This window comes from Monodelphis domestica, chromosome 1 (genome assembly GCF_027887165.1).
Source record: "Monodelphis domestica isolate mMonDom1 chromosome 1, mMonDom1.pri, whole genome shotgun sequence".
Classification (NCBI taxonomy): Eukaryota; Metazoa; Chordata; class Mammalia; order Didelphimorphia; family Didelphidae; genus Monodelphis; species Monodelphis domestica.
Genome location: NC_077227.1, coordinates 408,845,297 through 408,988,435, shown reverse-complemented (window position 1 = coordinate 408,988,435; position 143,139 = coordinate 408,845,297). Strand labels below are relative to the sequence as shown.

Sequence of the window (143,139 nt, the reverse complement as noted above, 5' to 3'; positions counted from 1 at the left end):
GAGCTGGGAGACTTGAGTTCTAATTCCAGTTCTGCTACTTGTCAGAGCCATAACTGGGATCTTCCCCCCCCCCCCCATGTGGGACAGCAGCACAAAAGATAGTCCGAACATGGGTACAGCCATACAGGAGGGTCTGGCCCACACTTGCAGTTGGGGAGGGGAGGTGGTGCAGAGCCACCAGAAAGCTATGGTGCCCCGAGCCCAAGCTGGCTAAAGGCTGGGAGGGAGGAGGACCGAGGTCCCTGGACCACCCCCAGGGGGTGGCGTGCTTTCCCTCCCTCCAGCCCTGGCACCCTGGGCCAAAGCCCCATTCCTTGTGTCCACATGGAATCTAGAAACCCCGAATGTGTGGCCTAATAAGAGCTGATGAACCCCAAGTCTTAGGACTGGCTTGTAAGTTGGAGACTTACGTTCGGGGTTTCTAGATTCCACGTCGACATGAGTCTCCTCATCTGTGAAATTAGGTTAAACTCTGTGCTCTTCAGGGCAGCCTTTCTTATCTTCTGACTCCCAGGCCAGAGGATCCAGAGGATCTGTAAAAATATTCCTCCTAGCGGCCCTGGGCCTGGGGGCTGGGGGCCTGGAAAGCGTGCTTCAGTGCTGAGAAAGGGGAGAGAGCCCCGAAAAGGCAGGCAGCTGGAAGGCTTGACTCTAGCCCTGTCCCCACCGCTGCTACCCTGAATGACCCTGGCACATCCCTTCATTATTTATAAACTGTGAAGTGCTAGGAAAAGGTGAACCGTTATCTCTAAAAATCGATGCTTGTCTTTTGAAAATCTCTTCCTCCTCTCAGGCAGTCGGCCTCTATGGAGGCTCCTACCAGCTTCCAGCTGGTCCTCTAAGAGAACTGTGGGGGAAGGTGAAAGTGGACAGGATGGTGGGGTCCAGAGCTTGGAGCCCATGGCCCAGTCCCATCCCCCTCCCCTCCAGCAGACCAAGGAGCCCCTGTTGGGAGGAAGCAAGGTTTTGGAGACCCAGGCCAGGTCAGAGCTGATGGCCAGCAGAAGGAAGAACAGGAAGCTGCCCTTAATCCCAGGAAGGGCTGGACGGCTCCAGTCAGTCTGGACAGTGGCAGATGGAGCCCAGAGGAAGGGAAAGGGAAGTTAACTTGAGAAAAGGTAGTCAGGAGGAAGAGAAAATGGGGGGGGGGGGACAAGAAGGCTCCCCTCTCTCATTTTCCCACCTCTGCCTCTTTCAATTCTCTTGAGTAGTCCCAGGAGGCTGGGCCTAGTTTTGGGGACTCAGCTTTGCGCCTGGCCTAAATACCAAGGGTATACAGCAGGCCTGAAAGGGAGGGAGAGAGAGTTATGCATTATTAGTCTCCTCATTTTATAGATGGAGAAACAGAGTTTTAAGGAGAAGTGACTTGCTCAAGGTCTCAGAGCAAGTTAGTGGCTCACCTGGACTGGGACTCAAGCCAACACACAGGACGGTCTTACTTGCACTATCGTGCATTTGATTCACTTACCTTACTGTTTACAGACCCTTTTTTCCTTTGGAAAAATAAATAAATAAAAGATGGGTTGTTCTAAAGGATTCCAACCTCCCTGTCAGTTACCAGCAGAGGAAGGAAGTCCCAAAGAGTAATAAGGCCCCTGGTCTAAAAAATCAGAAGATTTTGGATAGTCACAGCTCTGCTACAACCTTCTCTCAGCCTTGGTTGTCTCATCTGTAAAAGGGGGACAAGGGGGCAGCTGGGTGGCTCAGTGGATTGAGAACCAGGTCTAGAGACGGGAGGTCCTAGGTTCAAATCTAGCCTCAGACCCTTCCCAGCTGTGTGACCCTGGGCAAGTCTCTTGACCCCCATTGCCTAGCCCTTACCTCTCTTCTGCCTTGGAACCAATACACAGTATTGATTCTAAGATTGAAGGTGAGAGTTTAAAAATAAATAAATAAAAATAAAAGGGGGACAGCAATGTTACACTACCAGAAGCAGAAAATTGTTGTGAAGAAAGTACTTGGAAACTTTTGAGGTCTACGGCAAAAGGAAGTGTTTTTATTATCATCTTTATTTAATGATGGGAATCTATTCAGCCCAGGATGATGAGCCAAGCGATAGAGATCAGGCCAAGTTCAAGACCTGCCACTTCCTCAAGCCAAACCTGTATTGCTGTGTGTATCAGTGGCAGGAGGAGGTTGTGGAGACTATCACTGTGTCTAGGTTTGCTAATGCTGAGGGGAAAGAGGGTTCTGTGACTGACAGGGCAATTCCGATGTGTTAAAAGCCAGGCAGGTACTGCCGCCAGCAAATGGGGACCCAGGACCCCTGAGCTGTCATTCTCTGCCCGCTGTAGGCCCTCTCCCCCTCCTTCTCCTCCTACCCACCAACCTCATGGCCATTCCCTGGCTTAAGCTCTTCTAAGGCAGCAGCAGGACAGAGGAGAGCCCCCCTCCCTACTCTACCCTTGGGGTCACTCCCTGATCAGAGACCTGCAGGCCTGGTGGTAGGGTGTTGGGGCCAAAAGAGCCCCCAGAGCTCCCCAAACCTCACCTCCGTGACCTCCCAGGGCAGCCCATCCTGCCTGGGGACCGTTTCTTGGGGACCAAGTGGACCCAGGCCCTCATCCAGAGGCTCAGGGAGGGAGCGGGCTTTCCAGACCCCCAGCGCCCAGAACCCAAGGCGGCCCAAAGCTCGGCCAGTGGACGGCCCATAGTCCAGACGCTCCGCCTCCACAGACACAGGCTCAGGTGGGGTGGGCACACAGACACAGCAGGCACAAGCTGTCAGGGAGACACCCTGAGCCCCGAGATCCTGGCAGGCCCATCGGGAAGCACCGCGGCTGAGCTGACACCCTGACGTTCTCTTTACCGGGACTCCCCTCCCCCCAATCCCTTGTGGAAAGAGGGAGCCGGCCTGGCCTCCTGGAGCTCCTTCCCTCACAAAAGAGGGGGGAGGTGGAGATCCCTCAGCTTTGTCATGCTAAGGGCTGCCCTCCAGACAGAGAAAAGAGACATCTGCATGAGAAGGAGTCCCAGATTCCTGGCCCCCCTGTGCCTCCCTTTCCTCCCTGGGCTTCCCCCAGCTGATCTCCAGCAGGGGACCCCTCCCCCTCAGGCTGGCAGGGTTGGAGGCCTGCTGGTGATCGGAGCCACAGAACAGGAAAAGTGCCGGCCCAGGATGGCATGGCTCTCCTATCTCCCAAATCCTTTCCCATACCTCTGGGCAGGGTCCCTGAATTCTCGGGGCTCCGGGAGCTTTTCCCTAGGACAAAGCAGGGCGAGTGTGGATTGGCTCAGGGCACACGTTCTCTGGTGGGTGCACTGTGAGGAGGATCTCGCCTGGACAAATATCAATTAAGCACCCCGATGTGTGGGAAGCTGTGTCAGGAGCAGCAGGAGAGACTTCCCATCTCAGTATCCTCCTCGGTAAAATGGGTGGGCTCGGACTCCAGGGTCTCTGGCAGCTCCCACATCCTGCGGGACCCTGCCTTGGGAGGTCCCTGGGAGCCCCAAGCCTCCTTCAGCCCCCAAAGTTCTCTCCAGCCCTGAGCTTCCAAGATCCCTGTGGAGGCCGCCCTTCGGAGTTCTAAGCGCTCCCAGGGACCAGGTTGAAGGAAGATTGGAAACTGTCAAAAAAAAAAAAAGAGCCTCAATAGAAAGAAATGAAGATGTTTAGTCTGGGATAGAGAAGATGTAGAGAGCCCCAGGATTGCTGTCTTTGGAAAACTGTCCCAGGAAGAGGGATTGGCCCTGTTCCGCTTAGCCCAGAGGGCCCAGAAGGGACTCCAAGTGGACTGCAGCTCGCTTTATTACTGTATCCTCCCTAAAGTCCAGCCGGCTGCCCATGAAAGACTTTGGCCTTCTGCCAGGGTGGCAAGAAAGTTGTCTGAGAGGTCATGGGTCCTGATCAGATGACCACATAGAAATCTCAAGAGGGGGCAGTGGCAGGGTGCAGGGGATAGAGAAGCCTCCTCTTCCTGAGTTCAAATCAGATCTTATAGACTCTTCCTAGCTGTATGACCCTGGGAAAGTCACTTAACTCTATCTGCCTCCCATATTCTCATCTGTAAAAGTAGTTCATTGCTGGAGAAGGAAATGGCAAACCACACCAGTATTTTTTTAAAAAATACAACCCTTGCCTTCTGTCTTAGAACTGACACTAAATATTGATTCCAAGGTAGAAGAGCAGTAAGGACTAGGCCATTGGGGTTAAGTGACTTGCCCAGGGTCACACAGCTGGGAAGGGTCTGAGGTCAAAAAGAAATTACTTTAGGGGTAATATTTAAAATGGAAAAAGTTTTGTAACCCTGTAAAATGATTACACAGGGAATATAATATTCCAATGCACACAAAGAATACAGATTCTTTCATCAAATAAAGAATATTATAAAATCACATAAAATAGAAAAACATATAAAATCAAATAATAAAATTTGAACCCAGGACCTCCCATCTCCAGGTCTGGCTCTCAATCCGTCTAGCTGCCCCTACTCCAGTATCTTTGCCAAGGAAATCCCAAATAGGATCACAGAGAGTCTGACAGAACTGAACCCACTAAATAGCAACAACAAAGATCTCCAATGAGATATCTGTAAACTGCTCAGTCCAGCTTCAGGCATACAGAAGGCACAGAATAAATGCTCATTCTCCCTGAGCTTTCTTCTGATTCTAAAGTCGGAGGATTGTACCCAGGGTTGGCCACTGTGGAGGATATCAGAGAAAAGAGACCAGCTTTGGCTACAGGAACTCTCTAGGTAGCTTGGGAGATAGCCCACAAACACAGAAATCAGTCGAGGCCAGAATAGGAGGTGCCAAAATGCCCTCAGAACAGAGACCCGACCCCTGGTGGGTTGTGTTAGCCAGGGAAAACCTCCTTGAGGAGGGAGTATCTGGGAGTGAGGCTGAAAGAATATGAAACAAAAGGACTGTCGGTGACATACCAGACTCAATTTGACAGGGTCACAAGCCATGGTGTGCTGGTAAATGTTTAATAATCATCTCTCTAGGGAAAAAAAAAGTACTATGACACACTTTTAACTTTAATCAGTATTATTAACATTTTCTCCAGGGGCAGTTGGGTGGCTCAGTGGACTAAGAGTCAGGCCTAGAGATGGGAGGTTCTGGGTTCAAATTTGACCTCAGACACTTCCCAGCTGTGTGTCCCTGGGCAAGTCACTTGACCCCCATTGCCGAGCCTTTACTGCTCTTCAGCCTTGTAGCCAATACACAGTATTGATTCCAACACAGAAGGTTAAGGGTTAAAAAAAAAATCCAAGGTGAAAGCTTAAGGGTGGAGCGAGTCTGATTTTACAGATGAGGAAACTGAGTCTTATCTGTTTGTGGCTTCATCCCTGCACCTCCTGTTTGTATCTGTCCCTGTTGAATAATGTTTCCCTTCATCTGTCTGTTTTGAGCTCCCTGAGACTCTTCCTTTTAGTCTTTCATCTCTGTCTCATTTCTTCTCTCTATTACTTCTCTTTGTTTCTCATCCAGCCGCCTGTAACCTCCTCCTCTCCCAAGTCCCCTGCAGAATCTCCCTTCCCTCTAGGGTTCCCCAAGGACCCCAGGCCTGTGCAGAGGCAGGGAAACCCCAGGCAAAGTGTGCCCCAAGGTCCCTGTGTGGTCCGTGGGGCCCTGGGAAGCCTCTGTAGTCCCAGCCTGGCCCCTTTGATATTGGGGGAGCGGCTCCCAGCCACTCAAAGGGGCTACCCAGCTCGTGGCCCCCGCCAGCTTAGCCCCAGCCTCAGCACCATATGGCTGGGACAGTGTTACCGGTCTAGCCTCCCCTTTCCCAGAATTCACATGGTAATGAAGGCATTTGTCTTGGCCTGAGACACGGAAGCCTGGGCCAGTCAGAGCACAGAGAGGGAGCAGGGATCCTGCCACCCCCCCTTCTGCCCCTTGCCACACAATGGCCCCCAAAGCACAACCACCTGTTTGATTATCCCAAGGGGAATAATGGAGAGCAAAGGGAATTCAATGCTCCCCCACCCGGCCCCTTTCTCCTCCGGCTCCTATTGGCTCCCAAGGGGGGGGCACGGACCCCGGCAGGATTAGATTCCTCCCCGTTCCCTCCGGCTGACCCCTCCCCTACTGGGGCAAGCCCAAGGCCAGCCTGCAGACGTGGGTTCCAGCGCTAGGAAGGGAGCTCTGGCCTTCCTTGCATCCTCCTCTCCAGGCCCGGTGCTAGAGCCACCACCCGGGGATTGAGAGCTACACAGTGAAAGCAGCCCCTGGGAAGTGGGCAGATGGTGTGGGGCCCCTTCTCCCCTCTGCTCCTCAGTTTCCTCCTCTGTAAAACGAGGGCTTTGAGCCACAGGGGCATCCTATTGTTTGGCAGCCAGGACCTTCTTCCAGAAGGCTGCCCCGAGTTTGGGAGAGGAGGCTGGGGGCTGGCAAATTGATCCCAGTGGGGAGAGGGCCCTGAGGGGGCGGCCTGTGGCCTGGGGTCGTGAGCTTTGACCTTGGGCTAATGAGAGCCTCCAGAGGCCTCGGACCCACGGAGAGCACTATGGGGCTTCCCCTGGGCCCCCTCCCCCTCCTTTACACTGAAAGACATTCCAATATACAATCTCCCTGCCTAGCCAACCTCAATAGAGGGCTGGCCCCCGCCCACTGGACAGCAGATGGGGCCCACTTGCTGCTGCTTCCCAGCTCCTGGGAACGGGAGGGGCACCCACTCCCGACTCTGCGACTCTGGGGCCGGACTCTGAGAATAGCCACCCTGGGAACAGCCCCTGGGAATGGTGTGGACAGATGGGATGGGGCCAGCAGATGGGTGCAGGGGGCCGGGCCCTGGGTGGGAATATGGCTCCAACCAGATGTTCATGTCCAGATGTTCATGAGAAAAGGAAGGGGGAATAGCTCTGGGAAAAAAAATCATTCCTCCCTCACCCCTGAAGCTGCCCACTAGCTCAGCCCCCTAGGAGGAGAGGGCACCTGGGGCCCAGAGAAGGGTGCAGCAGGCAGGAGTGCCTCAAAGGGCCAGGGTTTTCACCGTGGCCCCCCAAAAGGAACCCAAAGCACAGAATGCAGGTTCAGAAAGGAGAGGATTGTGGTTTTCCCATTGGAGGGGGCACCCAGGCTCTCCCAGAACCCTCAGGATCAGGGGGCTAAGTGGGAAGCGAATGAGGTACCGTATCCCCTAAGCTCCAGACACAAGAACAGGGGAACCAGGGAAAGAGAGAAAGAGGCAGGAAAAGAATAAAGGAGAAATGAAGGGAAGGAGTAAAGGGGGAAGAGAAGAGAAAAAAGGGAGAAAAGAGGAAAGCAGGAGGAGAAGCAAGAACCAATGAGGGAGAGTGGGTGTGAGGAGGGAGAGATGGAGGTAAAGGGGAGGGGGTCAAGGAGGGGCCACGGGGAAGGGGTGTCGGGGCCAGGTAACCTTCAGAAAGTGGGTCAAACTCTCCCCTGGCATTCCCCCAGCCTGGCCCAAGGCTGGAAATGGGTCCATCCCTCAGCACACCTGCTTGGCCCAGCTCCACCCCCAGCCCTGGGCCAGGGTAAGACTGGCAGGTGAAGGTAGGAAGGGCTGCTCTTCCCTGTCAGGAGGAATTGGGTAACGTAGAAGGCTCATGCTCTCCAGCCCTGGCCAGAAGACTAACCTGGAGGGAGCTTACATGCCCAGAGATGCAGCGTGTCACCCACCTACCCCTAGGCCTCTTCTCCCCAACCCCCAGTTTTGTGCCTCGAGGAAAGCGGAGCGTCAGTGACGTGTGTGCAGCCCTATGTGAGTGCATTTTTGTGCATATCCATCTATGCTGAGAGCAGTGGGGAACACCAGAAGGAACACAAGTGGGGCATTTTATTGTTTGTTCAGCCATTTCATTTGTGTCTAACTCTTCATAACCGTATTTGGGATTTTCTTGGCAGACACTCAACTGGTTTGCCATTTCCTTCTCCAGCTCATTTTACAGATGAGCAAACTGAGACCTCACAGTGTGACTCAGGGTCACACAGCTAGTAAGTGTCTGAGGCCAGATTCAGACTCCAGACTCTGTCGTGTCTACTGTGTCACCTAGCGGCCCTAGGCTAGAATTTAGGAGGCCACATTCTAGCCTAAACCGTGCTGTAAACTAATCTATAATGCTGAAACTCAGTTTCCCCATCTGTAAATACATATATATATATACACACACACACACACACACATATATATATATATATATATATATTTGGGCTACCAAGGATAAGTGACACTGCAGGTAAAGAGGGTCTAGCAAATGGAAGTCCCCTTGCCCCCAGCTTTAGAACATGTCTAGGTCCAAGTGTATGACCGAAAAGGGAGAAAAGAAGTGAGGTTGTGGAGAGAGGAGCTCCAAGGAGGCTGAGGTGTGACCCAGGAGGGCAGGGACATGGGTGGTGCTGGTGAGAGTTGCAGAATCATCCAGTTCCCCAGATTTCTGAAGCCCCCAGGGCAGGTGGAAGCCAGGTGTGGGGAGGCCTGTGAATCAGGCCAGTGGAGGAGGCTGTATCCCCTGAAGCTCTGGAGGGATGGGCCAGGGGCTGGGAGCCAGGTGGGAGGTGGAGGAGGCTGGGAAGGAGAATTATTACAGAATTGCAGAACTTCAATCTTGTCATTTTACAGGAGGAGGAAAACTATGTCCAGAGAAAGGCAGGCCCTTTGCCCCAGAAAACCCAGGAGAACCAGAACTCGAACTCAGCTCCCTTGACTCCCAGCCCAACACCCTATTTCCTGGTCAGGAGGCTGCCAGGCTTCCTCCCAGGGCTGACACTGTATTACTCTAGGGTCCCTCCCCTCTAGGGCCCAAGGTTCTTTCTCCCTGGAGCATCGTGGGCTGGGATGCCCTGTTTACAGAAAAGGAGGGAGCAGGAAGCATTGGCCCCTGGGTGAGGGGGGATGCTCCCCATCTGGTCCCTAGCTCCTCACTTATGAAAGCAGAGGCTGGGCCATTAGGGAGGGCCGAGAACAATGGAAGATCAGTGCAGGGGCTTGTGGGAGGGAAGGCCAGGCTGGAGCCTGGCTGTCTAGGCCTCCCCAGCCCAGCCTCCCCCTGGCTTTGTTCAGCTGCAGAGGCTATCAATACTTCCTGTGTTGGCCAACAATACCTCTGCACAGCTGGGGCCGCTGCCTGCCTAGGGGTTATGGGGCCACACAGCCAGGAGAGGGGGAGGGGGGCCGGGCCCCTGGGCTCCCCTTCCCCTGTAGGCCCACCTGGGCTTGATGGGGGGGTTGGGAGGAGGGGAGGATTAACATAGAGATGGGGCTTTGCAATTCACATACAGCCCCCTAAGTGTGTGTGAAAAAACTCCATATTCCCATTGTAAGCCAGACGACCTGGGTCCGGGTTCTGTGTGACTCAGTTTCTTCCTAAAACAAGGATGGACTAGAGAGCCCTTAAGGTCCCTTCCTGCTCTGCCTGAGCACATACATGCACATGATGGCAGGGGGCGAGCCACACAGCACACACCAGCAAATATCTGGCGCACACCTATACCCCCCACAAGCAATACATGACAGCCTGCAAACAGGACATCCTCCTCCTCATCATTGAGATTTATATAGTACTGGAAAGCCTGGCCCAACTTACACACCCATCCCCCCCTTACAAGGGAGATGGACAGCTGAAAGCAACGCACCACTATCCAGAAGGATTGCTTCAGGGGCAGCTGGGTGACTGGAGAGCCAGGCCTCGAGCCGGGAGGTCCTGGGTTCAAATGTAGCCTCAGACACTTCCCAGCTGTGTGACCCTGGGCAAGTCATTTGATCCCCATTGCCTAGCCCTTACCACTCTTCTGCCTTGGAGCCAATACACAGTATTGATTCTAAGGTAGAAGGTAAGGGTTTAAAAAATAAAATAAAAAAGGTATGAATAAATTTTTGCAAATAAAAAACCAAAGGCTTTTCATCACAGACTTAATAAGTGTTGGAGGTGGGAAAAACTGGCAACCGGTGCTTCTGGACTCCATGTCTAGCCCTCTGCCTACTCTGCCTGGCACACACACACACCCCCATCCTTCCCGGAAGCATCCCAGGGTCTGCACTAGAACTGAAGACAATGATGCTCCCACCACACAGGGAGGGAACTCCTGTGCGCCTGAGCGCGCTGTGGCCTGTCCCTTCCGAGGCTCAGACTCGGGGGCCAGGCGGCTGAGTGCTAAGTGTGTGACTGCCTGTACTCGGCTGAGAGGCAGGGGGAGGAGGAGTGAACTCTATTCCATATGTGTGCGAGAGCTCAGTCCAATTCTCGGGGCCTGTGTGGGACTATGTGAGGGGTGACTGCAGATGCCTCTGCCTGCAGGAGCAGGGGGAGAAGTGTCGTCCAAGATCACCGAATAGAGTGCCCAGATGCGCGGCACTCCCAACCAGCACACGGACGCCCCATCTGGCCCGTGTTCCAAGTCTTGGTGAGATTTGAAAGCTTCAGACTTCACTAAGATACTTGGGACGCTCTGTAGACATAACCAAACAGCCCGGGTTTATCGGGGCATCTAGGGGGGGAGGGTGGTCAGGTCCCTGCCCCACCTCCCTGGTGGCCACTGAGCAAAGCCAGGGGGGGCTCTTCCCCAAAGCTCGTCGGGTCAGCAGCTGGCCCCAGGCCCCAAGGCGCCTGCTGGGTGGGTGAAAGATGCGCTGCCCTAAAAATGTTGGCACATCTGGGGAACAGCTGGATGGAGAAAGCTGTGTTACAGCAAGTCACGTGGACACTGAGTGGCCCCTTCAGAGGCTTAAAGACAGTCCCTCTAGGGTTATTGATGCTAGAAATGAGGGGCTGGCAGGGGCAGCGCTCTCCATCTCCTGCCCCTTGCTCTGAGTTTGGTGACTTGAAGTGGAGATGCAAATTCCAGAGACCATACAAATATTTAATACTCTACACACATCTGGCCAGATTAACATTTGGGGGCTTCCCCCTACTCCCATACACACATATGGTGACATGCACTGGTATGTGAGCACACCCATCCATCCTGGATAACAGCTCATATTTCTATCATGATTGAAGGTTTACAAAGGCTGTTTCTCAAAACAAACAACTCTCTGAGGGATGGAGTACGAGTATGATTACCCCCATCTTACAGATAGTAAACCTGAGGCTGAAAAAGGTCCTACAGATAATAAAGTGGGAAAGTTATGATTAAAATCTAGTTCTGACCTCTCTGTCTCTCTTTCCCTCTCTCTCTGTCTCTCTCTCCCTCTCCCTCTCTCTCTGTCTCTCTCTGTCTCTCTCTCTCTCTGTGTCTCTCTCTGTCTCTCTCTCCCTCTCCCTCTCTCTCTGTCTCTCTTTCTCTCCCTCTCTCTCTGTCTCTCTTTCTCTCCCTCTCTCTCTCTCTCTCTCTGTCTCTCTCTCCCTCTCCCTCTCTCTCTGTCTCTCTCTGTCTCTATCTCTCTGTCTCTCTCTCCCTCTCTCTCTCTGTCTCTGTCTTTCTCTCCCTCTCTGTCTCTCTGTCTCTCTCTGTCTCTCTCTCCCTCTCCCTCTCTCTCTGTCTCTCTTTCTCTCCCTCTCTCTCTGTCTCTCTTTCTCTCCCTCTCTCTCTCTCTCTCTCTGTCTCTCTCTCCCTCTCCCTCTCTCTCTGTCTCTCTCTGTCTCTATCTCTCTGTCTCTCTCTCCCTCTCTCTCTCTGTCTCTCTCTGTCTCTGTCTTTCTCTCCCTCTCTGTCTCTCTGTCTCTCTCTGTCTCTCTCTCTCCCTCTCTGTCTCTCTGTCTCTCTCTGTCTCTGTCTCTCTCTCTCCCTCTCTCCCTCTCTCTCTGTCTCTCTGTCTCTCTCTCTCTCTCTGTCTCTCTCCCTCTCTCCCTCTCTCTCCGTCTCTCTCTCTCTCCCCTCTCCCCATTGCCTAATGGATTTCAGATAGCCAGAAGTCAAATCCTGAAGAAATCTTTCTGCTGGAATTAAAATCACAAGGTTTGGGTTTGAATTCTAGCCCTCTCACTATTACCCATGTGCCACTGGGTTTTCATAGCTGAGCTTGTTTTCCCATTTGAAAAACAAGGGTATGGCAGCCCCTTCCATCTCTGTTCAGTCTGCAGACAGGATTCAGATCTCTAATTCACTTCCCCCATTTTACAGATGAGGAAGAGGGGACCAAGAGAGTGGATAAGTATTTGCCTAAGGTCACAGAGCAGGGCTAAGACTCAACTTCAGGTTTTCTGACTCTGAAATACAGTGCTCAGATGGAAGAACACATCGACTTTATACTTTCTTGGTAGAAACCCAAAGCAATTAAGCCGAGATTCCTTCATCTGTATTTTGTGTGTTTGTGTTTCATGTAATACTTCAATGGATCCATGACTTTATCAAGGGCACAGTCATGAATTCTTGTCCTATTAACTGTAGGCAGCTAGGTGACTCAGTAGATAGACCCCTTGGCCTAGAGTTCAAATTCGGTCTTAGACATGTAATAATTGTATGACCCTAGGCAAGTTCCTTAACTCTTCCTTAATCCACTGGAGAAGGAAATGACAAATAATTGACCCCTGGGGTCACTAAGATTCCAGCATGGCTGAATAACAATATCATACAATTCTTATTCATGTCCTCCTATAAATTTCATTCTTGGGATATCTATTCAACTTGCCAACTTATTAAATTGAAAATGTCCTAAATGGAGCTCATTCTCTTCTTCCCCAACCTACCTCCTTCTGAACCTCTCTATTATTGTCAGAAAGCATTCCCAGCCTTTCAGTTCCCCCATGTGGGCTCATCCTCAACTTCTCATGCACACGTACCCTACAGAGCTAATCTGTGGATAAGTGTGGTCTTTTCTGCCTTCACAACATCTCTCAGCCATGCCCTCTTTTCTTTACTCAGATAGCTCCCAGCCTGCTCCAGGCTCCTTAACAGGCTCTCACCGGAACTATTACACCAGCTAGTCTCCCTGCTTAAGTCTCACACTCGAATCTGTCCTCCACTCAGCTGCCAAACTGTTTCTCCAAAGCTGAGGTCTGACAGTGAAGCACCTCCTCAATAAACTCTAGTGGCTCCCTAGTACCTACAGAATCAAATGAAAAACACTTTGTTGAACTCTTCAGGTCTTTCTGATTTCTTCCTACATTTTTCTGTCTTTATGCCCCCTCACATATCTTATGATCCAGTGACATGAGCCTTCTAACCATTGAATGCTATGCTCCATCTTTTCCTTGACTGTTTCTTATGCTTCTCTTCTTCTCTGCCTCCTTCAAGACTACTCGAATTCTACAGGAAGCCTTTCCCAGGCCTGCATACTCCAGGCTAGTATCTTCCCTCTGAGATTACCTTCCATATATACTGGTCAACAAACAAATATTAAGTCCTACTATGTGCCAAGCGTTGTACTAAATCCTGGGAATACAAATAAAGGTGCCTCCCCCAAATCCCTACCTTCAAATAACTCACAGACTAACGGGGAAACATGTTAACAGATATGTACACACCGTATGTATATATGATGACTAAGTGGACAGAGACCCCTGCGGCTAGATAGGCAGGAAAATCTAGCTTTAGACACTTACTAGTTGGATGACCCCAGGCAAGTCACCTAACCCTGTTTGCCTCAGTTTCCTCATCTGTAAAAAGAACTGGAGAAGGAAGTGGCAAACCACTCCAACATGGTTGCCAAAGAAAACTCCAAATGGGATCGCGAAGAGTCAGATGACTGAAAAATGACTGAACAACAAAATGTATACCTATATACATATGTATGTGTTTGTATAGCTATAGCACTTTCTCTCTGTCTCTCCTCTCTGTGTCTGGGTCTGTCTGTCTGTCTGTCTCTCCCATTAAGGGGGCCCAGTAAAGGCTTCCTGGAGATGGAGAGACATGCACGTGCTAGACAACACTCATCGGCACTGTGCACATACACATAGACACGCATGCAGAGATACAAAATGGATATTTTTCACTTCACCAGAGAGAGGGCTCCGGTGTCCAGGTGTCCTGGAGAAGATGGGGCTCGAGTAGAATCTTGAAGGAAAGCAGGGATCCCAGGGACAGGGCCGACAGGACAGGCAATGGCCCTGAGCTGGCAGACGTAGGAGAGCTCTGGACTTGGGCGCTGCTTGGACATCAGTGCAGCATGTTGGCTGTCCATGGTTTGCTCCTCCCTCTTGCTCCATGACTGGCTATGTAGCTCTCTGACAATATTCCTTCCACCTTTTGACGGGCCTCCTCTTCCTCTCTCCTATCCTGCAGCCTGCTCATGCCCTGCCCTCTGGATGGCTTAAAACTTAGGTCTTCTGAACAGCATGGCTGGAAGAATAGTGATGTTGAAGAGGTATACAATTGGGGGAAGGCAAGGAGAAGACTCCCTACTCAGTGCCTGGAGGAGGGGACACTGTGCCCTGGGGATGACTGCCCCAGAAGGTGAGCCAGGAAATGCTTGAGCCATCCCTGAGGGGTGGCTGGGGAAAGTCTCACTTGGCCTGGTGGCTGGGCTGATCATCAGGGAACCCAGGAGGGCGCTAGGTTCTGGCTCACTGGCTTTGTAAATGTGAGAGGGCCATCCCATACTTCAGTCCTTCATTTGCCTCGTCCATAAAATGGGAAAAATACCTCACCAAAAGAGCGTACTCGTGCGAAACTTAGTTTCCCAGTCTTTGCTCCTGGAGTCTAGTGATGCCTGGCAGTCAGAGGGGACCTCAGAATTTAGAACCTTATCAGAACATTATCAGAAGGAGCCTTAGAAAACAGGCCCAACAAATCAAGAATTAATAGGTAAATGGGCAGCTGGGTAGCTCAGTGGATAGAGAACCAGGCCTAGAGACAGGAGGTCCTGGGTTCAAATGTGACCTCTTTGGCCTCAGATACTTCCCAGCTGTGTGACCCTGGGCAAGTCACTTAACCCCCATTGCCTAGCTCTTGCCGCTCTTCTGCCTTGGAGCCAATACACAGTATTGACTCCAAAACAGAAGGTAAGAGTTAAAAAAAATAATAATTAATAGATAACTAGCTGTATGACCCTGGGCAAGTCACTTCATCCGAATTGCCTAGCGCTTCCTGTTCTTCTGCCTTGGTACTGATCCTTAGTATCAATTCTGAGACTGAAGGTAAGTTTTTTAAAAAAAAGATTCAACAGGTATAATGGCCCTGGACACATTGTGGTCACTCTAACAGAGGCCATTTAGTCCAGGCCCCTCATTCTACAGATTCTTTCATTCATGCATGTAACAATCATTAGGTATCTTCACAGTGGCAGGCTCTATGCTAAAAAGTGAGGATATGAAGACCAAAGAGTTCCTATTAACCCTCTCAAAGCAAACCGAGGGAAAAAAAGGAAGAATGCAGGCATGGAGGACAGAACCCTGGGCTGGAAGTCAGGTAGACCTGAGTTCTTGTCCTGGCTAGCCTCTACCTGTTTAATTCCTAACCATCCTTTAAAATCTAATTAAAATACTGCCTCCTCTAAGCAGCCCACTTGTCGGTCTCTCCAGCGGGTAAAACCCTGCTTTGCATGTATCTCCATATGCACAAAGCTATCCAAAGTCGAGACCCCACCCCCTCTGCTACCGAACTGCATGTGGCATGCGTGTGTGATATAATCATTAATATGATTTACATGGCAGCACTCTTCTATGCTTACTTGATTGACATCGAGCTTTGCTCTTGCCCGAAGTACTAAATATAATGTCACACAACTGCAAATGTGAGTAAGAGAGTCGCGCCTGTGTGCGCTCTAGGAGGATAGTGGCTGGTCCAGCACTCTGAGTACTTCTGGGCAGAAGCACAGCCGCGTCTTCTCATCCCGTGCATGGCACAGTCACATCCATCATATACCCGAAGTCCATTAGAGCCAGAAGGAATATCAGGTCATTTAGTCCAGGCCCCTCACTTCAGAGATTCTTTCATGTAATCACCGTTGCATATCTATGCCGTGGTAGGCGCTGTGCTAAAAAGTGAGGATACGAAGACCAAAGATCCCCCGCCCTCATGGAGCTTGAATTCTATCGCACAAAAACAATGTATTGAAGAAAGGGGTACACACAAAAATATTTACAGAGTAATTTTTGGGTGGCAGGCCAATAATTTTGGGGTGGGAGGGTGTAATCAGGGCAGGATTCCTAGAAGAGGTAGCATTTGAACTGGGATCTAGAAGAAGTGAGAGATTTTAAGAATCAGAGGTGAAGAATAAGTATACTCAAAGCATGAGGGTCACTATGCAAAGATAGATAATATATAGATGAGAGGAGGGAAGAAACATTTATTGAATGCCTATTGTGTGCCAGGCCCTTTATAGATATTATCTTGGGTGCACAGTAGATAGAGTGCCAGACCTGGAGTCAGGAGGATTTGGGTTCAAATTTGGCCTCAGACACTTCCTAGCTGTATGTCCCTGGGAAAGTCACTTAACCCCTGATTGCTTAGCCCTAGCTGTACTTCTGTCTTAAAACTGATACTAAAATAAAAGATAATGGCTTAAAAAATATATATATATAGGGGGCAGCTGGGGTAGCTCAGTGGATTAAGAGCCAGGCCTAGAGATGGGAGGTCCTAGGTTCAAATTTGGCCTCAGATATTTCCCAGCTGTGTGACCCTGGACAAGTCACTTGATCCCCATTGCCTAGCCCTTACCACTCTTCTGCCTTGGAACCAATACACAGTATTGACTCCAAGACAGAAGGTAAGGGTTTAAAAAAAAAAAAAATATATATATATATATATAATTTGATCTTTGAAATATCTCCAGGAAGCAGATGCTATTATTATCATCTCCATGTTACAATTAGAGAAATTGAGGTAGGCAGAAGTTAAATGACTTGCCTAGACAGTATTTATCTTAAGACTGACTTTGAATATATGTCATGTCTTCTTAATTCTAGGCCCAGTGCTCTAACCACTACATTACTTAGCTGCTAATGAGTGGATGAAAACAGAATGATAATTTATTGTGTTTACTATCTTCCAGTCATAGTATTGGGAATACAAATATAAATAATCAAGACTTTACCCTCAAGGAGCTTACATTCTTTTTTTTTTAAACCCTTACCTTCCATCTTAGAATCAATACTGGGTATTGGTTCCAAGGCAGAAGAGTGGTAAGGGCTAAGCAATAGGGATCAAGTGACTTGTCCAGGGTCACACAGCTGGGAAGTGTCTAAGGCCAGATTTGAACCTAGGACCTCCCATCTCTAGGCCTGACTCTCAATTCACTGAGCTACCCAGTTGCCCCCGGGTGTGTTTCCATTTTGAGGGTACCAGCACTCACATTATCTAGAAACCTTTGCTCATGACAAATAAAATAACAGGATCATAGATTTAGAGCTGGAAGGGACCTCTGAGGTTATTTAGTCCAACCCTCTGGTAGTTATAGACAGGGAAACTGAGGCCCAGGGAAAAGTGATTTGTCCAAAGTCAAAAGGGTTCCCTGTGTCAGGGCCACATTTGGGCCTGGGTTTTCCAAATCCACCACCCTTTCTCTAAAGTCACACTGCTCGCTCAGGTCATAGAATTTCTGAATGCTATTGCTTTTACAACTTCTTATGTTTAGAGCATCATTGGTCTGCCATGTATCTCTCTTTCCCTTTGGGTCTTAGTTGAGAACCTGTGAGTCACTTAGCTGAAATTATATTCTTGATTTCAAGAATATTGATATCTATGTAGTTTAGTTCTAATAGATTAAATAATTAGTCACAGGACACATCTCTTACCTTTAGACTATCTACAGTTAACTTTTGAACACCCTATGATCCTTTTTCTGCCATTCCACTATTGTATAGGGCTGTAGGTCATTAAAATTTTTCCCCTTGGATTAATGGGTTACTATGACAAAAAATTGCATCTCCACATAGATGCCAAAGTAATTTTCCAAAAATACAGTCCTCTGTCATTCTTCTCTTCAGTGAAATCTGTTATTCAGTCATTTCAGTTGCATTTAACTCTCTGTGACCCCATCTGGGGTTTTCTTGGCAAAGATCCTGGAGTGGTTTGCTATTTCCTTCTCTAGCTTATTTGACAGTTGAGGAAACTGAGGCAAAGGTTAAGGGACTTGTCCAGGGTCACCTAGCTAGTAAGTCTGAGGCCAGATTTGAAATCAGGAACTTGAGTCTTCCTAACTGCAGGCCCAGCGCTGCCTCACATAGCTGCCCCTACATTAACTCTAGAGGCTCTCTATGATAACTAGGATTAATGTGCTCTTTTGGACATTTAAAGTCCTTTACAACCAGGCTTCAACCTACCTTTCCACCCTTATAATACAGTATTCCCTTCCCCTCTCCAAATCTTTGTACATCACTGGAATGCACTCACTCTTCATCTCTTGCCTCTTAGAATTCACAGTATTCTTTAAAGTTCAATTTAACACCACTTTTTAAATGCCTTCTTTCCTCATTCCCACGGTGGACCAAGAAGACCTGGTTTCAAGTCCCTATATTGGCTGAGTGACCCTGGACATGTCACCATGGAAACCATCTAGGACTATATATTGCAAAGAAGGGACACACTGTGCTTTTGGAAGCCAGTAACTCCCTTTACGGAAGAGATCATGGTTCCAATCCCTATCCCCATACTTCTATCTATAGATGTTTTCTTCCCTTATAGGATGTTCCAATAGACTTTCCAGTGTTGTGGAACCTGCCTTTATAGGCTCCCCAGACACAGAGCCATACTCCAGAGTCAGCCATGTGTTCCCCACAATGGGGCATCCAATACTCTCTACATAGAAGGTGTTTAATAAATATTTGTTGAACTAAAATGACTTTGCCTTTAACCTACTATATGAACTAGGTCAGGGTACTTCCCCTTTAGGGCCTCAGCCTCCCCATCTGCAAAACGAAGAATCAGTTTCATAGATGTCATAAGAAAAACTGTATTTTCTTTAATTAATCTTGATTGCTTAAATTTTCTTACGACAGAGCTAGAAGAGTTTCGAGGTCATCTAAGCCCAGCCCTTTCATTTTTACAGAATGAAAAGAGATGAGAAGTAAGCACTGAGGTTAGAAATCGAAGATGTGCTCTCAGGACCCTGGAGACTCTACTACTCTATGTGCTAAGGTCCCTTCTGGTCCTTTTATGAATTGGAGAGCTGCCTCTGCCCCCAAAGCGACCAAAGGAAGAGGAAAAGGACCCATATTTTTTTTAAAAACGATGATGGTTTTTTGGTAGTGGCAAAGAATTGAAAAATAAACCCTTGGTATGAAAATTTGTCTCGGGCTTTCTGCTGTATTTCCCACGGTATTTTTGTGCCCCAGTCCCAAGTCGCCCTCAGCCTTCAGCTTCTCTAGAAAACCTTTCCCCGCCCCTCCCTCCCCGGAAGAAGGAGTTTACAGCTTCTCCCCTTCCCCAACTTTGCTCTTTGTAGGGAAGTTTGGGGCTCTTGGGGAACACCAGAAGCAGCGGCGGCAGCTGCAGGCATGGCCACCGCGTTGAGGCAAGGGCCAAGACCCGTGCTGAACCGAGCCAACCAGAGGAGGGGGTACGGCAGGGCCACTTTGCAGGTGCGAGATGCAGCTAATCTCCGTGTCAAAGTTTTAAGGTGATAAATGACTGACTGGCTCCGATAGAGCCCTCGCCTTTGCACTTTTGCAGGTGACTAACTGTGAGAGTGTGAGTGAGTGTTTGGGGCTGGGGGTGGGGTGGTGGAGAGGAGGAGGGAAAGGCGCGCGAGACCCTGTTTGCGGTCTCCATGACGACCGCCCGCGCGGCGCCAGCCTGACAGCCTGTCCGGGTTTTATGAATGGGTGACGTCACGGGACTGGCGTCTAACGGTCTGAGCCGCTTGTTTAGACACTGACTCCGGGCCGGGCCCTTGGAGGGGGTCGGTGAAAGCTGGAGGGGGCGGAGGGGGGGAGTGCAAGGCCAGCTGCGGTCTAGGAATGGAAGCTGGGGACCCCTCGACCCAGATCTGGGCCAGAGAATGCTTACAATTCCCCCATTCCCTCTCTCCCACAAGAAACACGGTTACGGAATGTGCAAGGGTTGGCGGAAATGCCCAGGGAACTGGGGACTGGGGACCGGGGACCGGGGACCGGGGACCGGGATCCTTACGCTCCCAGCTCCAGAATCTGTCAAGGGAAGTCCAAACCCCGGAGGGAATCCCTGAGGCAGTTGTTGCACGCTGCTTCTGCGGGAGGAATGGTGACACTCCCTTATAACTCCCGGGTTAGAGGGTCTCAGGTTCTAGCCTCGCCCAAGATTACGGGGTGACACGGGGGTGGGGTGTGAGTCCCCCTCAGCATCCTCCGGGAGCCCCGAAACTAGGGACACTAGGAGGAGGGGATTTTAAAATTCCCCACACGACACCCAGGCTGTCTAAACTGTCACTAAAACATTTAAAGCGGTTGTCACATTCCTACAATGCCCCCCACCCCATTCTCTAACCCCCCCCCCATTCCGTTCCATTGGGATCCTAGCTCCTATAACCCTTTACGCTACGCCGCACGTGGGGAACAGGGGGCGGATCCCTAACAAGGCGGTAGGCCCACCCCCGGCCTATCATTGGCTACTTTTGAACGTTCTGGTCCCGCCTCCCTCTGGCTCCGGCTGGTATATAAATAAGAAGTCAGGTTGTGGGCTTCGCACAATTGCTTTCCTCTCTTTACTTTGGATTTACCTGGTGTTTTCACGCACCCGGCTTCCTTGCTCCAAGTCTTCCATCCGCCTTTGAGATCTTAACGCTCGCCGTTTTTCCCGGTTCCTCTTTCATTCCTTGTTCGACAGTGAATCATGAAGGTTGCAAGTGGAAGCGCTGCCGCTGGCCCCAGCTGCGCGCTCAAGCCCGGGAAGGTATCCGGAGGCGCGGGGGAAGTGGTTCGTTGCCTGTCGGAACAGAGTGTAGCCATCTCTCGCTGCGGCGGGGCGGGAACCCGGCTCCCTGCCTTGTTGGACGAGCAGCAGGTGAACGTACTGCTCTACGACATGAACGGATGCTACTCGCGCCTCAAGGAGTTGGTGCCAACGCTCCCCCAGAACCGCAAGGTCAGCAAGGTGGAGATCCTGCAGCACGTCATTGACTACATCTGGGACTTGCAGCTGGAGTTAGACTCTCAAGCTGCGGGCACCCCCGGGGCCCGCGGTCTCCCTGCCCGGGCGCCCCTCTCCACCCTCAACGGCGAAATGAGTGCCCTTGCGGCCGAGGTGAGTACGCTTCCCGGTTCTCTTCATGGGAGAGGCATCTGCTTTTGGGGTGGTGGGGAAGGAATGTTGGTAAAGATCTATTGGGGAGGGTCCCGGGCATACTTCTCACCTCAGGTTGGGTCAGAAAGAGATGGTGGTGGCATGTATGTACATATGTCTTTCTCTCCAGTCTTGCGGAACGCCGAAAATCGTCGCGGTTCTCCGGGACCTGAACTCACCACTTCCCTCTCTGCCTCTCTCTCTTAGGCTGCCTGCGTTGGTGCAGATGATCGCATCCTGTGTCGTTGAGACGTTTTTTGGACCACCACGGACTCTGGAAGCTGGGGCGAGAGAGAAGCGCCCGTGGGTTTCCCAGATTTCCCCATTCTCTCTCCTCCCGCCCTCGTGAGGAACGAGGGGTGTTCGGGGTAACTTGCTGTTATGCGTGGGGAGTGATCTCCCACAAACCCCATGGGATGAGCTGGCCCATCCCAGTGCGCCCCGTTGGGACTGGAGGGCATGGAACCGATGTGGCACCAGGGGCCAGAGGCCTCCGGGCCCCAGTGAAACTCTTGACTTCTCTATACAAGGAAAGACAGTCCTTGAAAAAAATGTAATTTGTTTTTTGCTTCTCAGATTTCTGAGAAAATAATTTTGTATTGTATATTACAATGATTATTGAGAATATTGTTTTTACAATAGTGTGTGGGGCGTTTTGTTATTAAACAAATAATTGGTAAATTGAAGTCTCCTTACTTGGTTTTGGGAAGAAACCCTGATGGATAAGGAATCAGCCCTTGGGCTGAGAATGGGGGAAATTGATGGCTTGTGGTTTCAGATCACTGACACTATCTTTAGGGGTGGAGAAGAGTTAAAAGTGCTAACCTTTATCGGACTGGAAAGCTTCCTGCATCTTTAAAGTGTCCCCCCTCCCCCCAACACCATACTCCAGCTCTGCCCTTTTACCAGGGCCAACTCATGACCCAGCTGGCCTGCAACAGTAGGCATTAAGACAGCCATCTATGTGTGGAGCTGGGGGAGGCAATGTGCCCTGGAAAGAGCCCTAGGCTGAGTCGTCTGGAAACCTGGGGTTCTTTTGCTAACCAGCTGTGTGACCTTGGGCAAGTTAACTTATCCTCCCCGGGCTTCCCCTACTATAAAAGGAGGGGGTTGAACAAGATAATCTGATCACTTAAGTTCACAATCAACTGACATTTGATCTCTGCCACAAACTGGCTGAGTGGCCTTGGGCAAGTCAATTCTACTCTAAACCTGTTTCCCTGTCTGCAAAATGAGTGGGTTGGACTCTTAATTCAGTTCTCTTTGGCTCTGGCATTCCATGATAGCTGCCTGCCACCAATGAGCTATGTGCCAGGCTTTGCTCTTACCAACTGTAAAATGAAGGGGTTGGACTCTTGGACTCTTCTAAAGCCCCATTTCCCCCTGAGAAATGAATGGGGAACAGCAGCTGGGAACTAGAGGCTGAGTACAAAGCCAAACCCCTGAGTATGTGGCGAAGGGGGTTGGAAAGAGTGGATGGGGGTTCCCACCTGCAGCCCTGCCCAGCCTTTCCCACACACACCTGTCCAAAGCCTTGGCCTGTTAAGGAAAGGGGATGGTGTGGCAAACTGGAGGTGGTTTTATCTGGCCTTGGTGGCTGGGGCTGTGGGGGGGCCATGGAGGCAGGGTAAGCCTATTCAGAGTTGGCCTGTAGCCCGGCAGCTGACTCCTTCCTGCCCCTGCTTTGGCCCTGGCAGCCACCCCACTGCCCACTGACTGGTCTCAGCTGCATGAGCCACCACCTGCCTAGGAGTTAGGAGAGATGGGCCCATTTCCCAGGCTCTAGGCTCCACCCCTGAGGCCAGTGCTCCCAGGAGAGGAACATGGGGGTGGGGGCACACACTGGGTTCAGATGTGGAAGAAACAGGAGGATTTGGTTGGGACAGTCATGAGGTAAGGAGAGGGGGCAGAAAAGGAAATGCCAGGGACCAGGGCTAGACCCCCAGACTGAGGAAGAGCCTTGCTAGGCATATCCCCTTGTTTATGTAGGAATGTGCTATTTGGGGGTGTGCACATAGGCACCCATCCATGGGGAGCCCATATAGTTCTATGTGTACAAAGGCTTGCTGAGAGGTCCGTGCCTCCAAGTCTGCCCCAATGTGTGTATCACCGGGGCCCACCAGACTTGGGCAGGACGGGTGTGATCTCTGGGGATTCTTTGGTTCTCTTTGTATGCACTTACAGGGTCCCTCCTAATGGTTCAAAGGTCACATTTCTAAAGCACTTTAGCATCTACAAAGTATTCTCCTCATGACATCCCCCCATCAGGTGGACGCCAGGGTGACCGTCCCATTTTACAGATTTGTTCAGTCACCTCTAGCCAGGAAATGACAAGCCAGTGCTCAGCCCCGGATCCAAATCTCCAGCCAAGGTTCTTTTGACTCTATCAAAGGCCTCTTACCCAGGTAGGAGCGGCCAAAACTGCTGCAAAGAGCTGGAAGGAGCCCCAGGGGTCATCTGTCCAACCCGCTCCTTTTACAGATGGAAAACCCGAGGGCTGGACCGGACAAATGGCTCAGCGGCAGCTCTAGTGAGTGGTAGAGTTCACACTCAAACCCACAACTCCTAACTTCCACCCCAGGCGTCTCTCTCCTATATTCTGTCCTCTCTTGTTGTGCAGGCATATGCGTGTGTGTCTATACCTCCAGACAAATTTAAGTTTGCGGATCCAAGCACTTTGGTAGAAACATGGGTGGCTACACTCTCTCATTATGCATGTATTCCTGTACTTCTATCCAGAGAGGAGTCTTGGGATTTGGAATCTGTCTTAGATAGGACCTGCTCCACCCCCACCCCCATTTCGCAGATGAGGACACTGAGACCCAGAGCGGGGAAGCAGCTTTCCCAGCGCCTCCCTGTGAAAGAATATCTACCAGAGCTGGGATCAGAAAGAACCCAGGCCCTGTGGCGGGCTGAATGGGGGCCTGCACCCTCAGAGCTCCGTGTCTTCTCCAGGCGCCCCGAGTTGTGGGAGGGAGGGGGATGGGGGTCCCCGGGCCGTGCTCCCGCCCTGCAGAGCTCAGAAATCTCCCTGTTTCTCTCTTTTCCCTTTTGGCTGGGCCCCAGCCCATCTGGAACCTGGCGCAGCCGGCCTGTTTGTGAATGTTTCAATCAGCTGGGTGCAGAAGAATGTGTAGTCATTTAACCTGAACATCCCCAGGTGTACAGAGGCGCCTCTCTGTCTGGGGCTGGGAGGCCTTCCCAGGCAGCCGGCAGCCTGCCTTTGGCACCAGTGTATTAGACAAACACGGCTCCCTCCCGCCCTCCCAGCTCCCCTCCCACCCGCCCTTCCACTCTGCCTGCTGGAGCTAACCACCCCTTCCACAGCTGCAGCTCTGGCCTGGGAACTGGAGCCCAAGAATTGCACAAGAGACTCCGAGAAAGAGAAGGGGGGTGGAAGGAGTCACAGAGACCGAGAGAGAGACAGAGACAGAGGGAGGGAGGGGGAGAGAGAGACAGAGAGAGAGAGGCAGAGACAGACAGACAGAGAGAGGGAAAGAGAGAGACAGACAAAGAAAGAGAGACAGAGATTGAGAGAGGGGCTTTTTTTTTTTTGAAAGCACACAAAACCCTTCTCCTTTCAACCGTGGCTTGGGAAATCATTAGAAAGTTAACTCTTTCTGGGCTGGCTCTCTGAGAGTAAAAGCAGGCTTTGGGGGAGGGGAGCCCTGGGGGTCCAGACTATGAGTCCCTTCCTCAACTCTCCGTATCTCTGGGCCCAAGGCAGGGGAAAAAGTCACCTGGTGGTGGAGGGGACAGGACAGTCTGGCTGGGCAGGCTTTCATGGGGTAGACAAATCAGTGGGTCTCCGAGTCCCTTGGGGGCTACCCTGGGTCTTTAGAGATGGGATGATTTACTGAGCCCCCTGGTCAAAATCATAAAATCCCCAGCTCCAAATTCCAATGCCAGAAGGGCTTTGGAACCTAGAATGCAGACTACTGCTGGAGATGGAAGGGCCCTTGGCAGAAGGAGTGTTAGAGCTCCTCTAATGTTAGATCATCCAGGACTCTCAATCCCTTCATTTGACAGAGGGGACGACTGAGGCCTAGAAAGGAAAATGACTGGCCTAATATCTCACCACAGGTGAGAAGCAAAAATGGGACTAGACTCGGAGTCTATTGACTACGGTGGGGTCCAGGACTCTTCCTCCTACTCCTCCCTGGAGAAGCTGATTAGGACCCAGGCCCAGATTCTTATTTGAAAGGTATCAACAGGTAGGGAGTGATTTTTAAACAGTTGGGGTATATGGGGCCAGGCTTCCCCAAAGTAGCTGTGCTCTACAATGAAGAGAAGGGAGCCAGGAGACAAAAGAGGTTCTCATTCCACCCACCCCCATTTCTATGTCAGTCATTGCCCTTCCAGATTCCATAATAATGGCTATCCACCAGCCTGGGAAGGATTTAAGGTTTCTAGGGCCCTTAGGTAGTGGGCTAGTCCAGGGGTTCTTTGTCCAAGGTCCATGAACCTGGTTTTTTAAAGATTATAATTATACTTCCATATTATAATAATAATCATTAATGATAATATAACTTGGGTAGTAATATACTCATCATGCTCCTTTTATTTCATTTTATGCATTTAAAAACATTCTTAAGAAGAGGGCTCTGGGGGAGGGCAACTGGGTGTCTCAGTGGATGTGAACCAGGCTTAGAGATGGGAGGCCCTGGGTTCAAATGTGACCTCAGACACTTCTCAGCTGTGTGACCACTTGACCCCCATGGCCTAGCCCTTACCACTCTTCTGCCTTGGAACCAATACACAGTACTGATTCCAAGACTGAAGGTGAGGGTTTAAAAAAAAAAAAGAGGGCCCTAGTTTTCACCAAAGGGCCCAAGACACAAAGACAAGCTAAGAACCCCTGCCCTAGTCCAACGGCCTCGTTTTAGAGCTGAGCAAACAGATCTGGAAACCTGGCCCAGGACCCCACAGTCAAGGACATTGTCAGGACCTCCACTCAGTCTGCAAACTGCCATTCCGGGCTCCTCCTCTGCAGCCGGGGCAGTGGGGGTCCTCGGTCTAAGGGCGTTTGGGGGGAGGGCAGCATGCCCCCTCTACCTAAGGGGCAGGATGCGAGCTGGGTGGGAGGCAGTTCCTGGCACTTGGGGCAGGGAGCCAGGCTTTCTGAGGCTCTGCACCCTGCTTCCCTAGCTGGGAGGCGGGGCCAGGGAGGGCCGGCCCGCTCCTCCTTCCCCAGGAGGGAACAGCCCCAGAGCCTCCCTCTTGCCCAACTCCCCAGCTGGGGAGGCTCCAGTTCCAGGGGGTGGGGTAAGGAGTGACTCAGGAGCCAAGGTCCCGTCCGGGAAAGGGACAGGACCCGGGGAGGGAAGGGGCTGGGTAGGGTGGGAGGGAGGGGAAGGCGGGGTGGGGAGGCCTGGGGGGGGGTGCTCTTATCTCTCTGGGAACCCGGTGTCGAATTTCCTGCTGGCCAAGTTGCAAAACTTGTCGGAGAGACACAATGTGGAGGATCCTGAACTCCAGCTTGGGGGGGCCTGGGTTGGTGCAATTCCAGGGTAACTGGATCAAAAGGGGAACTGCAAACAAGGGTCCTTCTAGTCCCCCCCCATCCCCTAGGGGGTTCCTGAGGTCTCCCTGTAGATTCTGAGAATGTCTGAGTTGGCACTGACCTCTGGATCAGCTCATGACTCAGTTTCCTCCTCATTTTACAGAAGGGGAAACTGAGGCCTAGAGCCCATTAAACAGTGACAGCTGACACCAGAACCAAGGCCCTGGAACCCAAGTCACTTCATTCCTGTATACCTTGAAAGACAGCCTTGTTGGAGTGCGGGGGGGGGGGGGGGGGGGGGAGAGGACTCCTTTATTCTTGGGGAAGTGGGCTCAGGGAGGAGAACAGATAAAGTTCCAATCCTGGAGGCTGAGGAAGAGAAAGGATGTTGAAATCTGCTTAGCTGACCAACTTAAAGCATTGACCTGGAACTATATGAAACAAACAAACAAACAAAAAGTGGAAAATGGCCTAGAATGCAGCTTTTTCTGGAGTGTTGAGAGCAGCCCCTGCTTCCTGGGTTTCACAGCCAGAGCCACTAGGGCGGCGATGCTCTGGACCTGGGGCCCTTCAGATAATCTCCCTGCTGAGGGCACCTCCGGAAAGCTCCTTCTCTCCCAGGAAAAAAAAAGTGAATCTGGATGGACCTGACCCAGCCAGGCCAGGCAGCCGAAGCTGGTGACTGGGTGCCCCCTGGCGGTCAGGGTCAGTCCCGCAGCCCAGCATCTCCCCTCAGAAGATGCAGAGGGATGCAGAGAGGAAAACCAGAGCGATGGGAGGTAGCAAAGGGAAGGTGTCTAGAATCCCAGGCTCAGGGCCAGAAGGGAGCCTCAAGAGCTATCTCGTCTAGCCCCCCGCTTGGTGCAAGGATCATCTCTCTTTGGGCATCTCTTGTGTCTTGAGATACAGTTCCTTTATCTGTAAAGTGAGAAGGTTGGACCAGATGGCCTTGAAGTCCTTTCCAGCTTTAAAAATGGGATCTCAGAATCCCTGCCCCCTTTTTTACATATTTCTCTCTTCCTTTCTCTTCTCTGCCTTGTCATCTCAGGCTTGTCCCTTTCCTTCTATGAGTTCGCTTTCCGTATTGGTAAAATGAGGAAGTTGGATCAAAAGATTATTATTTATCACGGCTCCCATTTCTCTGGAACTGGGGTTCTTAACCTGGGATCCATGGTGTCCCCCCAAGATGTCTGTGACCTTAGAAGGGGGAAAACCCTGCATCTTTATTTTCATTCATCTCAAACTGAAATTTAGCATTTCCTTCAATTACTTAAAAAATGATTCTTCTGAATAGAGGTCTGTAGGCTTCCCCAGACTGCCAAAGCTGTCCTGTCATGACACAAAAAGGGGAAAGAACAACTTCTACAGAACTTTTCAGTTTACAAAATTCTGTACTTTCTTCAAGTACTGGGAAAGAGCAGTACATGTGACAGATGAGGGAACCAAGAGTCAGCTAGATGACATAAAAGTTGCCATTACTTCAAGTCCCTGATTGAAAGGAAAGCTTTCTGACTGGGTTGGTGCTCCTTTCCCTGGAGCCAAGTGTTCCTTAAGTTCCTATCACTATTATTTAACTTGACAGCATTACTTAGCACAGCAAGTAGGCTTAGGACAGCATTGTATAAACTGACACATTTACTTCTTTTAGTGGCAAAAATTAGCTTTATCTAATAATCATTATATATTAATATATTATATATACATATATTAGTATGTAAAATATGTACTAAATAATTATTTGGTAATGACATTACCAAATAATTGCATTATTATGATCATGAAAAAGAAAAAAAAAGTCATGAAGAAATCTTCAGAAAAAATGCATAATTCAATAAAGCTTTTTTTCCTCATTTACTTGAGAAGCTAAATAAAATAACCCTGAAAGTTTTTTTGAGGAAAAAAACCCCAACAACATTTCAAAATATTTATTACATGCTTACTCTTTATGATCATAACATACTAGGCTTTGGGGATACAAATAAAAAAGGAAATGTTCTTGCCCTCAAGGAGCTAACTTTCTTTTCAGTAATGCTTTATTTTTTTTCCCAGTTGCATGTGAAAACAATTTTGAACATTATTTTTCTAACATTTTGAGTTCCACATTCTCTCCCTCCCTCCTTTTCTCTGCTCTCTGAAATAGTAAGCAATTTGCAATAGCTTACATATATGCAATCATTCAAAACATTTCCATATTTGTAATGTTATAGAAGACATTTAAAAAAGATTAAAAAAAAAGAAGATAAAGTAAAAAATGGTCTGCTTCAGTCTGTATTCAGACACCATCAGTTCTTTCTCTGGGGTTGGATAGCCCCAATAGATATATGGTCAAAGGATATAACAGGCAGTTTGCAAAGGCAGTTTGCAAAAAATATTCAAGTTATCAAGTAGCCATATGAAACCATGCTCCAAATCATGAATAAGTAGAGAAGTACAAATCAAACTGATAAGACAACCAAAGAGGAAAATGATAAATGTCGGAAGGACTGTGAGAAAACAGGCTAAAATATTGTTGCTAAAGCTTTGGATTGATCTGACCATACTGGAAACAAATTGGCACTATGTCCCCCAAAAGTTACTAAACTGTGCGGGTACTTTGACGGAGTGAGATTACTATTACACCTCTACCCCAAAGAGATCAACAAAAGAGGAAAAGGACCTATATGTCCAACAATATTTATAGCAGCTTTTTTTTTTCAACCTTTTCCTTCTTAGAATCCATACTAAGTATGGATTCCAAGACAGAAGAAGGAGGGCTGGGCTAGGCAATTGGGATCTCACAGCTAGGAAGCACAGGAGGCCAAATTTGAAGGCATGTCCTCCCAACTCCAAGCCTGGTACTCTATCCTCTGGCTACCTCGATGCCCCTCAGCTCTTCTCATAGTAGCTCCAAACTGGAAACCAAGGATGTGCCCACCTATTGGAGAGTAGCCAAACAGTGGTATAGGAATATAACCGAATATTATTGTGCCATAGGAAATGATGAAATGGACAGTTTCAGAGGAAACTAAGGAGACCTTTAAAAACTGATGCTGAATGAAGTGAACAGAATTAAGAGAACATTTATACAATGACAAAAACATTATAGATACAAACAACTTTAAAAGTCTTTAGGACTCTGATTAATGTAATGATGAACCACAAGCTTAGAGAAATAAATATGAAGCTTGCCACCCACCTCCGGCCAGATGAGTGATGGGCTTAAAGTCCCAAATGAAACATGAGTTTTTGGATCTGGCCAATATGAGAATTTGCTTTGTTGGACCATGGGAGTTTTTTATTTTGACTTTAATTATTTAATATGGGAGGGGAAGCAGTGGGAGGAGACATGGTGGAAGGGGGGGGGGGAGACTTTTTCTGGTTCTTCAGGAGATATATAACTGCTAAGGAGATGGGACTAAAGGAGCCACAGAAGCAGTTGCCAGATCACATCCTCCAAAGCTGCTTCCTAGGATAATAGCTATAAATACTGGGCTGGAAGCAGAATGTTCAAAGTTACCCATCAAAATGGAGTCCTTCCTTAGAATAGAAGTCTCTTCCAACTTTTTTTTAAACCCTTACCTTCTGTATTAGGATTCATTCTAAATATCAGTTCTAAGGCAGAAGAGCAGAAGGGTTAGGCAATGGGGAGTAAGTGACTTGCCCAGAGTCACACAGGTAGGAAGCCTCTGAGGTCAGATTTGAACCCAGGATCTCCTGTTTCTAGGCCTGGTGCTCTATCAACTGTGATATCTAGCTGCTTCTGTGGGCACCCTCTTATTGCTTCTCAGTCTTTAGGGCCCAATCCCATGCTTGTGCTCTGTTGGATTATGAAAAAGGTAGAGAAGGAAATTCATATCCTACCCTCATTGAGCTCAGGCAAGATTCACACAGAGGAAGCTATGACTTTTTTTTTTTAAACCCTTACCTTCTGTCTTAGAATCAACACAATATGTTGATTCTAAGGCAGAAAAATGGTAAGAGCTAGACCAGTAATGGGCAACCTTTTGAGCGATGTGTGCCAAAATTCACCAAAAAACCAAGCATAGCTTAGGTGGTGTGTCACTTTGAGAAAAAAAAAAACAACATAATTTCACAATATTTATAGTTTAAATAACAAAAATGTATAATTGTAATATATAACTGTATTTAATAAACCAAAAACTAATTATTTAACTTACCTGCTTAGTGACTTCTTTGTTCATCTATCAGTTGGTTTCTTTTGTTGGTCTTGATATTATTTAACTTGTGTGGGGTGCCGTGAACTAAGATAAGTGAGGGGGGAAATTCTTTAACTAATCTGCCTATTAGTGACTTTTTTGTTGCTGAATTTCATTGGCTAAATCTTCAATTGAAGGTTGGTATTGTGTACACTTCAAGCCCAAGCAAACACTATTAACTTCATGTGTCAATCTGTTTCCTTTGTTGGTTTTGATATTATTTAACACTGAGAATAAGGTCTCACAAAAGTACATAGAGGGGAAAATTGTGAGTAAAACCATTGCTAAATTTTTCAGGGTGCTAAAAGTGTCTGGTAATGGGTACCAGGCATTCCTCCATTGCACATGGGCTGGAGCCCTGCCCAGTCTTCCACTGGCCTAGCCCCACCCCTCTCTGCTCCTCCCACCAGCCTGCCTGCCTGCATGCTCCTCTTCTGTATCCCTGTGGGAACCCCACACAGCACCCCAGCGGCCTGGTGCCCACCACCCACCACTTGCTCCCCCCCCACCCCCAGGGCCAATATATGGAGCAGCCCTCTTCCCACCCACCCCCACCGGACCAAGGCATGGCCAAGACCACAGCCGAGGGCACACAGCTCCCTGGTAGCTGCAGCTGCATGTCATCGAAAATGGCTACGTGTGTCAATGCTGACACATGTGTCATAGGTTCACCATCATGGGGCTAGACAATGGAGGTTAAGTTACTTGCCTAGGGTCACACAACCAGGAAGAGTCTGAAGCCAAATTTGAACCCAGGACCTTCTGTCTCTAGACCTGGCTTTCAATCCACTGAGCCACCTAGCTGCCCCTGAAGCTTTTTTAAGCACAGCAATAAAGACATTTCTCTAAATCCCCCACCTCCCTCCTTTTAAAAATTTTTTATTATTTTCATTTTTTAATTGAAATTTTTATTTAATTAATTTAGAATATTTTTCCATGGTTACATGATTCATGTTCTTCCCCTCCCCACCATAGCTGATGCACAATTCCACTGGGTTTTACATGTATCATCGATCAAGACCTATTTCCATATTATTGATAATTGTAGTAGGGTGATCATTTAAAATCTATAACCCCAATCATATCCCCATGTGATCCAGCAGTTGTTTTTCTTCTGTGTTTCTACTCCTACAGTTCTTTCTCTGGATGTGGATAGCATTCTTGCTCACAAGTCCCTCAGAATTCTCCTGGGTCATTGCATTGCTGCTAGCAGAGAAATCCATTACATTTGATTGTGCCACAGTGTATTAGTCTCTGTGTACAATGTTCTCCTGGTTCTGCTCCTCTCACTCTGCATCACTTCCTAGAGGTTGTTCCAGTCTCCATGGAATTCCTCTACTTTATTATTCCTTTTAGCACAATAGTATTCCATCACCAACATATACCACAATTTGCTCAGCCATTCCCCAATTGAAGGGCATCCCCTCATTTTCCAATTTTTTGCCACCACAAAGAGCTCAGCTATGAATATTCTTGTACAAGTTTTTTTTCCTTATGATTTCTTCCCCACCTCCCTCCTAAAGGGACTTGTGATTTTATTAATGTAGTCAGATCTCCATTAAGGCAAACTGACTGAAAACACTTGAAGACCTACAAACTGGTTCCTTACTGATAGCATCCCCATTGGATTATAAGTAAGGTTCTTGAGAGGTTTTTGTTCTTGTTCTTATTTTATTTTTAATCCTTATCTTCCATCTTAGAATCAATATTGTGTTCCAAGGCAGAAGAGTGATAAGGGCTAAGCTATGGGGGTTAAGTGACTTAGCCCAGGGTCACATAGGTAGGAAGCCTCTGAGGCCACATTTGAACCCAGGACCTCCCATCTCTGGGCCTGACTCTCCATTCACTGAGCCACCTAGCTGTTTTTAAATGGATCAGAACTGTGGAAGTTCATGTTCCAAAACTCCTCATTATGCAGACCAGTAAAGTATCTGATCCTCCATCTAGCCAAGTTACCTGAGACACTGAGTTGTCCTTTGCCCCTGGCTATAGAGGACATGTCAAAGGCAAGCTCCATGTGGGTAAGGAAGTGGGCCAGTCTTAGAGGGAGAGTACAAATATTAGTATTGTTAATGAGAAGTGAGGGAACTGAGGCTAATTGAGGGAAAGTGACTTGACCAAGGTCATAGAGTGAGAGATTTGAATCCAGGTTTACTGACACCAAATAAGATTAAAAAATTTTTTTTCACCAGGCTTTCTCTGCATATAACAACAAATACTTCTTGTTGCCAAGTGCAAGGCTCCTGTGATACAAAGACCAAAAAAACCCCCAAACCCGAACAAAAAAATGGACTCCTTCAATGAAGGCAAGGGAACAGACTTGATAATCTTTGAAGACTCCTTCTAGATTTAATATCAGTGATGAAATTATAGTGGTTTTAATATAGATATGAATACTTTCCATTTTGGTGGTTACAGCTCCCTCTTATTGAGGGAATGAATAGGTAAATGGGACAAAAGGGGAAGAGGAGAGGGGCAACTGAGAGAAGAATAAATCATGAGGCTAAAGGGAAGAGAAAGACTCTAGAAAAGCCTATGGTTGGCAGAACTCTTGACTGGGGGAAGATAGGGATTGTGCCTGAAGACTGGACATCTCCACCTTATAGTTTAACTACATTGAGCTTATTCATTCATTCAATTACATTAATTAAATCTCTTTAAATTCATTCATTTAAATACCTGCCAGGTAGAGGGTCAATATTGTTGACACTGAAGGAAGGTTCCTGCTGAGATAGCTCCCTAAAGTGAGAGGTGCCTCGTGAGTTTCCCCATACCAACTCAAGCAAAAACCTGAAGTTTGCTTCAGGCCAAATAATAATTTTTTTTTTACTCCAGTGGAAAATGACATGAAGTAAGTGACTTTTTAAACATCTCAGAATCACACAAGAGATCAGCCAGAAAGAAGCCTAAGTAAAAACAGGAAAGTAGAAAACCAGCAAAGCCAGAGTCAGTAAAGCATGACTTACCAGCTTGGCCAGAGACCACAGAGAGCCATGTGTATGTAGTCTTCAAGAAGCCTCTATATCTGAAAGTAGCAAGAGCAAAGGATAACCCCAAGAAAGCCCCAGGGTGGCAAGTCTAGTTTGGGCTAGAAACTTTAGTAGGAGACAGAAGACAACAACAACCAATATTATATAATAGGACATCTCAAGGTGTCCAGGGGCTCCAAGGACCCTAACACTGTCTTGGAAAATGAAATAAAAAGCTCTGGATGATAAAATTGGAAGAAGAATAACTACTTTACAAGATAAAGTGGTTAACTTTATCCAAAAAATACTTTCTGAAAACCAAAACAGATCAAATATAAATAAAAAAAACTTCATGAAATAATAAGAAATATCTTAGAACAAAATGAAGAGATTGAAAAAGTGGAAGAAAATACAAATGATATGATTCCAAAGACAATTGACTTGGAAAGCAGGTCAAGGAGAAATAATTTAAGAATCACTGCACTAAAAAAAATGGAAAGTGAGGGGAAACCCATTAATAGGGGAATGGCTAAGTAAGTTGTGGTATATGGTTGTAATGGAATACTATTGCCCTATAAGAAATGATGAGCAAGATGATTTCAGAAAAACCTGGAAAGATTTACACAAATTGATGTAGAGTGAGGTAAGCAGAACCATGAGAACATTGTACACAGTGTCAACATGGAATCTAGAAACCCCAAACTTGTAGCCTAGTAAGATCTGATGAACCCCAAGTTTTAGGACTAGCTTGTAAGCTGGAGACCCCCAAAGCTTGTCCTTGTTCCCTGTTCCCATGAGAATCCACCCTGAAAAGAATCTCAGACTAACAGTTTCAGACTGAATAATGGACCCCAAGGTAAAGACAATCCCTGTCAGGTGTGGCCAAGCCCAAGCCAAGTGACTCTTTTTGTTTCCTGAAGCCTCTTCCATTGTATCAAACCCTCCTTTTTTTGAGGATTGAACTCAGGACCTTCAGTTTAAGAGACTGATGTGCTTGTCTACTGCACTAAAGAATCACTTGGCTTGGGCTTGGCCCCACCTGACAGGGATTGTCTTTACCTTGAGGTCCATTATTCAGTCTGAAACGGTTAGTCTGAGATTCTTTTCAGGGTGGATTATCATGGGAACAGGGAACAAGGACAAGCTTTGGGGTCTCCAACATACAAGCTAGTCCTAAAACTTGGGGTTTATCAGATCTTAACTAGGCTACAAAATTGGGGTTTCTAGATTCCATGTTGACAAAAAGCAATATTGTGAATAATTTAGCTATTCTCAGCCATATAGTAATCCAAGACAATCCCAAAGAATTCATGTTGGAAAATGCCATCTTTCACCAGAGAAAGAATAGATGGAGTCTGAATCAAAATCAAAGCATACTATATTTCACTTTTTTTCTTAATTTTTTTTGTTCTAGCTTTCTTTCACAAAAGGACTTATATAGAGAAATGTTTTATGTGATTGCACATATAAAACTTATATCAGATTGCTTACCATCTCAGGGAGGGAGAGAAGAGGTAAGGGGAGAATTTAAGATTCAAAATCAAATTGTTTTTACATGTAATTGGGGGAAAATAAAATATCAAATTTTAAAAAACAAACAAGAATCACTGTACTCTTTGAAAAACCATTGTGAACATGGAATCTAGAAACCCCAAACTTGTAGCCTAGTAAGTTTTAGGACTAGCTTGTAAGTTGGAGACCATAAAGTTTGTATGTGTTCCCTGTTCCAGTGAGAATCTACCCTGAAGGGAATCTCAGGCTAGGAGTTTCAGACTGAATAATGGATCTGAAGGTAAATGACAATCTCAGTTAGGTAGGGCTAAGCATAAACTAAGTGACTCTTTTTGCCTTATGAAACTTTTCCCATTGTACCACATCCCCCCTTTTGAGGATTGAACTCAGGACCTTCAGCTTATGAGACTGTGGCACTGCCTACTGTGCTAAAGAGTCTGAATCTGCTAACCTGAGATTCCCTTCAGAGAGGATTCTCACGGGAACAGAGAACAAGTATAAGCTTTGGAGTCTCCAATTTACAAGCTAGTCCTAAAACTTGAGGTTCATCAGATTTTACTAGGCTACAAGTTTGGGGTTTCTAGATTCTATGTTGACACCATGATAGATGCAGAGAGACAAGAAATTTGAGGTACATTGTGGAGTGGAAATTGAGGGGACCTTGAAAATTTCAAAGTTTACCCTCTTTTACCACTTACTACAAAATATATGATACTGAATATCAATCATTTAAAATATAATGAAAGACGGAGGGACTTGTGAGAAAGAACGATATCCACATTCAGAGGAAGAACTGTGGGAGTAGAAACACAGAAGAAAAACAACTGTTGGATCACCTGGGTCAATGGTGATATGATTGGGGATGTAGACTCTAAATGATCACCCTATTGCAAATAACAATAATATGGAAATAGGTCTTGATCAAAGACACATGTAAAACCCAGTGGAATTGCACCTCGACTATCAGAGAGGGGGGAGGGGGAGGGAAAGAACATGATTTTTTTAACCATGGAAAAATATTCTGTTAACTAATTAAATAAAAATTTCCAATAAAATAAAATATAATGAGAGAGAGAGAGAGAGAGAGAGAGAGAGAGAGAGAGAGAGAGAGAGAGAGAGAGAGAGAGATTGGGGGGGGGCACTATCTTAAGTCATTATGCCCCCAAGGATTTGCAGAGGAAAAAAACATGGGGCAGTCATTCAAGTTGTTGACCCAAGACAAATGCCCAAAAATGAACAGAAAAATCCCTTATTTATAAGAGAATCCTGATGTAATCAAGTCTTCTAGAAGGAATTATAACATTTTTAATTTTAATTTTTTGAAATTTTTATTTAATTAGTCAATTTAGAATATTTTTCCATGCTTACAAGAATGATATTCTTTCCCTCCCCTCCCTCTATCCCCTCCTGTAGCCCACAAGCAATTCCACTGGGTTTTGCATGTGTTATTGATCAAGACCTATTTCCATATTACTAATATTTGCACTAGGGTGATCGTTTAGAGTCTACATCCCCAATCATATCGCCATTGAACCATGTAATCAAGCAGTTGTTTTTCTTCTGTGTTTCTACTCCCACAGTTCTTCTCTGGATGTGGATAGTGTTCTTTCTCAGAAGTCCCTCAGAATTGTCCTGGATAATTGCATTGCTGCTAGTGGAGAAGTCCATTACATTTGATTGTGCCACAGTGTATCCATCTCTGTGTACAATGCTCTCCTGGTTCTGTTCTTCTCACTCTTCATCAATTCCTGGAGGTTATTCCAGTTCCCATGGAATTCCTCCAGTTCATTATTCCTTTGAGCACAATAGTATTCCATCACCAACAGATACCACAATTTGTTCAGCCATTCCCCAATCTGAGGGCATCCCCTCATTTTCCAATTTTTTGCCACCACAGAGTGCAGCTATGAATAAGGAATTATAGCACTTTACAATAGTTGGAGACAGTGTTGAATGATTTTACATAGGCTTTACAATAAACACATTCAAGCTAATTAAAATCTTCAAGAAATTGGAGAATAGTTTCGCAATGGATACATCCAAGCAAATCAATATTTTAAAGAAATGACCAGGGTTGAAGAGAGATACAAGGGAGTAATTTAAGACTGGATTATCTAGGAGGGGCTGATGAATCATTCAAGCCATTGGGCTTGACCTCATGTTAGAAGCTTCAATAATCCAAATACAGAGATACAATTGGAGAATCTTCTAAGACAAAAGGGTACTCAAGATTGGCTCTTAAAATTTGATCATAGAGTACTTTCAAGATCTAGGACCATCAGCCTGGGACTCCTGCCTAGGGCAAATACCTAGACAGACTCACTTAAAGCTGTAAAGTAACTATGGGGGTGGGGGGGATACCAACTGTTAGATATTAATAACTTTTAATAACTTATTTCTCATTTCACACAACATTCTCTCCTGTCATTCAGTTCACAGCACAGTAAGGGCTTCATAAGCCACCAACATAGAGAAATATAACAATATTTACATTAAGTAACTTCCCCCTTATCTTTTCCCTCTCTTTCTCTCTTCTCCTCTCGGCTTTAAACTCATCTTTCTTCTAAACTTCCCCTTTTTTTTGGTTGAGGGTATTAGTGACCTTTGGAAACATACTGGACTTTTCACTCTCCCTCACCTCCCATATCCAATTAGTTAACAAGTTCTGTTCATTCTTCTGCAGTATTTTTTGTATCTGTTCCCTTCTCTCCAAGCACACAGCCTTTTTCCTAGTTAGGACCTCCTTATCTCTTGCCTAGACTAGGATAATGCCAAAATAGCAGTGGGTTAGAGACAAGAGAGTTTATTCTTGCCCTTGGCTGTGTGAGCCTGTGAGAGATATTCTTAAGTCACTGTTTTCTTATATGTAAAATGGTACTAGTACCTATAGTACCTGTCCTATAGGGTTATTGTGAAGATCAAATGAATGTTGACTATTATCATATCTCCCAGTTGCTTTGGAAGTTTCCAGACAGGTCTGATCATATTACTTTCCTGCTCAAAAATCTTCGGTGGCTCCCTAGGCCTCTAGGACAAAGTATAAACCATTCAGCCTGACATCTAAGGCCCTCCATCAACTTTCCTGACTTGTGAACTACTTACCTTACTTCCTTTTCCTGACATTTTATTCTCCTTGATGAACTCCACATTCCAGCTAAAATGGATTTATCTTTGTTCCTCATTCTTAGCATTCCATCTCCAGCCTCCTTGGCTTCCCACAAGATATCCCTCTCATCAGCCCTATACCACCACCACCACTCCTCCAACACCCAGGACTGGAACCACCTACTCCTTCCTCATCTGCACCCATCTGAAACCTTATCTTCAGGGCTCAGTATAAGGGCACTCCCGGTGATTTACCCCCAGTTAGTGCTTTCCTTCCTTAAATCTTCTATTTCCTTGTTTATCTCCTCAAATTCTCCCCAGTAGGTGGGAAGTTCTCCAAAGTGAGGGACTGTTTCTTTCATTTTTATTTTTGTATCCCCAGGGCCTAGAACAATGCTTTACACTCAATAAAGTTCTGTAGATTTGAGGGATTAGAGAGACACAAAGGAAAAGTGTTGTGTGTAAAAAAGGTCATTGCCTGGTGGGTCTTGGAGAAATTATTGGATCATGAGTTGGACTTTAAAGGATAAGATAAAGACAGGCAGGGAGAGCATTCCAGGCATAGGAGGGAGTAGAAAGTAGGATGTGTTCCAGGTACACGGTAGCTAGAATGTTGAGACAGTGGAAAGAAATCATGAGATAATAATAACAGAGTGCTGCCATATTGTAGAAGACTTTGAATGTCAAGAAAATAAGTTTGAACTTTACACTTTAGGCAATAAAGAAGTCAGTAAAGGGTTTTGAGTTGACTTTAGTTGTTTTGCAGAGCTTTTTTAAGATTAGTTTGGAAAAATTCTCTTAGTGGTTCCAGCTTTTGTTCCCACCAAGCCCCTATCTTGACTCTACCCCCAAGGATTCTGAGTTGTGATAGGAACAGTTTAGCCTTACAGATTGAAGAGGGCCGAGAATGGAAGCAAGAAGATCTTTATTTGAAGGCCAATTTGCCTGGAGGGGCCAGGACTAAAGCTAAGTAACTCATCAACTTTTACCCATTTTCTTTGCCTCTGATTTTTAGCTCAGCCTCCCCTTTCACTTCCTTCTTGTCATGTCCTGACTTTATAGCTACCCGCTTACCCTCAACTTCCGCTTCCTCCAACACCATATAACCCCGGGGCTAGAGAACAGACTCCTATTCCCTCCTAGAAACAGCCCAAGGTAAGGAGAAGGGGAAACTCTGGCTGAGCGCAGGGGCCACAGGGCTGGGGCCTCTTGTGGTACTGCCTGGGATGATGGATATCTGTGTGTTGAGGTGGGGGTGAGAGGGAGGGCGACAATGGCGACCTCATCTGGGCCCAGCTACGACCAATGACACATGGCAGATGGGGGGTAGCCAAGGTTGAGGACAGAAAGCTCCAGGTAGAAGGAGGAAAAGTGCTTTGGGATTCTGATGGGTAGGTAGGGCAGGGAGAGGATTCTATTAAATGTTAAACTCTCTTTTGAAGAGTTTGGCTCTTTAGCTCTGCCCTCCAAGGCCTGTTTTGTGTCCAAGGCTGGCAGGGAGACGGTCTAGAGAGAGACTCTGGTCTGAAGTCTTGCCAGGGCACGACCCAGACATTGGCAGAGGGGCTTCTAAAGAACTTCAAGACCCTCCTTTACCTGTACTCTCAATGAGTGTTGGTGAAGGTGGAGCCCAGCTTCCAGGGCTCTGGAATAAAGGACTTTAACCAAGTAGAGTAAGCATTTTCTAGTGCAGGGGCTACAGGAGAGAGTAGTATGTATATCTATATATCTTTGAACAGTGCTAGCAAACCCTCTTTTCTGCACAATTACAAAGTCATTGTCATTCTCTGTCACCGAGAGACTACCACTAAGGTTTTACAAAGTACTTTCTTTACTGAGGAAGCCTAGGAAGGAGGGGGCCCAAGGATAATTATTCTCATTTCACATATGAGAAAACAAATTCAGAAAGGGAAATGACTTTCTTTTCATTTTTTAATTTATTTCTTTTTCTTTTAAAAAAATTTTAAACCCATACCTTCCGTCTTGGAATCTATACTGTGTATTGGTTCCCAGGCAAAAGAGCAGTGAGGACTAGGTAGTAGGGTTTAAGTGACTTGCCCAGGGTCACACAGCTAAGAAGTATTCTCGGTCAGATTTGAACCTAGGACCTCCTATCTCTAGGTCTGGCTCGCAATTCACTGAGCCACCCAGCTGCCCCCAGGAAATTACTTTCTTAAGATCATTAGCAAGAAATATTAATAATAATATGGAAATAGGTCCTGATCAATGACACATGTAAATCCCAGTGAAATTGCTCATTGGCTACGGGTAGTGGAGGCAGGGAGGGAAATAACATGAATCTTGTAACCATGGGAAAATATTCTAAATTACTTAAATAAAAATTTTCAATTAAAAAAAAGATCACTAACAAGTAAGTAAAAAAGCTGAGACTTCAACTACCTTTTTGGGATACAAGTTGAGGACTTTTTTTACAGTTACATGCCTCTAACAAGGCATGCACACAGATGAACATTGTATGAGTCAGAATAAAGGAGGACAGGTCAAGCAGAGTTGTTTGAGTCAAAATTTGGGGAAGAGGGACATTTATAGCTGTGAAAAATCAGGGAAAACTTCCAGGAAGAGGTGGATCCTGGCTTGGGAGTCTCCCATCCTCTACCCTGACTCAGGAGAATGAAAGTTCCTTGATAACTGGGACTGTCTCAGTTTTGTGTTTGTGTCTTCAGATTTCAGCACAGTGACTGACACATAGTAGGTACTTAGCAAATACCTTTTGATCCAGGGATTGATGGATTGAAAGAAGGGAGGAGTTTTCAACAGAGAAATGTAGCAGTCTACCCCTAGCTATGGGCAAGGGAAACAGTTAGTATGTACAGATTGTCGTAGAAGAGAGCATGCTCAGTTTTGAGCATGCTCAGTCTTGCCCTTGGCTAGGAAAGCCTCTGACCCTTGACCCCAGCTTCCCACAAGTTAGGCGGGAAAACAGGTTTCTTTGTGTTCACCTGGTTAAGAGAAACCACACCTATACCTTGTCGTTTACCAATGATAATCATCCCTATGTATTGTGTATATTTGCATATCAAAGAGATTAAATACAGCCACAGCAAGCTCTGCCCCCTCTCTTCCCTCTCTTCCTCTTGGATCTCAGCTCCCATTGATGTCTGTACTTGCTGGAGCTTGGCTGGCCAAGCTCCATCTTTAATTTTGTTCCTTCTCTATCTCTCTCACCTGGGACCTGGCCTTCGGCCAGGCACTTTCTTTTCTCTATCATCTCTCTGAACTATGTGGTATTAAATTTGGATCACTGGACGGGTACAAGCCTTCTGAGTAGTCCACTGATCGGAGTTTTGCTGTGGCTCATTGATAATTAATAAGGCCTGCATTTCTGACTCATTCCTGCCACCTCATATCTCTAATTTGGCTCCACCACCCCCCTCGCGGTATCCAAAACTTCTATCCTTCCTCCATCTTCCTACCTTAAAGCTTCTCCCGCCTCGGGAAGCTTTAAGAAATATGATGGAATTGGGATAGAAGTCTGGTGTGAGTAAAGGCAAGTTAGAGAGGAATTGAGAAGAGGGGACAAAGCAGTCCAATTTGACCAAAGCTTATGAGGGGATTGAAGAGAAACAAAGATGAAAAGTAAGAGGTAAAGGGCCTTGAATAACAGTTTCCCTTGCACAAGGGGTATAAATTTGAGAATATGTAAAGGACTGTGGACCTGTTGGTCTGTCTCTGCGCTGAGGAGGTCTCCCAACTTTCCTTGCATTTTCTCACCTCCCAACCTTTATTCAGGCTGTACCCCTCAGCCTAGAATACTCTTCTTTCTTTACCAAATCCTGCCCACCCTTCAAGTCCAGCTCACATTTTATTTCTTGCCTGCCTACTGTGTGGCAGTGTCCTGTTCCCTTCCTCTAAGATGAGGACACTTTTCCTATGTCCAGTTACAACTCTAGACTTAGCTAGGCTAGTCCTTGAACAGCAGGCCATTGCTGGGCTCTTCCCAACAGCTTTCCAGCTTGGTGGGATATAACTTTGAGTGCCTGGCTTGCTTCACAAAATGCCCACCTCTTTGTAGTTAACTCACTGGCGGAGAGGGAAGAAGCCTGATGTTCAATCCTTCCCACAGCAGGGCCCGGAGAAGCCTTAAGATGCTGTGGGTCCTCGTAATGTTGCTGGGCATAAGGACTGAGGCATTGGCTCCTGGAATAAAAGCGGAGATCACTCTGAAGGGCTTGGACTATGGTGAGTGCTCCCTGATGCAGCAGGGCAGGCTGTGGTGCTGGGGGGGGGAGGGGGGAGGGAGAGGTGATTCCTGGTCCTGTTGGTCTCTATTGCAGGGAAAGAGGTTGGAATGGAATTTCTGAACTCTGCCCTGCTGAAGCTGTCCATCCCAGACTTGAAGGGCTCCTACTCCATCCCCCTGGTGGGCCCTGTGGAGTGGGCAATGACAGGGTGAGTGAGATAAAAACTGGGGGCCTTCCCAGCAATTGCTCCCCCAAACCTCAGCCCCACCAGCTAACACCCTTCCTGCTCTCCTATCCTTGCCTTGACTCCACTCTAATCCCTCCATGGACATCTGATTTTGCTCCTAAGTTTCCCTGCTTGTCTCTTCTCCCCCTTCCTCCTATGTCCCTCCCAAGCTCCTTCAACTCAGGCTTATATTATTATATGAGAATTAATTAGGAGTACATTATAACTAACTGCAGAGAGCTGTCATACCCACGCTGTCGGACATGGATGCCAGAGTTGCAAGGAGACTTTCTGGAAAGATGGAGGCACCTACTCAGCCCCCCTCTGTGTGATTTTTCACTAACATCCCTTGCTATTGAATTATTGTTCTCTCCCTAGTTCCAGGAAAATAATACAATAGCAAATGCTTACAGGGTTAACACACCTATGTCCCACTTTTATCCCCAAATATTCACAGAATTAAAACCTAAAGGTCATTTCCCACTACCTGCTCCTTTCTCTCTCAACAGAGGCACATTCAGACTCCCCACAGCCATTGCAAGACAAACATACAAACACACACATCCTTTTTTTTCTTTTCCATTTTTTATAAAAACCCTTACCTTCCGTCTTGGAATCAATATTCCAAGGCAGAAGAGTAGTAAGGGCTAGGCAACGGGGGTTAAGTGACTTGCCCAGGGTCACCCAGCTAGGAAGTGTCTAAGGCCAGATTGGAACCCAGGACCTCCTATCTCTAGGCCTGGCTCTCTATCCACTGAGCCACCCAGCTGTCCCCATCAATCATTCTTCTAAACACAAACTGCTGCAACACACTTCACTGATTCTGTTTGTGTACAATAACCAGAGCAGCATTACTAAGTGCCTGAGTGAAACATAAAGAAAAATGCAACTTAGAAATCAGAAAGATACCTGATTCTGGGTTATATTGAATTTGCCCTTTAACCCTGTACCTAGCTGCGAAATGTTTTGTTGCCCATCTCCTAAGCAATTCTGATTATGAAAGCTGAATCTCTTGGCTGGTGCTCCCTCAGGTCAGGGGGAACTGACCCTGCCTGAATCATTCATCTCTATCACTATTCCTTTGTTGTAGCAACATGGTATGCAAGATGATCCCAGAATGTTAATTAAACAATCTGTTAGAAATTGTGTGACCCATCCAATTACCTGCTAGAAATGTGCAGAGCCGTCATACCCACGCTGCCTGACAACTAATTAATATGATATTATTATAGACTAAAAGTGTCATTTGGAAGGAATCTTTGAACAGAGAATGTTCAAACTTGGGTGGTATGACGTAATAGAAAGCTGACAGAGACCTGCCTCATCTACTTATTTGTGTGACCAGGGGCAAGTCACATAACCTCTCGGAGTCTCAATTTCCTCATCAGTATAATGGGCCTAATTAGTCAGGTGCTACCTATTGCCTAGGGTTTTAGAAGCAGAGTATTCTGTAAATCTTAAAGTATTATATAAATGTGAATTATTACTTCCCAGGAGATCTCCTTTCTCCTCCTCATTTTACAGATGAGGAAACTGAGGCTATCAGAATGCAAGCTTTTGGGGGCAGCTGGGTAGCTCAGTGGATTGAGAGCCAGGCCTAGAGATGGAAGATCCCTGGGTTCAAATCTGGCCTCAGACACTTCCCAGCTGTGTGACCCTGGGCAAGTCACTTAACCCCCATTGCCTAGCCCTTACCACTCTTCTGCCTTGGAGCCAATACACAGTATTGACTCCAAAATGGAAGGTAAGGGTTTAAAAAAAATGCAAGCTCTTTATTATGCCAAACAATAAGATGCTGAAACCTCTAAGTCTCAGAGTACTACTGTTTTAAGTGTCAAAATTAAATGGGATGGGGTCAGCTAGGATAGAGAGAGAGATCTAAAAAAATAGAAAGTCTTGAGTTCAAATCTGACCTTTTCCAGATGTGTGGCCTTGGGCAAATCACTTAATTCCCATGGCCTAATCTTGCCCTTCTGTCTTGAAATTAATTCATGATATTAATTCTAAGGTGGAAAGTAAGTTTTTTTTTTTTAAACCCTTACCTTCCATTTTGGAGTCAATACTGTGTATTGGCTCCAAGACAGAAGAGTAGTAAGGGCTAGGCAATGGGGGTCAAGTGACTTCCCCAGGGTCACACAGCTGGGAAGTGTCTGAGGCCACATTTGAACCTGGGACCTCCTGTCTCTAGGCCTGGCTCTCAATCCACTGAGCTACCCAGCTGCCCTCTGGGTTTTGTTTTGTTTTTTAATTAAATGAGATAATATTAGTAAAGTGCTTAATCTAGTACCTGGCCTATGGGGGTACCTTTTGTAAATGCTTATTCTTTCCTCTGCCCCTTCTCTTCAAGAGACCTGGATTATTCTCCTCAAACTGGCATTAACTAACTTTGTATTCTTCCCTTCCTCCGTTTATATTTCCTCAAATGCGAAGTGAGTTTGGCCTAGATAATTTCTAGAGTTCCTTCCAGTTCTGATACGCTGTTTTCCCATTCTAAGGACCCTTTCCTCTTTAATATTCTTTGTTCTTGACCACTTAGAATACTGAAAGGCCTCAATATCCCCAGCAGAAGTCTGTTAGTGATGGAGGAGGCTTCCCCCTGGGAAATAATGGGACCTGATGGGCGATGGGGCTGGGAGGTAGGGGGGACCCTTGGGAAGAGACTGGGCCAAGAAAGTCAGCTTCAGCTGGTGCTTTCCCACAGGTTCCAGGTAAAGGCTCTAAATCTGGGAGAGTCTTTGATTGCATTCGTTCCCAACTCAGGGCTCAAACTATCCATGGGTCCTGCGGAGGCTGAAGTTGACGGTCACTGGTCTGTGGTGGCATCATTAATGTAAGGACTTTGGAGGGATGTTGGAAAGGGATAGCTGAACCATCCCCATTCCCACTCCCACTTTCTTCCTGGGGTCCCTCCTTTTCCTGAAGTTATCCCTAATTCCCCCACCAGAAGCTTCTAGATTCTCAAAGAACACAAACTTTTAATACTCTGGATTAGGAAGCATCTCATGCAATTCTCCTATGCCCCTTCTCCCCTCTCCCCCTTAACAATTAGCAGATAAAGTAGTGGAGGCCTTGAGAGAGGAACGACATGAAATAAGTGGTGGATCCAATTTTTTTTTTAAAGCCTTACTACCTTCCATCTTGGAATCGGTACTACATATTAGTTCCAAGGCAGAAAAGCAGTAAGGCCTGGGAAATTGTGGTTAAATGACAGGGTCACACAGCTAGGAAATATCTGAGGTTAGATTTGAAGCCAGGACCTCCCATTTCTAGACCTGGCTCTCTATCCACCGAGCCACCAATTTGCCCCTCAGTCCAATATTTTAACACAAGTATCCTGGATCCGAGACCCAGGCTTTTCCACTCATACCTCCCTGTATCCCGGGGCCTCAACTTCCCAAGCGCAGCCTTTTGAAGGTACCACTGCCTGTGCTCTCTGCAGGGCTCTGCAGCTGGGTTCACAGGTTCATAGGGTTAAGAACTGGAAGGGGCCTGAGAAAGCATCTGGTCCAATGCTACATTTTACGGAGAAAGGCGAGGACAATTAAACGTTTCACTTGTTCTGGCCAAAGTCTGCCCAGCCTTCAAGGCCCAGCTCATGCCTCCCCACTTCTTCCTGGAAGCTTCCTCTGACTACCTCACTCATCAGTGAGGGTCGCCACCACAAAGTCTGGCCAGAGACGATGCAGATTGTTTCCCGAGAGAATCTGGCCATCCCAAATCTGAGTTAGAACGCTTGGAGTCTGCTGCCTCAGCGGTCAGCTGCTGCTCTCTGGTGGCCATGGGTGGGACTCCTCCCCAGCGGGGCGTACTTGTGGGTGGCCTCCCTTCCCTCTCCTGTTCCATCTCACTCTGCAGACGTGACAGTGGAACCCTCAGCCTCAATGTGAGGGACGTGACCCTGGCTGTGCAAGTAGGGGTGCACTGGAATGGTGCTGGGCGGCTGGTTGTGAGCTCTGAGGGCTGTAGCAGCCACATTGGGAGGCTGGAGGTCACCTTCCATGGGGGAGCCAGGTAAGGGCAAGGGCAAGGGTGGGGGGCTGTCCCAGGACTGAGAGAAGATATCAGGCCAACACATACCTGGCTTCCCTCTCCCTAGCTGGCTCTATAACATCTTCTTTGAAGTCCTGGAGGATCTCATTCGAAAGCAATTGAACAGCAAGGTAAGGTTCTACTGCCCAACACTCCTCATCCTAACCTGCCACAAAAAACACCTTTTCCTCCTCTCCATGACCATCCCCATCCTTCCAACAACTCAGCCTCTTCTCCCAATCATTTCTAGACCCCTAACCTCTTTTTTCCTCCCCTCATCTAGGGGCCCCCCTTTGCCTTCCCTCCCCTTTCAATCCTTTCCCCTGCTCCCCTCAAAGCTTCTCCTAGTCTCTTCAAACTTTGAGATTCCCTCCTCTTAGCTCTAGGCACCCCCCCATCCCTCTAATGACCAGGGGGTATCTGCGGCAGGGTGTTCTAACATATATGTCAATATCATGATTGCCAGGTCTTTGATATCATGTCATCATCAGCATGGGTCACAAGCCAGGTTATAGGGTCATCAGCCCTTGGATGGTTGGTGTTAAAATCCAGAATCTGCCCAGACACCCCAAGTTTGCCTGGGAAATGTGTCTTGGTTTTGTTACTCCCATGGAAAGGCAGTCAGTATAAAGAGTTAGCTGTCACTTAATAATCGGTATCCTTGGTCAAGTTACTTAACTTCCCCGGACGTTTGGAAATTCAGCAATTTAAGAAACATTTGTTCAGAAAAGTCCTGGGCTGGGCCAACAGGGATATGAAGGCAGAATGGCAACAGCCTTTGGCCTTCTGGCATCTACATTCTGGAAGAGGTAGGGAAGCTGGGGAAGAGAGAAACCAACTCACCAGATAAGTAGTAATAGCGCATATGCCCAGGAATACAGAAAGAGATAGAGACAAAGTGAGTCAGAGATAGGCGGGAGGAAGGGGAGACAGAGGGGAGAGAGAGACAGAGGGACAGGCAGAGAGAGAAAGAGAAAAAGAGGCAGACAGAGAGACCGAGAGAGAGGAGATAAGACAGAGTCAGAGAGAGACAGAGAAAGAGAAAGGAAAAAAAAGGGGAAAGAAGAGAGAGAAACAGACACAAAAACATACAGAGAGACAGAGACAGAGAAGGCACTTGAGGGGCCTTTCAAGGTAAAATAAAACAACAATGTATGGAAAAGGGTTTTGCAAGTCTTAAAGCAATAAAGTGGGAATTAGTGCTATTATTGCTCCTTGCCCCCCAGTTAGGCCACACCCTCCCTTACCTCCAGTGGTCACATCTGAGAGCCTCACCACTATCCCATTCCCATCCTTTCCCACCAGACAATGTAGATGATGTATGGAGGAAAGAATGACATGAAAAAGCCCTGGGCTCAGAGTTCCATGGATGGGATTCTGGGGACAAGAAGGACTAAAACAATGGGTCAGGGTGGTGTCCAGGCAGGAACTGATGCCATGGAGGGGTAGAGTTAGCGGAACTATCTTACATTTCTTAAGATGCTCCTTCTTCCCCAACTCCCTGAAATTTTCTCCTTGTCCAGCTGTGTGAAAGCATTGGGAATGCAGTGCAAACTCTGGAACGAACATTGCAGACCATCCCAGGTCAGGAAATGTCACTGGGAGCCTGGATCCGGGAAATCGAGGGTTGGGGACAGAGACGTGATCTGTCAGGGAAAATATTAAGATGGGCCCGCACCTAGGATTAGAGGAGAGACCTCTGAGGACAGGTGACTGAATCTCTCTTGCTCTGGTCCCCAGAATCCAGACACATAAGTCCCCTTGCAGACTTGAACTGTTCTCTGGTGGCAGCACCACTGATTATGGAACAAAGCATTGAACTGGATTTTAAGGTAATCTCCCTTCCCATTACCTTGCTATCTTTTCCTTCTTTTTCCAATCCTCCTTGTTCTTCATCTTCCTTCTCCATTCTTATTTTTCCATCAACTTAGTCATCCCTCCTTCTAAGCCTTTGATTCTTCCTCCTCAGATTCTTTCTACTAAGCCTCACACTTTCCTATATTTCCTCTCTGAGAGTCTAAAGAAATTGTTCCCATTTTGCAGTTGGGAAGAGACCAAACAGAATCAAGTTACTAGCCCAAAGCAAATCTGTAGCATATCTGGGTCTTTTGGGCCACTTCTCTTCTGAGCTTTCTTTTCTTAGTAATGCCTTTTTTTTTTTGCTCCTTTAACCTCAAAAGCCCACGTATACTCACTTTAGTTGGTTTGAGCATCCTAAGACCCCAATTTTATTAATTATAAAATAAAGGCTCTGGTATTCTATGTTATATGTTCTAAGGTCTCTCTTAGATCTAACATTCTAGATTTTTTTTCCTAACTAACCCTTGGTATCTGTCCTAGTAAAGGCTGAATGACCCATACCAGGAAGGCTTCTAGAGATTTCTGCATGGGGTGGTGATAGCAGTTGCTCTCATACCTGCCCAGGTCCCTTCTAGTTCTGACCATGTATGAGTCTGGAGCACTTTACATTTTGCTCATCCATTATGCTGTTTGGATTTCACAATGCTACATGATTGAGGAAAATTAGCTTCTTTTCAGAGAGAAGCAAAGTGATGCTGAGAAAGAAGATGCACACAAGAAAGGAAGGGCCCAACTGGGACTAGACCCCAGACCTCCCCTTCCTTACAGAGGGCTTCCACCTGGAAAGCATCACTGTTCATTTACCTGAAGTTTCGATTGGGCCCTTTTGCTTGTCCCTGCCTCAGTTTCCCAGTCCTTTCCCCTCCCCATAACTGTCTCCCATCCAGGGTGAATTTTACAGCCCAGCCAGCCATAAGGAATTCCCAGTTCCTCCCGCTCCATTCTCACTCTGGAAACAGAATGACCACATGCTGCTCTTAGGTGTCTCCGACTTCGTGGCCAACTCCGCGGCCTTCGTTTACTACCAGGCTGGGGCGCTGTCCCGGACCTTCAACGACAGCCAGGCCAGTCGGAGAGCAGGGCAACTTTGGGGTGGGGCTGGGCGAGGAGAGGCGGGGCCAGAGGCTTCCGTGACTCCCAGCGCTCAGAGTTGGGGGTGGAGCTAAGGATTGTTGGAAGGAATATAACTGACACGTATAGTCTGGGGGTGGAGCCAGAGCGGCATCTAACCCGGCTAGGACTGGGGAGAGGGGCTGGGACCGAAGAATAAATTAAGAAGGAGATGAATGACAGTTATCTGGGAGAGGAGCTTATGCTGGAGGCAGGTCCAGGCGCTAATGGGCGGAGCTAGAATGCTATGAATGACAGCTAGCTAAGGGAGGAGCCAAGACTGGAGGTGGGACCAACCAGGCAGTTAACAGGCAATTAACATTTATTATTTATTATTATTATATGACAGACAGTGCTAAGCGCCGGGCTACAAAGGCCCTCAAGGAACTCACAGTCTAAGGAGGGACACAACATTGGGCCCACCAGGGCATATGCAGGATAAATTGGGGGTAGTCTGAGAGAGGAGGCGCCAAGGATAAGGTCTGGGAAAGGCTTCTTGCAGAAGGCACGACTTTAGCTGGGACTTGAAGGAAGGCCAGAGGGGTTAGGGGAATGTGAGTGACAGCCAGCTAACACTGGGCTCAGGAGGGAAAGAAGGACTGCCTGCTTGTGAAATGGGAGCTGAACAGGGCATCTTCCTTCATTATTCCAGATCCCCAAGTGGTTTCCCATACGCCTCAACACCAAGAACTTCAAAAACTTTGTGCCTGAGGTAAGGGGCATCTATTTTGCCTATTAGGCTGGAAACTGCTCGGTCACATCCTTTTGCTCTTTGTAGTCTCATTTTGGTCCAAGTACATGAGCCTGTACTGCACAATTAACCTTAATTCCCCTAAAAAATTATTTTGTCATGATTCAGATAAGAAGCCCTGACCCTTCATCCAGAGTCACTCAGCCCTCTATTGGACATGAAATATAAGTCAATAAGCATTTATTAAGATCCTATTAGGTGCCAGGCACTGTGCTAAATGATGGAGAGATAAAGGGAGGGAATCTTGTTCTTGTTCTCAAGCCTTCCCAGTGTAATTGAAGAGAAAATATGCAAATAATTCCATTACAAACAAGATCTATAATATTGATACATTGACAATAATCACAGTAGGAAGGTGCTAAGATTAAGGAAGATAAGGAAAGGCTTCTTGCAGAAGGTTAGATTTTAGGTGGGACTTAAAGGAAATGTAGAAGGCCAGAAGGGAGAGATGAGGACAGAGAGTTCTAGTGATGAGCAGTGAAAATTCCCAGAGTAGGAATATCTTCTCAGAGATGGAATATCTTATTTAAGGCACTGCAAGGAGGCTCATGTCATTGGATCAAAGAATATGTGAAGGAGAATAAAGTATAAAAAGACTAGAAAGGTTAGAAAAGGGTCAAGTTATGAAGGGCTTTAAAAATCTGTCACAAGTGGAGGGAACCTTAGGGACCACTTTCTTCTGCTACTTCATTTGTGAAAAGGAAACTGAGGTCCTGGAATTCCCTGAAGTCATACATTAAGTGTCAGAACCAGGGTCTGAACCTTTGTTTTCCTATCTAGGGTCCTTTTTTAATCACATAGTCTCTTTTTATTTGACAAAGAAGGAAATTGAGGCTCTGAGAGGAGAACTAGCTTGTCCAAGGTTTGAGAGCTAGATAAAATAATAACAAAATTCATCTGGAAGAACAAAAGGTTAAGAATATCAAGGGTGTCAACAACAACAACAAAAATATGAAGGAAGGTGGCTTAGCAGTACCAGATCTCAAATTATATTACAAAGTAGTAATCATCAAAATGTCCAGTACTGGATAAGAAATAGCTCACATATATGTAATGATTTAAGGCTTATGCTTTTTGTATGTTATCTCATTTGAGCCTCATAATTCCATGACATAAATGCTATCATTGACCCTTTTTACAGATCAGAAAACTGAGGTTCAGAGAGGCTAATTGACTTGACGAGGGTTGCACAGCTAGGATATTCCCATCATTCACATTCAGGTCTTCCTGACTTTAAAGACCAGTGTTTTATCTTTTATTCCACATTGCTTCATTTTCTGAAACCCCATTTCTTCTGGACTCTATGGATAATCTATTTACTACTGATCACAATAGTAAAAAATCCAGGAAACAGGAATTATTCATTCTGAATATCACCTATCCTCATATAGGCTAGGAAGGGAGGATGGAAATGTCTGAGCTTCCTTATTCTTTGGGGTTGAGAAAGGGAATAAGCGTTTATGTAGCACCTCCTATGTGCCAGGCACTGTGCAGGGCGTTTAACCGTTCCTTCCTCATTTGATCCTCCTAACAACCTGTAGGGTAGGTACTGTTACAATCTCCATTTTACACTGAGGAAATGGAAGCAGACAGCCCAGGACTTTATGATGTGAAGTCAGAGGGAGGAATATTTTGGGGGCTTTACAGAGGGCTTCCCTGAAGTAAAATCTGTCCTCCCCGAGCCTGTCACAGTCATGAATGCTAAGTATTAGAGCTTCATGCCTTTGCATCACAGCATCATAGAGCTTGGAGGTAGAAGGGATCTAGTCTGAACCCTTTGTTTTATAAATGGGGAAACAGTGGCCTGGGAGAGGAAGTTACTTGCCCAAGGTTACACAGCCAGTAAAAAGCAGAGTTGAGATTGGAGCTGAGACCAGATCTTTGCTAGGAGGAACACATGGAGAACCATGCGGGCCGTTCCCCAGGGGTTCATTCTCTTCTCCTGAGCCAGGATTGGGAAATTTGGGGACACCAAAGACAACCTTGGCCCATGAATGCTGCTTATGTCCCTGATCCCCCACCCCTCACCAATAGCTTCATGTTCCCCCCTCCCCCATCTAATCACATTATTCTTCCCTCTCCCCAGGTTAGAGTAGGAGGGGAGGGAAGGAGTCACTGCAGTCTCTTCCCATGTCAGAGTTTATTCACCTTTTTGCCTCCCCTTTCCATCTCTATACCTCATTGATACCATCTCCAGCTCCAGAAGCGATTCCCTAATACAACTATGGCCCTGAAGATCTTTGCTCGACTTCCCCCCAGGCTCCAATCTCAGTCAGGGGCTTTGAAAGTTGTGCTGCCCGGGGCTTTGCAGGCCTTTGTTCTACCCAAAGGAAACTCTGCTGTGCCAGTCTTCCTATTGGATATGGTGAGTGTGCCTCCCTTTACAAGTAGACCCCAACCATGGGTTTCCCTCTCATCCTTTAGCCTCATGCAGGCTTTAGCTCACTCTCTGAGTCATGGTCCCTGCTCTTGGCTCACAGATGCCAAGGCTGGACCCTCCTTTTGCCCAGGATAACTCTAGGCTCTGAATCGTTGCACTGTAGCCTGGAGAGCCAAGTGAGATTCCAAGCCCGTGGAGATCTGCCCTGTGCCCTAGTCTTAGCTGCAGGAGGGCCAGATTCCCTTCCCTAGTACCATCTTCTGCTCACAAGTGACAGCCTGTAGAGGGCTCTGCACACACAGGGAGCTCCTCAAAGCCTGTCTAGTTGAGTTCAATAGATATTTATTGAGCCCCAACTGTGTCCTTAGCCTGGTGCTTGGCTTTTTGGGGATAGAGATAGAAGAGACAGACCAATTTCCTCGTTCAGGTCCCTTTTCCAAGGAGACCTGATGTTTATTGCAGTTTATTGCCTTAAGAAATATTTATTTATTTAAACTATTGTCTTCCGTCTTAAAATCACTGCTGTGTATTGGTTCCAAGGCAGAAGAGTGATAAGGGCTTAGCAATGGGGGTTAAGTGACTTGCCCAGGGTCACACAACTAGGAAGTGTCTGAGGCCAGATTTGAACCCAGGATCTCCCATCTCTAGGCCTGGCTCTCAATCCACTGAGCCACCTAGCAGCTCCCTTAAGAAATATTTATTGACTAACTTTGGAATCAGGCTCTGAATATAGAACTAGAAAGGACTTCATACTTTAGAATATCAGAGCTCAGAGGGAATGGTAAATTCCTCTCTAAAATGTCAGTGATAAAAAGGGTCTTAGAACATATGACCAAGTATGAGAACTGGAAGGATTTTAGAGAACATCTAGACAAATCCTTTCATTTTATAGAAATAATAGAATATATATACATATATATGTACATATATATATAGTATAGAAAAAATAGAACAAAAATGAAAATTAAAAAAAACAAACCTGAGGTCCAGCGGAGGAAGTGATATATACTTTTCCCAATTTAATTGCATCATAGACTAAAGGATGAGCTATCGAGTCCTTGAGAATTAGTTGGTCCAACTCTTTCATTGTACAGATAAGAAAAGTGAGGCTCAGGAAGATTTCAGTGACTTGTACATAGTCATACACAGGTAATATTAAGGCAGGATTTAAATCTAGAACCAGTACCACTTCCAGTGGATGCTACTGCCTCTCCATTTCTCTGTCCAGGGCACTTTGCCCTGCACAGATTAATTGGAACAACAAGATTCACACGAAGGAAATGAGGCAAGAACAGGACAGTATAGAGAGAAGACATAGATTCGGAACATGAGGCCTCTAGGAATTCTGGGAAGAGAGCTTTCTTTGGCCTTGGCTGGTCTTCCCTCCTGGAGGACATGGGATGAGTGCCTGGGACCTGAAGGCTTAATAGTCTGTGAAGAGGCAGAGAGGAGGTAGCAGGGAATTTCCTGTGTGGAAAGAAGAACATTTGAAAAGGAACAAGAAGACTGGTGTGGTCTTTCCTGCCCTGCCCCAGGGCCAATCTATGATCTCTGGTTTGGGCTGAATCCCTAGTGAAGAGGTTCTTAACCTGGGGTCCATGAACTTAAAAAAATATTTTTTATAATTATATTTAAAAACAGAAATTCTATGTATTTTACTTTAAACATTTAAAAACACTTTTCTGAGGGGGGCAACTGGGTGGTCTAGAGATGGGAGGTCCTGGGTTCAAATCTGGCCTCAGACACTTCCCAGCTGTGTGACCCTGGGCAAGTCACTTAACCCCCATTGCCTAGCCCTTACTGCTCTTCTGCCTTGGAACCCATACACAATATTGATTCTAAAACAGAAGGTAAGAGTTTAGAGAACAAACAAAAACATTTTTCTGAGAAGAGGTCTGTGGGTTTCATCAAAAGGGCCCAACAACAGAGAAAAGGTTAAGAACCCTTGCCCTAGGGGAGCTCAGTTTCCACTGAGCTCATTTCCCCGTGGAACCCACTGGTCAGGGGCTGGGGATACCTGGGGAGGGGCCAGGTTATGGAATTGGGATCTCCTTGACAGGATACTGAAGCCTCAGGCCAGGTCTTTGCTTCTGGAAAGAACATTGGGGCTTCTCTGAAACTGACTAAGTAAGTCCCCTCTACTTCCCCCATCTCTAGGTGTTTCCCCTATCCTTGAAGGGGGTGGTTTCGGGTTTGGGGAAGTCGAAGCTACTTCACAGTGGGAGAGAGCATTGGGGTTGGGAAGCAGAGGGTGCCAAACCTCTTCCCCTCCGCCCTTGCCTCCCCTCAAGGTGAGACCCTAGTACCACTTCAACTCTAAGCTACTGGACAGGCTCTCACTCATGTCCTCTTCCTATAGCTTCAGCCTGACCCTGGCTCATTCGGATGTGGGGCCTTTCCAGGTAAGTGCCCAATGTTTCTGAGTCAAGGAATCAAGATAAGGACCTATGGCACTTCCCCTCCCCAATCCCCCAACCCTTGCCCTCAGGGTCAGGCAGCTATGCACACACTGTTCCCTACTGAATCTTCTCTGGGCATTTTCTCCCTGGAGAAGTAGGGGAAGGCTATATCCCCACAGTTCCCCCCACAGCTGGTCAAAGGAGGGAGCTGGGGCAATGCCTGACAAGGCCCATGAACCCCAACAATAGCCCCTCCTTCCTCTCTTGCTTTCCTGCTCAATCCACTTTCCCCCTCTCTTCCTCCAAGACCCACAGAAGTTCAGAACTGGAAGGGTCCTTAGAATGTAGACTGTTTGACCTGGAAGGGACCCCTGCCAAGCCCAGCTCTTTGCATTCTAACTTCATCTTCCTCCCTTTCATCTTATCCCTTCTGTTGGACTCTCATTTCTCATTTCCAGGTTGACAAACTGGAGATGCTGATGAATGTTGCCCTGAAGTTAGTCATATTGCCTAAGATCAACAGTGAGTTTTAACCAATTCCAACCTTACCCCTCTCCCAGGAAAATGCTAATAATAATAAAAATAATATCAAACCACATCTAGAATTCTGTCCCTGGAGAGAGCAAGGAGAGGGACTGGAGTACATCCTCACATCTGTCCTCATCCTCACTATCCTGAGAGGAAGGCCAATCAGATTTTATCATCAAGCCCATTTTATAGATTTGGTGCAAAGAAAAGTGATTTGCTCATTGTCGCTGCTGGATCAGTGGCTGAACTGGGATTCTTGCCCAGGTCACTTGTCTTTGTAGCAGCTTCCGAGGAACAGCAGTGGATGGAGAAATGTCAAACACTGAAGAAGGCCAAGCAAAACATAGGAGAGGGTTTAAGCTGGAAGAGGAAATGAGGGTCCCTGAGCGCCCTTGACCACAGGTGAATCTCTTCATACAGAGAACCTGCTACCTGTGTCCTCATGCCAGGCAAAGCCCCCGGGAAGCCGCTAGGGCTAGGGAGTCAGGTAGATCTTAATTGGGTTTAGTGAGTATCATACTCTGGGTTGGAGATGGAGAACTGAACTCATCTCATAACCTTCTCCCAGGAAAACTCAAGAATGGCTTCCCTCTGCCCACTCTGCCCAAGGCCAGCCTTCAAGATATGGTCATTAACATCGAGGAGGTGGGTGTCAACTAACTCTCTTTATAGGAACCCAGTTCCTGTATCCCAGGGGCCAGCAACTTGTTTCCAGAGCACTGGCCTATCACGTCTTCTCCTTCCCTTCCCTTTACATTTTCAGCAGTATTCCTCCCGCTTTTCTTTCCCTCTATCCTATCTTCCTTCCCACTTCAACCTCCAGGGTGTCTGACACAGCTTAGTAAAGAACTATTACAGAGGTCCATCCAGCGGCCTCTGAGGACCCAGGGTCTGTCTGCCCAAGTGTGGCATCAGGGCCGGAATAAGGAGATGAGACACACCAAGCATTCTGCCCAGGTATGCAGGCATCACACACAGTGCTCTGCCATAGTATTGTGGTACGTTTATTAGATAGGTTTTTTGGTACATACACATAATCAGTTCTCTACGTATGTGACATTCTACAGTTTGATTGGATATTATCAAATCACTTAACATTCTTGTGATGTTACTACAACAAAGAATTCTGTGATCATTTACTAGGTTTCTACAACACTCTGTGATAGATATGATTAATGGGAATCAAGCCATTTGTAGGTTAGTATCCCTTGACCTGCTGAGAGGATCATTGTGCTTTTGGTCAGGTTTCACTATCCATCATAATTGCTTGGGAGATGAACAACAAAACATATTTGTATCTAGGTGTGAGGACTTAAAGCAGACCGGTTTTGGGGTTTTCCTCAATTTACAAGTTCTGTTTTTCTTGTGTTACTTTGAAGTGCCCAGCAATGCTGCTTGGCTTCTGTTCCAACAAATTCATTGGAGTATGGTAACTGTAGGACAAGATTCATTATAGTACTCAAGCTTTCGGCTATTGTTTATTGTAGGGTCTTGGTGCATGTCTTGTTCTTGAGAAAGGAGGGGGCATGGGCAATAATCTTTGGGCTTTTATTTTGTAACTGCAATCTTTTTGGGTTAATAACCTAGGGGGCTGAAAGTAGGGTATATATTTATTGATCCTATACGTATTTGCTCATATTATTTCTACTGTATTGGGAAGAGAATAATAATCATAACAAGTCCATTGGTAGGGAAAATTTGGGGAGAGAAGTCACAAAGGGGGATCAGCAGGGGGCCCTCATTCTGGGGTCTGCTTTGCTGATCTTCCTTCCTCTGACTGTGACCTTGTCAATTGGTCCAGGTATGATGGCCTCCAGCAAACTATTTCTTTTACATGCTGCCTCCTGCCCTTGTCTAGTCCTTTCTGTTTTAGTTTCTGTTCCATCTCTCTGTGGTTTGAGAGACTCTGGGTAAGTTTCTTGTCCTTTCTGGGTCTCCCTTTCCTTGTATGTTAAACGAGCGGGTTGCATTCAGATCACTAAGCACCCTTTGGCCCCTGGAACCTGTGCCGTCCTTTCTAAATTTCCCTTCGATGATCTGTTTTCAGGTCTCTCCAGTTCTGATGATACTCTTAAGTTCTACATTCAAAGTAGAGGGGAACAGTTGTAACATTCAATTCAGGGGTCCCTTCAGGCTTGGACATGCATCTAGCTTAGAGTTTTGTCATCATAATGTTCTTTTCTCTCTCATTTTCTGGCTCTCCTATCCACAGAGAACAGAAAACAATAGTGAAACTTCCAGAAACAAGAAGAGGTTTAATCTTATCATTGGGCTGTAGTGAGCATCCCTGTTAGTGGGATGGACTGCCCCAAGAAGTAGTCAGTTCCTTTCTAGGGAAAATGGATGCTGGTTGACTTTCACCCCTCCCCATCCCCATCCCATAAAGTCCTCCCAGGGGGGACTGGAAAGAACCTGCTCTGGGGGAGAGAGTGGAGTGAATAACAGCCTGAGGGCCTTTCTGCTTCTGGTCTAAAAAGTCAAGGAAAGTGCTGTTCCCTTTAATGACCAACAAGGATAGTACTGTGACTGCCCTACTGAGAGCTGGAGCTGAAGAGCTAGAGCTAAGAAAACTCTCACATCATCATGTCCAATCCTTTGATTTTACAAATGAGGGAAACTGAGACCCTGTGAGGTTAGGTCACTTGCCCAAGGTCATACAGGTATTGATCCAATCTCCTTTTATAAAGGAGGAAATTGAGGCCCAAAGACAGGGAATGGCTTGCTTAATATCTCAATGTTGTTGTTAAGTTGTATCAGATTCTTCCTGACCATTTGAAGTTTTCTTGGCAGAGATGCTGGAATGATTTGACATTTCCTTCTCCAGCTCATTTTACAGATGAGGAAACTGAGGCAAACAGGGCTAAGTGACTTGCCCAGGGCCATACATCCAGTCAGTGTCTAAGGCAGGATTTGAACTCTGGAAAAATAGTTTTCTGGACTCCAGAACTCCAGGCTTTATCTACTGTGCTACCCAATTGTGCAGTATCTCATAGTTTCTAGCAAAACTCATAGTTTTCAGACCTTCTCCCTTTAAATCTGATCCTTTTCCAGGGTGCTTTCCACTCATCTCTTTCAATATAACTTAGACTTGGACCTGGGCATTCCTCAGAAAGTCCCCCTTGGGGGCAGCTAGGTGGCTCAGTGGATTGAGAGCCAGGAGGTCCTGGGTTCAAATCTGGCCTCAGACACTTCTTAGCTGTGTGACCCTGAGCAAGTCACTTGACCCTCATTGCCTAGCCCTTACCACTCTTCTGCCTTGGAACCAGTACATATGATTCTAAGATGGAAGGTGAGGGTTTAAAAGAAAAAGTCCCCCTTTAATCTGGAAGTATTAAAAACTTTGAAGAATGTGACCAGAGACCCCCTTCCTCACTTCACTGACTGAAAGCCTTTTGTTTCTGCAGGGCTTTTTGGCCATTGCCACAGATGTCCATTATGGAGCCTGAACCAGGTCTGCTGCCTGCTCTGGAAGAGCTGTCCTCCCAGTGGCCCCAGCTGGTGCTTGGTCCCTATCTGCTTTGGCTGTGCCTGGCCCTCTCTTTCTTTTGTACCTGTCTGATTCCTATAGAAGCCAGCTTTCAGGGCTGGAGAGAGGCAAGGTCTTGGGGGCCTCAGGCTCTCCTGGGCAACATGGCCTCCCTGACAGATCAGCTGCTGCTCTTGGGAATAAATGCCAAGCCAAACTGTCATTCTTCCTGAATTCTTTATTTATTTAATTTTTTCCCCTTGGTTACATAATTCTTGTCTCCCTCCCCCCTTTCATAGTTGATAAGCAATTCTACTGGGTTATACATGTTTTGTCATTCAATATCTCTTTCCATATTATTCATTTTTGTAATAGAGTCATCTTTTAAAATCAGAACCCCAAGTCCAAAACCCATGCCAATAAATGATTGATCATCTGTTTTTCTTCTGTGTTTCTGCTCCCACAGTTCTTTCTCTGGATGTGGATTGTGTTCTTTCTCCTAAGGCCCTCCAGATTGTCCTGGGTCATTGCATTGCTGCTAGTAGAGAAGTCTGTTACATTTGATAGTCCCACAGTGTATCAGTTACATATATAATGTTGAACTCTTCATTTAAACACTTACAGGGTCACTATGATACAAGGAGCCCTTGGCTGGGGGCCTGTAGGACAATCTGGAATGGCTAGGGCCCTCTGAGTTTGAAGCGGGGCTCTAGGGTGCATACTTGGTATAGCAACTATTCTTCAAATCATTAGTCACCAGGTATATATAGCAAGCACCTGTTGAATACCCAGATCCATTAGATCATATTAAGGCTATGAAAAAGCATAAGACCCAGTTCAGATGTTACCTCCACTATGAAGCCTTTCTTGATTGTCCCAACCAAAAGTAATACCCCTCCATAGCCCGTTGTCCTTCTAAGCACAGTGTTCTTCTAAGGTTATGATCCTGACCTATTTGTTTTCTCTGTGTTATCCCTTAGGTGACCTCATCTCCTCCTATAGCTAAGGGCAGGGAATAGAACTATAAGTAAGAAGAAAAATAGTCCCTACCTTTAAGGAGTGATTACACTCTAACAGAGGAAAATATGACGGAGAAGGAAGTTGAAAAGGGGGTAGGCAAGAAGAGAGAGGTTACCTGTGGGGGCATGATGGAGAAAAATGCAGAAAAGTCAAGCATAAAACCAGAGAAGAATGAAGAAAGATACTGCTGTCATGGGTCCTTTTCTCAAATTGGAGGCTTGGGCTTCAGAGGAAGAGGATTCAGGGCAGGAGTAGTAGCAAAGAACTAGAAATAAATTCGATGTCTATTTCCTGGAACAAGGCTAAACAAAATGTAGTAAAAAATGTAGTAAACAAAATGTAGTAAAAAAATGAGCACAACTACATTGTAAGAAATGATGAGTACTAAGAATTCAGACAGGAATGGGAAGATTTATATTAACTGATGCAAAGTGAAGTAAGCACTAAATCTCTAGACTCCCAGAATATAAGGACTTTGGGGTAGATGATCTCCAAGATCCCTTCTACTTGTAGCCCTTTTTAAGTTCTAAAAGTCAATTTCTTCACCACTGGCATTATCCTAAGGCCCTTTCTTGCTCTTCCACTCTGTGTGCCAAAGCCCCTTTTTACTCTACTATTCTGTGCTAAGACTCCTAACACTAACATTCTATATTCTCAGGCCCCTTCCTATCTATATCCCAAGGCCCCTTTGTACTCCACCATTCTGTGTGCTAAGACTCCTTCTAACTAGCATTTTTTATGTGCTAAGGCCTTTTCCTGGTCTAACATGTTAAGTCCCTCGGGCCCCTTCAATGCTAAGATTCTATCTTGAAGGCCCCTTTTCTGCTCTCAGATTGTGTTCTCTGGTCTCTTCCAGCACTGTAAGTTCTGCTGTAGCTCTCCCAGAAGTCCTAGGGGCCCGGGCTCATCCCCTCCCAGGAGATGGGGATGGTAGGAAACGAGGACTGCCCCCTGCTCCAGTCTCTGAACATCCCTTCTGATCTCGGTCACTCCCACAGTCCCCCGGCTTGTTCCCACAGGGGGGAGGGATGGGAAGCTAATGTCAGAGTAGAGTCCTGGGACTGTCCCTGACACCGAGGAGTGGGAGGATGGGGCAGGGGGCGGGGTGGGGGGAGGAGGTGGGGCTCTAGCTCTGGTTCTAACATCCATCGGAGCTGCTGTTTTCCTCCTCTCATCTCCCTGGGAGCGTCAGCCAGGCATCCTGCCCTGATGCCACCCGTGGTGAGTTCCGAGCTCAGCTCTGCCCAAATTGGGGGGTGGGGAGAAAGGAGGCAGGGATGGGTTTCTCTTCCCTCCTAAAGGGGTCTAAGCTTGCTCTCTTTCTAGATGTTAAGCGGCATTCCTAGCCCCCGGCCTTTCCTAGTCCCTGGCTATGAGTTTTTCCATCTACAGATGTGGGCCACCCCCTCAAGGCCCCCCAAAGCCATGGAAATGTAGCTTGTCCCCGTCTTCCAAGCAGGGGAAGCTCTTCTTATCCTCTTCTGAGAAGTCCTGTGGGATGAGAGGGAGGGCCTGGAGATGGCTTGGATTGGGGCAAGCTTCTCTCAGGGTACCGGTGTGTGTGTGAGTGTGTGAAGCCCAACAAATGTCCCTCTCCCTGCCTCGGTGGCATGGAGCACGTAAGCTGACAATGACTATAGACCTGCAGGACCAGAGACAGAACAGATGCAGGGAGCTGGAGGGGGGAGGGGTCATGAGCCATACCTGGGCTGGGGGTTGGGCAGCCAGGCCTGAGCCAGCCTCACATACTCATAATGTATTCCAATACTGTGTATTGGCTCCAAGGCAGAAGAGGGGTAAGGGCTAGGCATTGGGGGTTAAGTGACTTGCCCAGGATCACACAGCTAAGAAGTCTTTGAGGCCAGACTTGAACCTAGGACCTTTCATCTCTAGGCCTGGCACTCCATTCACTGAGCCACCCAGCTGCCCCCTCATAACATATTCCTGATGGGAGTCAGATTCCTAGAATATCAAAGATGGAAAAGCTTCTTAGAGACCATCCAGTTTAATTCTCTCTTTTTGTAGGGAAGTATGGTTTGTTTGTTTTTTAAACCCTCACCTTCCATCATAGAATCAATACTATATATTGGTTACAAGGCAGATGAGAGGTAAGGGCTAGGCAATGGGGGTTAAGTGACTTGCCCAGGGTCACCCAGCTGGGAAGTGTCTGAGGCCATATTTGAACCCAGGATCTCCCGTCTCTAGACCTGGCTCTCCATTCACTGATCCACCCAGCTGCTGCTAGATGGAAGACCCACAGTGGGGAGAAGATTTGCTCAAGATCACACGAATTAGTGGTTTTGAGAGGTGCAGAGTCTAGGTCACTGAATGCTCTGTCTCTCCATCACTGCTCCATCACACCTGGCTCCCTCAACTACTCTCCCTGAGTTAGGACCACCTATTTCCAAGAGAGGAAACAGACTGAGAGAAAGAGAACACCTGTTTTGAAAAGCATTTGTTGGGGATCCTTGTGTTAAATTGAAGAAAGTGAGAGAAACTTTGGTGGGAGAAGCAATTAAGCAGCTTTTGTTCTCAGGACTCTGGGATGGGATGAGGGGGCTCTCCCCTATGAAGAAGGAGAGAAAGGTAGTTTCTCCTCAGAAGGTACATGTGGGGAGCCCCCCTCCCCACAACTGGAATGTTCTTTATCTGGGACCTGGGCAAGGGAGCAGCAAAGCTCTGAGCTTCGGAGTGAATTTTTATAAGCTCAGAGCTTTTTTGCTCCCTTGCCCAGGTCCCAGATAAAGAGCATTCCAGTTGTGGGGAGGGGGGCTTCTCCTGTGTCTATATGTTACATAGGAGGGATTCCTGGAGTAGGCATTCCTAGGTCTGTGTCTCCTCCCTTACCCCCTCTCCTTGCTTCCTGCAGATGCTCTCTCTGCCCTACTCTCCCTGGTTCACCTTGGTGAGGACAGGAGCCGTGGGGATCCAAAGCAGCCGTCAGGCCCTTGGCTCAAGAGGTCCTGGTAAGGACATCCCAGCCATGGCACCCAGAGCTCTTGTAGACCAGATCCCCAAGAGCTGACCTGGCATGGAGGAGGGGCAATGAAGATGAAGAAATAGGTTTAAAGGGGTAGGGTAGAGGTATGAGGGGACAGAGCTTGGCAGATAAATTTGAGGTAATGCAGTTGAGGCCACATCTGTCTAGAGCCTTTCAGTCTTTGTTCCCTTTCTTTGTCGCTTCCCTCCATTCCCTCTTGTCCCTTCCCAGGGGGCCCCAGAGCTGGGAGAATTCAGTTCCCAGGGCCATGAACTCAAGAACAAAGAGCCAAGTTCCTACAGGAAATGGACAGTGCTGTGCAGCTGGATGCTGGGAAGTGTCACCTCAGATATCTTCATCTTATACGTACCCAGATGTCTATTTCACATACCCTTCTTCTGGTCTTGGCTTGGCTACCATCTTGGCCATGGAGTCATGCCAAGTCCTTGGGTCTGAGGTTCTGGGAGTTGCAATCATCTTGGCCTCTCTGCCTCTAGAATTTAGGACAGTGCCTGGAATCTAGTTGTCATTTAAAAAAATGAACACTTGTTGACTTGCCCAGGAAAGGGGCATCTTGGGTTGGCACAGCCTAGACCTGGGCTGAAAGGAGGTAGCTTGTTGAACAAACTAGGATGAACTAAGAAGCTGGAACTTGAGTCCCTTGGTGGGAAGGAGAAGATGCCCTTCTGGTTGTCATTCTCCACATCTGTGGTTGAACAAGAGGAGAGGCCTTACTGGAAAGTAGGATGACTCTAGTCAGACAGGAGGAAGACTTGCAAATTCTCAGAAGTATTAGATGACTGAGGAGTTCATGGAGCATTTCTCTGAAGAAAGGACAAGGATGGCAGCTCTTTGTTTTTTCCTGAAGGTTGCACCCTAGACCATGGGAGCTCTTGGGGTACCTTCCAGCTACACATGCTTAAAGCCCCTACAGGAAATCATCCTGAAATGTGGAGCTGACAGGCCTCTAGGACATCTCTGAGATCAACCAACACATAGGGCCAATTGTCTCCTTGTCTCAGAATCTTATATTATACACTGAACCAAGCCAACATTTATTTTGTGCAGGGTCCTAGAAAAGCAAAACCATTCTTGTCTTCTAAGAGCTAACCTTCCAATGGTGGAGACATCTGTGCATATGTAGGTGCTTATGAAACATATATGGTAACCTGAGAGGCCCATGCAATTAGGGGGACAAGGAAAGATCTCACACAGAAAATAGTACTTGAGCTGAATCTTTTTTTTTTAATCCCTTACCTTCTGCCTTAGAATTAATACTGTGTATTGGTTCCAAGGCAGAAGACCAAATAGTAGGAAGGATTGGACAATGGAGCTTGAGTAACTTGCCCAAAGTCACACAGCTAGGAAGTGTCTGAGGTCACATTTGAACCCAGGACTTCTTATCTCTAGTTCTGGCTCTCAATCCACTGAGCCACTCAGCTGCCCCATCTTGAGCTGAATCTTGAAGGAAACCAGAGATTCCAAAGGGTGGAGGTGAAGAGAAACTGTCTTCCAGGCATGGAGGTCACCTAAGGCAAAGGCTAAGAGACAAAAGATGGAGGGTTGTGGATAAAGAACAGTAAGAAGATCAATTTATCTAGACCATAGAATATGTGAAATAATACGTAATAAGGCTGGTAAGTTAGAGAAGGGCCAGGTTGGGAAAAATTTAAGTGCCAAGCAGAAAAGTTTAGAAGCCCAGAATATAAAAACTTAGAAGGGATCTTAGAACACCAAAGAGTGGATCTCAGAGATCTGTATTGTTGTACAAAAGGAGCAGGGAGACTTGATTTTGCCAACGCCACATTGCAAGTTAGTAATAGAAAAAGAGCCCAGAGTCACTTTTTCCATTGTACTATCCAACTTTTCAAGGAATATTTGCAGATACTATTTTTCATGTTAGCTTATTTGGGTTTTGGTTTTATATGAGTATTGTCTTACAAGACCAATATGGAAGTGTGTTTTGCATGATAATACATGTATAATCTAGATCAAATTACTTAACATCTCTAAGAGGGAGAAGGGAAGGAAGGGAGGGAGACAATTTGGATCTTAAGACTTCACAACACTTATGTGGAAAATTATCATGTGTAATTGGCAAAATAAAATCTCTTTAAAAAGAGAAATATTTGCTGAGCACAATCCATGGAAAATAATAATAGTAATAATAATACTTTTTAAAAGCTCTCCTTTTCTATGATGCTTTACTGTTTGCAAAGCTTCTACCTCCCTCCAGCCCCTCCCCCGCAGTTTTGGGAGAAATATTTGTACCAATTGTCCTTGCTGGAACTTAATAAATATACAATGCTAAAATTCTAAAAGCTAATTAAAACTGGTTGACTAACTGATATCAACTGATAATCAAGGGAGGAAGGACACAGATGCAAGCTCTTGAATTAAAGCAAGTGTGAATGCTTGCTCAGACATTTCTTAGCTGAGTGACCCTGGGCAAGTCACTTAACCCTAAATGTCTAGCCCTTACCACTCTTCTGCTTTGGAACCAATACTTAATATTGATTCTAAGACAGAATGTAAGGAGTTTTTTGTTTTGTTTTTGTTTTTTACAGAGTAACAGTTTATTGTCACAGTTGTTTCAGTCGTGTCTGATTTTTTATGAACCTATTTCAAGTTTTCTTGGCAAAGATACTGGAGTGGTTTGTTATTTTCTCTTCCAGCTCACTTTAGATGAGGAAACTGAGGCAAGCAGAGTTAAATTACTTGCCCAGGTTCACATAGCTAGGAAGTATATGAGGCCAGATTTGAATTCAGGAAGATGAGTCTTCCTGACTCCAAGGCTTATCCTAACTCCACTCTTAATCACCGTACAAGCAAACTGCCATAAAGTGGGTGTTATTGAGAGTTTATTTCTGTGTTGGTGAATTCATGGCATGAGCACCTCCTCCTGTCAGGGCTGCTCCCCTCCTTTTCCCACCCCTACCTGAGGATGTTTCTCACATCATCGGCCCCTCTACCCAGCAGTCCAATGGGAGCGCTTCCTCCTTCCCCTGTCTGGGGTAAAGGGCTCACAGGCAGCTTGAGGGTGCAGTTTGGGCACTTGGTCTCTAAAAGGTTCACCATCACTGGTTTATATGATGGAGAGGGAAGAAAATCAGACTCGTATCAGTAGACTAAGGTTGAAATTCTGGTTCAGATATTTACCAGCTGTGTGACACAATCATCATTTCACCAGTTCCAGTCTGTTTTCTCATCCATAATATAAGTATAATAATAATATAATACCTCCTCAGAGTTGCTGGGAGGAACATCCTTTGTAAACTATAACATGTTACAGAAATGTGAATGATGAGTATTATCATGTGTGTGATGATGCTAGGAGTGAGTCTTCTTAGATGGGGAAGTTGTGGACATAAGGAAGGATTGACATGCTTTTTATATAGAGATAGAATGCTGGAGGGGAAGGATGCCAGGATTCAGAGTCTGGAACATGTATCACAGAATGTCAGACCTAACAGGGACCTTAAACCATCAAATATTAGCGCTGGACGGAACCACAGAACACAAAATGTCAAAGCTGAAAGGAACTTAGAACATTCAGCATCAGAACTGGAAGAAACCTTTGAACAGAAAATGTCAGCGCTGAAAGAGACTGTAAATTTCAAACAAATGTTAGAGCTGGAAGGAACCTTGACAGTTTTCTAGTCTAGACCACAATGTGGTTTAGTAGAAAGCACCCTGGACAGCATCAGCAAGCTAGAGTGAGATAAAAGCTAGCTTTAGCTATTTACTGAAACATAAACAAGATATTTCAGTCTCTGAGTGTCAGTAGCTTCCTCTGTATAACTGGAACAGTAATATGCACATCCTTTCCCTAACTCACAAGGTTGCTATGAGGAAGCCATTTGGTCCACTTCCAAGTGATCTAGAAATGCTGGTTACTCTTAGGACAAAGGACCCCACATTTTATGGATGAGGAAGGAGACAAACTGAGAGGGGTGGTGCAGATAAGGAGAGAGGAGTGGGTTGGGGGCAAGAGGGAGAGGGGTAAGAGGTCAGATGATTGTAGGCTTCTTTCCTGGAGGCAATTCCTCAGGACATATGGGGAGAAAGGTTCTGGGGCTTGTTGCCCCTAGAAATGAGGCTCTGGGTGGGGATGGGGCTTGTGTAGAAGGGAAGGGCTGGGGCAGCCTCCTTCTCCTCTTCAGTTCAGACTCCTTGCCGCCCCAGCTTACAGCCAGAAGATGCCTCCGTACACAAACTACCAGGCGGAGCGCCATCACCCCATGCCAGATGAGCCTTTCTGTAGTGAGCTGAACCCCCAGCAGCGGGCACTGAAGGAAAAGGAGAAAGGGCCCTGGAAGCAGCTTACAGATGCTGAGAAAGTGGCCCGTAAGTTCTTGGGGGGGGGGGATCTACCCAGCAGGGGTTGGAGGGGAGCCAGAGCAGAACGGAGCCAAGTGGGCTTGAGGTATTGACCTAGAGCTGACTATGGTGTTGGGCCCAGAAGACTCAGCCTCCCATTTTGGTCAAATTCACCAGAGGCACAGGAGAGTGTGAGCTGGTAGAGATTAGGAGGGAGCTGGGAAGCAGATCATCTCTGAGTAGACAAAGCTGGAGTTCATTTTGAGACAGAAAAGAAAACTTTTCCATTCCCCCGAGGGGATGATGGGAGTAAGAAATGGCATACTGCAGTGTGAAAATGAACAACATGAGGAGAGACATGCCAGGAGTTAGATGGGGCTCAATTGAAATTCTGCATTGGCCACTTAGTATTTGTGTGAATGCATACAGAGCTAATCATTGCCATCAGAGAGGTTCCAGTCCATTTTGTGAGATAGGAGAAGACACTTAAAAAATAGGACATGTACATTTAGCGCTGAATGAGAGGGTATGGGCAGTAACAATTGTAGGAACTGCAAGGAAGAGATAATATCCTCCTGGCTTTGAGTAGTCCGGGAAGGCTTCTCAGGGGAGGCAGGTCATAAGCCTTTAAGGACAAGGAGGATTCGGAGGCAAAGCAAGAAGAGGTTGAACATGTTTGAGAGACTGAGAAGACAGGCAGAGGTTCTTAGCTGCCTTATGAAGTTCTCAGGGATAACTTAGAGGGTGGAGGCTCCCTGACCTCCTCTTGTGGCCATGGGTTAGTGGAATGACCTTCAGGATATTGAGAGCCCTGAGGACCACCTTTGCCCCTCTGGTTCCAGTTTATCGAATGCAGTTCCATCAGACCTTTGCAGAGATGAACCGACCATCTAACGAATGGAAGACGGTGTTGGGCGGAGTCTTCTTTTTCTTTGGCTTCACTGGACTCCTGATATGGTGGCAGCGACTCTATGGTGAGTGGTGGGGACAGAACCTGCTGATGTCAGTCCCCCCCTTTCCCTGCCCCTCCCCTGGCTGGACAATTTCCAGAGCCTTCTTTCTGGCCGGCAAGAAAGGCATAGCTATATGGAGGTTTTGGTCAATATGTCTAAGGCTACAGATTAAGATAGATGGAGTTAGGGGATGGGTGCCTTTGAAAAGAGGGATTTATTCTTAGACATCATAAATATTTTAGAAAGGCCTCAACCCACTTCCTTTTCCTTCTCCAGAGAGAGACTGAATAGCCAAAGTATAGGGTTTAGAGACATAGGTTCATTGTATTGATGGAAGAGTTCTTAGTACATAGAATATCAAGGCTGAAACAGAGAGAACAAGCATTTATTAAATCTCTAGTATGTCTGGCAAGCCCTATGCTAGGTGCTCAACAAATAGTATCTTATCTGATATCACAAGAACCCACAGTTAGGAGCTATTATCCCCATTTTACAGGTAAGGAAACTGCAACAGAGGTTCTGTGACTTGCCCAGGGTCACATAGTTAAGTGCCTAAGGATAAATTTGAACTAAGGACTTCTTGACTCTAGGCCAAGAACTCTATCAGTGTGCCATCTTAATGCTATCTTCAAAAGAATTTGAACCTTTTCAATGCCTCAAATGTCATGGATACCCATAATTGTACTTAATACTCTTTAATTTGACAAAATACATGGCAATGAAAAAGCATGATGCAAAGATGAATAATTGATAAGTTGTGTTTTTTATTCATTACATAAACTATAAATAATTGAAAAATAGTAATATGAGAGATATTCAGCCTACCGAAAGCATGTTTTGCTATTGTTTTTCTTTTGCAGACTCCCTTCAGTAACTCCATCAATCATCAGGAACAAAGAATACACATACTAGAGAGAACCTTATTAACACAAATAATAGTGCTAATAGGTGTCCTAGTTAGTGGGAGTCAGTGGGACCCAGGTCTCTGAACTCCCAGACCACTATTCTTCTCATGGTAACAAGAGGGAGAGAAAAACATTCTGTAAACACATGTAGTTGACTAAGGAGGTGAAGAGGAAGGGTCAGGAAGACATTGGATACCCCTATCTGCCCCCTAATCCCATTCCAAGCTGAGCTTGGCATTTTCTTGCAGTTTCTAGGGCATTTCTCATCTCAGCCAACTCAGAGTATCCCCTTCTCTTTTCAGTGTTTCCACAGAAGCCCATCACACTGTCTGAGGACTGGAAGTCAAAACAATTGCAACGAGTTTTGGATATGAAGGAAAATCCAATTCAGGGCTTGGCTTCCCGGTGGGACTATGTTCAGAAGGAATGGAAGAAGTGACTCGTCAGCCTAAACTGTCCTGGCTCAGCCTTTCCAAGCCAACAAGGCCTGCCTCCACCCAAACCCATCCTTGGGCTAGCTCCCATTAAATGCTTCTATTCTGTCCCGTTCTCTTTCCTTCCCCTTCTTTTCCTTCATCTGCATCTCTTCTCTTGTACCCTTTTATCTCTCAATAAAGAAATATCAAACCTGGTTCCTTACAGTTTAGTGAGTAATTTAGTGAATGGAGATGACACACACACACACAGAAGATAATCAACAATTCAATGTCGGTGCGCTCAAGAGCTCAAATGCTAAGGGCTAGGATAGTGAGGGAAGGTTTCCCAGAACAAAGGGAACTTGAGCTGGTGTTTGACAACTAAGAGTGCATTCAAGGAAACCCAGGATTTATGTGCTAGACAGTACAAGAGGTAGGAAAGCCCAAGGCATGTGTTGGAAACAATGAGAAAATCAAAGTGGCTGAGGTTCCTGAAGAGAAAAGGAATCAGAGAATGTTGGACTGACTACATGTTCTCTTAAAAGTTTGAGTTGTTTAAATCTGTTGATGAGCCAGGAATATGGGAAAAAATGGCATGAGGACAGGCTGCTGGCTGATATGTAGCATTTGCCTCAGCTCATTCCAATGGCCTCATTGAGAAGGCTCCTGAGTTCATTAGTTCAATTCATTAGGGAATTGTAGAGGTCAACCAGTGCAAACCTTTCATTTTTACAGATAAAGAAAGTGAAGCCCAGAGAGGGCAAGTGACTTGTCTAATTAGCTAAAGCCACCCAAGCAGCTCAAGGCAGAATCAGGATTCAATTCCACTTCTTTTGACTCCCAATTTCAGCACTCTTGAGGGAGGCTGGAGTCCAGTGGGGCTGGAGGTGCAGTTACAACAGAGCCCACAAGAGGGCAGTTGACTCCTATCTCTTGCTCACAAGTGTGGGTAGGAATTGGACATCAGGCCCAAAGGGGACTGGGCCTCCCCCTTCCCCTCCAGCACATTCCAGGCAAGAAAGATCCCATGAAAGGCTCATTCCCCCCGCCCCCCCCCACCTGGGAGGGAGAGAATCAGAGAGGGTTCCCTAGTCCCCATTGTCATTCCCCCCATCACAAAAAGCACTCACTGCCAGCAAATTAAACACAGTTTATTAATTGAACTTCACTTCCACCATCACACAGACTACTTCAAAGAGCCAGGATATGGGGGGCTGAGGGGAAGACCCTAGGCCTGGGTTGGGGAGTAATCAGTCTCCCCTCCCTCTAGGGGGCTGAAAAGGGTGGGGGTTGAATAGGGTGGGGGAACCATCTCCCCATGCGTTCACCACACGACAGCCCTGCCGAGCCTCACATAAATACAGACACGCTTAACAAAAATAGTATATCATCTTCACAAGGAATAAAAACTAATCTCAAATATATACAGCAAAGACAAGACTATGATACAGAGGCAAAGAGGCATGGGGAGGGTCAAGAGGGAGTGATGAAGAATTGGCTGATCCGCAAACTGGGATAAGGAGAACATTTTTAATGGTAGGGCTGTACCTTTTCGGTGATGGACTGGGACTGTGAGAGAGACCAGTTTGGGAAGCTGCTGGGAGGGACAAACACACAGCCTGGCTAGGTGAAGCAGTAAGCATCCCAAATCTGAATTCTGAAAGCTTGGAGAGGGGGAGGTTTGCGGTATAGCCTGAGAAGGAAGCTGGTATGGGGGAATCTAATCTTTCTCAGGGCTAGCCTCCCTCTTCCCCTTCCCTTATTCTTGCCACCAAACAAACAGTCAGGCTCTCTTTTAAGAAGAGGCACAGGATCTTGGAGATTAGCTAGTCCAGGACCTCATTTAATAAAGGAGAAAACTGATGCTCACAGGACTGATTTGCTCAAGGATATATATACCAGCTTCCTTAGTGGTGAGGTTGAGATTTGGCCCAGTACTTATTCCACTAGAAATGTCACCTTAAATGATGAAGGGAGATGGTGCTTGGGAACCCCTTTAAGTATTGCCAGGCACTCTGGGGGACCCCTTCACCTCTGGGTCAGTATATCTGGGCACCGGTTGAAAGTGTTATCAGGAGAGAACCAGGTCCACATTCTCCCAAGATCTCTATGAACTAAGATGACTAAGGAAAACAGCTACAAACAGCTGTCAGATGCTACTTTCTCGGGTCTCTCCCTGTACCTGTTTCCTCTTGAGGGGTAGGAGCTAGGGAGGAGGGTAAGAAGGGTTATTTAGGGGTCCAGTTCTAGAATTCAGATATGCTACTGAACACACATACCCATCATACCTTCCTTCTGCAGGTCCATTAACCAGTAAGAAATACTGGTCCAACTGACCAACCAAGACAGTCAAGGCCAGGTCACTTTCCTGAGACACTCTGGGCTGCCTGTATGGCTGGATTCCTAGGCTACCTCTGAAGGTGGTGGGTAGGGCATGGTTTGGAGTTACTAGGAGCAGCATGCTTAGGAGGTGCCTAAGGGAGACTGCCCAAACCTGGTGATCTGGACCCTGTGACAGCTAACTATAAGATTTCACAAGCAAGTTACCTACTCACTGCTCCAAGCAGGAAGTCTTTAGAGAAAATCTGTCCTTGGTAATGTAGAGGCCTGGTTCAGTGAACACCTCGTCTTGGCCCTTCCCAACATTAGGGACTGGAAGGATAACACAAAAATAAAAATGAAGTTATTTTATTCTGCTTCACCCTACCACTGGAAAATCCTATGGGGGGTTTTATAAGGTTTTTGGATCCTTCTTGATTTGGTCGGGTTGGGGGAGAGGCCTAGCTCTAGGCAGTCTGAGGGCAGGGAAGAGGTCATGACTAGGCAGCCAGCACCCACCAGTGTTGTAGAGGTTCAAGAAGTTGCATGTTTTTCTTTCTGGAGGACTTAGAGATCAAAGAGGGGCCGAGGGTCTCAGACCGCATACTGGGGAACTGGGAGGTAAGGAGTGGAGGGGGGGATTGGGATGGTTCAGCTCCATGTAATAAGATGTCAGCTTCATGTAGCGGTTTTCCTGTGTCAAGACAGAGTACAGATCAAGACAGGGTGTGGTGGGGTGGATCAGACAGGTTCCAAGGTAGATTCAGGGTATATGGTCACTTCCGGCTGAATAGGGACCCCAGCAGGACTACACCGGCCACTGTCATGCCAGTCAGCAGCCATCGGTTGAAGCGTTCCTGGCCCTTCCGGCTCTCTGCAGCTGCATCATTCCCATAAAGTTCCACAAAGGTGTCCTGTAGGGGAGAAAACACTTGTTGGAGGCAGTTGACACTGAGAGTCAAGGAAAAACCGACCCAGGCAAGAACCCAGAGTACTATCTGGGGAAAAGGAGAAAGACCCAGGACGTTCTTGCTAACTGAAGATGGGATTCTCTGGCTGGTCTTGTCAATGAGGTCTATTCTATATTCCCAATCCAGCCCATAAAACCTCTCAAATACCAGAAGCAAAGGGAAGAAAATGCAACCAAGTTGTTCTAGTAACACCAAACTGAGGGCAGGGTAAAGGCCCAGAGGGCTGTTTTCCAAAGTCCAAAGAGGACGACAGTCACTTACTTATTGTGGGAGGCAATGTGGAATCATAAAAGGGACGCTGAACTAATTGGGTTCTGTGATCTGCCAAGTTTGACAATGGGCAAGTCATTTAACCTCTGTATTAGTGTCTTTATTTCACTGAATGTTAGAACAAGAAAATCCTTGAGAACACTGGTACAAAGAACACAGAACATCAAAACTACAAAGGAACTTTAAAACACTACATAGAATGAGATGGCTAGAGGAGACTACAGAAGAGAGAATGAAGAGAAAAAGGAGAATTACAGAAATGGAAGGGATCACAGAACACACAGAATATTGGTACTGCTGAAGAGCTGAAAAAGGTCTGTTGTTCAACCTCCTCACTTTCCAGATGGGAAAACTGAAGTCCCAAATTAGTAGAATGAATGACTTGTTCAATGTTACACTTCTGAGGTAGAGTCAAGAGCCCAGTTCTCCAGAAAATGAGTCCTTCGATATTCATTTTACTCTACATTAAAGCTGTCTTTTTCTTTAAACAAGGGGATACTAATCCCTGCCCCACCTCCCCACAAGGTAGTAGTGAGATAATGGATTACATTGTATTACACAAATGCAAGCATTTAAATTCAACTCTCAGGAGAGCAGGAAGAGAATGAAAAGGGTATATAAGCAGAGAAATAGGCTGGAGCTTTACAGGGAAGCCAATAGTTTGGAGTAATTGCTGATGGAGGTGTCACAAGGGAAGCCAGTGCAATGGGGTGAGAAGGCATTAAAAAACCAACCAGGTTTGGAAACACAGTCTTGGCAGAGTATGGTTTGCTTGCTCCAAGGGGAAAAGCAGATTATTACTACCTACCAAACCCCATCCCAGCCAATGACACCAACCAAGCTCTTCCTTCCAGGAAGTCTTCCAAGATTGCACCCCTCCCCCCCTTTACTGCATCCTATCCAAGCATTTAATCAATTTACTCTATGCTAGTCTACACTTGTACTCCCCACTCTTGGAAATTTATTGATGCATTTCCCCAAAACTACTGGATGGCAGGGCTTCTGACTCCAAACCCAGGGCAGATAGATACCTGATGGCAGAGACCATATCTTTGCTTGTCCCTTCTCTCCATTATAGAATATAGGATCACTGGATATGACAGAGTAGAAGGGATTTTAGAAATCGTTTGAAAAGAAACTGACGCAAAAATTGAACTCAGGCCTTCTGATTCCAAGTCCAGTGTGTGGCCTCTCAGGTCTGGCATCACAGGGAGGCTTGGATTAGGTAAACTGAAGGCCTCTTCTAATTCTTAGATTTAGATTTCAAGCTGAGGACATAGTAGGCTACCTACTTCCAAGAATATCTACAGGATCACAGAATGTTAGACCTGGAAGAGACTTTTTTAAAAGCATCTAGTTCAATGCCATTTTAGAGAATGAAACTGAGGCTAACAGGGGAAAAGATTGTTCGAAGTTATGCAGTGAGTCAGTGGTAAAAACAACAACAGAATTCCAGGTTTCCTGATTCTCAGGCTCACTGACTCTTTAACATGAAGCCTAAGACCAGCAGGACCACTGAACAGTTTTGGGTCAGGTTTCCAATTCATCCACTGAGGCTGAGCCTATGTTTGAGAGCTGGTTTATCACCAACAAGCATTTATGGAGCCCTTACTATATGCAGTACCCTGTATTTGGTGCGGTGAGAGATATGAAGATATAAAAGACCCATTCCCTAATCAAAGAATATATAAGGCAGATGGAGACACAGAATATACATTTAATGGATCATTAATATTCCCAGGCCATCTGTGCTGGAATACTACAGTGGAAAGAGAAACAGAATTGGACCCAGAGCACCTGGGTTCAAAGCTCACCTCTGCCAATAACTACCTATCTGCATGACCTTGAACAAAATCATTTAACATCTCTGGGTCTCAGTTTCCTTCTCTGTAAAATGAGGGTATGAAGAACCCATCTAGCTCTCAAAGCCATTCATCAAGTTCAGTAGTAAGTGGTTGAAATCCCAGCTCTGCGATTTGTTACATATGTGACCTTGGGCAGATGACTTAACCTCTCCAGGTGTCAGTTTCCTCATCTGTAAAATAAAGGGGTTGAACTAGATGACCCCTGGATGGTCCCTTCCAGCCCTAAGTCTTATGATCCTTATGAGTCCATGAGAACACTGTTGGCTGGTGTAGGCTTCAGAGAGGAGTAGGACTTGAACTCAATTTTGAAAGTATGATTTAGACAAATGGATCAGGGTCATTAGTCAGCAGACCCGAGGTACCAACCACCCAGAGACATGCCCACAATCTTGTGAAGTAGTAGGTTTTCCATTACTAGAAATGAGCTAGACCCAAATTGACTCCTGTTCTTGGGTAAAACGACCCTGTTTTTTCTCTGATCCACAGCTGAGTAAGTGATCCCAGGCAGAAGCCACACAATCTACTTAGCTACCCTAAAGGAGTCTGGCCTCAACTCTGACCCTTTCCAGCTAGAGGGAGAATAAAAAAATTCAGTATAAGTAGGCAGGAAGGCCCACTGGATCAAAACCTAGTTATTTGGTGAGGCAGAAGAGGAGACTCAATATTACAGTGAGGCAATTTCCCAACCAGAAGGAGAGCTGCATAGGGAACTTTTCCTAAAGAAATGAACTGGGAACCTCAGGGAATTTTTGGTCTTTGCTGGAGCCTAATGAGTAAACAGGCTCTTGTCCCCACAGAGACACAAAGCACACACTGTCCAGGAACAGTCACTCAAGAGGGCAGAGAACAGTAGCTTTGAAGCAATAATAAACAAAGCTCACATATTTTCCTCTCTCCTTTCCTGCCTTCCTCCCCACCCCCAAAGCTGTGGTACATTCCTATCCCAGGGAACCTTCAGTGTTCGGGGAGGTGGATAGCAGGAATTCATTCTGTGTAAAATATGCCAGGTTCTCCCTGGAATTTGGATCCTGGGCATGGGTCTGTGCCCAGAAAGACGGGCTATGTTTTTCTAATACAGCTGAGAGGCAGTGAGTGGGGTGTGGGTATATTTAGCTGTTGGTTCACACAACACCCTTGGAAACAACCACAGCCATTTTCTCTGCTGGCCCAGATAAACAAGCAGGGTTGCCAGTCTGGAAAAGCAGAGATAAGCCCTGACCTGCCCCCCTCTCCGAAGACCTCCTCCTCACCAATAGCTAGGTGTTATGTTAACTTACAACTAAGTTTATGTTTGCAGGGCAGGGTTCTGAAGTCACTCACAGGGGCAATGAGAATATGAAGGTTTCTGAAAAGCTCCTATTGAGGAGGCCTTTGACTTGGGCCAAGATAGAAGCAGGGCCACTGGTAGGCCAATGGTAACAACAGTTGCTATGGGGAAGTATGTGGGGCTTCTATTTCCCCTTAGTGAAACTGTAATAGATGCCTTCCTTTGCCAAAAGCTTCCAGTTGGCTACCCTGAAGGAGGGTTCGCAGTGTTCCAGAATGGGAGGGCAGCTGGGAAAGACTTTAGAACATGGAGTGTTAAAAACACATAACATTAGAGCTCAAAGAATCTTTGGCCATAGAATGCTAGAGCTAGTAAGAAATTCAGGTCATCCAGTTTGACTCCTTCATTTGAAAGAAAAAGAAAAAAGAATATATGAAGAGATCTGCCCAGATTTCTAGCTAGACACAGGGCTGAGACTCGAATCCAGTTCTTCAGGCTACTGAGACAGTATATGTACCTAAACCCTCTGCTTTTGCAAGGCGGGTCTAACACACAAATTCTCAAATCCTACTCCACATCTTTCTTCTTCCCCTCTACTTAGCCAAATCCAACTCATCCTTGAAATCCTGCCCTCTTCAGGAAGACTTTCTTGGACATGCTAGCTCACAGTCATCTCTTCCTCACAACTAAAGTTCTTGCTGCCTGTGCCACTCATTGGGTTCTTGGCACAGTCTCCAGGTAACTGTCAGTGATTTAGCTAACTACATTCAGCTGTTCTGCAAGGACTATGTTTTATTCTGTTATCTATTCCTATTTAAAAAACAAAACAAAACAAAACCTTTTCTGTCTGCCTTATTATCAATTCTAAGACAGAAGAATGGCAAAGGCTAGGCAATCAAGGTTGTTACTTGTCCAGGGTCATACGGCTATAAAGTGTCTCAAGTCATATTTGAACTAAGGTCCTCTGGGCTCCAGTGGGTCTGGCATTCTATCCATCGTGTTACCTAGCTGTTCCTTAAAGTGTTGTTGCTGTGTTGATTTCTATCTTATTTACAGATGAGGAAACTGAGGCAAACAAGGTTAAGTGACTTGCCTAGGGTCACACAGCAAGGAAGTGTCTGAAGTTGGATTTGAATCTAGTTCTTTGTGATTCTAGGTCCCTGAGCCATCTAGTTGCCTTTTATTTATTCCCAACATCATACAGCCAATGAAGAAGAGCTGGATTGAGGGCCAGCTATAGCAGCCAGGCCAGGACATTGATGGATGGACCAATGCTCAGCTATCCCAGCTTAGGCACTGAGTTAGAACTGCTTCCTGGGATATTTTCCATTCTTGAAGGCCCATTTCACCTATGAAGCTTCCCATAACCACCTATGCCCAGATGTACAAGGAATAATCCTGATCTCTTTCAAGGAGCTGCTAACAATCTTATCTTCCCAAATAAACTGTAAACTCCTTAAGGACAAGGGCTGTGCCTTGTACCTTGAAAATAGCCCATGTAGCTCTAAACATATAGGACAAAGCACAAAGGAGAGGTATGAAATATCTACTCAGTAAAATGTACTTCAATTGGCTATGGGTAGGAAGATCAGTGAAGGGACAGATCCCAGACAGAAAATAGGAATTCAAGAAAGGAAGACTAGTGGTAATCAACAGTTAGCATTTCAAAGAGGTCCTAGGATCTGGTGCAGGAGAAAACCTTTGAGATGATTCAGCCTGACCTATTTTACAAATGAGGTCCAGGAGAAGGGGCTTGCCTATGGTCACACAGGTGCTATGCTTCCTTCTAATACTTGGCTTCTGTCTCTCCCCACTTTTTTTTTTAAAACCCCCACCTTCTGTCTTGGAATCAATATTATATATTGGTTCCAAGGAAGTGTGAGGCCAGATTTGAACCTAAGATCTTCATCTCTAGGCCTGGCTCTCAATTCACTGAGCTACCCCCCAGCTGCACTGGAGTCAATACTGTGTTTTGTGTCTCTCTGTGTCTCTCTGTCTGTCTCTGTCTCTCTCTGTCTCTCTGTCTGTCTCTGTCTCTCTCTCTCTCTCTCTCTCTCTCTCTCTCTCTCTCGACTTCCCCACACTCACACAGCTAGGAAGTGGCTGAGGCCAGATTTGAACCTAGGACCTCCCATCTCTAGGTCTGGTTCTCAATCCACTGAGCTACCCAGCTGTCCCCCCAGCTGCACTTTTAAAGGATACATTTATGTAAATGTCTAGAGTGCTTTTACAACACATGTCTTATCTGATCCTCACAACAGCCCTGTGAGGTAGAAATAGAATGATAATGACTATTTAAACTGAGGCTCAGGGAGAAGCGGTTTATTCAAAGACACCCAATTAGTGAGTTGCCAAGCCAAGAATGAACTCAGATCTCACCTAGAGTCCAGGGCATTTTGCAGTACCATCAAGTATGGGACTTTCCTCACCTGGATCCACAGCTGCTTTGCCAGTGGGAATTGATGTTGGGTGAAAAAAGAACAACTTATCTGGTAGTTTCCATTTTGATCTGTTGAATGTAAAGTATTCTCCTGTTATGGAGGGTCACAGTCAAGTCAGTTGGGTGATGGTGGGAACAAAGTTGATTGCCTCAGAAGGTAGAGTGAGAATGACTGACAGAAAAATATTCAATAGAGAAGAGAGAAGGGAAAATAAACACTCCTCTTCTCCATGTCACTATCAGGAACAAACCAGTCTGCCCTTCCCCTTGGGTGGTTTTGGAGAGGGCTGGGTCTGGTGCTTCCTTCCAGAAGGCTATTTTTGGGTAGAAGTAGTCTGGGAAGAGGAATAGCCTGGAGGTGGGGGTGGCAGGCAGAGAACTCTCACACATCCTTGTAATCTTAAGGCCAACATGAAGGCTGTGTCACTCACTGAGTCATTTCCCCTTTCTGGGCTCCTTCCTTTTGACCAAAGGGATGATAATGTCCTTTGGGTTTATGAAAGACTATGTTAGGAGAGTCTTGGGAGACAGCAGGAAGAGAGTGGGAAAAGGAGAAATGGAGCATCTCTTTAACACTCCTAACAAATGAGAAGATCAGGGATTTTACCAACTGACTCACTGACTGAAGACTAGAGCTAGAAGCGATGCTGAACATCATTTAGTCCAATCTGATCATTTTACAAATGAGGAAATAGGAGCTCAGATAGAGGAAGGGACTTGAGGTCACAAAGCTAGTGAGTAGCAGTACTCTAGTAATACTCCAATCCTGGTTGGTAAAACTCCAAGTCTAAGGCATTTTCCACTACACATACACACCTCTAAAGTTCTTCAAGTCAAACACACTAAGTTTCAAGTTGTTTTGTTTTTTTATTTTTCATTTTTTTTGGGGGGGGGGGAGGGAATTAGAATGGAGTAGCTTTTCTCCAGAGGACTATTAGGTCTAGAGGACTTTGGGGGAAGGATTCAGAGGGTTACTATGGAAACCAGGGCAAACTGTACCTGGGGAACACCCACAAAAGAGTTTCTTGGTAGGTAATGAGACAGGCCTCTCATGGCTATCTTTCCCCAGCTCTGAGGTTGGCAGCTACCCTCCCCCTTCCCCCATCTCAACCCAATTAATTCTGAGAAGCCACCCACACTTGGCATTCTCATTTCTTGGAAAAGGAAATGGGGGAGGGGAGAGGGAAGAGAAGATAGAGAGCTATCAGGCAGTACAGACAGCGTTCAGAATCTATACAGACAGTGTTTCAGAATCTGCCTGAAGTTTCATTACTACTTATGCCAAGCCTACATTTGTCAATGTCCAGCCCAGGAAGTGGAAATGAATGAAGGGCACCCTGAGTGGGGAGACATAGGACAAGCCATGATGACATGTGTGTGTGAGGGACTAAAAGATAAGAATGCTTTCCTCTCTGGGCCTGTTTCCTCATCTGAACAATAAGGCAGTTGGAAGAGAAGGCCTCTAAGGCCCCTCCCAGTTGAGGCATTTTATGTCCTAAGAACAAAGTGATTTACCTTACAATAACGAATTATTTTTTTTTCTTATTTCCTTCTTGGGTCTGTTCTTTGGGATAGACAAGGGCTCAACAGGCTGTATGTAGTAGGATGAACACTGGATCTAGAGATATGGATCTGGGCTCAAATCCGGACTCTGCTACTTATTGCCCATCTCACAAGTAATCATTCTTCCTTGGGACTTTGTTTCTTCAATTATGAAATGAGTGATTTTTACTAGATATTTAAGCCTCCTTCAAGCTCTAAATCCTACAATCCTATGAATTTACTACTTTAGTTTCTCATGTATCTTGTTTCTCCAATTTGAGAAGGATTTGGTTTTAAGTATATTTCCTCACAATAAATATTTGTCAGTGGATTAGTCTCTTCTAGGGAAATGAAACACAAAAGAAAGACCTGTTCTTTCTCTGTTTCTTCTCGTTCTATATTCTATGAAACTATCTTGCCAACTTGGAAAAAGGTAGGAAGCCCAGAAACACTTTAAACACATGTTCTATTCTGTAAGCAAGATACCTGGAGACTCAGTAGGTAAGAGAGAGAAAATGGCACTCTCTCAACCTCTTTTTCTAGGTACCTATTATTCCTTCGGGGGTCCCAGGGATTGAGAGGCCATCAGGGTTCTTCTCTGGCTGATCAGTGTATCCTCTGTGCCACTGCCTCACCCAGGTTTAACTTTTCCCCCTCCCACTCTGCTTTCTTACCCCCATTTTTATCATGGTTGATCATGACTAAGTGTTTGAGACATGGGAAAAAAAAATTACATGGTAAAAAGAGTCAGAAGATTAGTTGGGCCTCAATTTCTTCATCCATGAAATGAGTAGATTGTAGTAAAAGACCTCCAAAGCCCCTCCCTTATAGTTTTAAAATGTATAATCTCTAGTTCTACCTGAGTTAGTGCCAGAGCTATGATTAACTCCCTGTGAACTTTAAGCAAATTGCTTTGGGTCTTCTCTGGGTCTCAGTTTCCTTCTTTGCAAAATAAAGGAACGAGACAGGATTTTTCAGCTCCAATATTCTAAAATTAAAACGTTTCATTCTCAGATATGAAGGACTAATAAATAGCCCAAACCTTCCCAATAGCTCTCTGTATCATAAAAGATTCATTAATTAGTAGAATGCATCAGAGAATATATTTTTCTCACTTCTCTGTTCTGCCTTCTCCGCATAATGAAGTCAAATGAATGTCATAATACTTGGCAAACTCTCCCCCAACTCCACAAATATTCACTATAATCATGTGTTAGAGTTGGAAGGGACATTCAGAAAGATAGCACCCAAATAATTAGAAACTGGGTGCCCTCATAGAAAGAGCCTTGGATCTGGGATCAGAAGGCTGGAGTTTCAGTTGAAAATCTTAGCTCTGATACTAGGTATGTTGCTTTGGACAAATTCCTCAGGGGCCCTTGGGTCATCTCTTCATTTATAAAATGCTGGTTTAGGAACAGATTATATCTAAAAGTTCCTTTTGATTCCATCCTAGTATCCTTAGAGACCCTCTAGTCTAATCCCTATTTTCACAGATGATTGAACTGGAGGCTTAGAATGCAGCTTTCTGGACTCCCTGTTCTAGAAACCACAAGCAATATTTCCTGGAGGCTGAGGCAGGCCGTGGGAAGTTGCCTTTTTTCTTACATACATTGTACACAAGGTTCCCCAGGGTGCTCTGGACGGCAGCCTGGCCTGCCTGTGTCACTAAGACCTTTTTGCCCCAGCACTAGCTCAGACTAGCCCAGGCAAGTCAGGATATTTTCAGGCACCTTTATCTGATGGAAAATGTTTGGAATTCCTGAGCTGATGGTAACAGCTCTGGAACCCACAGATACCAGCAAATCTTTTTAACACCATTCTCTTTCCTATGATTCATCATTTCTTTTTGCCAAACAAAAAAAAAACTCTCAAAATTAGGGAGCATTGAGAGAGGCTCAAAATACTGCATTTCCTACATTTCAGCTTCTACCAACCTTCTGATTCTCTCTCCTCTGGCTTGTTTTCCCCTTGAAGATGAAGAAACAGAGATGTCTAAGATAGGAAGGAAGGTCCTTTGCATGTCAAGAGTCAGTGTAATCGGCAGGCCAACAAAGAGTAAGGTTCACTGTTTATAGCCCATTAGCAACAAACAACTTGTGGATGGTTTGTTTCCCAAGGCCATCAAAGCTTCCCTGGCTCATGGATGGTATTACACTCCCTTAGTCCCATTCTATCCCTACAGGTTGTCACAGAAACGAGATCAACTTGGTTTTACAGATAAGGAAGTTGAGGCACAAAACTGTTTAGGAATTGGGGGAAATCAGGGAAGACTTCCTGACAATGAGGATATTTGAATTAGAACTTGAAGAATAGACTTAATGGGAAAATACAAGGTCATATGATCTGGATTCTACTTTCATCTTAGTCTGACTGAAGTGACTAAATGACCTAGGACAAGTCACAAACTATTCCAGCTCCAGATTACTCAGTATTAAAATAGAATGTAAATTGCTTCTCAGGAAGAACTGTTTGGTTTTTTACCTTCTACCACAATAGTGCCTAGCACACAGTAAGAGCTCACTCAATAGAAGTTTGTTGAAGTGAAGAGTGGGATCATAATGGCCAGGTGGAAAAAAAGATGAGAAGCCAAGAAAATCTGGTTTAAATCTGCTACTGAGCTCTCTAGTAGCTAACTTGGTGAACCCAATTAATTCGTCTCTCTATATTTCCATTTCCTCCTACTACAAATGAACCACTCATGGGGGCCCTAATGATTGATTGATTAGTGACAAGAGGGCAGAGAGGAACCAAGGATTTTCAATTTCCAGTCCAATTTGGAACCTCCTAGTCCCAGATACTTATTCTTTTAAGTCAGACATAGAAAACACTGGCTTCTCAAATGTCTAAAGAAAGTGCTAAAACTTTTATGTTAAAATAGATTATGAAAGTGAGAAATTGGTGACAATAGAATAGCAACTGATCCTATTATCTTGCCCAGACTGGAAATGCAGAGGCTTCCCAAAAGCCCAGTTCTATTGGGCTAGGTCAGCATAGGAACTTGACCTGCTCCACTTTTGAACTGGGATGGTTTGCCCTACCTGAAGCAAGTGGACAATTCCTGAAGCCAGGAGCTCACCAGGTTAATACTGATCTTGGTGCTGATGCCTCTCAGTTTAGCCCACTACATCTCAGAACTCTCAAACTCAAGAAATTGGCTGGCCTCCCCAGCAACAGTTACAATATATTTCATCTGTCTAGTTCCCTTCACTCATGGAGGCTCATATTGCTTCTTTTGTGGACTAATGCAATTAGCTTTTTTTTTTTAAAATTCGCACCTTCCATCTTAGAATCAGTACTGAGTATTGGTTCCAGGGAAGAAAAGTGGTAAGGGCTAGGCAATGGGGGTTAAGTGACTTGCCCAGGGTCACACAGCTGGGAAGGGTCTGAGGCCAAATTTGAACCCAGGACCTCCCATCTCTAGGCCTGGCTCTTAATCCACTGAGCTACCCAGCTGCCCCAATTAGCTTTATTAAATGACCTCCCCAACCCAGTGGATCCCTTCTCCAACCTATCATCCACACAGCTGCTAAACTGATATTCTCAAATTGCAAGCCAACCACGTGGGGCCCAGGGGCAGCAATGTACCCCCTCTACTCCACCTTCTAGAATCCTTTCATCATTCAAGGTTTAGCCTATAAGAAGGCCTATTCTGAACCCCTCCTGTAGCCAATTATGGTACCTCTTCTGTACAAATAATTTGGTATTTAACTGCTGGTGTGTGTTATTTTGCTCCTAATGGAACATAAGCTCCCTAAGAGTAGTTATTATTTCTCTTTGCCTGTGAGTCCCTAGTACCAAGCACAGTATATTTAGTTAGAGATTAATAAATGCTTTTTGAATGAATTCAGCAGATAGGTTTTAACATTCTCCATTCTCAAGTGCCCCTTGGTTCTAATACTCTTTCAGGTCCAACATTCTGTGGGGCCGAGGGATAGTTAATGGAAGAGGTGGCAAATGCAGGTAATCTTAGCACATGTGGAGGAGGTGACTTTTAGCCATGTAGTGCCAACATATTTTCACTCAGTTCCCACTCTCCTTAACTTTTTCCACAGTGTTTAGAGGAATTCATAAAGTATGTCACTTTGATAATTATCTTTTTCAGAAGTCGAACAATAGAAGGTAAGGCTATTAGTTAACCCTTGTGGGATGGCTGGTCCTGCCTATGGAGTCACAGGAAGGATTATGCAAGCTACACTTTTGAGCTTTTAAGACATTTCCTTACAGTCTCAGCAAACTATGGAAAGTACAACAGTAATTCCTGTTAGCTTTACAGTAGCAAAAAAAAACAACTTGCCAGCTAGGCTTCAAAGTCACAGATAGGAAAAGAAAGGATCTATCAGGCAAGGGGAGAGAAAAGATGCATCTGACTCATGACCAACCTCCTCTTTGATGGTTTTCCACTGCAGGGCTGAAAGACCCCTATATGGATTTACTCTGATAGAAAAATTTAAAGGCTGGAAAGTCGTCAGAAGTAATCTAATAATAATTCTTTTGACTCTCTCTCTATACACATATTCTCCTTTAACTTGAGTTGTGAGAAACAAAAGAACAGAGCTCTCCTGGTGGAGATGGCTAGGCTAGGTGGCAAGCAGCCTAAAGGGCTGATAATGCCCTTTTCCAAGCCAGGCAAGGAGCCAGGGGGCATCGAAGACAAGAACAAAAGCCTGCTGAATTAGTATACCAGGACTGCTGAGCCCTCTGGGGCTCCTATCGTGGGGAACGGGCATGCACAAACCTGCAGGTGAAGTCCTGGGAGGCCAGACAGCTGAGAGTAGAAATGAAAACAGGGTTGGTCCCAAAGGAAACATCTTCCACCCCATAAACACCAGATAGCTGTGGGGGGATGGGAACAAGGTAATTTTGGCAGAGAAGGAGTAAGGAGGACAGGAAACCAGTCCACAGAGAGAGTGGCTAGCTTTTACATAAAAGTTCTGTCTAGTTGCCACTCAGCCAAGGTAGTATTCAGGTACCTTCCAGGTTTCTCCCAATTCACTCAGATGGCTTTGACTACAGCCAGGAGGCATGGCCAATATTGTAGCTATAGATGATATTGGTACAAATTACCAATTAAGGGAAGAGAAGCCTAAAACCATCACCTTCAACAAAAGATCAGACATTCTAGATCTCTCTTCCTTTGCTCATCCCTGTCCCCATGGCAGACAACCCAGATTCTTTTGCCTATTCCTGATGTGATCTGCTTGCTTGACCTGTTCTTTGGTTGCTCAGTCCAAAGGCCATGTCTCCCATAGGTTGCTCCCATGTTGCTGCAGGTGCAGAGGGCTCTTAAGTTGGGCTGGTTATAACTGTCATGCTCACAATAGATGTGCTCCAACTCCATGGTTGACTGCCTTCAAAGATAAATATCAGGGATTTCAGTTTGCTTTTCCTCAGTACTTCAGCCCAGAGTGGGTTAGGGGATTCAATAGCTTTAGTGCAAGTATCACAGGAAAGAAGCTGAGCTAGGCTCCCAAAGTGGGGGGTGGGGAATATAACCCAAATGACTAGCCTAGATCTACTTCTATAGTTTCCCATTTTTTCCTTCCTTTGGGGGATTCGCCCACTGAATGGGGAATGGCTCAACAGGTTGTAGTACAAGGAAGGGAATAAGCATTTATATAGCACTTACAATATGCCAGGCACGGAGTAAACTGAAGCAAACAGAAGTCTGCTCTGAACTCTGGTTTTCCTGACTCCAGCCCTGGGGCTCTATCTATCTCAACGTATAAGATCATAAAGGATTATTATTGTACTATAAGTAATGGTAAATGTGATGAATATATGAATATAGAAGGAGAAACCTGTCATGAACTGAAGCAAAGTGAAGTGGAACCAGAAAAAACAACTTATATGATGACTATAACAGTGTAAAAGGAAAGAACAACCAAAAAAACCTGTATTGTGAAGGCAGCTAAGTGGCTCAGTAGATAGAGCATGGCCTGGAAAGGAGAGGTTCAGGGTTTAAACTTGATCTCGGGCACATCCTAGCTGTGTGCCTCTGGGCAAGTTACTTAACCCTAACTGCCTAGGCCATACCACTCTTCTGCCTTGGAACTGATACTTAGTATCAATTCTAAGATAGAAGGTAAGGGTTTAAAAAAATGTTGTGAAATTATTATAACTAAACTTGGCCCCAAAGAAAACTATGAGAAGGAAACTTCCTTCTTTCTTTTCAGAAATGGAGACTATGGGTGAAGAACACAGCAAATAAGTCATTTTTTGAGGTGTTGGTTAGTTTTATAATAGGTTCCCCTTCCCACTCTTTGATAAAGAAAGGCTCTAGGGAGAGGCAATAGGGAGGACTATAATAAGGCAAATGTAAATAATATAGAAACAAAAGACAACCAACACAAATGACCAAACAAACAAACAAACACCTGTCTTTAAGGACTTGGTATTTCAGTCAGCTACCTTTCCCCAAAGGTGTCAAAAAATTTCACAGAACTTCCAACTAGGAGAGACCATAGAGATCATGGAGTCCAGGCCCTTTATTCAGAGATGAGGAAAACACGTTCAGAGATGGGAAATAACTTGCCCAAGGTCACAATGAAAAAAAAAACAGAGCCAGTTTTAGCAGAGCTAATGTTCAAACCAGAGTTCTTTTTCCTCTGCAGAAGGCTCTTCATATGGCATTTCTTTGGGTTCTAGATACTTCTGGGTCTTTTGTCTTGATAGAATAGCATGCTGATTTGGGAATGAAGAGGTCTGGGTCCTGAGCTAATTCTGTCATTAACTCACTGTGTGACTTGGGGCAATTCACTTCATCCCTCTAAATTTCATTTCCTCCATCTGTAATTAGAGATAAAACATATTTACTACAAGTTAAAATGCTTTAAATTTTTTTGGAAGTACTATATAGAGGGGGCAGCTGGGTGGCTCAGTGGATTGAGAGCAAGGCCTAGAGACAGGAGGTCCTGGATTAAAATCTGATCCGGGACACCTCCCAGCTATGTGACCCTGGGTAAGTCACTTAACCCCAATTGCCTAGTCCTCACCACTCTTCAATACACAGTATTAAGACAGAAGGTAAGAGTTTTTTAAAAAGCACTATATAATAATAGGTATCTTTTTTTTTTGTCTTTCAATGGATGGGGGAAGAAGTGCTGAAGGGAGAGAATTTAGAATGAAAAATAAAAACAAATAAAATTTTAAAGTACTATACAAATGTACAGTCTCTTTCTTTCACAACAGATGTTCATTCTACAGCCTTTCCCAGGTTTTCAGAGCATCTTTTATCCTCTCTTGACTTCTATGGCTTATTCTAGATCTTATTCTAGATCCTTTCCAAGTTTTCTTTTGCCTCTAGCATTTTAAGACCAGGACTATACATATTGATACCAAAGGAAATACATCTTCAAACCATGTAAAACCATACCTCTTATGATCTGCAGATGACACTATGGGAATGATTTATTTAATTAAATGCTTAAAGCACATGTATAAAAGATAGAAGGAAGGGCAGGTAACTGGATGAATATTAAAATATGGCACAGTCCTATAAGAATTGTATCAGGATCACTAATGCTGAGAATAAGCCTGGCAAAGAAAGTCAAAGACAAAAAAAGGAAGGTGTCATTGTGGCAGATAAGCAGGGGGGAAAAAACGGGAGGCTATATATATATATATATGAATGGAAAGAAAACAGCAAATGATGGAGAGAAGTAAAGCTGCTCAATTCATTCTGCTTCTTTTTTCCTTTACCAAGAAGAATAATCTTTGAACTGGAAAAGTATGAATAAAAATAGCTCAAAGAGTGTTGAAACCTAAAATATTGTCATAAATTTAAAAAATGAATTTACAGACTGATGAGTTGGACTTTGCTTTTGGGTAAAACTATAGAACATATTATTAAGGTGAATATATGTAGAAAAGGAAGTGATGAGAGAGAATCAGTATAGCTTCATTAAGAAAAAGGTAGGCCAGACTAGCCTCATTTCCTTTTTGAGCAGATTACTAGACTAAACAATCATAGAAATGAAACAGAAACCTTTACCTAGATTTTGGCAGGCATTTGAATAAAAATTAGCAAAACATCAATGGAGAGAGGACAGAGAACTATGGATTAGAAAATAGTAGAGGTAAGTGGATCCAGAAGTGACTGAATGGGGGAATCATTACATCTGTCAATGTCATCTTGGGAGGGGAGTGGCTCAGGCTGAGTGATGTGTAACGTTTTTATCAATGTCTTGGATAAAAGTATGGATAACATGTCTATCATTTTTAGAAATACAAAACTGGAGATAAATGACCTCATTATTTGAAAAATACCAAGTTCTAAATGTGGTTAAAACTAGAAATTTTAGTAACGAGAAAAATTCAGTTAAGCAGAGTGGGTCTAAGAAAACTGGACACTAAGGAAATGGGAGGCCAGGGTAGAGAAGACCACATATTAAACTTATTATAAGGGGAGAAGAGTTAATCTGGAAGTCTGCAGATGAAAGTAACAGGGCTATGAATAGGATAGAGTACACTCCAAACGAGAAAGCTGGGAAATGAGTATGCCAACTCCTCCTCTTGGCCTTAGGCTTCAAGGGGTAAGAGAGAAGGAACAGCCAGTTTTGGAAAGGATGCCAAGAAATGTATCTTCGGAAGTTAGGTTTCAGTGAGCACCAAAAGAGATCTGAAGGTGAGACCAAGCAATCTTATATGAAGGGGAATTCATTGATAATAGAGCAGGTTTCCAAAAAGTTATACAGTGAAAAGGGAGGATAGGAGGTGACAGTTAGGCTTACAAAAATGTCTTTGTGTATTGTAAGAGGTATGGGGGTATGTGTGTGTGTGTGGGGGAGATTGGTGCAGCAGCAGCTGGTGTTCATTGCTTTTCTGATAATCCCTGGCATCCCTCATTCTAGAACAGGTGGCATATCAGGGGCAATCCTGGGAAGGGTAGCTTGGGGGCCAGGTGAGGGAGTGAGACAGGAAGACTTCTCCCAGGTGGGGGATGAAATGTGGAGTGGAGAGAGGAAATACATTCAACAGATGTCAGTATGTGGTACAAAATCCTAGTTGCATTGTTCTGGCTCAGTTCAAAAATTGCCTTGCCAAGCTAAATTGGGCCAAATCTAATAAGATGAAATTTAATGTGGACAAATGCAAAGTCTTACATTTGTAGCCAAAAAAATTAACTTTATGAGAACAAAATGGTGGCACTGTGGCTAGATAGCAGTTTATCTTTAAAAAATGGATGATTTAATGGTTTAGTTCAGTATGGATCAACAGTGCATTGAGAGGGAGGATATGCAGTCCTAGAATGGGGCAGTCCTGGACCCAGCCCAATTAGACTGCATCAGAACACTGGATTAATTGTAAGGCAGCAACACATTTTTGGAAAGACCTACCTTTACATTCAGAGCATCAAAATGAGAGCAACTATGGTAAAGGACCTTGACAGGTAAAAGAGAAAGCTTCCTAACCTCTCTGGGTTATCCATTCCACAGAGTTCACTCCTAGCACCTTTCTTGGCCTCCTACAGCTCTACCCATACCAGTTGCCTTGTTTGCATTTGCCCTTGAATGGATACCCTCCTCCCCTTTCCAGTTCAAGGTTGAGATGATAATGTACCTTACTTACCTTATTCCTCAATAATTAACAAATAGCCACCCCATCATGCCCCCCCAACTCCATGATTCTGAATCTTAAGTTGTCACTGTTCAAACCCCATTCTCTGTCCCCCATTGCCCCATCTCTTATTCCCATTTCCCTCAATTCAATCTCCCCTCACAGTATTTTCCTCTAAAGCTACTCATCCCTTCCACCATGCATTCTGCTAGACTTTACCTCTGCCTGCTCCAAAGCATCTTGGAACTTTCCTGGACACTGTTTCCAGCAAAGAAACTCCTTGCTCCCTGATCACCACTTCCAAGCTCTCCCTCTGCCACCAAGACTCAGTAACCATTCTTTCTTTGAGACTTATTCAATCTATATTTGTTATCCGATCAAGACTGACTTCCAGTTACCATTTGGTTCTGCTCTCTTCACTTTAAAAAAAAAAAATCATTCCCCCCATTGGGGATTTATTACCTCTTTTTTTGCCTCTGACTCATGGAATCTCTAGCTTTCTTTAAAATCTCAATCAGCTGGTTTTAGGCAATGACTCTTGATCATTCTTATGATTGATGATCTCTTCCTTTGAAATCACTTTTGAGTACTTTATGTTTCCTTGTATATACATTAACCCCACTTCCTTACAAAATAAGCCTCTTGAAGGCAGACTACTTGTCTATGTACTTTAAATGACTAGGAAAGTAACTCACAAAAATGATAAATCTGTCAAATGTTAAAAAACAAAACAAAACAAAACTGACTTCTAGATCACTCTTTCCTTCTTCAATGAGTTCAGTATGTGGCTCAAAACCTTTTTTCTCCTTTCCAACTCCTGTCCTCATAAAGGGGTCTTTAACATACATAATGATACTCTTAAACACCATAAACTCCTAGTTCCTCAACTTATTAACTTATTTATGATCTAGTCCTCCACCCTTGACAAGGCAGTAAGATGTTACAGTGGATAGAGTGATAGGTCTGGAGTCAATAAGACTTATCTTCATGAGTTCAAATCTGGTCCCAGACAGTGGGCAAATCACTTAATCCTATTTGCCTCAGTTTTCTTATTGTAAAATGAGCTAGAGAAGTAAATGGTAAACTATTCCAGTATCTCTGCCAAGAATATCCCAAATTTGGTCACAAAGAGTGGGACACTTTTAAAAATGACTGAATTCCTCTATACCACTTCAGCTGAGAGTATACCTTTTGATCTTGCCATCATCAAGTGTTCCCTTTCCAAATTCATGATCTCCAAAATTGTTAATTACAAATTATTGTCATTACATCTTTCCTCTTGTCTTGCAACCCTGTCATCAGATCTGAACCAAGACTTCCAATCTTTCCATTTTTCAGTTCTTTCCCTACACCAGCTACACTCTTCTCCCTTCCCCATTTTGACCACTTGGTAAACCAGTTCAACTCTAGAATACCGTCTCTAATCCCTTGCTGTTTTATCCTATTGTCAATTTTGCCCTTCTAAGCCTCAGTCTTGGATCATTTCCTATGATCTGCTAACAACATATTGCTGAATGCAGCTGGAGAAAATCATGAAAATCACTGGGTCCACCACTAATTTATGTTACATAATCTCACTTGAATCCTCACTGTGGCAAGGCAATCCTTTCACACTTCCCAGACTCATTATAGCTCACTCACCACAGCAGTTTTCCCAAACCTTGTCATTCCTCCCTAAAGTGCCAATTGTTCTCCCTCTTCTCATTCAACTCAGAACCTTGGCTTAAACTTTACTGGGGGTAAAAATGTAGCCACTTGCTGAGAGCTCCTTCTTTGCTTCTCATCTCATGTCATTTAGATGCTTCTGCTGCTGGCTGCTCCTCTGCCCCATGACTCACAAGGGGTGGCCCTTCTCTTTGCCAAGACCAATCCCTTTATATACATAAGTGATCTTATTCCATCTTGTCTTCTCTAGAAGACTGCTTTTTCTCTCATTCCACTCTTATTTTTCTCAATTTGTCTAATGACCACTCCCTTGCTGCTTACAAAATGCTTATACCTCCCCATTCTAAAAAAAAAAAATCCTCCAAAACAACAACAGAAAATCCCTTACTCCATCCACTCATCCCACTATTGCCCCATAACCCTCTTCCCTTTAGTGGATAAAGGGTTTGAGAAGGTCATTTGACACCTCCTCAATCCTTTTCTACCACTACTCTCTAGATTTTTATGATATTATCCTCTCCAGATTCCTCTCTCTTTCTGAATGTTCCTTCTCAATCTTCTTTGCTGGATGTTCATTCTGGTCACACCAAATAATCATGTCTCCCCTAAGGCTCTGTCCTGAGACTCTTCTCTATGCTATTTTGCATGGTGATCTCATTGTTTCCTATGGATTCAATTATCTCTATGTAGAAGATTTTCAAATCTATCTGTCTAGCTCTGAATTCTCTCCAGATCTCCAATTTCACATTGACAACTGCTTTAAACCAGATGTTCATACACATCTTAAATTTCAGTAAGACTAAAATTAAATTCACGATTGTTCCTCAAGTCCTCTCCTCTTCCCAACTTTTCTATTATTGTAGAGGGATACACTATTCTCCTTGTCATCCAAGCTCTCAACGTAGGTGTCATCCTTACTGTCACCTCCCATTTTCAATCTGTTGCCAAGGCCTATTGTTTCTACCTTCAAAACAGCTCTCACATACTCTCCATTTTCTTCTCCAACACTATCACTGACCTAGTGCAGGCTCTCATCACCTCACACCTAGATTTTTGCAATTTTGCATTAATCTGCCAGTTTGCTGAGTAAAGGGTGAGCTCCCCATTACCTCTAAGATCAAATATGAAATTTGGTTTAACTTTCAAAGTCCTTCATACCCTGAATCTTTCCTACTTGTCCAATCTTCTTATGTTGCACTCTTCTATATAGTGACTCTGGCCTTGCTTTTCCTTGCACAAAACACACCACCTCCTAATTCTGGGATATTTTCATTGGCTCTCTCCTGGAACTCTCTTCCTCCTGTCTGCTGGCTTCCCTGCAAGTCCCAGATAAAATTCTATCTTCTATGGGAAATCACTCTCAATTCTCCCTTAATTCTTATATATATACTGCTTTATCTGGCATATATCTTGTTTGTATAGTCATTTGCATGGTCTCTCTCCCATCAGACTCCATGAAAAATAGGGATTTTCTTTTTCTTTTCTTGGTATCTCCAGTACCTTGCATGGTGCTTAATAATTCCTTCACTTGAGTTACCAAGTAACTTTACTGTTGGAATTGTTACCTATCAGCCACCAAATTGAGTCTAAACTTCTTGGCCAAGGCTCCAAGATCTTATAAATGCTTTTTGACTATCTTTTCACTTCTCCCCTGAACGTCTTCTATATGTCAAATGGACTACTTATTGTTTTTCCAATATGTAAGAATGTTCTTCCCTTCTTGACATTGCTCATGCTATTCTCTTTACCTAAAATAGCTTTTCTGTTCATCCCAAGACTGGTTTTTAGAGTTAGGAGTCTTAGAAGTCATTTAGTCTAATCCCATCATGAAATGAAGAAATTGAAAGCCTAAGAAATGAATTGCCCATGGTGACATAGTTAGCAATCCTTGAAAGGTTCAGATCAAATGTCTTCTCCACAGAGTCCTCCCTGATCCTCCTAACTTAGAGATATCTCTTTATCTTCTAAGCTTCCTGAACATTTTCTTTAGACTTGTCTTGCACTATGTGCTTCTGTTTTATTTTCTTACTAACTCCTGTATTCTCAAGGAAAGGACCTATAGAAAATTGATCTTTGTATTCTCTTCACTACTGGAATGTGGCTCTAAACATCTCAATGAGTATTTACTGAATGATCTTCTTGGAGATATGGACTGTTTACTGGTGCTGAGCTCTGAAGGGTTAAATCTAACTCTTTCTTAAAAAAAAAAAGGCAAAAGCCCAGCAGCTGGAGCACAGGGGGAACCCTTAGCTCTGGCTAGATCTGATCTGGATCAAACTCAAAATCTAGGCAGCAGCCCCCCTGAAGAGCCTCTGGACAGGTGCAATCTACAAACTAATTAACCTTTGGTGAACCATGGTTGGATCCTAGACACATGGAAAGATCCTGTCCGAGGTTTAAGAAATGGGTCCCCCAAAAGGTCTCATCTTCATAGTACCAATCATGCTGCATAAGAGAAATGGGGAGCAGCCTATGGTTTTGGCATAAAGCATGAACAGTAGGATTAGCACCTGCTGGGAATAGGATTAGGATTCCTGGGACGAGCCCTTTTAATGCTCCCCAAATGCTGTCTTGCTACAGCTTTTCTCTGCCCGACAGATGGTGTCTGAGCTGCAGGGAAGAGTGGGTTTGCTTGGGGGATGGGGGCTCTGGTAGTCTGGAAACTTATGAAGAATTAGCAGATAGGAGAGAACTAGGCCAGAAGGAACCAGAAATCTTGCCTGGGCCCCTCTGTCTCATTTCCTAAGGCTAGGTCCAATGTCCTTTTCTTATTACATAATGTCCTGGTCGTTACATGCAGGGTCATGGGAGTTAGAATGACAGTACCCTGAAGAGAATGGGGATGGAGTCTCATTAGAAGGTACAGAATAACCCCTCATAGAATGGGAAATAATATGTTTGGGGGAAAAAAACGCTAGAATGGGAATCAGGGAAACCTGGGCTGATTCCAACTCTGTCAATAATAAGGTATGACCTTTGGCAAATTACTTCCCTGCTCTGGATCTTCGATTCCTCAAATGAATTTGGACTAGATAACTTCTAATAAAGTTCCTTCCAGTTTATGTTCTATCTCTGACATTCCCTTCCATCTCTGACATTCAAAGAGAGGTCTAAGGTTCTTTCTAGCTCTAACATTTTACATTCTTTATCTAATATTTTAAGATTCCTTCCAGTTCTGGAATTCTATGAATCTTATATCTCATGACATATGTGTTAGGGGGAAGATACTACTGGTCAGAAGTTCATACTGTTTTGAGTATAGGGAATTTCCCCATAAATTTCTTCCTACAAGTTTCTCCAGAATCCCTACCTTCTCTTTCATCCTATTCATTCTTAAAAGTCTAAATTAAGCTCTGTCTCCTATGGGAAGCTTTGCCTGACCACAGCACCCCATGAGGATTTTTTTCCTCCTGATTTCTCTGAACTAGGCTGTAAGAGCTTCAAGGACACCAATTATTTCTCTGTATTTCATGGAATGTCTTATAGATAGCAGGTGTTCAGAAAAGAATTAATTGGTACCCATCACACAGATCACAAAGAAAATAAAACCCATTATAGATCTCCAATCCCCTGCTTCAAACAGGCAAATTATTGTAATCCCATTTTACAATGACACATTGAAACCTAGAGAGGCTAAATGCAGAATTGTTTTACAGTTATCTGACCTCATAGACAGTATCTACAAAACATCTTATGGTTCCACAGTGGGATGGCAGTGGAAAAATAGAAAGCAAGTCTTTCTTTTGGCATAGTAATTCTATTATACCATATTGCTTCTCCTATAGAACCCTTCAAGCTTGGAGCTTCCCTTCCCAGGCTAAGTTGAGTCTCCAAATTTAGAATCAATAGAATGGTATGGTGCAAAGAACATGTGCCTGGAAATCATACCTGGGTCCAAATGCTTGTTGTAGGCAGTGGCAGGTCACTTTTCTAAGTCACTAAGCCTTAAGTTTTCCTCATCAATAAAATGGGATGGGGGAAAAATATCTGTACTCCCACTTCAGAGTTGTTCCATACAATTAAAGCACTACAAAAAAGTATTAATAGACTGGAGGGACTGTGCCTAACAAATGTATCCTATGGCTAGGCAGTCTTCCCATTCTCTTAACTTCTAAGAGGGAGGGAGAGAGAAACTACTCTCTGTTCCTGTTACACAGCAGTACAATAATGTTGATTCAGCCCCATGATGTCACCTTCCACAAAATCATGACTAGCAGCTGAGATGGGGGGGTTGTGGGGGAAAGGAAGCTGTGGTTTAGCAGTTAAGTCTGGACATGCCTGTGGAAAGATACTAGCGTGGTGTGTGGGTCATCTGGGTAAGGGTCATCCTCCTAACTATGGAGGCTACTTCATAGCTTGGAGTTAGATGAATGGCTCTGTGACCCTAGCCTAAGTTAGATCCTATAAAAATGAGTAGTGACATACACTTTCAGAACTGATTATAATTAATTTCATTCCAGGATGCACTCCCCCAACCCATTTCTTTCTTTAAAGCAAGGATTTTGATGCTCTTAACTTATAATATCTCTCAGAGGGCATATTAAGGGGTATTTCCATTTAATAACCATGGTATAGGGGAAAAAGCATTGAATTGGGAATCATAAGACTTGGGTTTGAATTCTGGCCTCAGCATTAACTCCTGCATAGCCATGGCTAAATCACTTAACTTTATTAGCCTTGGTTTCTTACCTGTCATATAAAGGGGATGGATTAGATGGTTATGATATTCTAGTTCTACTCTAAAATTTTATGATTTATATCCTGAGATACATTCCTATACTATTTTTATTACTTCTACCTCTAGCGATCAAGTTTCTGACAATGAAAAAGTCATCAAAAAATAGCAGTATCTATTACCATACTACCTTACAGACTGCCCTGGGAAGGAATTCCATTCCCATTATAGAGATGAGGAAAATGAGGCTTGTAGAGAGAGAAGAATAGTTTGGACAGGGTTACAAAGTCTGGACTAAGATTTGAATCCAGGTCTCCTGATTCCACGTCCAGGGCTTTTTCAAATACACCATATTGGTTAAGTGTGTTGTCTTTCCTATGAACATAAAAAGTCTTTTTTATTAGCGGAAGTGTTACTGCATTTCTTTATATTATCCCCAGTGTCTAGCACATTGCCTTGCACAGGGCACCTTCATAAACATTTGATAAATGTTTATTGAGTTCAATAACTATCAGCTGACTGGCTAGTTGATTCAGGAAAGGAGGGGTCTTTCCCAAAAAGGGAACCTATGGAAAATTCTGTCCTCTGATCTTCTGTCCTGGAATTCCCCAGGCTTCCCTTCCTATGGTTTGGGACACTAAGGTGGAATCCCACCCCAACCCCCACATATATCTAAGACACCCTCTCCAGGTGTTCCAACAGTTTCCTCTGGTCTGGCTTCTTGCCTGTTCTTGTCCATCTCTCTCAGTTTCACTGAGTGGTTGCCAGTCTCACTCCTGCCTGCACCTGCTGCTTGCCAGTATATGAAGATTCCCCTATTTCCTTCCAGCATTTGACCTGGAATCCCACGACAAAGACCAAAAATTCTACTTCTGGACCATTCACTGGGACCTTTGGCTGATGGAGACACCTAGAGATGGAGACATGTGCCTCTGGAAAATGTAGGTAGAGTAAATTTTGTAGGGTGAATGAAATGGTCCTTTCATTCTTAGTTAAGGCCACGAAACCCTAGGAAATGTGGTCTGGAGGTAGCACTGATAAGAGCAAGACTTCTTAGAATACAAGTGATGTGAAGTCAGAAAGACTCCTTTTCCTGAGTTCAAATCTGGCCTCAGACATTTACTAGCTGTGTGACCCTGGGCAAGTCACTTAACCCTATTTGCCTTGGATTTCTCATCTGCAAAATGAGCTGGAGAAGGAAATGGAAAACCAATCCAGTATCTCTACCAAAAAACCTCCAAATGGGGCTGTGATGAGTTGGACAAGACTGAAATGAATGAACAGCAACAAAATGTAGAACACTTGTGCTAATGCAGGGGAGACGGGAGGAGGGACTTTCTAGGTTGGTCTGGGTGGGAAAATCTAAAATCCAACGTGCAGCCTCAAGAGAAACCTCACATCCCACAGTGCCCACAGCCGAGAAACTAATGACTGTAGCATTCGTTTGTATAGTGCTTTAGACTTTCCAATGTGCTTGCATATCCACTCCCATTTCACCTCCCCAATGATCCTATAGAGAATTACAGCAGGGACTTAACAAATAAGAAAAAAGAAGCAAAGATATTTCACAACTTGTCTCAGATCACAATAATGGACCAAAATACTGGTCCCAAAACCCTGAGTCCAGTGAAGAAACTGGGACACAACTTATTCTTTCAACTAGAAATCTGCTATGGAAAGACACTGGGCTGGTTTAGTGTTTTCTTCTCCAGCTCCTTTAACAGATGAGGAAACTGAGACAAACAAGGTTAAGTGATTTGCCCTGGGTCATCCAGCTAGTAAGGGTCTGAGGTCAGATTTTAACTTAGGATGAGTTTTCCTGACTTTAGGTAAGCACTCCATCCATTGCACCATCTAACTGCCCTAATACCTAACAGTGCTCCACAAATAAGAAGAACTTAAAATTAGCTATTAATCTAGCCAATCTGATTTATGTAGAACATAAGGGTAGCTAGGTGGTGCAGTGACCTGAAGTCAGAAAGACTCCTCTTCCTGAGTTCAAATCTAGCCTCAGACACATACTAGTTGGGTGACCCTGGGCAAGTCACTTAATCCTATTTGCCTCAGATTTCTCATCTGCAAAATGAGCTGGAGAAGGAAATGGCAAACCAGTCCAGGGTCTCTACCAAGAAAACCCCAAATGGGGTCTTGATGAGTTGGACACAAATGAAATGAACAGCAACAAAATGCAGAGTGCTATACTAAAAGGGGGAAGGGAAAAAAGCAACAATAATCAGATGCTACAAGGGTCAAGGTAAATGAAGAATGAAAAAAGGTCACTGTATGGGATTTGGGAGATTCAAGAACTTTGGAGAGAAGCAGTTTCATGAGTGTTGCCGAGGCAAAAGTCATAAAATAAGGACTTGAGGAAAGCAGGTCAAATTGAAAACATTTTACCTTGCTAGCCTGATCTCACACTATTCACCCTTCAGAGAGTCTGTATTCTAACCAAACTAGGTTTGGGACTACTCCCTGAACATATCACGGTCTTTTAGCCACAGTGCGTTGGCTTATGCTTGTCTATATCTGGAATATCATTCCCATTTTTGAAAGTCTAGTTCATATAAAGCTTTCCCCAATTTCCAAAATTCAAAATCACTTTTTCTTTATCTGAATTACTTTGTACTCCTATACTTTTATTTGTATTATATTTATATTATATTTCCCAGATGAACTCTAGGTTCCTTGAAAATAGACCTGTTCTTTTTTCTTGGACTTCTGTGCACAGCTCAATGTATTTCACCTACCATCTTGCATTTCTATACTGCTTTACAATTTTTAAAAAATACCATATATACATCATTAAAGAAAGTGAGGGTATTTAGTCTGGAAAGAGAAGGTTTCATGGTGATATATCTGTGGCCCAAGAATCTGAAGGACTGCCACAGAGAAGAGGGATCAGACTTCAGTTTGGCAAGAGATGGAAGCAAGGAGCAGAAGTCACAGAAGGCCAAACTTAGTCTCAATATCAGGGGGAAAAGCCAGTTACATAGGTCCCAAAGTGGGAAAACCTGGCTTGGAGGTAGTAAGTTCCCTTTTATTGGGAGTCTTCACCTCCCAGAGATAACCACTTGTCACTTATAATAGAATCTCATTTTGACTATTAAGGTTGGGCTTGTAGGCCACTGAAGTCCCTTCAAATTGTAAAATTTTGTGATTCTGTGATCTCATTTGATTCTCAAATTTTCAGAGTCCTATCCTTTTACAGATAAGGAAATTGGATCAGAGAAAGGAAGTGACTTGCTAAAAACTGACAAAGCTGGGACTTGAATTTATAGCTTCAAACCAAATAATATCCTTTCCACTACATCCTGCTCAAAGGGGAAGGATGGACAAAGGAAAACAGACAGGTGTGAAGAGCTGGAGTAGAGACCAGGTCCTTTCTAAACTTCTTTTCCCCCCTCAAGTCTAATAGTGTCTTGCACACAGTAGGCATTTAATAAGTATTTGTTGACTGATGGGAGTTAGCAAATACACTTTACTATGAAATATTTAGGACTTTAAGCAATAGCAGATCTTCCCCAACAAGAGTGCTGGAGACAAACAGGCCAAGGCCCCTATTGGACTAGACAATGGTCATTCATGGGATCTTAATTTTGAGCTGGAAAGAATCTTTAGAAGCCATCAAGTCTAGCTCCCTCCTTTTACAGATAGTAGGCCCAGAGAAGGTGACTTTTCCCCAGAATTAGGACCCAGGCACTATGTCTTCAACACCATCTTACAGCTTGATGAAATCAAGTGGAAAGCCTTCTATCATTCGAGGTTGTAGGAGTCCTTCTGTTAAAACCTCAAGGGATAAGATTTGTCAGCTGTGCTGACTCCTCCTTAGAAAGAACTGGATCATACAAACCATCTACAGGAAGACCACTCCTGATAAACACTGCCCTGTGCTCTGAAAGAGGGGCAACCCTTCACTGGATTTAATCTCTCAGAACCCCAAGACTTTCTTTTGAACTTCAGAAAAGGAAAGAGATGTATACAGATTAAAATGAACAAATCAAGCAAGCTGTTTCTAAGCACAGTAACTAGGTCAGTTGACTCCTAGAGAAGCCAGCTGGGGGGGTTGGAGAGGAGAGGAGAATTTTGAGGGGCCCTAAGGGCTCTCTGCTTGTCTTCAGGTCCCACCCCTCCTGAAACCTACACCTGTTCCTCAATACCCCCAGCTGTCAACGGCTGCCACTTTCCTTTACCCAACCCCATGGGCTTGCCTCACCATCAATGGGCTGGAACTGTTTTGCTTATATGGCAAATTACAGTTATCTTTATGTGAGCCCTTCAAAGTCTAAGCTGCTTGTGGTACTTAACCCCTAGGGGCCTGAGCTAGTTAGTCAAAGAGAGGAGGCAGCAGACAAAGTCTTTAGGATTTCCTCTTTAAAATATAGTTAACCTATTATACACCTCTTTCAGGACAGGTATCATACTCAGTGCTAAGGAAATGGAGATTAAATTAGCCATAGCCTCTGCCCTCAGGGAGTTTACAATCTAACTAGGTGGGATACAACGTGTGCACACACAAATATGACAAAAGGCAACAGGGCATAGTAGAATGCTAGGTTTAGGGTAAGGGGTTGTTTGGTCATTTTCAGTTGTGTCCAACTCTTCATGATCCCATTTGGAGTTTTCATGGCAAAGATATCGAAGTAGTTTGCCATTTTCTTCTCCAGCTTATTTTATAGATGAGGAAACTGAGGCAAATAGCATTAAGTGACTTGCCCAGGGTCACCCAGCTAGCTAGTAAGTTTCTGAGGCCAGATCTCAACTCAGGTTTTCCTGACTATAGGTCTGGTTCCCTATCCACTCTACAACCTAGCTTCCCCAGAATACAGGGATCCAAGTTCAAGTCTTGGTTAAGTCACTAGCTTTGTGACATAAACGAGTAACTTAATCTCTGTCATTCAGTATCTATAAAATCGGAGTAATGATTCTAGCAATAGCTACCTTAATAGAGCTGTTTTAAGAAGTATTTTGTAAACAAAGTGCTACAGAAATTTGAGATATATCATCATGAGACAAAGGAGAAGTTCATGCAAAACATCTCAGGAAAACCAAAGGAGAGAATCACTTTCAGCTGGGGAGCTACATGGAGGGGATGGCACCAATTACCAGTTTTGTCTTGCCCAAGGGAACAAGCAGGTTGGGGCACTTTAGGGATTGCCAAAGGCTCCATTATTGGCATCACTGCAGGTGGCAGGAACCAGGTGATGTTTACCCTTCTTTGGCCAAGTCTGTCAAAGGGCTACAATCCAGCTTCTGAATCTGCACCTGTGATTCAGGGCCCAGAAATAACAACTCAAGCGACCTACCTGATCTGCAGGTGTCTCTGTTTGCCTTCCTTCTCAGCAAGCCAGAGCTAAGCAGGAGTCTTTTCATTCTAAGCCTCAGGCTGTGAGAATCTCTCCTCCCCATGAGCTGATTCCAATGCATTAGTATGCCAGGCCCATATCCAAATCTGCTCACCTCCATACTAAACCTACCTATAGGATTAAAGCCAAATTCCTCAGCTTGGTATTTGGTTCCTTCCAGGATCTGACCTCTTAACCCGCTGCAATTGCCACTCCCACTCCCCCCCAATCATTCCCACCTGTGTGTAGCTCTTCCCTTTGCCCCAAGACCCATCACTTTTAATCTTAGTTAGATCTCTGCCACCTACTTGCCTTTGTACCAGACTCACTGTTCCTTACACCCATAACATGCTTTCTTTCCTCTGTCTTTTGAATTCCTTTTTTCCCTATTCATCCTTTAACATAAACAAATAAAAAAAAAACAACAAAAAACCACCTATCTTCTGTCTTAGCATCAGTTTTAAGATAGAAGAAAAGGACTAGACAATTGGGGTTAAGTGACTTGCCTAGAGTCACACAGCTAGGAAATGATGGAGGTCTTATTTGAACTCAGGATCTCCGACTATAGGCTTGGCACTCTACTGTGCTACCTACTGGTTCCCTGTCCATCTTTTAAAGGTCAATTCAAATCCCACTTCTTCAAGATGTTTTCTCAGATACCCCATTAGTAATGATCATTCCTTCCCATCCTCACCTTCCATAGCACATCTCTATATGGTATCTATGAACTAGGCCAGTGATGGCAAACCCTTTATTGACAGAGTGCCAGCCCCTCCCCCCCCAACTGCCCCTCCCATCCCCAGATAACCTACACAGAGGAGGGAGAAAGCATTCCCATTGGGGCTGCTGATCAGATGAAGTGAGGCATGTCCTCATTGAGTGTAGAGAGAGGGAGAGGAATGGCCCAAGTGCTCTGCTCCCCTCCAGCTCTGCCACCTGTGAGCTGTCCACTTTACCCTCTGTGCACCCATGCCATAGGTTCACTGGACTAGGTTCTATGAAGGCTGTGTCTTAGTCTTATATAAATTATATATCTTTATAAGTACCTGAATGAGGATCCATCTAATACAAGATTTTTGTTTTTTTATATTTTGTTCTTATAGGGGGAAAAAATTCCACATCAGGGCTTTAAGTCAACTCTCTTCCTGTCTGACCACTTCAACCCTGCCCGTGGACCTTAACCCTTCTAGACTTTCTCAAGTATTTAGGAGTCTTAATTATACATTTGACTTTTAATCATGTTATACAGCAACATGACCAATATACATTCTATTTTATTGTTCCCTAATTAAATTCTTTAACTCTTTACTGAGTATTAAACTTCTTTTAGGGTCCACATAACAGCCACCTTTCATTTTTCAATTGTGTCTGACTGACCCCATTTGAGAGTTTCTTAGCAAAGATACTAGAGTGGTTTGCCATTTCCCTTTTCAATTCATTTTATAGATAAGAAAACTGAGTCCAAAAGGAGTGAATGACTTACCTAGGTCACATAACTATTAAGTATCTATGGTTAAATTTGAACTCAGGAAGAAAGGTCTTCCTAACTTTAGTTCTATCCATTGCTCTACCTAGCTGCCCCTGACACCTACGTAGTACAGGGTTAACCATATTGCACTTACATGATCAACCAAACTGAACCTGTCTAGTCAAAATGGTAAGAGTTTTAGTCCTTTCTCCTTTCTGACTATTCCTTCTCTGACTCTTTTCTTAAATCTTCATTCAGGTCACATACACCAACCACAAGTGTCCCATGGTGCTCTGTCCTAGGTGGTCTACTCTTTTCCCACCATACCATTTCACTTGGGAACTCATCAGTTCCCACAGATTCAAATCAAATCATCTCTTTCATGACCTTCAGTCTCACATCTTCAACTGCTAGAAGACATTTAGAACTAGACAATTCTGTAAACATCTTCAATTCAACCCATTCAAAACTGAACTCACTAGCTTTCCCTTCTTCCTAACTTCCCTATTACTATGGGGACACCACCATTCTTCCAATTCCTCAGTCATCCTAGACTCACTCTCGCCTACCTTCCCATATCCAATCTTTTACTAAGGTCTATCAATTTTATCTTCATGACATCTCTCACCTACGTCCCTTTCTTGCGCCTGACACTTCTACCACTCTTGTACAGGCTCTCATCACCTCATGCCTGTTTCTGAACACAACTCTCTCTTTCCCTCTCCTCTGTAAACTTAGGTCACATAACTATTAAGTATCTATGGTTAGATTTGAACTCAGGAAGAAAGGTCTTCCTAGCTTTCTTCTTTAACCAACACTCTCAACTCCAGACATCTTCCCTGGCTCTCTGTCCCCCCTCATACCTGGAATGTTCTCCTTTCTCATCTCTATCTCCAAGATGCCAGCTACAATTCCAACTTTTCTAGGAAGCCTTTTTAAATCCCCCTCAATTGTAGTGTCTTCCTTCTGTTGATTAAATCTAGTTTACCTGATATATTGCTTGCTTGTACATTGTTGTTTGTATGCTGTCTCCCCCATCAGACTTCAAGAAGTTCTTGAAAGCAAGGAACTGTCTTATCTACATCTTTCTATTCCCAGCACTAGGCCAAATGACTAGCACATAATATGTTTAACAAAATGTATACTAACTCTCTGTATTCTGTTGTTGAATTGAACAGGTACCTGATATAAGACTGAAATGATGTCTTTCTATTGTCTCTTGCAGGTGTAGATATCTGATGATAACTGTAAACTCTAAAGATGGCCCTGAAGCAATAGAACTAGCCATAGAGAGAGGGAGTAGAGTAAAAGAGTAAAAGATAAGTCAATGAAGTTTAGAGTATTGAAAAGGTTTTTAAGGGGATGGATGCCTTTGTAGATTCAGCTTAAGGCCAAGAGCATGCCATAAAATTATAACAGAATTAACCCACTCCCACCCATCTTCAGCTTATTAGCAAGTTCTCAAAAACAAAAGGGGGTGGCCTGGCTTTTAAAAGATACTTTAGAACCGAAAGACCTATTGGGGAGGTGAGATGCCTGGAGGCTCTGAATCAAAGTTTCAAGGGGACCAATGAAAGGGCCAATCACTAGGGAAGAGAATCAGGCTCTTTGGAAGGGACACTATTTCTGAACGACTTTCCAGCTCTACACTGAACAAAAATGGGGGCGGGGGGAGGGAGAGGGGACAAACAGCAGCTAGGTGGCTCTAGTGGACTGAGAGCCAGGCCCAGAGACAGGAGGTCTTGGATTCAAATTTGACTTCAGATACTTCCAAGCTGTGTGGCCCTGGGCAAGTCACTTAACCCCCATTCCATAGTCCTTACCACTCTTCTGCCTCAGAACTAATACACAATACTGATTGTAAGACAGAAGTTAAGGGTTTTATAGCTAGATAAGATAGATAGATAGAAAGGGGGGGGGGGAGAGAAGGTAGGATAGGGGCCATTTCCCTTTCAAAGAACCTGAAAAACATTTGAATTCTAGCACAGTTCATACCAGCCTGATTTGCTATCATTCATTAAGTATCCAACAGACAAATTCCCTCAACCTTTCTAACCCACTCCTTTAAAGTTCAGCAGACTAAATTGTATCTCTTGTTTGTCCTCTGAATAGGCTCTCTCAAGTCAAAATTTCCACCTTCCAAATGTTATCCTTAGGTGGATCCACACCATCAGGGCCTTTTAGACAACTGACTGACAGCTGGTTTAGGGAGATACAAATGGCACAAATGTCTCTTGGTTCACCATATAAATTGGAATCTCCTCAGCTATAGAACCTGAGAGAAGCCACAGGAATACTGAACCACATGGCCTCACCCACCCAGGCAATGTGGCTAAAGGGCTCTGGTACAAAGGTTTCAGACAGAACTTTTCTCAAAAGAACTGAAAGATCTGAGGAGGGTTCATTCACTGGCTCATTAGTCATTCAACAAACATATTCAGAAAAGTAACAATTCACAGGACCTTCTGCTGGGTGTGGTGGATATAAGAATAAATATGTTAGCCCCAGCCAGTAGAAGAATACAAAGGAAAAGAATCAAAGGACCAGGCACTGACCAGAGGGAAAAGCAGAAAGCAGAAAAGTAAAAAACCCAGGTGCCAGGAGGAAAAAGCTTGGAGGTGAGGTGGAAGGTGAAGAAGTTAGAGAAGGGGAGAGGTGCAGAGTGCCCAGAAGAGAGTGACATTCAAGGGACTACTTTTCAGTTTCCACTTTCTCATTAGAAGGAATACTGCCACTTAGCTGGGACAGGAAAGTGGTTATGGAAAGTCATTGCAATGGCATTTCCTGACAGGCTACAGAAAAAACCCTCCCATTTCTAAACCAGCCAGCAAGGACCTTATGCAATAAGCCCAGTTCTCTATTATAATGACAGTTAGCCAAAGGCTAGAGCTTACTTTGATAACCTCTCTGGGCATTTGTAAACAGATGGGGCTCTAAATCCAAAGGGGCAAGATGGATCTGAAATCTGGGGACAAGGTCAAGAAAGCTGCCCTCTCTGAAACAGAAACTTCAAGAGTTTAAATTATGGAGGTTTGGTCCAATTCCCTCAGACCTAGGTAGTCAGGTAATTTGACATAATCACATAAAGCTAGTTAGTGATATAGAAAGGACTAGAACCTTTTGGTTCCTGGTCCAAGAAACTCTTTTCCACATCATGCAGTCTCAACATACAATAAAACAATTAGTTGTATTCTACCTTGCACTGTAATTTGGGGATAGTTTATTTCTGAGAGTAATTTCTGTTTCTTATGAGGTAATAGAAAACACTCACCATAAAATATTAAGCAATAGAAATTATGATTTTTAAAATCATATTATTTTCTGAGTTAGGCAAAGCTTACCAACATCAAGAATTTGAAGAGTTCCTACTATCTGCAAGCCATACTAACTCTGTAATGGCAAATACCACAGCATGAGTGGTAGGTATGTTTATCTGGAAAGATTATGAAGAATTTGATTACTCTACTAAAAAAACAAATAATATGGAAATAGGATTTGAATGATAATATATGTATAACCCAGCAAAATTGCTTCCCAACTCTGGAAGTGGGAAGGGAAGAGGTGAGGGAAGCAAGAATCATGTAACCATGGCAAAAAAAAATTTTTTTTAATAAAATAAAACCAAGATTGTGGAGAGTTTGTTGCTATCTTCAGCACTATCCTGAAGATGAATTTTTCTCAGTTGGAATTGGTTAGGAAAAATACATGGAAAAGGACAACTGGTTAAGCATATAAGCTTAACAGAAATATTGAAGAATAACCAGTTCCTGGAGGAGCTGTAGAAAGACAGGCACATTAATGCAATTCTAGTGAAAGATGAATTGATCTAACTAAAACGTTTATATACTTTCACCCAGAAATACCATTACTAGTCATATACTATAAGGTCAATGGTAAAAAGAAAGGCCCATCAATAGCAAAGTATTCATAGCTGTTGCTTTTGATAGTAGCAAAAAACTGGAAACAAAGTAGATGCCCATCAACTAGCTAATAGATAAAAAAAGGGTGCGTGGATATAAAGGAATATTGTTGCACAGAAACAAATTATGAAGTATTCAGAGAAGCACTGGAAGAGCTATATGAGTGGATGCAAAGTAAAATAAGCAAAACCAGGAAAATACTATATATGAAGGTAAATGGAAAGAATGAAACAAGTGTTATGAAATCATGATAACTAAACCAGGTTCCAAAGAAGAGATAAAAGGCAGCATGTGCCTCCCTTCTTTGCAGAAGGGCACAGTTAAGGGGACCAAGGATCGAGTGTTGTGTCATATTTTTTTCACTTTAGTTTTGCTGAACTAATTCAACATATTCCTCCTTGTTGTCATTTATTATAAGGGCAGCTCTCTGCAGAGTTGGGGGGGGGGAGAGATATACTGGGAAATGTTGGCAATATAAAAACAAAAGTTAAAGAATTTTTTTTTTAAATTCAAACAAAGACTATCTAACTTTCTATCACTAGCTTTGGTACTCAAGGATCCTTTTGATTAATGATTTTGTTTTCTAAGTAAATTTCCCATGAGCAATGGGGGTTTCTAGACAAGGTTTTTTTTTCTTTTTGGTCAATTGTACTTACCAACATAAATGAACAAACAGGTATTCTTATTAAAAGTTTTTGTGAGTTGAATCAGTTCTGATCATCTCTGGGAGTACAGATAAAAACTATTCAGAAACTGCAAAGCTAAGGATAAGACCCTGAAATCTTTGGTAACCAGGTAAAGGGGCAGCTAATCAAAATTACTTAATCTATCTTTACCTTTTACATTACAAAGGGGAAGCTAATCTATTTGATGGGACTGTTGTAGGATGGGCTAGCCTTCTTGCAAGCTGGGCTTAAGAGGAAGACTGTCTAGACTGGGGAGAATCTAAAGTTAGAAGGGTAGAAATTCATTCTTTCCAAAGAAAACCGTGTTGGGATCATATTTGTGGGTACTAGATTGTGAGCTCCTTGAGGGCAGTGACTGTCTTTTGCCTCTTTTTTAGGGGCTTAGCACAGTGTTTGGCACAAAAGAGAAGTTTAATGTTTATTGACTGTTGCTGGTGGTAGTGTTTTTAGTGGGGGAGAACACTAGAGCAAGAATTTTTTTCTGCAAGATAGCTCATTGGAAATCACCCCTAAATCTCCCTAAACCACCACCATAGTTGCTGGAAGAAACTCCCTGAAGGGATATACAAAAGACAATAAATGTGATTGAAGGGAGGGTACCCAATTTATCATGGTTCTTTGAATAAATTAGTACCTACCTTTGGAGTAAAGGAAAAGAGGAAGGAAGGTGGCAGGAAAGATTAATCATCTAAATCAACTTATTGATAATCCAATTCAAAGGCCCACTCCTAATTTCTTTGGAGAATTCCAAAAAAAATCTTTTTCAAGGCTTCTCCAAAGGTATTTGTCTACCTGGAAAACTAGGTACTATGAGAGGTCTGTGGAGTTGAGAAAACTGTGATACTGGTAAGTTTTAAAGACATCTCCCAAAAGAATATGCCCGGCAGGCCTGGCAGTCGAGCAAGCAGCAATATTTCTGCCTCTATCACAGAACCTGAATCACAGAACCTGAATGAGATGTTCAGAATGTCCAGGTTTGGGGTTTCTGATGGGGTTTCCCTTAGAAAACCACAAAATTACCAAGAGCTGCCAAGAAATGCAAAAAAGTTTGTGTGGTAGCACTGAAGGAGGGAAGCCTACAGGAACTGAGAGACCACAAAGCCAAGAAGCCAAAGGGCAAGATTCATCTATAACAGATCACTTAGAATGAACAACAATTATCACAAACATTTATATAGCGCTTTATAATTTACAAAGCCCTTCTCTCTTAACACCTCAAAGAAATACAACTAAGTAGTTTAATCTCCATTTTACAGAGAAGGAAATAGCCTCAAAGTGAAGGGACTTCTTGCTTAAGGTTACACAAAGCTAGTAAATAAGTCAGTTATAGGCCTAGAAGCCATATATTCTAATTCTAAGTCCAGAGCTCTAGCAACTACATCCAGCTGGGTTTCACAAGACTGTTAAGATGGAGAATGTCCCCAAGAAGCTCTGTTTCAGAAGAGTTATACTTGGGTTATCATCAAGTTGTTGCCCATATGGGATAGTGGAGTTTCCTCTCCTTCAAGGTTCAGATGCCCATTTAATCAATGGTTCTGGACATATAGAGCAATGACTCAATTTGCTTACTGAGTAACAATTTAAAGAGCAAAACTTGGCTTCTGTGGGGAAGTAGGGCAGCCCATTTTGTTGTAAGAAAGGATCTTAAGACATAATTAATGCAGAAGCATTCCTCCTCATCTACACCCCTTTATTGGAGTCTTCACCCTGCCTTGGATGCTGGGTATTATTATCCCACTTTACAGGGAGGAGAAACCTACTCACAAACAGGTTCAACATCCTTCTTGGGTTACCAAGCAGACAGTGGAATGGCTAAGAAGAGAACCTAAGCAATCCACAGCCCCAATTCTTGGCCCTTCCCCTCCTAGTAAGTCAGTAAGTGTTGGGGATTACAAGAAATTTTAGAAAAAGAGAAATCAGTTTAAGTGAGAGCATAACCCTGACAACTCCTTTAACCACTGTCCCTACCCTATAGACCTTTCTTTGCTTCTGGAATCAGACAGAGTACTATCAGTGATATGGCTTTGGCCTCTTTCTGACCCATAAATATCACAGGATTTAAAGCTAGAAGGGACTTTACAGATCATCTAGTGCGATCCACTTCATTTTACAAGAAATGGAGGCACACAGATATGGAACACTATAGTGGGGAAAAAAAAGATTTAGAATAAAAAGATTTGAATTTACATTTTAAATTTGCCATTTACTGCTATTGGGGCCTTGGGCAGATCACAACTATTTTTGGATTTTAGTCTCTTCATCTAACCTGGAGGCTGGCCTAAATGATTTCTAAAGTACCTCCCAGCTTGAATCCTCTAAAAATGACTTATTTGAGAAATTTTTGGAGATAGTAACTAAGCAAAGCTGAAGTCTCAACCATGGTCTTCATTACAACTCTGAATCCAGTGTTCTGGAATCGTGGTAAACTTGGTAGCTTTCTAGAAAGCCAGGCCTGTGTGTCCATGGAGAAAAGAAAAAATTTTTGACAGGGGCCTTTTACTTGGTTAGTTCATCCCTCTTTGCTTCCCAAGAAAGCAACATGCTGATGCTGAGCTCAGGAGTGGATGGATCAGCACAATACATTATGGTGTGACCCAAAGTGCACTGGGAGTTAAGAGACTCGAGTTTGTTCCCCACATTCTGGAATATACCATGTGACCTAAGGCAATTTGCTTCCCTTCTCAGAGCATCAATCTGAAGCTGGACTACAGATCTCTAAGGTCCCTTTCAATTCTACAGGCTTATCAGGCTGGGTGTGAATGGCACTCGGGCAATTAAGCAGTCCAAATCTTGGTAAGACTAGTTTTCGATCTATACAATGTAGTCAAATGGAAAGAATGTTGGCTTTGGAGTCAGAGAACTGAAATCAGGTCCTGGTTTTGCTATATAGCCTTGGGAAAGTCAATTTACCTTTTCAGGCCTCGGTTTCCTCATTTGTGTAAAAAAAAAATTAAAATGAAAGATTAGATTCCCTTTTAGCTCTTAAGCTTATGGTTCTTTGCACCAGATCAGCAGAACACACCAGGCAACTTTAGTCTTCCTGATTGGTAAGAAAAATATATTTGTGTCATCTTGACTGACCACAATAATCTAGCAGAGCATAACTGCTAGGAAGGTAAATGTCTGAGTACCTTCGGTCCAGGGCTGATAGCTGTGAGTGCTTTGACTGGTCAACTCATCTTCAATTGAAGTCAGAAATGATGCTAAAATAGCTTACTGCAGCCTACCCACCCTCTCTTAAGGAAAATAACATTTGAGGTGTTATGCAAAGGATTCAATACAACTTATTAACTACTTATAAATAGAATTTCCAATTTTAGGGGAAGAAAAAAAATAGAAGAAACAATACAAAGGTCAACATTTCTGCATAAGGGTACCATCCAGTGTTCTCAATGCAATGCCTTTGAGCCATAGATGTAAGAGACTATATTAAAAAAGCATAGTAGTTGGTACATAGCCCAGTATCTGGCACATAATACACGCTTAATAATTGCATACTGACTGACTAGTGCTTGGAATATAGTTGGTACTTAATAACTGTCTGTTTCCTTCCCTTTCTTCCCTCTATTATAGATCTTACTCTCAGCAATTTATGTGCCCTGGGAAGCCCAAGTAGAGCTCTACATAAGCTGGGACCCAAGTGATCCCTCCTTGGCTGCTGACTGGCTACAAAAGGGACAACTCATGGGGCAATGTCACAAAAGGTCAAAGGTAGGAAGGAAATGGTGGATATTCCCCATCTGGAGTTGCCACAGAGGATATATCTGAGGCAGTGGAATGCTGTCCCTCCAGTAATCAGCTGAACAAATATTTGCCCCCAAAGACAAGCTAAGCAGGAGGGCAAGCTGCACAACCAACAGGAACCATTTAATCATTATCCCCAAGGGAGTTCATTTGCAGAGTAGATTTCCAGGGCTGGGTCAGCCTCTGGTCACAGTCAGCTAGGCTCCAGTTCAATCTCCTCCCTTTAAATTGGAGGTGGAAACAGGATTAGGAGAAAACAATGGATACCTATGTATTGGCCTGAGGGAGGTCTGGCAGGCTGCACAGAGATGAGTGATCCCTTTAGGGACTTCAGAAGGCTCAAACTATAGTTCAGAAACTGCCACACCCTGGGCACAGCCTTAGAACAATCACATTCCTCACATTCCAGAGTCCATAGTACAATTACTCCCTTTTACCTCAGCTCCTCCAACTGATCTCTTCTAGAAAATTTACTGGATTTCCTGGGGCTACTGAGAAGTCAGCAACCAAATAGAATAGCTAATGCCTGCTCCAAAGCAGAGACAGAAGAAAGGAAAATGGGCTGAGATAGGTCCATGGATGCCAAACACCTCCCTCTCCTTCACTACTTTTGTTTCTTACTAAAATGTGGGATGTTTAAGTCACCTACCTTGTCTGAGCTTCTTCCCTGGCTCAGAAACTAGAGGAGTATATATGCTCTTTAAGGTCCCTTCCAGCTCTAAATCATAGAATTCCAGGTCAAGTTCAGATTTTACTCCTCTTAAGCAATAAATGGAAAGCAGGTAGTGAATGAGAATTGCCCTTCCCAGGGAGGAGCAAAATAAAATGCAGCTTTGAGGTTCTCTGGCCTTGGTCCTAGCCTCAGTAGCAAAGAGTGCTCTGAGCAAAGGCACCAGGACCCTTCCTGAAAGGAGAAAACTGAAGGGTGAGGTGGAGAAAAGGACTAGTATGGGAGTGCAGCTGCTGCTTACTAACTGACCTCAGGCAATGCCCAGTTTAAACAACAAGACACAGCAAGAGCTCAGCAAACTGACTGATTAGGTGAAAAGTTGCACAGAAAGAAGAATTAAAGAGCAGTGCTGGAACACTGAGGAGCATGGTCCACTTTATCCTAAAAATCTATAGCCATCAATGGGTTTCTTGAGTCTCCTTCTCTGCTCTAACCCCATGCATAAGGGTTCCACTTCTGCTTTGGTGGGGAAGTATTATGTAGTTCAAAGAGGGGACTGAAATTCTTGGATTTGTGTTCAAGCTGGGCCATGAATTATGAATATGACAGTGGTCAAGTAATTTGATTTCAATTTTCTCATCTATGAAATGATGGAGTTGAAAACTAGATTATATTATCAGGCTCTTACAACTCTAAATCCTATAACAAATCTATAAAAAGTATAGCCTTCCATGGGGTTACCTGTGAAGTAAATAGAACTTGAGTTTTCAGAAAGAAAAAGATCACCAAAGTAAGCTCCCTTCCCCTCAACACTTCCTAGCTTTTGGAACAAAAGGAATGGGACAACTAGCTTCAGTAGTGACAGTACCTCAGTGAGCAGTGGTCTGTAGAGGCTCTGAAAAGTTTTAAAGCTTAGTCAGTCTACTTGTTAAGGGATGGGGCCAACCTAGACAATTGCTCCTTACAAAAGGTGTTTGGTTTTCAACTACATGTGGTCCTCAAAGCCCACAATGACTACCCAACACACAACAGTTTGACGTGCACTATAAGTCAGAGAAATTTGGAGGCATCTCTAGCCAGAGGCTGGGAAGAAGAGAGAAGCAGAAAGGGGTCCCTGGTCCTTACCCAGCCGCCATTTTCTTGGATCCAAGGGTCTAGGTGGTCATCCAAGTAAGTGGCCATCCAGGAGGTGATGCGTCCTACCAAGACTTCCATCTCCTTATCCACGCTTTCCACACACAATGCCCCTCCGAAGGAGAAGAATGCCACAATTCGGCCCCAGTTCACCCCATCCCGGAAGAGTTCATTCACTACCTGCTCAAAGCTCTGATAAGCTGTTCCTGGCGTGATGTGGAGCTGGGATGTCAGGTCACTGAATGCCCGCCTGTACCGAAGTTCAAATTCATCTCCTGCCTCCCTCAAAGCTTGCTTCACAGCAGCCACTGGTATTGTCTCATGGGCATCCAGGCTGCTGCTGTGCCCTGTGGCCCCACTCACAGCACGGCTGTCAGCAGGGTGCCAAGAGGGACTGCCATTCACAGTACTAGGTATCTCTGCCCCTTCTAGAACCTCAGTCCTGTTCTCATCTTCAAACTGACTCCAATTGTATCCTTTCTGTGAGAGCTTGTAAGAAAGAAAGTCAATCACCAGCTCCCGGTTACTGTGCGACATTTTTACATCAGGAATGGGCTTATCCAGTTCATTGTCCAAAGCACCTGCTCTCTGGGTCTGGGATCTGCTTGACAACTCTTTTCTGAGATTCTGGGGGAAAATGCTGGTTCTGAACAGAGAGAGAGAGAACTTCAGGGGGAAAAAAAAAAGCAAAAACCCCATCCTCCCAACAGTATCCTATTCACCCTCCCAATGTTCTAGGTTGCCTTACAGATCTCAGTAATTTTCCATCATCTTTCAAGAGACTATTACTGAGTTAGGTTGAAAACCCACACCTAGGAAGCAACCCTCAGCCTGGGCTCTCTACTGATTATCACCTCCTCTCCGAAATGCCCTCTTCCACCCCCCCACCTCCACCCTCCCCCTACCCCAGGAATAACCTGGCATTCAAATCAGCTGTCTGAGCCCGAGGCCGCCAGGGACGACATCGGGAGTGGGCCACCTCCCCCGGCTGTAGGTTCCGACCCCAGGAGCCGGTGCTCTCACTCCCCCTCCATCGCCTGCATTGAGGGCAGCGTAGAATCGCGATCCTGCCCCCTCGCGGCTCATTCCCGCCCCTCCAAGCTCCGGCCTCCTACCGGAGGGGAGGGCGGGGGAGGCTCGTCCGCACCGGCGTCTGGCCGGAGGTGTGTGTAGCTGGGGAAGGCTTTTAGTTGTTGGATTTTTTTTGTTTTTTTTTGGTGAGCGTGTGGTTTTAATTTAATCCAAAGGGACCAGCCCCAGGGGAGGCTCGTCAATGGGATCCGGGTTCGCAGGAGAGAGCTCACAGCGCCTATATCTTAACCCTTTTTCCATTCCCCGAGGCCGGGAAAGCGCCGGCGGGCAGGGGGCTCGCGCGCTTCACTTCTTCTTTCCCTCCCCCCGGCCCTGCAAATGTCCTCGAACCCGAGGGGTATCCCGGGTGGGCTTGGGGCCCACTCCGCTCGTCCCCGGCGGCGTCCGGGCATCATGGCTGCCGGCGGTTCAGGACAAAGGAGCCAGAGCTGGAGCCAGGGCAGGAGCTGGGGGGTTTCGGCTGCTTGGGGCGTCCGGCCCGGGTGGGCCCCGCTTCTCCCCAGCGTTTCTTTCACCGGGGTCTGGGCCGGGTTCCCAGGACTCCTTCCCCAGCCCTCGGCTCCACAGCGCCGCCCGCCGGGGAGGAGCTGCCGGGCCCAGCCCGAGCCACCCACGTTGCTGGGCAACCGCCTTCCTTCGCTCCCGGCGCCCCCAGGACCCCAGCACAGGCTGGAGGGAGGAGGAGGAAGGGGCGTTCCGCCCCCCCAGATCTTCTTGGCGGCTCCGCCCCCCGATGGCCAATCAACGAGGAGATCAGAGAGGGGGCGGGACAGTGGGGCCTCCATACCGCCCTCCGATTGGGCGCGGTACCCGTCACGCACAGCTCCCCCTCCGGGGCGGAGCGCTCACCTGCGAGCCCCGCGAGTAGAGGGGGGGCGACATCCCCTCCCCCGCCTGCGTTGTCCCAGCAGCCGAAGGGCTCTTGTCCGCTGATCTCCCGACTGCGAACTGGGAGCAGCTGGTCTGTGCGTCTGCCTGTCTGCTGCCTACCTGTCCGGCCTTTTCTCCCGGAGTTTGATTCCAAGCAGTCCCGGCCTCAGTTTCCCTTGAAAGAGGCCGGGGGAACTTGCGAGCTCAGTCACTTCCGGTGCCTTGGCAGCGCACGCGTGCCCGAGACGTAGATGGGAGCGCGCGCTCCGAGGCCAAGTCCCTCTATGGAAAAGAGAAGAGAGAGAGCGCTCCCCTTGTCGGCCATGTCGGGTAGTGGCCAAATATATCCCTCATTGGATTAACTTCTCATTCATTAATTTCATTCATTCATGATTGAATTTGAACTGACCTGGAAGGGACCTTAAAAATCATGATTCACTTCACTAACATTAAAAAAAAATAGCACCTCTCGTTCTTTATTTTAATAAATACTAAACAGTACTATGTGCCAGACACTGTGCTAAGCCTTGGGATTTTATTTGATTTCATATTTTCAAATTGGCATATGAATTGTTTATAACTTAATTTTAAAAATATTTCTATTTTATGTGAGATGAAATGAATCATGTCTCAAATTTAAGTAGGAAGAAAACACACAGATCTGTGTTGATCCCCAAATACCACAGCTACAAAAGACCACCTTCTTGGCAACATGCTCCCTTGTCATAATAAATGATTTTGTATATATGCATGAACAGGGATATGGCCAATCACAGTGTATGCAAGGGCAAACTAACAGTGAGAAGTCCCATAAATATTTCACTGGTATACACAAAATATTAACAGACATCCTTGGGTGTCCTAATCTAGCATGTTGAGTCCTTCCATGCATTTGAAAAAGAATCAAATCACTCATCAGCTTGGCTATCATGACAAAAGAGTAAAATGACAAATGTTGGAAGGGATGTGGAAAAATGGGAACACTAATGCACTGTTGATGGAGCTGTGCAGAGCAATTTAGAATAGGACCCAGAGAGTTATAAAACTGTGAATATCCTTAGACCCAGTGATACCAATTTCCCAAGTTGATCAGGGAAAAAAGGAAAAGAACCTATGTGTTCCAGAATATTTATAGCAGCTCTTTTTGTGGTGACAAAGAATTAGAAATTAAGAGGACGCCTATCATCAGTTGGGGAATGGCTAAACAAATTGTGGAATGTGGTTGTGATGGAATACTACTGCAACATAATAAATGATGAGCAGGCTAATAAAAAAAAAAACCTGGAAAGAACTATCTAAGATAATGAACAGCAAAATAAGTAGAACCAAGAGAATAGCATACACAACTGCAGATTTAATATTTGAAGAATAAATTATCTATGTTACCTCCAGAGTGAACCAAAAGGTGGAAACATTAATGACATAATTTGTATGTACAAATCTGTCTCCTGAATGATGCAGGGAAGGAGGAGAGACTGGGATACTTGTGGTTAAATTCTACTAATAAAGATATTAAAACTAAAAAAATTCAAATAAACTTTGAAGGAAAAAAGAAAGAAAAAGAAAAATGCACAGTGAAGAATGTACAGATTGGGATCTTTCAGTGGAAGGGACACACATACTAATGAGGTCCATCAAAGTATCACTGGCCTAGATAAAGATATATAGAGATAAATACATACATATATACATACATACATATATGTTATTTAGTAACTCCATTCATCTCAGTGGTTAGCATATGTCTGACACATAGTAGGTTGACTATTAAGATTCACTTCATTTTATCCAACACTTATAGAATGCTTTTCTATACCTGATACATTCTACTAGGCCCTGGGTGAAATTTAGTCCCTGTCTTCAATATGCTTTCAGGCTAATAAGAATGAAGCATGTATACAGGTAATGGAAAACAAGTTAGAATACAAGTGCATATAAATATAAAGATCAACTAAGGAAGAAATAACTGTGACAGAGAGGAAAGATTCATTGAAAGCTTCCTGGAGGAGGTGTGTCATTAAGCTTGGTGCTGAAGGACAGGTAGGATTGTCAACAGACTTACTAGAGTTCTAAGCATAGGAAATGATCATTAAAAAAAAATTAACACTAAATTGAAACATCAATATAAATATTCAAATAATAAAAATGAGACAAAGTCATAATCCAATTTAATAAACATTTAAGAGGTGTCTACTAGCCACAAGACATTATGCCAGGTCTGGGAATACAAAGACTAACAAAATTGCTTTTATCTTCTACTAAGGGAATAAAAAGGGTATAGAGGTAAGTAAACAGAAAAGAATTTGAGGGAGGAAGGGGGAGAGAGAAGGGAGAGGAAAGAGAGAGGAGAGAGGGAGGGACAAATCAAGACATCACCTTGTCATTAGTCCTGGAGGCTGCGCTAGACTAGGGATTAAATGACAAAAATAAAAATCCCTCTACTCAAAGAACTTAAATTCTAATGATCATCATTGTATTCATCTTCCCACAATCCCAATAACACTATTTCTATATTTTACCATATGGCCATTGGTATATTTTACTATTGGTATATTTTACCATTGGCCATTGGGATGGGTGGAACTTGAACTCTAGAATTATTTTAATTAATATTTATTTTTAGTGAATTGGAATGTTTTTTAATGGTTATCTATAGCTTCTAATTCTTTTTAAAACCTCACATTTTTGACAGGTTTTTATCAAATTTTTCATGCAACGTTCAACAGTTTTATAACTTAATTGATTTTTAAATAAAAGCCTTTTGTTTTTCTATCATTTGAAATTGTCTGTTTCGTCTTTTCTGATGTCTTTTATTTGGTTATTAACTTTCCACCTAACATCTATGAAAAGTATCAACTTTTGTTCTCCAACTTTTTCATGACAACTTTTTTATGTTTAACTTATTTATCTGTTTGGAGTTTATTATGTAATGCATATGCCCATGGAACAAATGCTACAAGATGTTGGTCTAAACCAATTTTTTAACAAACTGTTTTCCATGATTTTTTTCTTTATTAAAATCAATTTTGCAGGGCCATGAAGGTGGCAAGGTGGATAGAGATCCAGGCTTAAAATTAGGAGAACCTAGGTTCAAAACTAGTCTCAGATTCTTCTGAGCTTTGTGACCCTTGGCAAGTCACTCAACCCCCCTTATCACTCTTCTGCCTTGGAACCAATTTTCTAAGACAGAAGGTATGAATTTTTAAAAAATAAATTTTGCTAATATATTTTGTTTTTTACCTGAATCCCTCACTCCTCATCTACAATCTATCATATGTAGCATAGAATGCTGTTAGATTTTTTTTTTCAATATTTCTTGTCAAATAGGATAGATATCCTTTCCCTGGTACTTTGTATTTAGGATTTTATCACAGTGAGTTACTATATTCAATTGCATCTGGATCTTCCTTGTCTAGTCTGTTCTACTCTCCATCTACCTCAGTCACTCAGCAACTACTCTCCTTTGACCTTCACTCTATCCAAATTTATCACTCAGTCCAGATCCTAGTGGCAGTTATCTTCTGATCCCCCAGATCATTTTGCCTTCTTTTTCAGAGTTCAGATCTGGCTAACAATCTTTCTCTCTGTGCAACTTTTGACTTGATAGGATGCTTTAATGTACATGTCGATTGTCCTTCAAATAGCCTAGCATCTTGACTTCCGAATTTCTTCAGGTTCTTTGAGCTGTTCCTTCATCTCCATCACACACAGTGACAATCACATTCTTGATCTTTCCATTATCTACAAGTATTCTTCCAAGATTAAGAATTCTGAGATTTCTTTATTTCACCACAACTCCCATTATTTAATTTCTTCCAATCCTTTATTTGTCTCAATCTGTTCTTCATCCTTATCTTGCCCTCCAATCCTTCTATCCTTCACTATTCTTCACTCCTCTGGCTTCACCTTTCCTCCATTCCAGATTTTGATCCAATAGTTAAACAGTTCAACATAAGGTCTTCTACATGCTTGCCCCCATTCATAGCAGCATTGCATGTCTGGTAGTAAAGAGCTGTGCAGACATAACATATCAATCTGGAATCTTCTAATCACCTGTCTTCCTCAGTAGGCCTTACCATTACCACCCTACCCCTCCATTTATATATTCTCATCCATTCCTATTTTCATCATTATCACTGTACTGAATCAATTCGACCAAAGAGAAGACAACCCTCCCCAGTCTCATTATCTGCTATCTCATTCCCACCCCCCTTACCTTACCCTCTAGTTCCTTGCTCCAGGTCTGTCTATCTCTTCCACAGTGCCCTTGACACCAGTTCCATAAATAGTAAACTTCTTCTTACCTTAAACCTCTTCTTTTCACATATTACTTTCAAAAAAGTTATAAACATTTTTACTTGTACCAAATGGTTTATCCAAATATAGATGGAGAAAATGATACTCAGGGGTGAACTGAAGTGTCCCAGTCACGCAGAGTATATAATTGAAAATTTGTTATCCTAAAAAAGAACTACATTTCCCTGGAGTCCACTGACTTCCTATCATTATGCACTTCTTGTAGACAGGGGATATAAGGCGGGGATGTGGAGGTTCCCAGCTCTTTTTGGTTTGCAGCAAGCATTGTGGTGGTGGTAAGGTGGGGGTTTTGAAATGGCTACTCAGCCATTGTGATAGAGAAAGAATGTTTTGCAACAAACTGAGTGCTGCCAGGGACAACAAGCACCAGATCTCAGTACTATGCAGTCATGGGTAAATTCTGGAGCTAGACCAAAATATAGCCAAGTAGTAAAGGGTGACCAGAGTAAAAGTTCTAGTGCCTTATGAAGGTTTCCCCTAAGACAAATGAAAATAAATCAAGAAATGAGTGTGGTATAAATGAAAATGAGTTGAGGATAAATGAAATTGGGAGTAATGAAAATAAAATACATGGTGATACAAATGAATTAATTGAATCAAAGGAGGATATAATTGGTGTTGATAATTGTACAGAGAAAGAACATTGTAATATAATTTAATAGAAAATCCTAATGTAGAATAAGAGAAATTAATTAAGAATATAAACTAAATAATATTCATGAAATTGTAAATAGGAATAATGATACTAAGATGGAGAATTTAAGGACCAATGAGAGTAATATAAAAACTGATGATGCAAAATCCAGGAAAAGGCGTGTAATTTACGTAGATGTAGACTTGGGTGGACAGGAAATGACTGAGCTTTGTACTGATGTTACTGAGCTTGCACCAATTCTTGAAACCTTCCAACCTCCAAATAGTACTGAACTCTATATTTCTGTAACTATAGGGGGTCAGATATATGATCTTTTGGTGGATACTGGAGCCAGTAAATCAGTTTTTCAAAGTCTTCCTAAAGATTGTAAAGCTATTAGTTCTATGTAAGTGATTGGAGCTACTGGAAAACCAGAGAGAGTAGCAAAATTACAACCTAAAATGATAACTCTAGGTCCTTTATCTGTGGAACATGCATTTCTTTGTATGCCAGAAAGACCAATGAACCTTCTCAGGAGGGACTTGCTTTGTAAATTACAAGCAACGATTCAATGTACTGACACTGGGTATATATCATTACAACTCTCAGAAGAATCTCTGAAGGCTTTTCCATTGCTGTTCTTAGATTTAGTCAGTACAGAGAATGAGTTGGATTCCATCTATCCTATTCCTGAGGATATACCAGAAGACTTATGATCTAAGTCTTGTGAACTTTAGATTACTCCACCTTACTTAGTCTAACTAAAACAGGAATGTCTACACCCATACTTAAGGATTAAATATTTAGGAGGATGGCCTATGACAGACATGTGCTAGCAAATGACAAATCAGAAACAACTGACAGACCCCTGGGCTGTCCTAAGTCAAGCTTAAGCTACCGTTGATACATGTGAGACACAGGAAAGTGATGTAAAAACCGTCTATATATTTTGCGTCACTTCCTCTCTCCAGTTTCTTTCCACAGAGAGGTGACTCTGGTGGCAGCTTGCTGAGCATTTTGGCATCTTGGTGTGGTGGCAGCTATTGTCTGGGGCTGGTGGTGAGTTTTCCTTGATACTATATTGGGAGGAGCTTAGTAGCCTAGTTCAGGTGAGGCATCTTCACTGAGTTCTCTCGGAGTTTTTTTCTGATTCTTTTCTCCTTTACCTTCCAAACACTATCCTCTTAGAAAAGCCTCTAATATTCTTCAAAGACCTCATGGCAGAGGTCTTTCTCTCTCTTCTCCTTAATTCCTTCCCTCTAAATTAATTAAAATCATCATAAATTTCCAAATTGACTTGAGTATTTTATTTGGGATTTTCTCTGGTGACCAAATTAATTTAGATTAGGTCACAACCCTAAAATTATCCTTACAGTCTTCCACAGATGTAGACCTATGGAAATCAGTTACACCAGTAACAGTGAGAACCATGAAAGGACCAGTTCCTTGTGTTCCTCAATACCCTTTGAGTAAAGAAGCTATAGATGGGATAAGACCTATTATTTAGTCCCTAATTCAACAAGGGATCATAATACTGTGCTTCTCAGAATACAATATGCCCATACTTCCAATAAAAAATCAAAAGTTAGATCAAGATGGCAGAATTGTCTATAGATTCATACTAGATTTGAGAGCTGTAAACGATCATGTAATAAAGACACATCCCATAGTACCAAGCCCAGTTACTATAATCTCATTCATTCCAAGTCAAGCAAAATATTTCACTGTGGTAGATTTATGTTCAGTGTTTTTCTGGATACCAATTCACAAGGATTCTCAAAAGACCTTTGCTTTCACATGGGAGAGTACCAAGAAGACATAGACTTGTCTTCCACAAGGTTTCTGCAATAGCCTAAGTCAATTCTCTCAAATTTTGAACAGAGACCTCAAAACAATAACATTCAAGGAAAGTAAAAGAGTACATTTTGTAGATGATATCCTCCTAGTGTAAAAATGGAGATTTGAACCCCAGACTTCAATCCCAAGAAGTCCTTGGAACTTCCCAGAGTTTCCTGGAATCTCACTTGAATGTGAGATCACAAATTATTATTTAAAGGGGCTCTCCACCTACTCACATTCTCTCATTCGGCTTCTGCTTCTGGGTACACATGGCTCTCTACCTAGCTGGCAAAATGTAGGTTGCACGTGCTTTTCCTTATTTTGTATTTTCTTTATTTCTTAATCTTTAATAAACCTCTAAAAAATATAATACTTTTAGCAGAGAAACTAAGTTTTAATCTTAATACTAACATCTCTATCTGCTAAAGTGTATTTAAGAGATAGCAAGATTCTTTTGATTGAATTACATCAATATGGACATAAAATCTCTAAGGCAATGGGTTTTGCCTCACATCGAATATCTTGGCTTTGTGTTGTCAGAGGGTTCCAGAAGTATCACTAAAAAAGAATAGCTGATATCCAGAAACTGAATGCTCCTGAGAACAAGAAGCAACTCAGAGCCATTCTTGGAATAATTGGTTTTTGTAGGCAATGGATACCTGGGTATAGTGAAATTACTAAATGTTTAGCAGATCTAACCAGGAATACAAAACCAGAACCTCTGAAACTCAAACCTGATCATCTGCAAGCCTTTTTTTTTTAATTTTATCTTTTCTTTTTTTTTTTTAAATATATTTTATTTGATCATTTCCAAGCATTATTCGTTAAAGACATAGATCATTTTCTTTTCCTCCCCCCCCCCCCCACCCCCCATAGCCGACGCGTAAGTCCACTGGGCATTAGATGTTTTCTTGATTTGAACCCATTGCTTTGTTGATAGTATTTGCATTAGAGTGTTCATTTAGAGTCTATCCTCTGTCATGTCCCCTCAACCTCTGTATTCAGGCAGTTGCTTTTTCTCGGTGTTTCCACTCCCATAGTTTATCCTTTGCTTATGAATGGTGTTTTTTTCTCCTGGGTCCCTGCAAGTTGTTCCATCTGCAAGCCTTAAGGAAGCTTAAGGAAGCAATTTTATCTGCACCAGCTCTTGGAATCCCAGACTATACTAAACCTTTTCAATTATTTGTGAATGAGATGAAAGGAATCGCATCTGGTGTACTGACACAGACTTTAGGACAAAGTTATTGTCCAATTGGATACTATGGTTGTCAGCTAGATTCAATTGCTGCAGGTACAGTTCTTTAGAGATGATATAACTGTGAAATTTGCTGCCAGAAATGCTCCAGTGTATGTTATGAACTTATCAACTATAGAATTTGATGATATGTAGACTCAGAAACACAAAAATGGAAGGAGAAGTTTGGAGCAAGAAAAGAACATGGTTAACAGATACAGGAAAGCCGCTGTTACCAAAAGACCTGTATACCTATTTGTGTCAAGCCATTCACACAAAAGGTCATTTTGGTACTCAAGCTGTAATTAACACCATAAAGAGACAATGGGTTGCTCCTGGAATAAGTACCAGAGCAAATAAGATCTGCTCAAGCTGTTCTGTTTGCCAAAAATTCAATCAAGGGGCATTCAGACAGAAAGGTTTAGGTGGTAGAACTTTAGCATATTGTCCATTTGTGAGTCTGAAAATTGATTACATCAGCATGCCAAATGGTGGAAGATACAAGTTTTGCTTGGTAATCGTTGATAGATTAATCAAATGAACTGCAGCTTTTCCATCAAGTACAAATACTTTGTGGTGAAAGTGTTGATTAAGGAAATTATACCTAGATTTGTAGTACTACTAACAATAGACTCTGATAAAGGATTGCATTTTACTCATGACATGCTGAAAAGAGTCTATGAAAATCTAGGAATAATACCAAAATATCATGTTCCTTATCATTCACAAAGTTCAGGGCAAGTGGAACATGTAAATAAGGAAATAAAGACTATGATGGGGAAGTTCTGTGCTGAAACTCATTTCAAATGGCCAGAGATTCTTCCCATAGCTTTGTTTTACCTAAGTATGAGACCAAGAGCAGATTTACATATATCATCCTATGAAATGCTCTTTGGACATGCTCTGCTACAGGCAAAAACTTGTAAGACAGTCTATACATCTCTTTTAGGAGGAGACTGTCAACTTGCTTCTTACTTAAGTGCTTTACAACAAAGACTAAAAGAATTATGTGATATGGGAGTATTAATTCAAACTAATCTTTAGGATTATTCTCTTCATAATTATGAACCAGGAGATGTGGTATATGTAAAAAATTTTGCTAAAACATCAGCAACACAAAAAAGTTGGTTAGGTCCTTACACTATTGTGTTAGTTTCTCCATCTTCAGTAAAAGTTTTGGATAGAGATTACTGGTATCATCATTCACATATAAAATTAGCACATGGCATTAATAATGAAAATGTACAAATTATTGAAGAAGAATAAAATGAAGAGATTGTAGAAAGATAGAATCATCAGTCAAATTGAGTCTTCAGTCAAAAAGATCAGTAAGGATAGTGCCATTCCTGTAGAAGAGGATAGAAGAGGACAATGCAGATGAAGAGAAAAATTCAGGAATTAATGGACATTTGTTAAAAGACTGAAAATGTATAAATTTAAAGATTTTGTGAAATTTTCAATGGAGAGGATTACAGGATAAATGGACTAATGAATTGATACTTTGGGGGTAATGTAGTATAGTACAAATAACATAGCATTTATTCATATACAAGCACAAATATATTTACTACTATGAAATTGCAGAAGAATATTCAAAAAGGAGAGAAGAGAAAGAAAGATCCAAAGTAGGGGTAAGTATGTTTCATACAACAATAACATAAAACTTACATAACAGTAACACTGATGTTAAAATAGCAAAACAACATGACATAACAAAAGAAACAACATAACAAAACATAAACACAAAACATAAACATGGTTCGTTACATTGAATCACTACTTAAATGAGTGAAACAATGTATAGTTAGGGTACTAACAATGTTATGATTAGTTGTAGATATGTTATTTACTAACAAAATATAGTTACATACTTAGATTTGGTTTAAATATAGAAATCTAGTTAGGCAGAAGTATTTTGAAGATGGGGGTTAGTTAGGTAGGATTAAGTAAGATAAGATAAGAAAATTAGATACTGACTTGCACTATATCATACATTACACAACACAAACAGCATATGACATCACATATCACAAAATTGTAAATAAATATGTAAATACATGTAAATAGGGTGTATAATAGGATTGTAAGTTAATTCCATTATAGTGTAGGTATATATGTAAAATATGTGTAAATATGAAGTGTACACAAGTGTATATATGTGCATATGTAAGCATACATGTATATATTATATGCATGTACTATATGTATATATGTAAATTATGTACACAGTTCACTAATATTTATTGTTACATATATTTGCATAAGTGAGTTTAATGTTTGGTTTGATTTTTAGTGTAAATCTTATGCAATGTTGTGTTTATTGTAATTTTCAAATTTTTTTTCTCTAAGTTTTAATGTTAATGTACCGTAAAGTACAATTTTCTGTATTAGATGATAAGTGTATTTTGAGCTTTGTAACCGTGAAAATATGGGTTTCAAGACTGAATTGCCCAAACTGTAAAGATAATTTTTAGCATCTTGATTTTATATAAAAAATAAGTGATCGCCATGGGGAAAATTCCCAAATGTGAAATACCCAAGTCAGCTGGGTTTTATGGAGATTTTAATTAATATAAATGAAGGAATTAAGGAAAGGGAAAGAGACAGAGTAAGAGGAAATAGTAAGAAAAGGCTAGGGCCTAGACCTCTTCTCTTTAAGAGAGAAACTAAGTCAGTCTTTAATCACTCACCACAAGATCTTTCCAAGCAAAACTCTAGTGTTCAGAGACCCAGCAGCCTCCTCTGACTCCTGACCTCCAATTCAGATACCAAAGCTGAATTAAATCGAACTCCCTTGAACTGGTTCAGACAGCTCCTTTTTTTTTTTTTACTATCAAAATCTATTTTTATTGAGTGTCATGTTCAAGGTTGGCTTGTACATATGTTAGTAGAACAGACATTTGCTTACATGGTATGGTTTGGGGGAGCACAAGGGAGGTCTTACCTCCCACTTCCTCCAAAATCTTGCCAGCCACAGTGCTTAAAGTTCCAAAGATTTTTTTCCCTCCTTGAAATGTAAATACTTCTTGAAAGTAACACATTATTCTTTGCCAGTCATTTGCAGAAATTACTTTTTCTTTCAGCATAACAGCTAACAGAGTAAAGATTTTTAAGGGAATAGGATATATAGGCTTCTAAGAGTAGGAGGCAAAGGGATGCTTAGGGAATGTAGGCTCCTTCACCATCATAGAGAAAACACCATGAGAAGGCTGTTAAGATGGAAATGCCAAGAAGGTAGATGTCAACTAAAAGAAAGGTTTAAGTAATTGTCACTGCAAAGCTCTGGCATACTAAGATTGATCATATCCTTTAATAATACTTCTATTTCAACAGAGCAATACCTTCCCCACAAAAAATTGAAGAATCTCATAAAATGTCAAACTGCTACTCTTAGATCATAGGATTGAGAGCTGGAAGGGACCTCAGAGAAATCATAAAGTCCAACTCCCTCATTTTACAGATAAGGATTTCTGAGGTCAAGAGAGTTTAAATGAACTGCCCAAGTTCAGTTCTTAAAAGTCAGTGTTTGAACTTAAGTCTTTTGGGTTAAAAAAGAGAGTACTTTTTTTCCTGTTATACTGCACTTCCTTTTATCAGACAGGATGTAACAAAAAGCAAATTATTATAGAACTAATAATCCAAAAGTTGAGTGAGGCTAAACAGTTACCATTTCCCTTAAATAAAAATGTAATTACAATAGGCATCATAATGGGAGTATAAAAATAGAGAAAAGATTTTTTTTAAATTCACACAATTATTGCATGCATATAAGATACAGCAGGTTCCATGTTTGGCAGAGAAAAAAATAATGTAAAATCTAAGCTATCATGACTATTTAAAAAAAAGTACATGCTGAATTATGTTTCATATGATGATTGGAAAGAAAGGGCTGAAAATAACAGGTTATAATGTCTAGATTGCACTTGAATTTCAATCCTGTGTTTTTAAGTGAATGTTTTAAATGAATTTCAAGTCTTCTGCCTTCCACACACCAGAAAGCTCATACTAGTATATAATGCAAAAAAAAAAAATCCATATCTATGCTCACTTAATCCAAAAATAAAAATTCTTTTCTTATTTTACATTTTTATTCTTTTCCTTTTGTTACTAAAATAGCACTCAGACCTCTAAAATAGGCATTCACATAGTATAGTTATTTCTAAATCAAAGCCAAGTGAAAGGTAAATCGATTATAATTTGTTTCAGTTGCTATTAAATATGGTATTTTGAAAGCCAAATGTAACTGTCTCTTGGTGATTTCTTCATTAAAGTTTGTAAAATTCCAGAAACAATTTCATCCATGTTTACAGATATTCCTTTAAATTTGAGAGAAAGCAAACATTTTTCCTATTTCCATTTCTGCCTGTGTTAAAAACTTATGACTACTGGCAGCCTTACATGGAAATTCAATGCACCAACAATATATGAAATGAAGTCGAATTTGAGGTAGAAATTGAACAATGTAGTCCATAACTTCTTCAGCTACCATCACATCTTTCTAGTTTCTTTGTACATGACAGCCTTAAGTTGTGTAAAAGTAGTTACACATAATTATATACAAAAAACAAGACAGGCAAGCTTTTGACATGTTAGAAGAGGATGTATTGGTTTTCCTTGATAGATGTCAACATTTATATTAATAGTAGCCATAAGGAGGCCGTTGATTATAACCATAATTTCCATACTGATGATGGTAATAAGGTTCTTGTCTATGCTGCTGATAATTATTACCCCAGGGTCTTCCATGCCACTGATTAGATCTGTTGTCACTTGGCCAACCCCGCCTGCCATCCCTTCCTCGAAATTGTCTGTTATCTTGCAACCTATTGCCTCTGTTTCTTTGATTACCACTAGATCCACTGTTCCACTCTTCAACAACTGGAGGGGAGTCTGTGGGGCGTTTCAGGTATTCTTGGTACTCTGTATCATCTTCTGTGAATCGATTGGCAAACATCTCTTCAAAGTTTGGAACAGCATCAAGAGTGTCAGTCATTCTGAAATCTTCCCTAGAGAATCAGTTTCTTTCTCAAAGCATGGCCCGGTTTATTCCAGCTGGCAGCAATCGCTTGTCCGCGCCGTCCTTCAGCACCAAAGAGCGCGCGCCAGTGCCTCCTCTCTTCACAGTCTGGGTTCTCCAGCCACCAACCTCCAGACAGCTCCTGTTAAAGAGAAATTTCTCTTGTGTCACCTCCCCTAAATTTTCATGTCTACCAATCACAGTAGACGCTTTTCTTAGGTCAGCCCATTCTTAGTTTTTAGTTCTCACCTTCTCTAGGTAGATTATATCTTCTGAGTACTTCACACCTCTTTATTAAGCTTGCCCCTTGCAAGTTGCCTGACCTTTTAGTGATTAATTTGACCTTCATAGGTACTTACCACCCTTTTGTATTAGATCTAAAAATAGACCTAGGTTACGGTTTTTGGCCTCACTATAAGTATGAGTTAAGTACCTTCATTTTTCACTAAGGAGTTTTACAACTTTATCTTCCCCTAAAGTATGCCTAAGTATGGGTGGAGTAATTTTAAAGTTCCCAATACATTCCTGATCAAATACCTCCATTGTTTAAATTGGGAATAACCTTAACCATAACATTAAGATAATGTTCCAAGGTAGAGTCTGAGAAATTTTAAGATTCACAGTTTGATGTTTGCATGGAAGTTATGTTCATCTTTTGTTTGATGTTATTTGCTGTTTTGATTTTGCTTCTGTTTGACATTTGTACTTGTTCATTATTTAATTCCTTTTCCTTTTTCCTTGTTAAAATTCCCTAGAATAGGTTAGTATTAGTTAGAGTAAGACAGTTTCGTGTAGGTTGCTTGTTATTTTGGGTAGATTTCTTAGTTTAGGTAATTGGTAAGTATTTTAGATTGTGCACAAATACAAAAATAGTGTTTCCAACACAATTTTTGTTTCGTGCAAAAGGGGGGAATGTGATAGAGAAAGAACATTTTGCAACAAACTGAGTGGTGCATAAGTCAGAGTGATTAATAGGAGCATATGACTGAGAGTCACATGGGAGCCTGAGGCTGGAGATTTGGGGAAAGGTTCTAAGTCCCAACTGTCTGGGCACCTCTTTCCTGGAAGGACCTTGATTGGAAAGGCTTGGGAAAACAGGTTTCTTCTTGTCCTGATAACAACAAAAGAGAGAAATCTTTTAATCTGGCTGCTGGCAGTTTGAGTAAAGAAGATTGAGGACACACTTCACCACTGGACCTGTTTGGACAGTTATCAACTGAAGATCCTGGCCCATTTGATAGGACTCCATTTGTGAGATTTGGTTATTGGGAAAAATTAAAGCTTAGCTTAATAAGATAGTTTTAGATAGATTTATAGAAATTAGAGAGTAAGATAACTTGTAGAAATTCTCATAACCCTTCTTCCTTTCTCCCCTTCCCAACCAATAAATCTGAATTTTTTATATGTTTCTCTCTTGTTCATTCCTCACCAAATTCCTATCATAACACCATGGACATGTGGTATTTATTTTATATCCTCTTTATTCCTTGATTTCTAATGATCATTAATAAATCTCCCAAAAATATAATATTTTTATTATTTGACATTAATTTAAATTTTTACAGTGAGTTAATGACAGAACTAGTTATAGAATCCAGGCCTCTGGACTCCTAAGTCAGAATGTGTCATTCCATGGGGGAAGTGAATAAGCACTTGTATTTAAAGTACCTACTATGTACCAAGTAGGCTAAGTGCTTTATTTTTATTTATTTTTAAAAAACACGTTCAGTTTTAGAATCAATACTAAGTATTGGTCCTAAGGCAGAAGAGCAGTAAGAGATAGGGAATGGGAGTTGTGGCTTGCCCAGAGTCACACAGCTAGGAAGTGTCTGAGACCAGATTTGAACCTAGGACCTCCTGTTTCTAGACCTGGCTCTCAATCCACTGAACCACCTAGCTGCCCCCTATTTTTATTTATTTTAAAATTTTTATGAATTTATTTTGTTGCTTTCATTAAAATTAAGAGGTATTTTTTTATCCTCCTTCCTCTCCCTACTCTAGAGAAGTTATCACTTAAAAAAAAGTATATGTATATATAAATTATGTCTTTCATGTTTCTTTTTATCAGTTCTTTCTATAGAGATAGACATTCACAAGTAGAGAAATGTGAAAGAGGTTAGAGAAAATACCTATACTAGTCCTCAGTCAGAAGGGCAGGTAGTGAATAACCACAAGGCCTCCTCCTAGATGGAAGCTAGTCTCTTTGGAAACTAGGAAGGGAGTCAGCCTTTTCACTCATCCAATGAAGGATGAGTCCAGGAATCAGAGTCTAAGATCCATGCCCCAGTCTTCAATGAAGTTCCCTCAACGACTATCTCCAGGAGACATTCTCCACAAGACTCAACTTCTCCAGACTGCCCAGCTGAATTGGCTTTTTTGGTGGTTTCCTGTCCCTACCCCTTTTCACAGTGGCCAATCACAGTTTCTAATTTGTCCATCACTGCCCAGGGGCAGTGTCTGTGGGGTTGACCTCTCACCTCTAAAAGGTGTTCACTCTCCTCCTAGGATTCACATGTTTCTGAGTTGTCACCCAGTTTGGAATCACATGTTTCTGAGTGTGTGAACTCTTAAAAGAATTCAAAAGTTTCTGCCTGTTTGAGTTAGAAAAAAGAGTGGAGCTCTCCAAGTATCTTATTGGCTTCTCATCTAGCACTAAGTAGGGTGCAAATTCATTAAGTGGTTTGTGAGCTCCTCCACCTAGTTCAAGCTTGTGTTGATTCAATCAAAAGGTAGACAAAGGAGAGTTAATCCTGTCTTCACAATCTAGTGAGGTTCTTAAGTTAGTGTTAACCAGAGTTTTAATTCCAACTAGGCAAAGGGAATAAAGGATTCCCTTTTCACAAATGTAAACTCAGATTAGACAAAGAGAACCAATAATTTCCTTACATATCTCCAAACATTATTTCTGTAGTTGTATATAATGTTCTCTTGATTCTACTCAGTTTACTTTTCATAATTTCATGTAAGTCTTTCTAAGTTAGAAAAGTTTTTAAGCAAAAAAAAAAGTTAAAAAAAAAACCTCATTACCTATGGTGCAGTAGGGTTCCATCACAATCTTATGCCACAACTTGTTCAGCCATTCCCCAACTGATGGGCATCCCCTCAATTTCCAATTCTTGGCCACTACAAAGAGTGCTGCAATAAATATTTTGGATCATATGTGCTCTTTTCATCTTTCCCTGATCTCCTTCAGAAGCAGACTCAACAGTGGCATCACTGGGTGTAAGGGTATTATGAAAGGGAAATTTAAAACTCCCTTGGTTTATTTTAACTTAATCAATCAAGAACTTAAGAGTGCCCCTCCTTTCACACTTGGTCAGTCAGGCACTTGGAGAACCTTTTACTAGAAAAGGAAATTCACATCCTCAGAGACAGGAAGTGGATCCTACAAACACTGTTCCCCTCTCCCATGCTCCCCCTCTGCAGTGCTAGACAATTAAGGAACTATGATTGATTCCTGAGACGTGACATGAGAGAGTTGTTCCATGGAGAAAAGTGCTTGGAAGGTGAGACCCAACTGGAAGTCAGGCATTTTCATTTTGCACTCTGATTTTGGATTCCCATTTCAGATTCTCATTTTGGCTTTGGCTTCTGATTTTGGCTTCCTGATTCAAACTTTGGATTCTGGTGGACATTTGGATTCACACTTCTGGTCTAGAGGCACTCTGATATGGACTTATGGTATTTAGTTAGGCAATATTTTCTACCTCCATCCTACATTTCCCTCTCTTTATTATATCTCCCCTGCTATAATAAAGCTTCTAACAACCTCATGATTTAAGAGTTAATTTTTATAAACAGGGGCCACAACAATTTTTTGTAACTTAATTTGAACAAAAAACAATTTTAACTTTTACAGTATGCACAGTTTTATAACTCTATGGGTACAATTCCAGATTGTTTTTCAAAATGGTTGATCAGTTCCACCAACAGTGTATTAGAGTCTCAGTTTTTCTATATTTCATCCAACATTTGTCATTTTGCCTTATTATCATTTTAGCTAATTTGATAGGTGGGTTATCTTAGAATTGTATTGCTTTCCATTTCTCTAATCAGTAATGATTTAGAGTATTTTTTCATATTGTAATAATTAAAATAGTGGAAGACATAAACTGTGGTAGATAAAAGAGTGGTTGGCTTAAATTGTGACCGCAGAAAATATGTTTTCAAGACAGTGTCTTGTTTTTAAGTCAAATATAAGGTGGTCGCCAGGGGAAAATTCCCAATTATTAAATATACCCAAGTCAGCTGGGTTTTATAGAGATTTTAATTAATACAAATGAGAAATTAAAGAAAGGGAGAGAGAAAAAGGAAATAATGAGAAAAAGATAGGCCGGCCCGGGCCAACCCAGGCCAGCCCAGGCCCAAGCCCTAAGAGAGAGATCAGTCAGTCTTTTTATCCACTCACCACAAGATTTGTCCAAGCAAGGATTCTAGTGTTCAGAGAGACACCAATTCAGCTTTTGCCAGCTGCCATCTCCAGAGAGAGCTCCTCTGAGACTCTCCTCTTGAGACTGTTCCTCAAGGCAGCTTTTCCTCTCCTTTTAAAGGGAATTTTCTCCTATGTCTCCTCCCCTAAGTTCTCACATCTACCAATCTCAGTAGACGTTTTCCAAAGGACAGAACATTCTTAATTCACACCTAAGAAGGCTTGAACTTTTGATTAAGTTCACACCTGAAAAACCTCTGAGTAAGTTTCTCATCTCTTTGCTCCTTGTAAATTCACAAGTTGCCTGACCTTTATAGGTACTTAGCACCCTTTTGTATTAGATCTAAAAATAGGCACAGCTTAAGAACTTTTGCCTTACTATAAGTATGGGTTTAAGTACTTTTCATTGTTCAGCAAGGAGTTTCTTACCCTAAAGCAGGCTTAAGTAGGGGTGGAGTAGAGGTCTCACATTCCTGATCTAAGTTCCTTCATTGTTTAAAGTGGGGAATGGTCTTAACCAAATCTTATGAAGTAGGGTCTGAGAATTTTTAAGGTTCACAATCCAACCTTATGAAGTAGGGTCTGAGAATTTTTAAGGTTCACAATATGCCTATATATGGTTTTGCTTTCTTTACCTAGAAAGTGTTCATATCTTTTGACCACTTATCAATTGGAGAATAACTCATATTCTTATAAACTTGAAAAAATTCTCCCTATATTCTAGATATGAAATTTCTATCTTAGAAGGTATGTATAAAATTCCCACCTCTCCCCAATTTACTGCTCTCCTTCTAATCTTGACTACATTATCTTTTTAAAAAATTATTTATATACTTCTTTTTTTTTAATTAAAAAAAAAATAAAAACCCATACCTTATGTCTTAGAATCAATACTGGGTATTGGTTCTGTAAACCTTAAAATCTCTTAGACTTATGAATGTTGGAAATTTCCCCATTTCCAACATTAGGTAGGGAGGGTCCTTCTCCTCCCTACCTAAGACTACTTTAGGACAGAAACCTTTTGCTAAACAATGGAAAGGGCTTTGACCTATGCTTAAGCATAGAACAGGAAGTTCTTTGAGTCATGATTGATTTTAGAATTGATACAATAGAGATACTTGGAATGACAGAACCAGGTCTTGGAACTTCCAATCTCCACCCTACTCAGGGTAACAGGATTTAGGAAGGGCTGCAGCAAAAGGATCAAGATTTAATTATTTGAGAATATGACCTTCAACAGACATGTGCAAAGCCACAGACCTCTGGGCGGTCCTGGGTTAAGCTAGAGCCACCATTGGCACAGGGAAGACATGGACAGTGATTGGTAGATGTGAGAACTGAGGGGAGGGAACTTAGATGGTTTCCTTAAAGATAGCGGGGTCTGAGGCCTGGGTGGTTGGAGAGGTTTTGCTCTGAGAGGTTGTGCTCTGAGAAGCTTGCTCTGAAGGAGGCTGGAGGTGGAGGCCCCTGAAACTGTTTCTCCATTTTGGTCACGTGAGTGATAGGGACTGATCTCTTTTCTTTGCCTCAGCTATCTAAGGGCTTGGGCCTTTTGGCCCAGCCTAAACAGAGGGGGTATTTAAGCCCTATTCCCTTCTCTCCCCTTTCTCTCTCTCTCTCTCTCTCTCTCTCTCTCTCTCTAATACCTTTCTTCCTCCTGTTTGTAATTAAACTCCATAAAAGGTTGACTGCTGACTTGAGTTTTCATTTAGGAATTACATAGCTGAATTCCTTGGCGACTTTAAATTAATATATATCAGTCTTTTAAAAGTGATTTCCTTGTCACAGTTCTAAGGCAGAAGAGTGGTAAGGGCTAGGCAATGGGGGTTAAGTGACTTGCCCAGGGTCACACAGCTAAGAAGTCTCTGAGGCCAGATTTGAACCCAGGACCTCCCATTTCTAGGCTTTACTCTCAATCCACTGAGCCACCCAGCATTTATAACATACTTTTATATACTTCTTAAAATTTGGTAACTGTTAATACCATATCCTTTGTTTAGGGAACATAAATGAATTAATGTTACTTCTATAAAATTTATTTTTATTATTTCAATTACATGTAGAAACAATTTTTATAAAATTGTATTAATATCTTTATACTAGGAATGCAGAGATAGTCAACATAAGGAAAACCATCAATACAATTTACAATATCAATAACAAAAGTAACAAAAACTACATGACCATATCAATATAGATATAGAAAAAGACCCCAACATAACATAGTACTCACTTCCAACAAAATCATTGGAAAGTACCGGCATAAATGGATTTTTCTTTTCTTTTTTTAGTTGTTTTTTTTTTTGGTAGAAACAATTTTTGACAATTGTTATCTGATATTTTGAGATTCAGATTCTCTCCCTCCTTCCAGGCCCCCCTCTTCAAGGCAGTAAATAGTCTGATATAGTTTATACAGATGCTGCCATGAAATATGCATTTCCATATTTCTTCTGCCATGAAAAAAGACCATGTCACATATACAATAAAAAACTCATGAAAGAATTAAAGTAAAAGATAGCATGTTTTGATCTGCAATCAAAATCTAGCAGTTCCTTCTTTGGCTGTGGATAGCATTTTTCATCATGAATTCCTCGTGGTTATCTTGGAAACTTGCTTTGCTGATAACAGTTTTCACAGATGCTCATTGTATAATATTTCTGTTATTGTAAACACTGTTACAGTGTTCTCCTGGTTCTACTTATTTCACTCTGTATCAATTCACATATATCTTTTTAGGATTTTCTGAACTCATTCTGTTTGTCATTTTTTATGGTGTAATAGTATTCCGTTACAACCATATGTCACACAATATTACTTGTTAATATATATGTATCTATGTGGAGTTTGGTGGTTAGTCAGTTTCAATTCTTTGTGATCCCATTTGGGGTTTTCCTGGGAAAGATACCAGAGTGGTTTGAGTTTTCTTTCTCTAGCTCATTTTACAGATAAGAAACTGAGGGCAACAGGGTGTGACTTGCCCAGGGTCACACAGCTAATATTTGAGACCAGATTTAGTCTCAGGAAGATGAATCTTCCTGCATTCAGACAGAGTACTCTATTCATTATTGTAACAGTTAAAACTTAGGAATATGGGGAGACTGAGGCAGGTAGAAATTAGTTTCTCTCTGCAAGGAGTATTATATTTTTTAGAGGTTTATTAAAGGCTAAAGATTAAAGAAAATACAAGTAAGAAACATGCGCCTAGGCCAGAGGCCTAGACAAAATAACCTCACATCACGCAAGAGACACATCTACTCCAAAATGGAAGTCCAAAAGAAAGACAAAAACCTTTGCCACCAGCTTAAATCCTTCCTCGATCTCGGCCCACCTCAGAATTCCCATGAGTTTACAAAGCATTTTGGGGAAGTGGAGCAAAGGCTTGTGGGGATTGTAGTCCTGTATTCGAGTCTATTTTTTACAATTATACCACCTAACTACTACTACTACTACTACTACTACTACTACTACTACTGCTACTGCTACTGCTACTACTGCTGCTACTACTACTACTACTACTACTACTACTACTGAATGTAAAAAATAGACTCGAATACAGGACTACAATCCCCATGAGCCTTTGCTCCACTTCCCCAGAATGCCTTGTAATCTCACCTGGGCCGAGATCAAGATGGTATTTAAGTTGATTCAAAGGCTTTTGAGGGGGCTTGGCTTTTTTTGGACTTCCGTTTGGAGCAGGCTCGTCTCTTGCGTGATGTGAGGTTATTTTGTCTAGGCCTCTGGCCTAGGCACATGTTTCTTACTTGTATGTTCCTTAATCTTTAGCCTTTAATAAACCTCTAAAAAATATAATACTCCTTGCAGAGAGAAACTAATTTCTACCTGCCTCAGTCTCCCCATCTCCCCTAAATTTTAACTGTTACAGATGGCGACCACTAGATTGGATGAGAACTTCTCAAAATTTTTTTAGCCTAGAGAATTTTTTTTTAAAGCCAAGGTTCTCCGAGATGCTCTTTAGAAAACCATCTTGATCAGCTCCTGCCTGCGGCCCTCTCGGGCTCCTGCTTCTGCTCCTGGCCTCTCACCTGGTGCCTGAGCTGTGCTCCAGCTCCCGGCCCGACCCACCCCGGCGGTCTGTCTCTCACCCATCTGGCCTCCGACCCAGCTGACTCATCACCCAGATCCTCGGAGCAGATCGCTCAGGACTCATTGCCACCAGCTGGTAACAGTATTGGCCATGTGGGCGGAGGGGAGAGATGAGAGGGAAAGGAGACCGGGCAATTTTCCCTTAGGCTAAGCCTCCACGTGGCTGGGGGTATTGGCCACTGCAGGATCAGAGAGGGGAAAGAGAGAAAAGACTAGAGAGAAGAAACAGATTTTCAAACAGAAACCTAAAAAGCAATGGGTTTAAAAGGATTTTTAACTCTTCTCGCAATTTCATTGATTTTACCTGCCTGTCAGGGAGCAGACTCGGCCCAAAGATTCAACTTTAACTTTGGGGAGGAAAATGGGTGGCCCAGCGAACTGGAAGCCAGGCCCAGAGACGGGAGGTCTTTAGTTAAAATCTGGCCTCCGATGCTTCCCAGCTATGGGGCCCTGGACGGATCCCTTGAACCCCATAGCCTAGCCTTTACTACTCTACCTTCGGACAATAGACATTTAAATGGATAATTAAAAACAAACAAACAAACAAAAAAACCCCAAGGAACTTTGAAGAGACTAAAAGGCTATATTCTAAGACATTTCAGACTCCAATGGTTTATAAAAAAATCTCTGTATTCTATTGCATTGTTTTGTTTAAGATTTAACTTTGTGATTTTAAGTTCATATATTACTGGATTGAATATTATTCTGTGAACTGAAGGTTGATTGAATTTATTTTGAATGTACTGAGTTTTAAAATTCTGTTGTTTTTCCCCTATATCTGTGTTGAACAAATATTATTGTGAATAAGCCCATATATGAAAAAACAGCTTTTTTTTATTTTGCTGAGGATAGATGGACTTCAGAACTGGTTATAATTGTATTAACAACCTTTGGAAAATTTAATGTGCTAAATACCTCAAATGATTTGATTTTAAGGGTTTTTTAAATATGATTTTTGGAATTTTTTTGAACAATCTGGTTATTTTTGCCTGCCCCTACCACGAGGTAAGGCCCATTACAGTAGCTGAAGTGAAATATATTTTATATAAACCCCAACCTTCCCACATGTGAATGGAAGTTGGGCAGTTAATCTCAGGGCATTTGTATCCTTAAAAAGCCTCCAAGAAAAAGGAGCATCCCTTTATTTATGCTCTTCAGCTCACTATTTTACTTCTACCAGAATGATATATAGATTTCTTGATTATGTTCTAAACCCAAGATGAGTTTTACTTTGTTTAAAAAATATATATTTAAATACCAAGGTTGAAGGATTGCTATGTTTGTAAAAATTGTGACAAATGTCCATCAATTCATAGGTTTTAAAAATGTCATACAGCAACTTATGTGTTTGTTTGCTATTGTAATTAATTGGGCTATTGAGAATTTTGGGGATTTTGATATCTACATATTTGTACTACTGTATTTTTAAAGATGAAAAATTGTTAACCTTGTTCAATTCATTTGCCTTCTACTCACAGTGATCATGGCCAGATACAAAGAGGAAATGGATCTCATTTTTTGGTGAGAAAGCCTTGTATTTTATATTTTCTTAACTGACACAGATTGTCAATGGTTATAAGCTATATTTTTGAATTTTTTAAAGCTCTTTTATTATTATATTTTTCTTGCATGTGCAATATACTTTTTCAGTTTTTTGTATTATTTTTTCTCTCCTTTTTATATCTGAAGCACATGTCACCAGTATTAAGATTTTCTTTAACCTTTTGATTTTTAAGTTTAAGATACATTTGCTAATACATGCCCTAAAAGGCTTGTGACTATAAAAATGATGCCACTAATTATTTAAATAAATTATGGGACTTTGCTTAATGATTCTGTCTGATTCCAGGACAAGATATACACAAAAAAGCCATTGCACAGAGCCAAAGAAAAGCCAATCTAGGATGGATTGATGCACTTCTAGGCCAGTACAAAGGTCTTGAACCTAGTGTGAAGACTTGAGGTTACTATGTTTAACATGTGTTAAGACATAGGCTTTCCTTGTATCCACACTCACCCTGAAGATACTCACAGACGAGTATCCCCGAAACCTTGGCTCCTACTTGGCTCCTATAATCTGGTCCCCTTTTCTGCCTCTCATAGTGTGGTACCTTTCTGTAGTCCTGGCTACTGACTGGGTAAATGCATCATTACTTAGATCATTTTGATTGGGCCCTGATTAAAGGACTTGTTATAGATTTATTTTTCTTCTACTTGGAATTTTTACACATAAGACTTTGATAGTCTATATTTTCATCCAGAAATTTTTCTTTCCTTTTGATTTTTCTGATGTCTTTTTAATATCTCTTGCCAATTGATTCATATACCTCATATACCTCATACCTCAGCCATGCATCACTAAGTGATCCCTTTTTTTTTATATATATCATCCTCTTAACGGGGGGGGGGGGAAATGTAAAAAATTATCATTATTTAAATTGCTAAGTTTAAATTCCTTTTGAGAAGAATTTTAGGTAAAGAAGATGCTACTTCCCTGAATTCAGAAACTGAACTGTTGGAGAAGCCATCATGAAGAAGCCTCCAGACCACGAAATGCACAAAAATGAACTTTGGGTGTGGTTAATGAACATTTATTTGCATGCATACTTTCATGCCAAAGGGGACTGCCCCCTAACTGGCTTTCTGTCAATGCGTCCAGTAATTATTGGTTTTATTCTTTTCTTTCTCTTATCCTCAATTATTGTAATCTTTAAATTGATTATGTTTTCATGATCCTTTGGAAAAAAATTAATTTTTTGCAAATGATCAAAGGGGGGGGAATGTAAAAAATAGACTCGAATACAGGACTACAATCCCCATGAGCCTTTGCTCCACTTCCCCAGAATGCCTTGTAATCTCACCTGGGCCGAGATCAAGAAGGTATTTAAGTTGATTCAAAGGCTTTTGAGGGGGCTTGGCTTTTTTTGGACTTCCGTTTGGAGCAGGCTCGTCTCTTGCGTGATGTGAGGTTATTTTGTCTAGGCCTCTGGCCTAGGCACATGTTTCTTACTTGTATGTTCCTTAATCTTTAGCCTTTAATAAACCTCTAAAAAATATAATACTCCTTGCAGAGAGAAACTAATTTCTACCTGCCTCAGTCTCCCCATCTCCCCTAAATTTTAACTGTTACATACACCACACACAGAATTGTATTTATCTACATTAATAGAGGCTATTTTTTATTATGAGATCTTTGTGAATTGAAAATTTATTCTCTCATCTCCTACATATTATGAATCATATATAGAATTCCAAGGGAAAACTCCATAAAGCACTTCTGTTAGAGGGCTTTTGATCCTTACTTGTGTAAAGATTAAAATTTGGGGGAAACTGAGGCAGGTAGAAATTAGTTTCTCTCTGAAAGGAGTATTATATTTTTAGAGGTTTATTAAAGGTTGAGAATTTAAGAAAATACAAGTAAGAAAGGCATGTGCTAGGTGGGTTGAGAGGCCCAATTCAATTTCACTCACATCATGAGAGACGTGTCTGCCAGGAATCAGAAGTAGAAAAGAGAGCACGTAGCCTTTACAACCAGGTTAAATACCCAGTCTTGCTCTCGGCCCAGGTGAGGTTACAGTGAGATTACAAAGCATTCTGGGGAAGTGGAGCAAGGATTTCTGGGGATTGAAGTCCTGGATTCAAGTCTCCATTTTTGCACTTGAGAACAAAACCCAAGAATATCTTCTTGGTTATGGACAGGTAATTTAGAAGCAGCTTTCTTAAGGAAGACTCACACTCATATTAATTTACTTCCTTCCTGTATAACTATGTAATTTTAATTGCTTCTGGCTTTCTTATGAATTTACTCTTGAAATCAGCATATGAAATCTTTACTAATTTCCCTAATTATAATTTCATAGCTAAGTATCCATTGTAGCCCACACAGCTCTAAAGCACCTGGAATCAAAGCTATTTCAAACCCCTCTTTATTATCTAGTCTTGTTAGAAAATACTTTAATCTCTTATTCTTATCCCCCATACCTCTCTCTCTCTCTTTTATCTTATCCTTACCTTCTGTCTAAGAGGAGTGGTAAAGGCTAGACAATTGATAATTAAGTTACTTGCCCAAGATCACACAGCTATGAAGTGCCCCAAAGCTAGATTATTCATATGAATTATTTTGATTAGAGATACCAAAGTATAAATCTAGAAATTGAGGTAATATATATATACCATACTCTCTACCCATCATTATCCTGGAATCCCTGATGTAGCAACCATAATACACACAAATATGGACCTTTTCCTATCAAAAGAGAAACATGGGAAGCCATCTTGGGAGCTATCACACCATCATCCCAATATGGATGCAGATTTAGTGGACTCCAGCATCTTCCTCCTGTCTCCAGTCTTTCTGAAGCCAACATTAGTTGGGTAGAATATTCTTTAATAATCTCATTTGGACGTGTAAGTTTTGTTAATGAGTTTTTCTCCTTTTCTTTTTCTTACCATGATTGTTGAATTCTCTCAGTATCACTCATTTGGAGACATCTTTGCCACAAAATGCAATAAAGTGGTCATCTCCTCATTTGAAAACTTGTAAAACTCACAGAAAGAATCCTCATTCAAAATGCTATAGTGAGTGGCTGTGATATACTGAGTATCTAGTGTAACCATGAAAATGTGGTTTGCCAAGACTATGAATTGCCAAAACTGTAAAGGTTTCATCCAAACTATAAAGATAATTTTTAGTGTCTTGACTTAAAATCTAAAAATAAGTGGTCGCCATGGGAAAATTCCCAAATATGAAAATACCCAAGTCAGCTGGGTTTTCTGGAGATTTTAATTAATACAAATGAAGGAATTAAGAGAAGGAGAGAGAGAGAGAGAGAAAGAGAAAATAGTAGAAAGGGGCCTAGGCCAAATGGCCTAGGCATGAGCCTATGGGAGAGCAAGTCAGTCTTTATCACTCACCACAAGATCGTTTCAAGCAAGCTCCAGTCCTCCACTGAACTCCTGAACCCCTGAACTCCAACTAACTGCTAATCCCAAAACTCCCTCCAACTCAATAAGTCCCTTCTTTTTAAAGAAATTTTCTCTTATGTCACCTCCTCTAAATTTTCACATCTACCAATCACAGTAGACGATTTTCCCCAGGACTGCCCATTCTTAGTTTTTATCTTCTTTTGTTCTCACCTTCTCTGGTTAGATAAAATCTATTGAGTACTTCACACCTCTTTTGTTAAGCTTGCCTTTTGTAAGTTGCTTGACCTTTTAGTGATTAATTTAACCTTTATAGGTTTTTAGCACCCTTTTTGTATTAGATCTAAAAATAGCCCTAGCTTAAGATTCTAGCTTTACTATGAGTTAGGGACTTTTCATTGTTCAATCAGGACTTTGCAACTTTATCTTCCCTTAAGGTACTGTCTGAGTAGGGTGGAGTAATTTTAAAAGTTCTCAATATATTCCTGATCAAGTACCTCCATTGTTAAAAATGGGGAATAGCTAAATCAAATCTTCTAAAGTAGAGTCTGAGTAGTTTTAAGATTCACACTAGGGAGGGGAATGGAATAGAGGTGATTATAAACCTGAAACTGAACTTCTTAGGAAAGGAGAAAAAACTTGGTATCAGTAAGATAACTACCTTCAGCCTCTAAATAGGTTAATATGTGTGGAGGGTGTAAAATTTATATAAGGAGAGGGTGCCAAATGATAGTAGCCAATAGATGGTCTGGAAGCAGAAATCTATGCCTCCTTCTGACAGTGTTTTGGCTGTGGAGAGAGTCATGCATATGGTATTTTTTGCAGGGAGATAAGTTATCCTGATTTCAGGAAGCCAGAGTATAAGAAAGAGGGGCTTAATGGGAAAATAATTCCAAATGGGCACAATGTACATAAGGATAGGACAGAATGGAATAGGCAACAGGGACAGGCAGAAAGGACTGAGAAGAATGGAGATGAGAAAGAGATAGTTGAGAACAAACAGAATAGGAATAGGATAGAACAAGTTTTTTTGCATAGGCATCCTTCAATCCTGAATCTCAGGGATTCAGAAGGAAGGCTGATTTTGATAGATATAGTCAACAAGTCAACAAATGTTTATTAGATACTTTCCATGTGTCAGGTGTATTAGGTGCTTCTTTTTTTAGGCGGTTTATGGTAATATGGGGTTGCTGGGCAAGCACACTGAGCAATAAGGTAGTGAGAAGTCAGACTCCTGTCTATAACTCACTCTCTAAATTGTTAGAGACAGGGCTTTATTTTAAGGAAGGAGGGGGAAAGGAGGTTGAATAGGAGAGAGGGGTTTAGAATTTTCCC

General features: G+C 43.4%; 5 protein-coding genes and 1 long non-coding RNA gene across 10 annotated transcripts; 3 read left to right on the top strand and 3 right to left on the bottom strand.

Annotated features, from left to right (window-relative positions):
- Positions 1-13,751: 13,751 nt before the first annotated feature.
- Positions 13,752-20,175, bottom strand: LOC103093005 (uncharacterized). The gene is made up of 2 exons (XR_458057.3): positions 19,855-20,175; positions 13,752-14,124 (listed from the first exon to the last, which is right to left on the bottom strand). It is a non-coding gene; the product is annotated as an uncharacterized LOC103093005 (long non-coding RNA).
- Positions 20,176-20,367: 192 nt separating this feature from the next.
- ID1 (inhibitor of DNA binding 1) lies at positions 20,368-21,663 on the top strand. Its single transcript, XM_001362985.4, has 2 exons — positions 20,368-20,943; positions 21,190-21,663. The coding sequence occupies exons 1-2, from the start codon at positions 20,533-20,535 to the stop codon at positions 21,229-21,231; spliced, it is 453 nt and encodes a 150-aa protein (XP_001363022.1). The 5' UTR covers positions 20,368-20,532; the 3' UTR covers positions 21,232-21,663.
- Positions 21,664-39,327: 17,664 nt separating this feature from the next.
- On the top strand, positions 39,328-59,665 carry LOC100011116 (bactericidal permeability-increasing protein-like). Its single transcript, XM_007474470.3, has 16 exons — positions 39,328-39,422; positions 42,352-42,467; positions 42,563-42,677; positions 45,397-45,525; positions 46,551-46,706; positions 46,792-46,855; positions 48,248-48,308; positions 48,465-48,556; positions 49,472-49,648; positions 50,347-50,406; positions 52,643-52,810; positions 54,885-54,952; positions 55,185-55,227; positions 55,683-55,746; positions 56,321-56,397; positions 59,157-59,665. Exons 2-16 carry the CDS (start codon positions 42,374-42,376, stop codon positions 59,196-59,198), a joined length of 1,410 nt encoding a protein of 469 aa, XP_007474532.2. The 5' UTR covers positions 39,328-39,422; positions 42,352-42,373; the 3' UTR covers positions 59,199-59,665.
- A 1,602-nt stretch (positions 59,666-61,267) lies between these two features.
- LOC103106696 (cytochrome c oxidase subunit 4 isoform 2, mitochondrial) lies at positions 61,268-70,027 on the top strand. Its single transcript, XM_007474468.2, has 5 exons — positions 61,268-61,459; positions 63,108-63,204; positions 67,404-67,565; positions 68,381-68,512; positions 69,699-70,027. The coding sequence occupies exons 1-5, from the start codon at positions 61,448-61,450 to the stop codon at positions 69,833-69,835; spliced, it is 540 nt and encodes a 179-aa protein (XP_007474530.1). The 5' UTR covers positions 61,268-61,447; the 3' UTR covers positions 69,836-70,027.
- Positions 70,028-70,947: 920 nt separating this feature from the next.
- BCL2L1 (BCL2 like 1) lies at positions 70,948-115,551 on the bottom strand. 5 transcript variants are annotated; one of them, XM_007474464.2, is made up of 4 exons: positions 114,263-115,175; positions 113,337-113,991; positions 87,222-87,272; positions 72,907-73,045 (listed from the first exon to the last, which is right to left on the bottom strand). In XM_007474464.2, exons 2-3 carry the CDS (start codon positions 113,880-113,882, stop codon positions 87,240-87,242), a joined length of 579 nt encoding a protein of 192 aa, XP_007474526.1. In that variant the 5' UTR covers positions 113,883-113,991; positions 114,263-115,175; the 3' UTR covers positions 72,907-73,045; positions 87,222-87,239. The 5 variants fall into 5 exon arrangements, with proteins under 5 accessions (XP_001362850.1, XP_007474529.1, XP_007474528.1 ...); XM_007474465.3 differs by lacking the exon at positions 72,907-73,045 and adding an exon at positions 85,816-85,834; XM_001362813.5 differs by lacking the exons at positions 87,222-87,272; positions 114,263-115,175 and adding an exon at positions 115,428-115,551 and having other exon boundaries at positions 70,948-73,045.
- A 12,359-nt stretch (positions 115,552-127,910) lies between these two features.
- Positions 127,911-128,478, bottom strand: LOC100010609 (RNA guanine-N7 methyltransferase-activating subunit-like protein). Its single transcript, XM_056793504.1, has one exon. The coding sequence runs from the start codon at positions 128,322-128,324 to the stop codon at positions 127,968-127,970; it is 357 nt and encodes a 118-aa protein (XP_056649482.1). The 5' UTR covers positions 128,325-128,478; the 3' UTR covers positions 127,911-127,967.
- Between the last annotated feature and the right edge of the window lie 14,661 nt (positions 128,479-143,139).

Coding starts and splice junctions, on each gene's coding strand:
- ID1 (XM_001362985.4), top strand. CDS start 20,533: ATGAAGGTTGCAAGTGGAAGCGCTGCCGCTGGCCCCAGCTGCGCGCTC. Junction 20,944..21,189: donor TGAGTGCCCTTGCGGCCGAG/GTGAGTACGCTT, acceptor TCTCTCTCTTAG/GCTGCCTGCGTTGGTGCAGA.
- LOC100011116 (XM_007474470.3), top strand. CDS start 42,374: ATGCTGTGGGTCCTCGTAATGTTGCTGGGCATAAGGACTGAGGCATTG. Junction 46,707..46,791: donor ACCTTCCATGGGGGAGCCAG/GTAAGGGCAAGG, acceptor CCCTCTCCCTAG/CTGGCTCTATAACATCTTCT. Junction 54,953..55,184: donor GCTTCTCTGAAACTGACTAA/GTAAGTCCCCTC, acceptor CTCTTCCTATAG/CTTCAGCCTGACCCTGGCTC.
- LOC103106696 (XM_007474468.2), top strand. Junction 63,205..67,403: donor CCTTGGCTCAAGAGGTCCTG/GTAAGGACATCC, acceptor TTGCCGCCCCAG/CTTACAGCCAGAAGATGCCT. Junction 67,566..68,380: donor AGATGCTGAGAAAGTGGCCC/GTAAGTTCTTGG, acceptor CTCTGGTTCCAG/TTTATCGAATGCAGTTCCAT.
- BCL2L1 (XM_001362813.5), bottom strand. CDS start 113,882: ATGTCGCACAGTAACCGGGAGCTGGTGATTGACTTTCTTTCTTACAAG. Junction 73,046..113,336: donor TCCAAGAAAATGGCGGCTGG/GTAAGGACCAGG, acceptor TCTCCCCTACAG/GACACCTTTGTGGAACTTTA.
- LOC100010609 (XM_056793504.1), bottom strand. CDS start 128,324: ATGACTGACACTCTTGATGCTGTTCCAAACTTTGAAGAGATGTTTGCC.